This window comes from Barbus barbus (assembly GCF_936440315.1).
Source record: "Barbus barbus genome assembly, chromosome: 47".
Lineage (NCBI taxonomy): Eukaryota > Metazoa > Chordata > Actinopteri > Cypriniformes > Cyprinidae > Barbus > Barbus barbus.
Window position 1 is genome coordinate 519,343 of NC_136725.1, and position 144,179 is coordinate 663,521.

The 144,179-nt window shown below is 39.6% G+C and overlaps 2 protein-coding genes, 2 long non-coding RNA genes and 1 pseudogene across 6 annotated transcripts; 2 read left to right on the forward strand and 3 right to left on the reverse strand.

Moving 5' to 3' along the window:
* Nucleotides 1-18,752: 18,752 nt before the first annotated feature.
* LOC306865554 (cytolytic toxin-alpha-like) lies at nucleotides 18,753-92,051 on the reverse strand. Its single transcript, XM_079410241.1, has 7 exons — nucleotides 91,928-92,051; nucleotides 87,406-87,522; nucleotides 87,200-87,272; nucleotides 34,266-34,358; nucleotides 32,427-34,136; nucleotides 23,848-23,942; nucleotides 18,753-19,506 (listed from the first exon to the last, which is right to left on the reverse strand). Exons 2-7 carry the CDS (start codon nucleotides 87,496-87,498, stop codon nucleotides 19,174-19,176), a joined length of 2,397 nt encoding a protein of 798 aa, XP_079266367.1. The 5' UTR covers nucleotides 87,499-87,522; nucleotides 91,928-92,051; the 3' UTR covers nucleotides 18,753-19,173.
* On the reverse strand, nucleotides 74,606-87,121 carry LOC306865555. 2 transcript variants are annotated; one of them, XR_013783876.1, is made up of 3 exons: nucleotides 78,012-78,067; nucleotides 77,856-77,925; nucleotides 74,606-77,386 (listed from the first exon to the last, which is right to left on the reverse strand). It is a non-coding gene; the product is annotated as an uncharacterized lncRNA (long non-coding RNA). The 2 variants fall into 2 exon arrangements; XR_013783877.1 differs by lacking the exon at nucleotides 78,012-78,067 and adding an exon at nucleotides 87,035-87,121 and having other exon boundaries at nucleotides 77,250-77,386.
* On the forward strand, nucleotides 81,064-84,565 carry LOC306865556. Its single transcript, XR_013783878.1, has 4 exons — nucleotides 81,064-81,400; nucleotides 81,924-82,087; nucleotides 82,944-83,036; nucleotides 83,753-84,565. It is a non-coding gene; the product is annotated as an uncharacterized lncRNA (long non-coding RNA).
* An 11,971-nt stretch (nucleotides 92,052-104,022) lies between the features above and the next one.
* On the forward strand, nucleotides 104,023-110,608 carry LOC306865795 (cytolytic toxin-alpha-like; annotated as a pseudogene). The gene is made up of 4 exons (XR_013786106.1): nucleotides 104,023-104,088; nucleotides 104,243-105,965; nucleotides 108,450-108,571; nucleotides 110,483-110,608. The product of XR_013786106.1 is annotated as a cytolytic toxin-alpha-like (transcript).
* Nucleotides 110,609-129,799: 19,191 nt separating this feature from the next.
* LOC306866002 (uncharacterized protein) lies at nucleotides 129,800-136,717 on the reverse strand. Its single transcript, XM_079410936.1, has 9 exons — nucleotides 136,661-136,717; nucleotides 135,961-136,015; nucleotides 135,300-135,433; nucleotides 134,852-135,223; nucleotides 132,934-133,396; nucleotides 131,689-132,270; nucleotides 131,403-131,546; nucleotides 131,060-131,309; nucleotides 129,800-130,911 (listed from the first exon to the last, which is right to left on the reverse strand). Exons 4-9 carry the CDS (start codon nucleotides 134,926-134,928, stop codon nucleotides 130,490-130,492), a joined length of 1,938 nt encoding a protein of 645 aa, XP_079267062.1. The 5' UTR covers nucleotides 134,929-135,223; nucleotides 135,300-135,433; nucleotides 135,961-136,015; nucleotides 136,661-136,717; the 3' UTR covers nucleotides 129,800-130,489.
* Between the last annotated feature and the right edge of the window lie 7,462 nt (nucleotides 136,718-144,179).

The following is a 144,179-nucleotide window of genomic DNA, read 5'->3' on the forward strand; positions in this document are numbered from 1 at the left end:
TTCTTTCACCGCACTAACCTCCACCCACTTTGAAAAATAGTCCACGAAGACTAGGATGTACGCATTCCCGCAGGGTGTGCGCGGTAAGGGCCCTACGAAGTTCACCCCTGTATACTTCCAATGTTTTTGTGGGCGGATGGGAATCATAAACCCCGCTGGTTTCCTCCGGCTCGGTTTTGTGAATTGGCATACAGCACAGGAGGCTACATACTTCTTAGCATCGGACGATAACTTTGGCCAGTAAAATCGAAGCTTCAGTCTCGCTATCGTTTTCGTCATCCCCAAGTGTCCAGCCATTGGATGATCATGGTAATATTCCATTAAACTCATTTTCATAGCCGTGGGTGCATACAGTTTAAGGCGTTTCATGGGGTGAAGATTACAGGACACTTTGTCATCCACGAAGTACAGAAGTCCATCCTGGATCACATACTGAGACAACCCATCACAACTCTCATCTTGTCCTTCCAACATCCGCAGAAGTTTTCCCGTATCTGGATCATGAAGTTGCATTTGCCTGAGGTGCTCCCGATCCGAAAAAATCACAGGGGGTAAAGTACGCAGGTCAAGACCCCCAATAATGGCATAATCAGGGAGAATTCCCAATGGTGACTCACAGGAAGGAGCAGGGTTACGAGAAAGAGCATCTGGCACTTGATTGCTTGTCCCAGGCTTATGAACAATGTCAAAGTCAAAATCCTGTAATCGGAGAGACCATCTAGCCAGCCGGCCAGAGAGGTTTGGGCGAGACATTAGCCATCTCAGGCTGCTGTGGTCTGAAAAAATTGTAACATGAAGACCCTCTATATACGGCCGGAAGTGTTCAAGAGCCCATATGACGGCCAAACATTCTTTCTCCGGAGTAGAATACGGTCTCTCAGACTTATGAAGGGCACGACTCGCGTAGGCTACTACGACATCCCTGCCATTGTTGTCCCTCTGCATGAGGGCAGCACCAAGCCCAACGTCACACGCATCCGTATGGATAAAGAAAGGTAATGAAAAGTCCGGAAACCTCAAAACAGGTGCAGAAGTCAGCCTGCCTTTAAGAAATTCCATGGCTGCCTGACATTCACTGGACCATACAAAGGGAACATCCGTCTTAGTAAGCGCAAAGAGTGGCTCAGCATGGCGTGCATAATCATTGATAAAACGTCTGTAGTAGCTGGTTAGTCCTAGAAACTGCCTGACTTGTTTTACGCAAGTAGGAGTTTTGAAATCAGTCACAGCCCTCACTTTTCCCTCATTTGGCAGGATACCTTCTGCAGTGACACTGTAACTGAGAAAAGTGAGCTTGCTCCTGCAGAACTGGCACTTTTCCAGCTTAACAGACAGCCCCGCAGATTCCAGCCTGGTAAGAACTTCTCTCAAGTCAATAAGGTGCTGCTCAAAAGTAGGCGATGCCACGACAATATCGTCCAAGTAGATGGCACATGACTTATAAATTAGACCCGCAAGGACAGAGTTCATCAGCCTTTGGAATGTGGCAGGCACGTTGCACAATCCAAAAGGTAAGACTCGAAACTGAAATAACCCGCAGTGGGAAATGAATGCAGTCATAGGCTTCGAGTTCTCTGCTACCGCCACTCACGGCTAGAGTTCTTACCAGATCAAGAAAATATGATCATATTACTCCAATTTTACAGTCTCTGCACTGGCTACCTATTAAGTTCCGTATCATTTACAAATTATTATTACTTGCCTATAAGGCCCTAAATAGTTTAGCACCTGCGTACCTAACTTGTCTTCTACCACGCTATAATCCAACCCGCTCTCTAAGGTCGCAAAACTCTGGACTTTTGGTAGTACCTAGGATAGAAAAGTCCACTAAAGGAGGTAGAGCTTTTTCACATTTGGCTCCCAAACTCTGGAATAGCCTTCCTGATAACATTCGGGGTTCAGATACACTCTCTCTGTTTAAATCTAGATTAAAGACACATCTCTTTAGCCAAGCATTCACATAATGCATCTTATAATCTTGTACTGCAGTTATATCTGATCAGACGTACATTATTATTATTCTTTAGCTTGGGTTGAACAATTCATGTCTAATCATGTCTCTGCTTGTCTCTCCGTTTCTGCCAAACATTAACATCCCGTGGTAGCTAGGAATTACAGAACTTCAGTCTGGATCCAACCATTACATGATCTGAGATGACCGAACACCTGAGATGGAGGATCAGCGCCGGGAGATGACGTATGTGGCCCTAATCGTAGGCGGAGGCCAGACACCTGGATGAGCGCCAGAGACAGATCCCCATTGAGGACCCCGCCACTTAGACAGCCATCGGGAAAGACCACTGGAACCAGCTAAGCCCTTACAATCTGACTTGCTGCAGTTTGGAATTGAACTGCTGGTTTGTTTGGCCAGAGGAGAATTGGCCCCCCGACTGAGCCTGGTTTCTCCCAAGGTTTTCTCTCCATTCTGTCACCGATGGAGTTTTGGTTCCTTGCCGCTGTCACCTCTGGCTTGCTTAGTTGGGGACGCTTCATTTCCAGCGATATCGTCGACCTGATTGCAAAGACACTATTTAAACTTATTGACACATTATTTTCCTTTTTTTGATATTGTGCAGTTGCTTTGACACAATTTGCATTGTAAAAAGCGCTATATAAATAAAGGTGACTTGACTTGACTTGACTTGCCAGTAGCCTCTGGCCAAGTGAATAGTGGAGATGAAGGTTCCTCTAGCCAGAAAGTCGAGCGATTCATCAATCCTCTGGAGAGGATAAGAGTCCTTTACTGTGAGCTTATTGAGAGCACGATAATCAACACAGAACCTGGGCTCTCCTGATTGTTTTGGGACGATTACGACTGGAGCGGTCCAGGGACCAGAGGCAGGTTCAATTATTCCCTCTCTTAACATATCTTTGATCTGGGACTCAATGAGCTCCTTTTTAGCAGGAGAAGTGCGGTAAGGGGCAAGGTGAACTGGTTTTGCATCACCAGTAATGATCTCATGCTCTACAAGAGAAGTGTGTCCCAAATGTCCATCAAACAATCCACTGAAAGTCTCAAGAAGCTCCGTCATTTTTCCTTTTTGTTCATTATTTAGAGATGCCTCCCCAACTTTCTCAGCAAGGGCAGAAGAACTGACTCCCAAGCACGACAAATCAGGATTAGGCATCAAGTCTGCACCCTCTAACTCCTCAAGAGGCTCTGTCTCATCCCCAAGGACCACTGTTCTGGAAGGCACATGAAGAGAGACTGAAGATCTCATCATAAAATCCATTCCCAGAACGACAGGAGAAGAAAGACTCTGAAGAACAGCAAAGCGATGATAGAAGCGCTGACCCATAAAACCCAATGACAACCAAATTATACCTAACGGGCAGCAGGATGCTCCATCTGCAAGCTGAATAGGAGGAGCAGACCACGGTTTCATCCACTGTTCCCCCAGGAATACTCCGGACAACCACTGATTTCACCGCAGATAGGGATGCCCCAGTGTCAAGAGTTGCGTCAAAGGCTTGTCCATAAAGATTAACCTTCACTCTGAATGGAGTGTTCCAATATGACGTAGAAACTACATCCTCCACATGACACAAAGTAGGCTGATCCGTTATGAAAGCATCAGGCAAGCGAGGCACATTTACTTCCTGGAGGGAGGATTGCCCCGTCTGAACGTCCTCCCTCCCCTGAAGTTTCCCCTCTGGTTGAAGTCGGAAACTACTCTTCCTTCCCCAATGGCCTGGTCAGAGCCATCCGTCTTTCCTATTTCAAGCACTCTACTGATGGCATCTTCCTTCGGACGGCTTCGCATTTAAACTACAGTTTGGGCAAGTACGAGTGGTGAATCCAGGCAAGGAGCATTTGAAACAGTGCACCTCTCTTGAGGGCGCACTGCTAGCCTGTGTCTGAGGTGGACACCCAACACTTGGACCAAGGACTGCATGAAGCTCATGAGCCCGTAAAAGATGATCCATGACTGATGGTACGGGTGTGCCATAAGTGAAGTGAAGTGACATTCAGCCAAGTATGGTGACCCATACTCGGAATTCGTGCTCTGCATTTAACCCATCCAACGTGCACACACACAGCAGTGAACACACACACCGTGAACACACACCCGGAGCAGTGGGCAGCCATTTTATGCTGCAGCGCCCGGGGAGCAGTTGGGGGTTCGGTGCCTTGCTCAAGGGCACCTCAGTCGTGGTATTGAGGGTGGAGAGAGAGCGCTGGACATTCACTCCCCCCACCTACAATCCCTGCCGGCCCGAGACTCGAACCCGCAACCTTTGGATCACGAGTCCAATTCTCTAACCATTAGGCCACGACTTCCCCAGGGCGACTCTGTATTTTTCAAGCACATGCTTCCGTATCAAGTCTATTTGCTCTTGTTGGGGTCTTTAGCTTACGAAACTCACCCAACATGTGAGCGACAAAAGTCGGCAGCGGCTCATCAGGCATTTGCATGCGGTCTAGAATGCCCCTCAGGACACGTTCTTGATTGTCCGAAGGCAGAAAGACAGTCTTAAAAAACTCACAGAACTGAGACCAAGTGGTTACAAGTGTGCTAAGGATGGTAAACCATTTTCTTGGCTCTTTTGAAAGGAAACGTGGGAGCTCGAGGAGAATTTGGGCATCCGTGAGATCCAGAGAGGCCCTGTAAACATTAACTGACTGAAGCCAGTCCTCAGGATTCAGGGAGCCATCTGTAGCAAACACGGGCGGCTCTAGCCGTGATTGGTAAAGTATAGAAGTAAGTGCATTTGTTGTGGTATTCACATCCACTGCCAGCGGCTGAGCAAATATAGGTGCATTTCTATGAGTATCACTGACTGGCACTGACCCTTGAGCTGTTGAAGTAGCCTGTGCCATGTTGAGCTGGCCAAAGGAGCTGGTTGTGGGGTAACAGGTGCGGTACACTCCCGCTGCTCCAAGCGATCCAACATGCCTCTTTGTAGGTCAATCGAATCACGAACACACCGTTGCAACACTGCTACTTCTGCTTGTAACCGCTGTACTTGAGCCCTTAAGTCACCAACAGGCGACTCGAGATACTTTTCCTGGCCTTAGCCATTGGCTCTCCATCTGCAGCGTACGCTTTGATTGGGGTGAAAGGGAGACGCGTCCCCACCTGTTCTTCACGCCACACTGTGCCATCTTTCGCTGTCTCTGTCAGGTCAGTCCCCAAACGGGCTCTCTTTTTTGGTTGAGGAGCAGTCTCCTCATCTGCAGTGTGAACAAATTCAAATTGTGAGCAATGGAAAAGTCAAATGATATCACAAATGCATGCATAGATACTAATAATAATTCCAGTATCTCCTTCTCTGTATCGGAATAATGTCTGAAATATCTTCCTAAATAAAAAGATACAACTAAAGCAAAGAAACAACTAATAATGTTTTGCACTTCAGATGGCAGTGAATGTCTGCTAAGTAGTACAAACAAAAAAGTGGACAATACAAAAAAGGCAGAGTAAATATTTATGTCACTCCACTCTGCTTTTTTGGTGTTTTCCACTTACTGGTTTGAAATGAAATAGGAAATAATATGAAATGAAACTTAACCTGAAGACAGATCAGACAGCTCTGAGTCCGAATCCGGCTGAAGTTCTATGTCTTCTCCATCTGAGTCACAAGGGTTTACTTCACTCAGGATCATTTCCAAGGCCTGCCGAGTGGTGAGTCTTCTCTGCATTTTCTGCATAGCAGCCCTCCCTCCCCCACACATACAAACAAGCCACCAGCAACCATTCACACACACACCCCCAACCCCCCTGCAGATTGCTCAGGTAATGACCACATTTACACATGAATTGATGCTAATGATAGCCAAAAGACTAGCCAGTTAGCATCCACTTGGCTAAAGGAGGGTTACAAATCTCTGGGACTTCTAGTGTTAACTCATAATTTTGCGTATATTTGAGAAATCAGACTTACCTATTTTGATCCCGCACCCTCGCAGCCCACTTTCTTTTGTGCTCTTTCCCTAGACTCGCTTCAAATCTTGCGATATTACCCTGAATGGACAGTAATGAAAAATTAGCTCAAGTACACTTTTGTTTGCTGAAATTTTGGATCTGTGTGTACACCTATGTCTTCTCCCTGAAAGTCGTCGTAGCTACCGCAAAAGCACAAAACGACACGAGTAATGTTAGGTCTCAGTCGACAACTGCAAAAGTAGGCCTCCGCGACACAAATGTTGGAGAGCATTAAAAAAAATCTTGCGTTAACAAGTTAATTCAACAAACTGTGCAATTACAATTCTCCAAGCACTGACATAACTTTAACTGGATCGTTATAACTAAACTATAACTTATCGTTGTATATTTGTGAAATTTTTGGTCACGCGCCCTCGACTTCTTTCGCGTTTTCCCTCTTTCTCTGGCTAGCTTTCCTCTGAAAATCGTCATAACAACCTCGCGACATGTCCTCACAATTCGACACAACGACAACTGATACAAATATCCGGACCGTCACGTTAACAACAACACACGGTCATAATAGGCAAAAATTATAAAATAATTCGGGAACGACCAGTTTTATTGCGCAGCAGCTCTCTCACTCACAGCTCTCTCACCTCACTCAGAAAGACGGCCAGGATAACGGTCATATTTTCAAACTTAAAATGGCGTGTACAGTTTCATTGGCCAGTTTCATGAATGACAGACAGATTAACCAATCATGATCAAAGCAAAAAAGGTTAAATAACCAATAGGAATTGTTTTAGCGTGGTAAGGCAGCGCAATGGGTTTAGTTTTATTGTTGTTGATAATATTTATACCAGAAGATGAAAATGTAAAGTGATAATATAATAATAATGATCTTAATAATAATTTAAAAGGCAGAAATTATTTATTCTGTACATACATTAAGTGATTCAACATAGATCTTGTAAAAAAAAATCAAAGTTGATTTGTAAGTGTTTTTATTACCCTTTTTCAACCATTTAGCATTAAACATTATTTCAACGTAGTTTCAACATTGAAACAAGAACTGTAATTATTTCTACCATATTTCAACGTTGAAGGTCGGTCATGTGCCGGCTGGGCCACTCCAAAGTCTTCATTTTGTTTTTCTTCAGCCATTCAGAGGTGGATTTGCTGGTGTGTTTTGGATCATTGTCCTGCTGCAGAACCCAAGTTCGCTTCAGCTTGAGGTCACGAACAGATGGCCGGACATTGTCCTTCAGGATTTTTTGGTAGACGGTTTTGGTAAATGGTTCCATTTATCACAGCAAGTCTTCCAGGTCCTGAAGCAGCAAAACAGCCCCAGACCACCACACTACCACCACCATATTTTACTGCTGGTATGATGTTCTTTTTCTGAAATGCTGTGTTACTTTTACGCCAGATGTAATGGGACACACACCTTCCAAAAAGTTAAACTTTTGTCTCGTCAGTCCACAGAGTATTTTCCCAAAAGTCTTGGGGATCATCAAGATGTTTTCTGGCAAAACTGAGACGAGCCGTTATGTTCTTTTTGCTCAGCAGTGGTTTTCGCCTTGGAACTCTGTCATGCAGGCCATTTTTGCCCAGTCTCTTTCTTATGGTGGAGTCATGAACACTGACCTTAACTGAGGAAAGTGAGGCCTGCAGTTCTTTAGATGTTGTTGTGGGGTCTTTTGTGACCTCTTGAATGAGTCGTCGCTGCGCTCTTGGGGTAATTTTGGTCGGCCGGCCACTCCTGGGAAGGTTCACCACTGTTCCATGTTTTCTCCATTTGTGGCCATGTGGGTTTGGATTTTGTTTTTCTTTCATAAACAAACCCCTTCATTCAAAAATTGCATGTGTTTACTTGTGTTATCTTCGATTAATATTTAAATTTGTTTGATGATCTGAAACATTAAAGTGTGACAAACACGCAAAAAAACACAAAAATCAAGAAAGGAGCCAACACTTTTTCACACCACTGTATATAACAATAAACTACTGATCATTTTCTCTGGGCTTTTCAGTTGCAACAAATACATTCAAGGAACACTTGCTTACAACAACCAGAAAAAAAGAAAATATATAACACAGAAGTCAAGGGTCAAGAGCCCAACTAAAGCAGACACTGATCTCAAACATGGTTACTTCAAATGAAACAATAAATCAACATCTAAACCTTAGTTAATTCTCAGTAAGATCTTCTGTAGATGTCTCAGTCTGGTTATTAATAAGTGGAGCTGGTGATGTGGTTTGTGGGGTTGTTTAATCAGATTTTGAGAGATTTAATGCATTTTATTTCAGTTGATTTCATCTAAGGCGATGGTGATTCTCTTTTCTTCAGTGATTCTGCTTGTTAACAGCAGGTGTTCATCACTAATGCTCAATCAACATTTAATTAATCACTTAATTGCTTAACTGCAAGTTCTAAAACTTACATGGTTTAAACCAAGGGGAATTTGTTTCCTCAAACAGTTTGAGTTACCCTAACTTGTTGGGTTTTACAGTGTACTATTTTCTTTATTTTGGTGTTGTTTTGGTTGTGACTTTTCAGTAGACCGTATTGTGATGAGTTGAACAGATTTTTTATTTTTATCATTTTTGACTGTCACCAGTTTTGAGATTCGTACGCATTCTGCCACAGTTTAATACGTTTATTTGTGCATGTTGCGCTTAGAACTGTTTAGCAACATTTGTTAACTGTAGTATCAGGGATACAATTTAAATGTATTAACATCTCACATATTGAATAAGAAATTAAACTTTGGGTAAGATCAGTGCTTTAGACTATATCACGATGGTTCTGCCATCACAAATATCAATCTCATCTGATCACAGATTTTTTTCATATTATTTTGCGTTAACAATTGCGCTTAATATACACAACTAATTAAAGCAACCAATGAAAAACTAACTTTAACAAGTCAAGGTTCAAGAGCACAAATAAAGCAACCACTGATTGCCATTATGGTGACTTCAAATGAAAGCACAACTGTACACATATGACAGAAATAAAGTCAAAGTGATTTGTAATAGAATTGTTTCTGTTAGATCGAATTATTTTTCTAAGATGATTGATGACAACCAAAGAAATCCGAGACAACTGTTTAACTCTATTAACAAATTGCTGAAGTGTAATAGTTCTTTACATGTTACTGCTTCAACTCATCTTTGTAATAAGTTTCTTGACTTTTTTGCTACCAAGATTGATAATGTACGCAAGGGTATTTGTGCTTCTACTTCATCGTCGTCCTCTTCTGTTAATGTTTCTTATGCTGGTACTGTTTTCTCAAATTTTTGTACACTTGATTCATACTCTCTTCAAAAGGAGGTTTCTCAAATGAAGCCAGTCACTTCTTTACTTGATCCTATACCTACTAGTCTGTTTCAGTCATGTTTTGCTTCCTTGTGTCCTGTTGTTTTGAGCATTATAAATGACTCTTTGTGTACTGGGGTTGTCCCGCCAACTTTTAAAATTGCTGCAGTTACCCCAGTACCAAAGAAGACAAACATTGATTATGAAAACCTTTCAAATTTTCGTCCCATATCCAATCTTCCCTTTCTTGTTAAAATTTTGGAGCGAGTGGTTGCTTCTCAGTTAATTCCTCATTTGACTGAAAACAATCTTTTTGAACCTTTGCAATCTGGCTTCCGCAAATTCTATAGTACTGAAACAGCACTGGTCAAGGTTACTAACGATTTGTTAATTGCTTCAGATTCTGGTTATCTTTCGATCTTAATCCTTCTTGATCTCAGTGCCGCTTTTGACACTGTAGATCATTCGGTTTTAATTGCTCGTCTAGAAACTGTTTTTGGGGTCTCTGATATTGCACTTAATTGGTTTAAGTCCTACCTCTCTGATCGTAAGCAATTTGTTTCCATGGGTGGATTTAGGTCTAAAATTGGTGTAGTGCAATCGGGAGTCCCTCAGGGATCAATTTTGGGCCCCTTGCTTTTTAACATCTATATTTTTACACTTGGTCAGCTTTTGAGATCTCTTGGTCTAAAAGTTCACCTTTATGCAGATGATACTCAGATTTACATACATACTAAACCTAATGACACTGTGTTTGTTGATTTTCTTTCCACATGTATTTCTAAGATAAAAGAATGGATGTCACAAAATTTTCTTTGTCTTAACAGTGAAAAAACTGAGGTTATGCTTATTGGTTCACCCCACCAATTACGTAAAGCTGGGTCGGTTACTTTGTCCATTGATGGTTCAACTATGGAGTTTAAAACAAAACTAAAGAATTTGGGGGTTATTTTCGATTCCAATCTAACTTTTGAACCACATGTTCAAAGCACTGTTAAAACATCTTTTTTTCATCTTAGAAATATTGTGAGACTACGTCCAATGTTGTCCTTTCCTGTTGCTGAGAGGTTGATTAACACTTTTGTGTTTACCCGGATTGATTATTGTAATGCCTTGTTGGCTGGGGTATCAAAAGCTACCCTAAACAAATTGCAGGTAGTGCAAAACTCGGCTGCTAGAATTCTTACTAGAACTAGGATGAGAGATCATATTACACCGGTCTTGGAGTCTTTGCATTGGCTTCCTGTTAGTTTTAGGGTTGATTTTAAAATTTTGATGCTCACTTACAAGGCTTTACATGGGTTGGCACCACAATATTTGTCTGAGCTTTTAATTCCTTATACTCCAACACGTGACCTTCGCTCATCTGAAACTGGTCTTCTTAGTGTTCCTTTAACCCGTTTAAGATTGATGGGCGATAGGGCTTTTTCTTCATTAGCTCCAAAACTGTGGAATTCTTTACCTATTGAGATAAGGCAAGCTAAAACTCTTAGCACTTTTAAATCTCGCCTTAAAACTCATTTTTTTAGGGTAGCTTTTAATTAAACATTTGTATTACTCTAAAGAGTAATGTATTATTTTTATATTGTTTTATTTGTAGTGTTTTTGTTTTTGATCTTTTTATTGTGTATGGTTTTATCTGTTGTTGTAAAGTGCTTTGAGATCTTCATTTAAAGGCGCTATAGAAAATAAAGTTTATTATTATTATTATTAATAAGAAGCTGGTGATGCTGTTTGTGGAGTTGTTTAATCACCCTCTTCTGAGATCTTGAGAGATTTAATGAGTTTTATTTCAGTTGATTTAATCTTTGGCTGTAAGTTTTGTTTCTCTTTCCTTCGGTGATTCTTCTTCTTAACAGCAGGTGTTCATCACTAAAGCTCAATCCTCATTTAATTAGTCACTTCACTCTCTCATTAACTTCAGTGTTACTTCAACACTCTGTACTGTGGACATATAAGTGCTCTTTAAAACCGAGCATTTTGCTGTGGGATTAAAGGGGTTAAATGTGTGAGATGTGAAAAAAACACACACTGTGAAATGTATTTTTAACATAAATATACTGTTACTTTAATTTTCGGAAGAACACTGTAAAAAAAACACAAAAAAACAGTAGATTACTGGCAACCACAGCTGCCGGTATTCTACCGTAAATTTAACAGATTTTTTTTTTTTTACAGTGTGGTTGACGCTGAGTCAGAAACGCACGTTTTTTTCAGCGCAGTGCATTATAACCAATCACACACAATTCTGTTGAGCTTATGAATGCAATGACCAATCAGAGGCATTCAGATGAGCAGTGTTGCCAACTTAACAGTTTTGTTGCTAAATTTAGCAACTTTTCAGACTACCAACCTTTTCTTCCAAAAGCATATAGCAACAAATTTAGCAAATTTAATATTCATATGCTGGTTCTTGATGTCTGTGTGTGTCTAAATAGCACAGGAGATCAAATTTTTTAAATGCATTATATAGATTTAAAATTATTTCAGTATAACTACGAGTGTTATTTCATTTGTATGCTGTAGTTTCACAGGATTGATTAAGCAAAACCTAAACACAGAAAGGGAAAAAATATGTATTTTGATTGTAACCAGGCCAGCTCATGACGACTATCTTATCATATAAAAACAGTTAACATCTGCTTACTGCATAGCACTGATCTCTCTGCTTTATAACTGTCACGAATCCTGGCCATGCACTTCCACTCATTCACCACCAGAGGTCACCCGTTCACCACATGGACTTTTCACACTACACAACACATTGGACTCCATTTCCCACTATGCATTGCACAGATCAGCTGTCACCATTCACTCATCACACACACCTGATCACCATTTCACAATCACCATCACTCTATTTAAGCCTGGGATTGCTCTTGCTCACGGCCGAGTATTGTTAGCGTATATCACTCATCTAGAGATAGCAACTTTACAGAGCCATTCTTATAGTCTTAGTCTTGCCTTGTTTTCCTGCCGTGTTTGACCCTGCTCTTGTTTCCTGGATTTACCCTTTGCCTCTGCCGTTTGGACTCTGTTCGCTCCCTGTTTGGATTATTGCTCTCGTCTCTGGATTATCTCTCTGCCTTGCCCCTTTGGATATTGTTTGCTGATCGTTGACCCACGCTTGCTCCACGGATTGCTCTGTCTTGCCCTTGCCATACCTGTTTGCCACTGTCTGACCCTGCCTGTTTTCTGACCATGTTTATTAATAAAGCTTTGCATATGGATCCGCACGTCTCACGTCTCGTCAGCCCCGTAACAGAATACTCGGCCACACAAGGATCCAGCGGCTTTTCAAGAGGACATTGGCCAGGTATGGACTGTGCACGACTGTTATTAACCCTCGAGCAGGGCTCGCGACCGCTCGAGGATTATATTCAGGAGATACTTAGACCTCGCCTATTTTTCTGATCTGCCGGACTATGCACTTATAGATTTTTTTTGTGAGGGCATTAATCAGCCGCTCAAGTCTCAGTTAATCCGCGAGGGTCCCCGTTCATCTCTCAGTAAATTTATGGACTATGCTTTGCTGTGTGTGGGCTCTCCGTTCACTGTGGGTGTCGCGGAGGAACGCGGCACCGCACTCACTCACAAAATGGCGGCAGCAACAGCACCCCTTCACGTCATGCCTGCCAAGCCAGAGTCTGCTCACGTCGTCGCTGTCAAGCCAGAGTCTGCTCACGTCGTCGCTGTCAAGCCAGAGTCTGCTCACGTCGTCGCTGTCAAGCCAGAGTCTGCTCACGTCGTCGCTGTCAAGCCAGAGTCTGCTCACGTCGTCGCTGTCAAGCCAGAGTCTGCTCACGTCGTCGCTGTCAAGCCAGAGTCTGCTCACGTCTCCGCTGTCAAGCCAGAGTCACACCACGTCACAGTGCTCCAGCCAGAGTCTGTCACACCCAAGGATTTAAGGTCAGTCCTTCAAGTTCCCTGTCTGATATCCAGTGTGATGGACCCACCACTGATGTCAGTGCGAGTAGCTGGCATTCCCAGGGCCTCAACTCTGTCTGTTACAGAGACTGTTCCCCTGACCTCAGTACTTCCCGTTATGGCGGTTGCCATTTTGAGTGTGTGGGCTGCACACTGTGCTCCTGAGGCCTCTCCTGTCCACGAGTCTGCTCCTGAGGCCTCTTCAGTCCACGAGTCTGCCCCAGAACTTCCAGAGGAGGCGGCGTCCACTGCAGAACCACCAGAGGTGGCAGCTTCCGCTGCAGAACCTCCCGAGGTGGTGGCGCCCACTCCTGTACTCACTGTTTGCCCGGTCACGGCCACGGAGGCCGTTCCTGACCTCATGGTCTGCCCTGTCACGGCCATGGAGGCCATTCCTGACGTCACTGTCTACCCTGTCACGGCCACGGAGGCCGTTCCTGACCTCATGGTCTGCCCTGTCACGGCCATGGAGGCCGTTCCTGAACTCACTGTCTGCCCTGTCACGGCCATGGAGGCCGTTCCTGAACTCACTGTCTGCCCTGTCACGGCCATGGAGGCCGTTCCTGAACTCACTGTCTACCCTGTCACGGCCATGGAGGCCGTCCCTGAACTCACTGTCTGTCCTGTCACGGCCAAAGAGGCCGTCTGTGAGCTCGCGCTCTGTCCTGTCACGGCTAAAGAGGCCGTCTGTGAACCCTCGCCCTGTCCTGTCACGGCTAAAGAGGCCGTCTGTGAGCTCTCGCCCTGTCCTATCACGGCTAAAGAGGCCGTCTGCGAACTCTCGACCTGCTCTGTCACGGCTCCTGTGACCATGGGGACTCTCTCTGTGGTGTCTGTCTCTGTTCTCCCCAGATCCCTGATCCTGTCATGGCTTCCTGACCAGTCCGCTCTGCTGTGGAGATACTCTGCCCTGTCTACGCCACACTGGTGGGCTCCGGCTCCGTCTACTCCGCCGTGGTGGTCAGTTGTCTGGCTCTGGGGGTCTCCTGCTCCGCCCAGGTGGGCTCTGGTCCCGTCCTGCCCTGCAACGAAGACTCTCCCAGTGTTGTCTGTCTCTGCTCTCTCTGTGTTGTCTGTCCTTGTTCTCCCCAGATCCCAGTCTCTGTCATGGGTTCCTGCCCTGTCTGCCTCCCTGTGGTGGTCTTCTGCTCGGGTCTGGTGGTCGTCTGCTCCGCCATGGGGGTCTTCTGCCCGGGTCTGGTGGTCATCTGCTCCGCCGTGGTGGTCCTCTGCTCTGGTCTGGTGGTTATCTGCCCCGCCGTGGTGGTCTTCTGCTCGAGTCTGGTGGTCTTCTGCTCCGCCCTGGTGGGCTCCGGTCCCGTCTGCTCCGCCATGGTGGGCTCCGGTCCCGTCTACTTCGCCCTGGTGGGCTCCCGTGCCGTCTGCTCCGCCCTGGTGGGCCTCTGCTCTGTCGGTCCTGACCTCTGGCTCCGCCCTGGTTTCCTGCTCTGCCGGTTCTTCCTCAAGGACCTGGCCCTCCGTCCCTCCCCCTGCTCCGCCTCCGCGCCACCGCCCTCCTGGATTGTTTAGGAGCGTCTGGAAGCCGCTCCTTGGGGGGGGGCTATGTCACGAATCCTGGCCATGCACTTCCACTCATTCACCACCAGAGGTCACCCGTTCACCACATGGACTTTTCACACTACACAACACATTGGACTCCATTTCCCACTATGCATTGCACAGATCAGCTGTCACCATTCACTCATCACACACACCTGATCACCATTTCACAATCACCATCACTCTATTTAAGCCTGGGATTGCTCTTGCTCACGGCCGAGTATTGTTAGCGTATATCACTCATCTAGAGATAGCAACTTTACAGAGCCATTCTTATAGTCTTAGTCTTGCCTTGTTTTCCTGCCGTGTTTGACCCTGCTCTTGTTTCCTGGATTTACCCTTTGCCTCTGCCGTTTGGACTCTGTTCGCTCCCTGTTTGGATTATTGCTCTCGTCTCTGGATTATCTCTCTGCCTTGCCCCTTTGGATATTGTTTGCTGATCATTGACCCACGCTTGCTCCACAGATTGCTCTGTCTTGCCCTTGCCATACCTGTTTGCCACTGTCTGACCCTGCCTGTTTTCTGACCATGTTTATTAATAAAGCTTTGCATATGGATCCGCACGTCTCACGTCTCGTCAGCCCCGTAACAATAACAGCACATGCATTGTTACAGAGAGATATCTAAGAACTGAAGTCAAGCATCAAGAGTCCAACTAAAGCAAACACTGATCTCCATGATGGTGGCATCATTTTAACCAATAAAACATCAACATCTGATCCTCTGTGATTCTCAATAACAGCAGGTGTTCATCACTAATGCACAATCATCATTTAATTAGTCACTTAATTATCTCATTAACTTTAACTCTTTGAGGACTTGGGATTTGACTTGAGACTTGCTTGTGACTTGAAAGGAATGACTTGGTTCCTCCTCTGGTGAAATCAGCTGCTGAGTTGGAATAAACATATGGCAGGACTTTTACTTTCTGACCCCTGGACTTTCCACCTCTGCCAACCGCTGAGTCAAAACAACCCAACCGATGGGTTCGTCCTTTTTTTCAAACAAATCTAAATTAACATGATGTCACGAATCACAGACTTTAGCAAAGTCCCTTTAGGGTTGTAGAAGATTTTTATAAATCAAAATATGAATTAATCAAGTATAATCAAAGCGAATATGACCATTTATGTATCAAGTTATTCTGCTATAATAATCATGTATCTGCATGTGGGTTTACAGAGGCCTGCAGAACAATGGAATGTGCAGATGTATGGTTTAATGTGAAACTGCACATCCTGTTTTGATATGACAGGGTCTCTTTTTTGAGTCCAGGAAGCAGATGGAGACATGAAAAGGTAAACAATGCAAACAATGACTATGATGTAGGAAATGTATGGAACACACCTTAAAGGAAAAACTGTATAAAAGAGTGTGCAGACACAGATTCCTCACAACATCAGCAGAAGGGTATTCTATAGTCTTTGCCTTTAGTGAAGTGAAATACAGGCAAGTACGGTGACCCATAGTCAGAATTCATGCTCTGCATCTATCTCATCCAAAGTACACACGCACGCACAGTGGACAGCTGCAGCGCCCGGGGAGCAGTTGGGGGTTTGGTGTCTTGCTCAAGGGAACCTCAGTCGTGGTATTGAGGGTGGAGAGAGCGCTGGACATTCCTCCACCTACAATCCCTGCCGGCCCGAGATTCGAACTCGTACCCTTTTGATTATGAGTCCGACTCTCTAACCATTAGGCCACGACTTTCCCCTGAAAATTATTTGGTGGCACTACAGGTGAGTCATCGCTGCCTGAAACACGCTGTTTTATTCACGCACTCCCTGACTGAAAACTCTCTCGCAAATTCTTTCCTCAGAAACAACAAAGTGCAGATGTGTGTACGAGTGTAAGACATTAATTTCACACTGTACACAGCTTCATTGATTTTACTGGGAGTTTTTAAGGGTGCTTGAACTCTGGCTAGACTGAATGAAAATGTTCTTTGCTCTCTTGAAGTGTTATAATTACTAACTTACAATATCCCAAACACCCATATCTCGTACTTAAGTAAAAAGACGGGTTTTTATGCGTACACTCTTAAAATAAAGCCCCTTTCACACTGCACGTTGGTCCCAGAACATTGACAGAGTGCCTTCTGTGTGAATGCAAACATGTCGTTGGAGACCTAGTAACATTGCTGGGTTCAGTGCCGGAACAAGCTCTTTGTGAACAAAAGCCAGAACCAAAGCCGTAAAGGCTGATGACGCACGTTATCATGCAACTCTTTTACCGGGTGTTTTGAAGACAGATCAAAGTTCACACAACGAAAATGTGTAAACTGGAATGAAGCAGCGGTCAGGGAGCTCCTCACTATCCGCTCTGAAGCTGAAATCGTTCGCCAGTTTAGTGAAATGGTGTGCGGCGCATGAAATGTCATGTGTCTTTGAAGGTCTAAGCCTCAAGCATCGACGACAGATCGCTGTTTTTCGATGGAAAGCTTACAAGGAATGTATTTGCTACATTTGTGTAAGCAGTACACATCCAAACACGCAGAGTAAAAAAGCCATACGTACCTTTATCATTGTAATAACGAGCCACAAACGCGTCCACTGCTGAAATCCCAGTTTAGTTAGAGAGGTAAGGGTCCACAGAACAACATCCCAGCGAGCACTTTTAGTCCAGCGAAACAATAACGTTGTAATAAGGATGAATATTCCTTTGTTTACGTTTCATTTCTTCAGAGAGTTATTGTTCGCGTCCGTTATGGAATAAATTACGCTCAAAAACAGCGTCTTGGTGGTAAAAAAAAACAACACAGTGCTGTAGCATACAGTTTTACAAACAGAATGAGACCGTCCACGGAAAAAAAGTCTCAGAAAAGCGGAATATAGATTATTTGAATTTGGCGCTCCCTCCTGAAAGCGTGACGCAGCTGTCATCTGAGCGGGGCGTAACTTAGCGATCTGCTTTATCCATACAAATTTTATTATTTTTCTTCTACATTTTTTATATGTGTGTGTGTGTATTGTGTGGGGAATGTGGCCGTATCTGCATGATTATAATATGTATGGACGGACATCAGCGTGTTTATTAGCGACTCTATGACGGCTATCATTGTGATTCATTGATCAGCTATTATTGATTATATGGCCCATCTGTTTGATTATCATCTGAATGGAAGCACATCAGCGTGTGTTTACTGACTCTATGACCATGTCTGGCAATATCACTTCACGTCTGGCAATCAGAATACTTCAGTATTCTTTTTCAATTTTTTTTCCTTTTTTATTACTCAAATAATTATTTTTGTATTTTTTAGTGCTCAAATAGCTTGTATAATTCTGCAATCCATTTGGTGGTTATTTTTCCTCAAACAGGGGGGTGGGGGGACTATAAATAGTTTCAGAAAAAATATTGCAGGAATCTCATTTTTCATGGTATCTTCTTCAAATTTGAAATATGAACTCATGAGACACATGGCTTTCAACCCATTACTTTTCTGGATTGCTCCAGGACTTATTTCATGTATTTGTATATGAAATAAAAAAAAAACATTCAGTGTGGAAAAATATTTTTCAAGGCACGTCAGTGCCTATAACGTTTTATCTTTTTGAGCATTATCAACTCTGGATGATGGATAGTAAAGCCCAGAGTGTGTTCTTTCCAAAGATACCTAATTTGTTTGTGTAGCACACTTTGTCAGGAACTGTTACCATTTTAATTTAGGTAGGTTATTTTCACCTGTTAGGCCCACAATGGGGGCGAAGGTTAACAGGTTAACTGTTCAACATGTTTCTGGGTGTGTCGTTGCACATGAGATTAAAACTGCTGCATGACACAGTTGAAGCAGTGACATAGTTTTGAGAAGATCAAAGTTTTCAGATTGCTTTGTTACCCTGCCATCCAAAATGACATCTAAGCCATTGTAAAGCAATGCAATTTTAAAATGACATATGGACTATAGTAGATCATGGAATGAGCTTGAATTCTTTTTTTTCCTTAATGCACACTGTTATCCAATTAAGCATTTAGTGTGAACATAATAGAAATAATAATAATAATAATAAAAACATTTGTGAGCAACTACAATAACTGGTCATATGAAAACACAGTAACGACTCGGAGGCTTGTATCAGGCCAAATCAAGTTAAGCTCTTTATTTTACATTATACAAGTAAGCCAAGGTTATTTGTACTTCCACAATGTGTGAAACAGAACATAAGATAAAGAAAAGGCACATAAAGATGGACCCAATTGATAATAAAACCAAAAACAATTTTGAATACTCTATTACTACAATCACTGTTTATTGATTAGCTCATTGATACATTTAATTTTAATTTAATTTGTTATTTTTGTTCCATCTATCTAAACACCAAACATTCTAACGATCAGATTGATACTAGAAATCAAGTAAAATTGTAAGCAAAATGATTCATGCAAATCTGCTACTTGATTTTTATTTCAAAATTGCGATTCATGCATTAACTTCAGTATGTCTTTGTAATATTTGATGAGTTTAATTTGAGTAACAGACATTCCTTTTATCTGCATCTAATTAAAGAATAAGCACAGAGAGTCAATGTCACTTCCAAAGTAGGCTGATATCCCATAACACTTTCCATTCCTCACATCAATAGTCACAGGATTCCCCAGTCCTTTGCACTTGATGGATTCTGTTCTTTTACCATTGCTATTTTCAAGCACAACTTCCAACCCACAGACTCTTTGATTATCCTTATCTGGCCACAATGTTGCAGAGACAATTTTATCATTGTTAAATATCAATTCTTTATCATTAAAATTTTCAGTATCACCAAATGTAAACACGTGGCCATCATTGAAAGTCACCTGGACCCCTTTGAACCTGAAGATCAGCCCATTGCTCTGCAGTAGAACAGACAATAAAGAACATGTTATTTCCACCTCCGAACCAGGAAAAATGTTTTTGTTTTTAATCTATTAAACTACACTTTTGTACAATGCTGGCAAGGAAAAAGTTAACTGATTTCACCATAATCCTTGTCATGCTTAGCAGTACATCACTATTTGAGTTGTCTTTTTATTTAGCACTTTTACTGGTAACACTTTACAATAAGGATCCATGAACATTCATGTACTAATACCGGAATTAATACTTATGTCAACATGAACTAATGATTATTGAAAGCATGAACCAATCATGTGCGAATGAAGAGTTTTTCTTAACTATGACTTGAGTCATATTGGATCTACACATGAATAACGACAGCCTTAACTACGTTAACTTGTTAAGTTAATGTATAAATGAACAGCTATGGCTAAACTTAATCAAAAAGCCTCTTTATCAGTAAATAAATTCCATGGCTCAGAAACTAATTTAAATAATTTGATATTATCATAATGCACATAATTCACACACACATTACGCACAGCACGGTGAATAATAATAAAAATAAGCTCCAAATTTTACTTGTAAATGTGCCTAATGTTTGTCTTGACAGGCATGTGTGGGCTTTCTTTTGAATCCAAATGTTTAATGATGTAAATAAATAATAAAGGTACTACAAATAGCCTTCACAAATAGCCTCTCTCTCTCTCTCAGTTCAATTAAATTCATATTGCTTTATTGGCATAACATAGCCTACTTAGATACATATTGCCAAAGCATCGCACATAGCAGAATAAAAACAAAAATATATCATCTATATCCATAAATAAACAAAACAAAACAAAACAAATGTAAAATACATCCATATATATATTTATATAAACATTAATGGTACTACTAATGCAGATGTGTTCACTCTTTACTTCTTAGTTTGTGGCATTTATAAATATGTTGTGCTACCAAAGAGGAAGCAGGTCCTTCAGCGAGTAATATTCTTAATTTGAACTCAGGAATAATCTGCTGTATTTGACTGTACAGTGCGTCTCTTAAGGACGTGTATTTGTCACAGTGGAGGAGAAAGTGTTCCTCCGTCTCAACTGATCCAGATCTACATTCCTTACAGATTCGCTCTTCTTTAGGTAACCACGTCTTTCTATGTGGTCCTCTTTCTATGGCCAGCTGGTGGTCACTCAGTCTGTACTTCGTCAGTAAATGTCTGAGTTATATTCCTGACTGAGATCAGATAATCAGCCAGACTGTGCTCTCTGTTGAGTTTCAGATCGCATTGGAGACCACTTTGGTCTTTGGTTTGTTCTTTCCAGTGCTGTATGTATGTCTCCTTCTCTTCATTCATCATTTCTTTGATTCTTCCAGGTTTTTCAGGGTTGGTGATATTGAGTGCTTTGTTAGTCAGATCTGACACCAGTACACAAAGATGACTTTTTTGGGCACTCATTTTTTGTGTTTGTAGTGCTTTAAAATGAAGAGAATCTTCAGAACTAGAGTTTAAGTGGATCCAGAACTTTAAAACTCTTTTTTTAATGATTATATTTATGGGGAGACGGCGTTATTAGGTGTGTTTCTGTGCACATGAAGGATGCTTCTGCAGAACTCTACATGCAGAGCTTCTAAAGGGTGTTTGTGCCAATCTTTATGGCTGTAGTTACTCGTTGGGCCCCAGATCTCGCTTCCATACAGGGCAATAGGCAGTATGACACTATCAAGAATCTTTGTCCAGATTCTGATGGGGATGTCTATTTTGAATAGTTTTGTTCGTATGGCATGCAGGGCCCTGCGGGCTTTTACAAGTAATGCTTTTATTGCCAAATTGAAATGTCCAGTGGGAGTTAAAACCAGACCAAGATAATTATATTGTGAAGCATGCTGAAGTGTGGTGTTGATTAAAGTAAATATATGTTTATGTTCTAGATTTCTGGGTTTTTTCTGAAATATCATTATCTTAGTTTTTTGGATGTTGACTTCTAAGTTCCAATCAAGGCAGTATTTAGTTAAAATGTGAAGGTTGTTCTGGAGACCTTCTGGTGTTTTAGATAGAATTAGCAAGTCGTCTGCATACAGTAAATATCTGACTTCTGTGAGGAATAATTGTAGTCCTGGACTCTGATTGGTCCAGTAGATCGGTCAGTTCATTGATGTATATGTTGAATAAAGTGGGGCTGAGGCAGCAGCCCTGTCTCACTCCTCGCTGTTGAGAAAATAGTCTGTCCTTTGCTGTCCAATGTTTACTGCACATTTATTTTGGTTATACATGTTTTTAATTAAGTCATAAATTTTACCCCCTATGCCACTTTGAATGATTTTATAAAACAATCCATTATGCCAAATGGAGTCAAAAGCCTTCTTAAAATCTATGAAGCATGCAATATTTTTCCCTCTTTCTTTAGGTGTACATGTTGATTTATTAATGTGTGTCGTGTGTGAATATGATTAGTGGTTCGATGTTTAGGGAGGAAGCCAATTTGAGATTTGCTGATGACATTGTGCTGCTTTAAGAAAGATGAAATCCGAGAGTTGATTATAGAGCAAAATACTTTTGCCAGATTACTGGTTACACATATCCCTCTGTAGTTATTAGGATCTGTTTTGTCTCCACTTTTAAAGACAGGAGAGATGAGTCCTGTGTTCCAGACCTCAGGAGAAACGCCTGAACTCAGAGTCAGATTGAAGAGTTTGAGTAATGCAGTCTGAAGTTCAGGAGAGATGTTTTTAAGCATCTCATTGTTTCTGTTGTCAGGGCCACAGGATTTCTTACATTTGAGGGATTTCAGTTTTCCACTAAGTTCTTGTTGGGTTATTGGATAATCAAGTGGTTTTCCATCTTCTGAACTGTGTTGTTATAATAATCTAATTTCTTCTGTCTCAGTGTGTTCTTGTATTGTTTCAGAAGTTCTGAGTGCTTGAAGCGTAATTCTGAGTTGACTGGATCTTTGTGTTTTTGATTTGAGATTAATCGTAGCGCTTGTCTTATTGTTTCACAATCACGGTCAAACCACTTTTCAGAAGGTTTTTGTTTAGCTCTGTTTTTGTGTTTATATGTGGTAGTTTTATTTAAATTAGCCTTTTTTGCTATATTTTCAAAAATATCATTAATATGTTTAATTGTTAAATTTATTCCTTTCCAATTATTCTCATATGTTGAATTGTTAAACAGTGTTATGGAATTGACTATTTCATTTGACTTCAGTACTTTAATATATGTTTCAGCAGCATTATTTCTTCCAGGTAGAGTACTGAAGAGATCTCGGGGTAAATTTGTGAACAGATGTTTATCTCCCGAGTTATCAATATAGTCTAATTCTGAACCGGTTCGAGCATTTAGATCTGCACATAGTAACATTTTCCCCAGAGATTGATATTGATTCAGTTCGTCCTGTAAAGTGTAAAACACTTGATTGTCGTAGTATGTGGAATCTGATGGAGGAATATAGATTCCACAGATAAAAAGGTCTTTATCTAGAATTCCAAAGCTTTTATCCAATTTTAACCAAATATGATTTTTACCTTGCTGTACTGGTGATGTAAAAGGGGCAATGTAATTTTTTATCCATATGACTAAACCTCCAGAATCTCTACCACGATGTATTGAGTTGAGTTTCCAGGAGGGCATATGATTTCAGAGTAACTTGCAGGACACTGAGTGGACACATCTGATCTACACCATGCTTCTGTTAAAATTAGGATGTCAACATTTGTGATACTATTTAAAAAATCTGTGTTTGTGCTTTTTAATCCAAATGTTTCAGAGCACAAACCCTGAATATTCCAAAAGCTAATATTTAACATTTTTATATGATCGGCGATTAAGTAGTACTGCTGTTTATCTGGAGGCAAAACCCAACCCCCCCAAAAAATAAAATGGAAATATATATATATATATATATATATATATATATATATATATATATATATATATTAAGATGACATAATAGCGTGTTTAGTAGCTTCTACATTTCATGAGGAGGATCAGCTAGTCATATTCTATCCAGTAACGTTTATGACAAACATGGAGACAAAAGTTCAAATTATGATTTAAATTTGTTTCCAAATCATAGTAATATTTATGCTGTTTGGTTACGTTTAGCCATAATTGTTAAATACATTAACTGTAAAGCATGTATTTACATGTAATTAAGGATTCCGTTATGTGTAGATCCAATATGACTAAAGTGATAGTTAAGAAAAGCTCTTCAATGGCACATGATTAGTTCATGCATTTGATAATCATTAGTTCATGTCGAATTAAGTATTAATTCGGATATTACTACAATATTGTTCATGTACCCTTATTGTAAAGTGTTACCCTTTTACTTGAGTACAGTTTTGGTTACTCTACCCACCTGTGTGCTGTAATAAATTTTGATCATCTTAATGGTGCTGAACCCAGGAGTTATAAAGCTGTTTCTATATCCCCCTGTCCCACCTACAACTGTCCCTAAGAAAGGAGGAAAAAACAATGGATACATGAACACAGCAGTAGAATACAGGTTTTCATTGGCAGTTAAAATAGTGGCAATTGCATTTTAAAGTAGAGTTTATCCTAAACATTTAAATTCTGGTCACGTTTTCATGCAGGAGCATCAATTACGTTGAGCTTTGCACTTGGGTAGACATATAAAAATATTTAAAGACAAAGTGTGTTAAGTAAGATTGAATAGTTGAACTCATGCTTTTCTTAGAATACTGTTGCTTTAACTTTTGTGTGTATGAATTTTCAGTAAGCAAACATTGATCTCCATGAAGCCGGCATCATTTTAACCAATAAAACATCAACATCTGATCCTCTGTGATTCTCAATAACAGCAGGTGTTCATCACTAATGCACAATCATCATTTAATTAGTCACTTAATTATCTCATTAACTTTAACTCTTTGAGGACTTGGGATTTGACTTGAGACTTGCGTGTGTCTTGAAAGGAATGACTTGGTTCCTCCTCTGGTGAAATCAGCTGCTGAGCTCATGGGTGGAATAAACATATGGCAGGACCCCTGGACTATCCACCTCTGTCTGTAATATTTCTGCTTGTTTTACACTCTTTGGTCATCAGAGGGTATTGTGAGCAAATGAAGCCCCCAGAAATCAACCCTTTTGTGAACCACTTGGCTGCAAAGCTGAAAAGCTTCATGAAGCTTCATGAGGCTTCATCTGCCCATCACTACTGTACATCAACACCCAACAATGATAGCATGCCTGATATGTTAGGGCAGATGAGTTCAATTGTCCATCAAATTGGCCAACAATTAGCAGAGAACATTATGTGTCATCTAAGTTCCATAGCTCAGAAACCGCCACACCAAGTAAAAAACACACTGAAGATGACTGACATCCCCTCAGTTTTGTCACAAAACCAAGTGATTCAGCACAGGAAAGTCAAGGAGCCACCTTCATTCAGAGAAGATGGTTCAGATACAATTGAAATTTAAGAATGGGAAGATCTGATGAGGACATTTATTAAAAAGAGCAACATGAGTGCTGATGAACACGTGGAGGAAATCCTTGTACACCTGCATGGTAAAGCAAAAGATGTAGTCAAATTCTGGATCAGGAACTGTGACTTTGCCACCACTGTCTGCCCAAACTCTGTCTACAGCCTGCTGCGCAAACATTTCAGTTGTAATCATTACTCACCTGTTCCTCTTGATGACTTTTACACTACCTTGCCTGAGGAGAACAAAAACCCATACGACTACTGGCTGAGACTCAACAAAGCTGCAGATGTTGCCTCTGAATGCCTGTGAGAGCAAGGTAAAACACTTGACAAGCCCAGTGTTGAAATAGTCCACATGTTTATCAGACACCGCCTGAGTAAATATTTAGCCTTAACCTCCAGATCCAAACCAACTGACAAGTGGTCAGCCCATGAAGTACAGGCTGTGCTTAATGACTTAATCAATCTGACTTATCACTCAAAGGCACCAGTACGTGCATCGCAGCCAAAGTGAAAGAGTTTCAGTTAACAAGACTGATGTTAATACAGTTCCAGTGCCTGCTCCCTCGGTGTGCGAACAATAACAGAAAAGTACAGATTTCTCTGCTCTTGAGAAGGTTATCGACATGATTGAAAAAGTCCTGCTGACCAATACTAACAGAACTCAATCCAGTCCTAAACAGCAGTCTTACAGCAGACTTCCTAGGATTGAAGGTTTTTGATGCTTTGCCATGTGCTATCTGTAACGATGCTGCCCACTCCGCCTTAACACATTGTCGTGAGCATCGACTATGTTTTTAATGTCAGTCTCCAGGTCACTCCAGACGATCCTGCCCTAGGTGGAGACAATTGTCTCAGCCCAATCAGGAAAACTTATGGGTCTGTGCGTAAGGGACGTTAGTACAGACCAGATTGGTAGTCCTTCCATATTTGTCACACAAGATTATAAATCTGTTTATAAGCAGAACAAACCCAGTATCTCACCTGAGAAAACCGCTGTCTTTCAAGGAATACCACGAGTCCTTGGAGCTGATTCATTATTTTACACTACTGCATCTGTAGAACACGGCCTGTCTTTCACCGCATTCCTCAAAAGTGGTTCAATGGCCTGCACTCTCGGTGAGGAAGCTGAAGCTAAAATGTTGGCAAGTGCTTCTACATTGTCAAAGTATTCTGCCGATGATGTTGTGACTATTGGATGTTGTGATCATCGAGTCACACCAACAGCGATGTATGATCTGCCTGTCTGTGTCTATGGATGTAAAATGATAACACCTGTGCTGATCATTTCAGGCCAGACTGATGAGATGATCTTGGGCAACAATGCCATCAAAAGCCTGCTGACTCTCTGAAAAATACAGATGACTATTGGAAATTGGTGTCACTCCCAACCGATAATGGACAAAACGAGTGTTTAGAGTTAATTTCCTTGCTGTCCAACACACAGGGATGGAGATCCCAGCTAGGAATGGTTTTTTTCTTAAGAATGTTCTGAGAACGTTATTCTATGTTCTGGGAATGTTTTCAGCAGCAAGTTTTATTTTAGTTCCCAGAATGTTCTGCTAAAAGGTAGGATAACATTCTCTAAAAACTTTCTACAAATGTTTATTGATAACATTATTAGAACATTGTCCTCTAACATTCTAATAAAGCTTTAAGCGGGAAACCTTCCATTGAACATTGTTTGATGAAGCTCCAGCATCATTAAATAACTCCAAAAACATCATTACCAGCTTCACTTATTATAAACCAGATTGACTTTATTTCTGTCAGACATTTACAAAAGATCTTACTGAGATTAACAGAGGTTTAGATGTTGATGTCTGTTTGAAAGTAATAGTTTGGTTTTCTGTCACCATTATTGTGAGGAGGGTTTTCTTTAGTTGAGCAATTTGACTCGAATGTTTTTCTCTAGCTACTACGACTATGTTTGTTATGGCAAAAACAGCAAGCAAAAATGTGATCAGATGATGATTGAGACATCATCATGTGGTGTCTGAATAACTGATTTCATTCAGTCTAATCTATGGTGTTAGTTGCACATTTTTTTTAATGGAAATTTAATGTTTATATAGACTGAGATTCAGTAGAATTTTAAGCAAATAGTTTCAAAGATTAAAAACAAAAATGTCTTTGTCACACAAACATCAGGAATCAGTGTATGAATCTCAACAATGGTGACATGCTGCAATGGATTCTCGGTGCATCATACAAAACAATGTCCAGGGCTCCCAGAATGCATTGCGACATGAAGCATGTCACCATTGTTGCGATTCATACACCGATTCTTGATCTCTGTGTGTCTACGCATTCAGTAGTTCAAAGTGCCTCGTGAAAGGTGTGTTTTAAAAACTACAGGCAGAAATACAGATTATCTGATTAGAATCCTTATGGATCATATGATGTTAAAACGTGTTACTACAGTCGCTAATATGCAATTAAAAGTATAGATTGGAGTCTAGATGAGATCATTTGATCAGATCGCTACATGATGATATTTTTAACATCAGCAAGTAACCAACATCATCTGATCACAGTTTCTTTTGTTGTTTTTGGACTAGGCTTAAACCTTGTCTGTGAAACCGGGGGTTTATGACGCTGGAGCTTGACATCAAACAAAGGTTGGGTTTTCACTTTCAACCAAAATTCGACTTCTTGGCAATGCAAGTCCACATCTAGTGTGATGGGAAGCTTTATTAGAATGTTAGAGGATAATGTTCTAACAATGTTATCAAAAAAAATGTATACAATGTTTTTAGAAAATGTTATCTTACGTTTTAGCAGAACATTCTGGGAACTAAAATAAAACTTGCCACTGAACACATTCCCAGAACATGAAACATTTCTAGCTGGGGAGGCGATCACGTACCTGACAAAGTAGGTACCGTTAAGCTCAAGCACAGTGTGACGCTTCAACCCCAGTGTGTGGGACAAGCTTCCTGTCAGCACTGCAACATCTGTGGGAATCACAGTGCTTGTGGAACCTACCCAATCCAAATGTAGCCCTAAGCAGATCGTGACTGGTTGATTCATTACAAGTTCAACACTTTCAACATGAAAATGCACCAACTCATCTGAGGATGAGTTGGTGCAGATCTTGAATGACATGGGATTGAGACTCGGATCTGACAACATGCGAAGTGTCTTCATCATGGAAAATGAAATTACTTCATCTTGTCAAGAAATATGAGTCCATATTCTCAAGGAATAAGATTGATTGTGGCGAAGCCAAAGATTTTGTACATCGGATCTGCCTAGTGGATGACAAACCCTTTCGTCTCCCCTACCATCGTGTACCTCCAAGCCATTATGAGAAGCTGAGAGTAGCGCTGGATGAAATGGAAGAGAAGGGCATTATCAGAAAAATCAAACAGTGAGTACGCGTCCCCTCTCGTGATGGTGTGGAAAAAAGAATGGTGATCTGAGGATCTGTACAGATTTTCGGTGGTTGAATGCCAGAACTTTATAAGATGCCCATCCTCTGCCACACCACTCAGATGCTTCAGCTGCTCTTGGAGGGAATGCTTTCTTCTTGACTACAGACCTTACCTCAGGCTTCTATAATGTTCCATTACACGAGGATGATAGGAAATATACTGCTTTCTCATCGCCATTTGGGCTGCATGAATATAATAGAATGCCGCAGGGCCTCTGCAATAGTCCGGCTAAGTTCATGCGTATGATGAGATGTCAATCTTTGGTGACAAGAATTTCACAAGTTCGCTATGCTATCTTGATGATCTCATGGTCTTTGCCGCAAGGTTATTATAGTTTTGAATTTTTAAATTCGTTTTATTTTTATTTTCAAATTTTCTATAAAATTCAGTTTAGTTTTTATTAGTTTCATTCATATTTTTGTTAGTTTTAGTTTAGCTTTTATTTTGTGAACAGATTTTTATTTCGTTTTTATATAGTTTAGTTTCAGTTTTAGTTTCAAGTTGCGCTTAATGTCATATCTAATGGTGTGTTGAAATATTTAATATGAAAATAAATGTAGCCTAATTTGGTTATATTAGATGTCTTTTTTCTTATTTAACCATAATCTTGTGCACACTTTTCCGTGAACAGTCGCGCATAGATCATAACTGGGTCTAATGAAATTCAATAATAACGGCAATCGTATTTAACAGTAAAGGCTCATATTTGAATATGTTATTTTCTTTATTTATGAAGAATTATTATCGTGTGCATGATGTGATTTAGCCTATGCATATTTGTTCAAAAGCCTGGCAGAGTGATCAAGATGCTAGAAGTTTTGTATTGTTTACAGAAAGAATGTGCGTTCTCATCTTTTTTCTGTTAACTATCATGATGTGCGTGATACGCTATTTACACGTGTTTCCCTAAACCTCCACACTGCTCTGTATATTTTTCCACCAAGGGGAGAGAATGTATTAATTACGAAAACTATTTATTTTTCTTAATTACTATTTTATTTCAATTCGTTTTTCAATAGCTGTTGTTAGTTTTGTTTCATTTTAGTTTTTCAAATATTTTGTCATTTTTATTTTATTTCAGTTTATGAAATAAATTGTTTCATCAATCGTTTTCGTTTACGAAAATAACCTTGCTTTGCCCCCAATGAGCAGGTTGCACTTGAAAGGCTGGAGATGGTGTTCTCAAGACTCAAGTCCCACAATCTCAAACTTTCTCCAAAAAATGCCATTTCTTGAGAAAATCAGTTGTTTCTTGGTCATGTCATTTGTAAAGATGGAGTCAAAACAGACACTGGGAAAATAAAGGCCATCAGATGTTAAAGCAGTTGACTTGATGGAATCACCCCATGCCACAAGAAAATCCGATCTTTCTTGGGTATAGTATTATACTACCAACATTTTATAGAATGATGTTCTGCCAAAGCCAAGCCTTTGTTCGATCGCATCTAAAAAAACAGACACAAGAGGCTGTAGAGGCAGGAGGAAGAAGCTCAACTCAAAAGTTACGTACACCAAGCTCTCACCTACAGACTGGACTGATAAATACCAGGAAGCATTTGACACCTTAAAGGAGGACCTTCTCACAAGCGTAATGCTAGCACACCCTGACTTCAACCGGGAATTCATATTAGCTATAGATGCCTCATTTGACGGCTTGGGAGCTGTTCTTTCCCAAATCCCAGAGGGCAGCACTATGGCCAGACCAGTGGCATTTTCTAGCAAGACACTGTCACGTTCCCAGATGAATTGCCCGGCTCACAGGCTAGAATTCCTTGCACTTAAGTGGGCGATATGTGACAAGTTCCATTATTGGTTGAAGGGCCGTCATTTTATAGCTTGGACCGACAATAATCCCCTCACCTATATACTCACCAAGCCGAGCCTCGATGCCTGTGAGCAACGCTGGGTTGCTAAATTAGCCTCCTTCAGCTTTGACCTAAAATACGTGCCCGGCTCTAAGAACATTGTTGCCGACGCATTGAGCAGGGAACCTTTTGTCCAGTCCAGTGTAAGCCATCGACTTGTAACAGAACCTTACCACTCTTTGCTCAGTCAGGTTAATGGAGTTGTAGACCAAGTCGTCCAAGATTCTTTCCAACTTACCACTAACTGTCAAGTATTAAGTCCTGTTGATGATCCTTCTGATGAGAATGGAGTTAGTGGCCAAGGTCAGATGATGGGTGCTTTGAGTTCACAGGATGTCGCTGCAGTATTGGACGCACATTGTTCTGGTGGTGTAGGACGGATGATGGGCGTGGAATCCATTCCACACTTCATCAATGTGGACCAGACTATTGCACTCAGTGTGAGCACTCTGTCAGCTGCACAAGAACAGGATAACACTGTGAACAGAGCACTCTTTTACATTCAAGGACACCGTCGTCCTGACAAGCATGAACGTGCTAGTGATCGTCGTGGAATAAACTTATCATCAGAGATGGCATGCTTTTCAGAGTCAAGAGAAACAATCACATGAATAAAAAGCTGCATCAAATTCATCGTCCCAGATGCTCTGAAACAACAAGTGCTTCAAGGTCTGCATGTAAATGCGGCTGGTCATCAGGGTCGCTCTAGAACACTTTCGTTAGCCAGACAAATGTTCTTTTGGACAGGCATGGAACGGAACATAGCAAATTATGTGAGGAACTGTATGCAATGTATTGTAGGCAAGACTCCTGATCCAAAAGATTGTGCTCCTCTTGAGAACATACACACCTCTGAGCCGATGGAACTCATCTGCATCGATTTCTGGACAGCAGAGCAGGGTGATAACAGGAATGTGGATGTTATGCTTTCCCCTGTAAGAACAAGTCCGCGTCTCTTCTGTGTTTACGGATTCCCTAGGCGTTGTATTCAGATCAAGGTCCGTGTTTCGAGAGCTGAAGGAGTTGCTGGATATGGCAGGTATTAAGAAATCACATACCACTCCTTACCACCCCATGAGAAACAGAATCACTGAACGCTTCAACGGAACCTTAGGGAACATGATAAGATCCTTACCTCCCCAGTCCAAAGCCAAGTGGCCACAGTCTTTGCAGATGCTGACATTCTATTATAAAGATCATCTGCACAATTTTTTTTTCTATTGCACTCTATATATTTCTCACCCATTTTGTGTGTAGTTTGTGAATCATTTGTACTGCTTGTACTTTTGTTGCACAAGACAGTTTTTTCACTACTTGCTGCACTGTTTGTGTTTGTTGTTCATACTCAGATTGAAAACACATATATATATATATATTTTTTTTTTTTACTGTTTTTTGTTATTATACTCCCTAATTTTTTTTTTTTTTTTTATACATATATATATATTGTTAGTAAAGTAAATAGACCTGTTTTTCACTGAAAAGCGCCTATAACAATATTGTAATAAATGGCTATAACTTGCTTAGGGAATGTTATATGTAGACAAAATACAACTTTTTAAAGAAAAAAATCCAAACTTCAGGAGTTTCTGTTTGAGTACACAGGAAAAAAACACCCAATTATTGCTTGCCTTTTTCTTAAAATTCTGGAAATTCATTAATTCTTAGAGAAAACAAAGGGAAAATTGGGACTTTAAATTAGCTAGACAGAAACTTCAAGTTCTCCTGTTTATAATGATATATGGTGCTTGATGCGGACTCCTAGAATAGGTCAGGCATGTGAGGTGTCCCAAAAATGTTCTAGGTCTTTAAGGGTTAATGTGTGTGTGTGTGTGTGTACGTACTTTGGATAGGTTAAATGCAGAACACGAATGGCTGTATGTCACTTCACTTTCACTAATAAATGTGTGAATGTAGCATATGTGACCCTGGACCAGTCATAAGTCTTTTTTTTTTTTAAATTGAGAATAAATAATCTTTCCATTGATGTATGGTTTGTTATGATAGGAATCTGAGGGTGCCAAAAAAAAAAAATCTAAATATTGACAAAATCGCCTTTAAAGTTTAAAGCATTGTTGGCTATTGCTACAAATATACCCCAGCGACTTAAGACTGCTTTTGTGGTCCAGGGTCAAATATGCCATTGAACAAAAGGAGTAACGCATAAAAATGTGTAGATGACAGTTACCAGTCAAATGTTTAGGGCTGATAGGATCACTGGCCTCACTCACTCCCAGTTTATCCACTGCTCTGTATTGGATGGAGTTGTGCGAACGAGTCAGAGAAACGTCTTCATCTTTTGTTTCTATGAAAGCCTGCTGTAATCTCGGAAATAGATACACAGTATGTATCAACTCTGTGTACTCAACTCGGTACTTCATTGTTTCACCAGTTGGGGATTTGTGCAGTTTCAGGAAAACACCTGTATCAACACTTTTCACTATTGGTTGGGGCGGCTTAGAAAGAAGCTGGTAATTTGTGTCTGTAAGTTTTCCTTTTTCATACAGATAGATGGAGGAGCCTGGACTGGAGGGATCAGAGATGGCAGAGATAATGAAGAGGATTCTCTTGTTGTCTTTATTGGCTTCTGTAAAACTTTTAAAACGAGATAAGTCCTCTCTCATCTTTGCGATGACATCAAGATCATTGAACCACTTTTTGACAGATGGCACAGGAACCATGTTTTTTTCCCCATCTAGCTCTTTAAACTTGTCAGTTTTCAGAAACTCCTTCAGGGTTGGAAGATATGGGTCTTCATACTTCAAAGAGGTGAAAGTCAAGCTCACCACAAAATCGATATCAGGATTAAGGAGGAAGGAGCTGAGACGGTCTGAGTCTTCGATTTCGATCCCCTTCAATGTATTGGTGAAAACGCTCAAGATGGTATGTTCAGACTTTGCATCATTTAACCACTGGTTGAGAATGCCAACATTAAATGGGGAGCTCCTGTGGATCCTCAGGATGTCTTCCAGTGACTTCTCCTCCATTCCTCCTTCTCGAATTGCAGGCAAGACCCTGCCGAATGCTTTCAGGAGCATTGACTTGTAAATGGTAAATGAGCTCTGAAATGAACGCACCCTCTCTTTGATGTCACCGAAAGCATTTGCTACTGTGCTTTTGGACAGGTCGTTGCATGTTCTCTCTGCCTCCCACAGTCCCTCCATTATATCTTCAGCTCTGGAAACTATGCTTGTGCTGATTTCTCTCTCTAGCCGAGCTGCTCTTGTATCCAGAAGATTAAGGGGATACAGCCAGACTTTGATCGGAACCATATTCTGAGGATTCTCCTTCACCAGAGTTGGGAGCTCCTTGAACAGATTCAGGGCCTCCATGTAGGTGGTGGGGTTCTGCTTAAGGCTAATGTCACCATAAAATGTGCAGGCGATCTTCTCAGCTGTTTTCTTTTCAGCATCTGTCATTTTTAAAGCTGCTTTTCCCTCAATGGAAAATAAAGGGATCTTATTGACCATGAGATTCAGTTCTCCCTCAATCTCCTGTTTGTTTTCCTCTTCTGAAATTGTCTGATCAAACACCATGATGGCCTGAGCTCCGTACTGTACCGCCGTGACCACATGAGTCGCAGTTTTCTGGTCAAACACCTGAGGGTAGGTGATCTTGCCCAGGTGGGTCATAGTGAGCTGTTCAAATCTTGAGGTTTCACTGTAATACATTGCTACTCGGGACTGTTGGTTTGAAGATTTGGTGTCATGCAGGAACTTGGCAGATCCTCCCACCTCCACAAGCCCACCCAAAAGGCTGGCCTTCAGGGAAACACTAACATCCAGGAGACTGGCCTTACTAGACAGAGAGTCAGAGGTGCGGAACTTCAAATCTGTCAGTGGCTGTGGACGACTGTCCAAATCTTCACTCAGTGATTTCTTATCCCACAGAGTAACACCTGAAATGAGAAATGGTTTTAACAGGTTTGTATGAGGAAGTGATTTTAAAGGTTTTAAAGTGTTGCTACAGAAGGACGCATTTAGCATGATGACTAGATTTAAGTCTGTTTTGTTTGTGCGTACAGCACCTGGAATGAAGGAATCCTTGCGGCAGTCATACAGCATACCAAGAAACAGAGGTCTTCCTAGAGCTGCCAGTTCAATGGGCTGTGATTCTAGGCCTGTAGTAAAGAAAACAAAATATAATATTTAGCAGCAATGGGGAACATTGCTTTTAACCCTCATGGGGTCAACAGAGGCAACACGCAGTCTCATAAGCATCTATTTTCTTATTTAGAGTGAAGAAGAATTTTTGTAACCAAGTAGTTTGTGGACACCATTGACTTCAATAGCAGGAGAAATAAATATATAGAGTTGAACGGTGCCCAAAAACTGTTTGGTTATGAAAATTCTTCAAAATATCTTTCTCTGTGTCTACAAGAACAAAGGATTCCAGGCATGTTCATCTGGGATTGTGCCAATCAGTTTGCAATGTTTTTCACAGATTTTTAATCTCTCACTGGTGTGTTCTGCAGTACCAGCCTGCCTGAAAACTGCTACCAGCATCCCAGGGCCCAAGCAGTCCAACACCACTTCCCTGAATGACTTACACCCAGTGTATCCAAGTGCTTTGAAAGACTTAACCTGGGACACATCAAATCTTCTATCTCCCACTTTAGACCCACATCAGTGTCAACAGGTCAAAGAGATCTACTGAGGATGCGATAAACACTGCTCTCTAGACTGCACTGAAACACCTGGAGCAGAAAAACACATCTGTAAGGAAGACGTTTATTGCAGCATAGCGGCGACAAGATACACAAAGCACCTTGGGTTCAACAGGCTGAAAAATTAACTAATATATTTGAAAATTATCAAAGACATTTGCCTTACTGTTTAACCACCCTCTCCCTTACAGTACCTCAAAGGCTTTTTGGAATTTCTAAAAGCACAAAGGTGCTGATTGTGATCAAGGCCTGAAGGCCAAGATGTGTTTGCACTGGGAGTCTGATAATTTTTCACACTTATCATACACCCAAGCGCAATGCGACGCCAGGCACGAAGCAAGTGTTTTTTGTTAGTTTCAGCCCGAGGCAGTTGTCATTTTCCCATCTTGATGTCTGTGCGCGTCTACATGATCCCATCCAAATAATTTCTGCATAATGACTTAAAAACATTCAAAATATTAAAGCAGGACAAAATGTCATGTAGTGGTATTCTAGTGCTACTATAAAGTGAAATTATTAAACCTAAATAATTTTCTCAGGGATCAGTGAATCAGGACACTACATGATGACTGAATCATCAATAAGTAAAATCACCATCTGATCCATTTGTCTTCTCACAACTTTTGCTATAACAAATGTGCTTCAGAAAAACATTAAAGTTAAGAAGTCAAGAGCCCAAAGAGAGAAGGAAATGCACCTTGTGTCAAAAGATAATTTGCCTGACCAACATGGCGCCGATGATGGCAGCTATTGTGCGTTGCTCTTCAGTGTTCGTATTGTTTTTGTTTGTTTTTCCTGTTTTTTGTTTTTCAAATAAGATCAGTTTTACCAGGGATGATCTGCTGAACATTCGGCAGAACACACCACAAAATCTTCTACCGGTTTTTGATTTTTCAGACGTTTTGCTAGACATTGTAGTTGGCGGAGCCGTAGCTCTGGTCAAACGCTTCAGGAGGACGCGCAGACGGCGGGGGAGGAGAGCCGGCTCGCTCGTGAAGCTTCGTCAGCGCGGATTTCGAATGGCGTTGCCTAGCATCCATCTGGCAAATCTCCGCTCTCTACCCAACAAAACTGACGAACTCCTTCTGCTCTCCCGGACAAACAAGGACTTTTCTAACTCTGCTGCTTTGTGTTTCACGGAAACCTGGCTGAATGGCGACATACCAGACAGCGCGATTCATCTGCCTAATTATCAGCTGATCAGAGCAGATCGCAATGCTGAATCAACGGGGAAATCGTGCAGCAACGGGACGTGCTTTTACATCAATGAGAGGTGGTGAACAGATGTAACCGTGTTAAAGAGTATGTGCTGTTCAGATCTAGAAACGCTCTTCATTAACTGCAAGCCGTTCTATTCGCCGCGGGAGTTCTGCTCGTTCATTCTCGTGAGTGTCTACATTCCACCGCAAGCGCACGTGAGCACAGCTCTACAGAAACTCGCTGATCTGATCACAGAGAGCGAACAACAACACCCAGACTCTGTTTTAATCATTCTCGGGGACTTTAATAAAGCAAATCTCTCCCGTGAACTTCCAAAATACAGACAGCACATCACATGTCCCACCAGAGACAGTAATATATTGGATCACTGTTACACAACAATAAAGGACGCATATCACTCTGTCCCACAAGCAGCTTTAGGACTCTCTGATCACTGTTTGGTTCATCTTATTCCGACCTACAGGCAGAAACTTAAGTCTGCAAAGCCTGTATTAAGATCTGTTAAAAGATGGACTAATGAAACAGAGCAGGACTTACAAGCCTGTTTCGACCTCACTGATTGAACTGTTTTTGAAGCTGCTGCAAATGATCTGGACGAGCTCACAGAGACTGTAACATAATAATAATAATAATTATAATTCATTACATTTATATAGCGCTTTTCTGCTTTTTCTAAGCACTCAAAGCGCTCTACATTGTGAGGGGTGGTGTCTCCTCGTCGTCCACCACCATATATCAGTTTCTGTGAGGATATGTGAATTCCTGACAGGACTCATCTATTCTACAACAATGACAAACCATGGTTCACTGCCAAACTCAGACAGCTCCATCAGGCCAAAGAAGATGCTTACAGAAAGGGGGATAAAGTCTTGTACAAACAGGCCAAATACACACTGGAAAAGGAGATCAGAGTGGCAAAAAGGAATTATTCTGATAAGCTCAGGAACAAATTCTCTTCCAGTGATCCTGCTTCAGTGTGGATAGGAATGAAGGATATCACCAGCTACAAGACACCATCCCCCAGCACTCTGGAGAATCAACACCTGGCAGACGACTTAAACGATTTCTTTTGTCGTTTTGAACGATCACCCCACACCCGCCCAGAACACCCCTCCACTCAACCATTAACACCTCCAGCAACCCCTCTCTCCACCACACCTAAATAATTCACATCCAGCACTCGAACCATCAGCACCGGAGCTCCTCAGGGCTGCGTTCTCTGCCCACTGCTCTTCTCCCTCTACACCAACGACTGCACATCTAAAGACCCCTCTGTCAAGCTCCTGAAGTTCGCAGACGACACCACACTGATCGGCCTCATCCAGGACGGTGATGAGTCTGCTTACAGACAGGAGGTTAAAGAGCTGGCTGTCTGGTGCAGTCTCAACAACCTGGAGCTGAACACGCTCAAAACTGTGGAGATGATCGTGGACTTCAGGAGAAACCCCCCTGCTCTCCCCCCACTCACCATCATGAACAGCACTGTGACTGCAGTGGAGTCATTCAGATTCCTGGGCACCACCATCTCTCAGGACCTGAAGTGGGACATTAACATTGACTCCATTGTCAGGAAGGCCCAGCAGAGGTTGTACTTTCTTCGCCAGCTGAGGAAGTTCAACCTGCCACAGGAGCTGCTGAAACAGTTCTACTCCGCCATCATTGAATCCATCCTCTGCACCTCAATAACTGTCTGGTTCAGCTCAGCTACCAAATCTGACCTCAGAAGACTACGGAAGGTAGTCCGGACTGCTGAGCGAATCATTGGTACAACCCTCCCCACTCTCCAAGAACTGTACTTATCCAGAGTGAGCAAAAGGGCTGGTAAAATCACTCTGGACCCCTCACATCCAGCACACTCCCTCTTTGAACTTTTACCGTCTGGTCGACGCTACAGAGCTCTGAGCACCAGAACGACCAGACACAGGAACAGTTTCTTCCCTCAGACAATCCATCTCATGAACACTCAACAATATACGTGGAACACACAACTATAATACACTATCCATTCACCACACTCACTTATTTTATTTTTATTTTTCTCATTTCTAATTTGCACATACTTGACCTGTACGTACATAGTTGTCTATATTATATAATGTGGTATTTTTTATTTTTTTTTGCTGCCTTGTACATTGGTTATTGGCTATTTGTTGTTATTTTATTTCTATTATCTGTGACCTGTCCTGTTGCTGTCTTTCTGTTGCACTGTGTAGCTTCTGTCACTACAACAAATTCCTTGTATAAACATACTTGGCCAATAAAGCTCATTCTGATTCTGAAGAATTTATTTATTGCCCCTCATAAAAACACCACTCCCCTCCCATAACTGGACACCTGTTTGGCCACCTGTTTTGTACACCCCCCACCCCCGTCTAAGTGACCATCTGGTTATCCACCCCAGTGAACTTAAGGAATTTATGACAATGTGTTTGTGCGGGGCCAATGTTATGTGCTTTAAACTTTAACTGATGAATTGTGTTAAATGGGGTAAAGGGCAGTTTTTATTAAAGTGTTTTCACATACATATCAAGAAAAAAACATCAAGCATGTACGTAAAACGTACAAAGACTGTTTATTTCCCTACAAGTCAAGACAGTGTTGTTAAAACAGTTTTAGGAAAAACTTAGAAAATAAAACAAAAAAAAAGCATTCGATACGGTAGTTTTTCTATCATTGGAATTTAAAACTAGTTAGTTTGGCAAAGTTAAAAAGAATTAGAAGAGGTGTGCGCGTTCGTTCTTCTATAACAAAAAGCATCGGACGTGTTAGTTAAAACAATAAGATACATTTGTAAAAATCTGTTGCGCTTTTAAAAAGTTTGAGTTTATGACAGATACAAAGTTAAATAATATAGAATTGTTTTATCGTACCATGATGTGAAATAAAAAAATATCAGAACGTTAAACAATAGTATAAGATACCTGTAAAAATCTTGTAACATTACAATTTAAAAGCTAGCTTTTGTCCCAACTTAGAAAATTAAAAGAACAGACTATTTTGACGCGCAGTCCGTTAGACAACCTCTCACTTCTGTATGAAACTCAGAATGAGCTTTGGAGCACTGCGGTCAGACCACACCTACATCAACGCCCCCCTGACGCTGTAAGGAGAGACCCACACAGAAATTTAAAAGTTTAAATAATTAAACAAAGTAGTTTTAAGTTATTTTTAATAAATCTTTAGCGTTTCTTAATTAATGAAACCATTCAGTATTCATCTTAAAACTTTTCACTTTAAAATTAGGTTACACAAGTTTTCTTCTAAACAAACACCCTGCAGGAAAATTTTGTTTTGTCTTATTTTATTTAAGTGCCATAAGTTCTTTATTTACCCTTTGATTTTTGTCAAGCTTAAGACTTCTGCCGTACTATATAACCCAGACTTTTTTCGTTTTTAAAATTAGGTTACACAAGTTTCCTTCTAAACATTCACCTCTAACCCACAGGAAAATGTTGTTGGTTTTGTCTTATTTACCCTCGATTTTGTCAATCTTAAAACTTGTAGCGTGCTATGTCAGTTAAAATACACATGTGCGAGAACAAACTGAAATGAAAGCAAATGTTTTGGATTTTCAGTCGTAATTAGAGGGGTAAACTTTTTTTTTTTTCTACAACGTCTTACGAAATGTAAATATTTTGTCTCACGCAGAGCGATCAAATGAGAAAGTGTGCTGTGCGTCTGGCCGCATGACCACATAAATGTTCTTATCTGATCAACAGACTCGTTGTAAAATATCTAAAGTTTCTGGGGATTCGCCTCATTTGCAATCGAATGAGTTTTTGAGGGGATCTGGTGTCGTAAACTTTGTTAGAACGTGGTTCATTGATCAAAACAGATCATCTTTCTAAGATGTTCAGTGATCAAAGCATCTCTACGGCATCTATTTTATGACGTGCACCTGCGCGGGTGAACTCTGTCAAAGGTTTAGGAAAAAGTTCGCTGACCGGTCAAAGGATGTGTGCCCTATTGTACCTTTTTATGACACACATCTGGTTAGGTAAAGTTGAGAATCGAGTATTTATAATGTATTTATAATTATACGAATGCGGTTTCAAACAAATGTTCAGGATGAGATGAGATGGACAAAGAAGTCGATAACCGCAAACTTAAATAAATAGAGGTGATGGTTTTAATAAGATGGTCAGAGCTGTAGGAAAACGTTGTTTAATTTACTTTATTTCTTTATCCGACGTTTGATTCTTACATCACTTAAAAACATATTTCTTCCCAACATAAGAATTAAACCAGACCTACTTCAAACACGCATTTGAACGGATGGTTTACATCATACGAGATCAATAAACAGATATTCTGAGATCTGATTTTGGCGGTTAAAAGACCCGTTGAGTTCAAACACGTATAGATAAGGGAAAAACTGCATCTACACACAAGAGGGTCTATGAATCAATTAAGTTGTAAAAGAAAAAAGAAAGATCTAAAAGGCTTTTTCATCCCATCTCCAGCAGCGTTCAGTAAACTGATGAAGACGCGATGGGTAACTGCGTCTGATGAATTGCGCGGAGGTTTTGATGAGATTTATAACAAAAGTCAGAATCTAAGTAAACATAAGACGAACGCGAACGATAAAAGTACTATACATAAAATGTATTCAGAGTTTTTGTTTTAACAAACGCGATGTAAATCTATATCGCACCCTCAGGTAAACTATGTAAACAGATGCAAAACTGTTATTTAAATGTAAAATAATAAAAGTGTTAATTTTATGTCATCACAAACAGTCTCAAACAGTATCTGCTAAATTTGACAGGAGAACACGCCGATGACAACAACGGATTGATAATATTACCTGCAGAGAACGTGCAGCAGGAGGTTGTGGTGAGAACGGACTTACGTCATGAAACAGACAACGTCACACAGCCCGAAAGAGTTCACACGCTTACCGACTGTGAGAACACGCACACGATAGAGACCAGTTCTCCAACGTCGCGAATGTACGGATGTGGACAGGGTGTAAAACGCGTGAGATTACCAGAACAGGAGACGGGCCCGAGCACTAGTCTTTTAAGGATTTCAGAAAATAACGGTACGTATTAAAACAGAAAATCAGATTATCGTGTTTACGTTCGACTTTTATCTAACAAATTAATAAAAGTATTATCGTTATTCTTTTTACAGAACAAGATCATGACGAAGGAGGTCTGACAGCGTGGACTGATTCCATGATTAACGCTTGGGATCAGGTGTCCTTCACCGATTTGGAGACTGAGGAAGAGGAGGAGGAATTACCGCATGAATTGAACCTCAGGAACTGTTCCGTGAACGTGATTTAAATAGGAGACTTGATCTCAACGCGTTGAACCGTGTTAACCGGTACTTTGAGAGAGTCTTTGACCTGGCCGGACAGCCCTTATCTTACCGAGATGCAGAAGAGATTGCGGCTAACGCGCAAAGTGATGTGATTTCGATTTTAAGAAACATCATAGCGTGTCAGAAACAACACACCGAGGCCTTACGAATTTTGGAGAAGCTGTCACGAATAGTTGTATAACGAATTCAGAGAGTTTCAACAATCGATGAGTGGTGTACCGGAAGATGTCCGTGAGTTAAGAACCGAACTAAGGCTTACTGTTAATGCATTATCATTGATTTCTGAACGTTTGAATCTTTAACAAAGAATGTTAGTAGATTTGCATGATCGAATGATGGGTAGGAGATAATTATTATTATTTTTTTTAAATATCTTACATTATTTGTAAGTTACGGGTATTGGATTTTTTTTCATTCAATTATTAGTGTTTGTTATTGTTTTATACATGCTATTAGTAATTCATGTATGTTGATTTCTTCTCATCGCTGATTGTTTGATTTATATCATTAGCATTTCATAAGTGTGTTGATTTGTAACTAGTTGTTATTGTTTGTTTCTGATTTATATCATTAGTATTTCATATATGTATTGATTCTATTTTACCTGCTGTTGACAAAACATGATTTTTGGTTTTATATTGTTTTGACATCTGTTTATGTTACGTTGTGAACCGCTGCGGTGTTTTCAAGGGAGTGCGCAAGTTTGTCTTTAAGGTTGAACTGTTTTTGTATTTCCTGATTTAAAAATAAAATTTTCAAAATGAGCAGTAAAAGGTGTCACGACGATTTACATAACCACGAACCAGAAGATGATCAGAGAACATCGAGACCCAGACATGATTTTCAAAATAATGCAGATCAGTTAAGTGATCTGATTAATAATCAGCTACAAATGTTACAACCAGATTCGCTTAACATGATCGAAAGATTACACAAACTCGTAGATGTACAGCATGAATGGTTAGGAATGTCTATAAATGACTGTGAACAAAATGGTGCAGGACCATCTAATGATGATGCCTCAGGTTATGACCGGTTAGCTCCAGAAATGGGTCTCAGTCAAAATTTTAGAGACAGACTAATAAATGAAGGAGGTCCCGCTGGTGATTTTACAATTATAGCTAGACCGAAATTTAACGGTTTAGAAATTCGTAGAACTCAAAGCAATGCGGATATGGCTACCGATTCTGCTCTACAGTTATACGTGTCGGTGGCGAGAAATAACCAAGGCGGGGGTCGTAGAAAATTAAGCGATTTGGCACATAACATGTTCATCCAAAAAAATAAGATGAATCTTTTCATCCCAAAAAATATATCAGACAATATGTGTTTCAGTATATGTCTAGCACGTTTTTTAAACCCTCATAGTCCCGACCAGGAATTGTACAGAATAGCCAACGACATACACACAACGTTGGGTTACGGGCCGCAAGATAAAATTGCGTTTCATGATCTTTATAAATTCGAAATGAAGTTAGACTTGAAAATAGTAATCTTTCACAGATCGTGTTCAGGTAAATTGGATGTGTATAAAAATACAAATGAAACACATCAGAACACCGTGCATTTATATCTGCATGACGAGCATTACTACATGATAAATTTTTTTAAAGCATTCTTAGGATACAGCTATGTCTGCGAGTACTGCTATCAAGGCTTTAACAGCCCTAACTTATATTATTGCAAATTTACATGTAATACGTCTCAGTGTTTCACACACCCTAAGAAATGGTTGCAGTGTCACGACTGTGCAAGATATTGCAGATTTGAATTCTGTTATCAAATGCATAAACAACTGCAAAACGACGATGTGAGATCTAGGTGTGATCTCGTAAAATACTGCGACAAGTAGGGATGGGTACCGAAACTCGGTATTAAATCGGTCTCGGGGCTAAATTATGAAAGACCGGAGTATCGATAAGCTCTGACGTTATCGGTACTTCTGTCGGTATTGGAGAAATTAAGAAAACACACATACATTTATTGTTGCTCTCTCTCTCTCTCTATATATATATATATATATATATATATATATATATATATATATATATATATATATATATATATATATATATATATATATATATATATATCGCCAGCTGTTTTTATGTGCAATAATATTCAAACATTTGTCTATGATGCATTTTTGCTATGCGCAATTCAGAAGCCAGATCGCGCTCACGCGGAGGAGCTTCAGCACACGCAACATGAAAGTCCTGTTTAATTATGATAGAAGAGAGAACCAACTATTCAAACATCTGCTCACACTTTAGGCCTGTGGCTGTTATATTAAGCTAAGTATTTTTTTTTTCGATTTTGGCTTCCAAGGATTATAGCCGCATTTCTTCTAGCACAACTCCCTTCCCTTCATAGCGGCGCGGATTCGTTCCTCCGAACCAAAACTTAACATCTGAATCAGCTCAATCAGTGATTGTTATAAAATGCCGTCTTTACTGTTGCTACATTGCAGGACATATTTGATAGTAAAACGTTGAAAGTACAATCTGCTGTTCCCCAGGCTGAAATGTGTGTGCGCGCGTGTGCCTGCGCGGCGGCGTGCTCCAAAACGGACAAGCAAAGTACACTTTGAGCTTCGGGCGCGTCGAAATAACACACACAAATATGCCAGAAAATACACACACAATGTGTCAAAATGGCCGGTTATGAGAGTCTTCACTTTTGTTTTAAGTGGACGAGAACAGTTGGGAGAAAATCCGATGCGTGTCAGTATATTGTCTTAAAGTGTCCGACTGGAGCTTGAGCCATCAATGTTAATCAAAGAACAAAATGCAAAGAGAAAATCACCCACAGCTCTTAATCTGAACAACGTTATAGCTTTAATAAACATAAATCTATCAGTACATACAGTGAAAACTATGCAGTGCTCATTTACATTTGATTACTTCTGTAACTATTACTTACCTGAACATTAATATTAGTAGACCTTCATGGAAAAATGAAAGCACTGTTTATTTCATTTCGTTTGTGTGTTTGTTTTATTGTATTTGTCAGTTTGTTTTACTTTGTTTCTTTGTTCATGTTGTTACTGTATCTTATCTTATGTATATAAAACACTACAAATACCTGCACACTGGTGCATTTACAAATTGATGAAGTGCAGGCATGTTTAGTGTTTTATATACATAAGATAAGATACTGTAAGAATATGAACAAAGAAACAAAGTAAAACAAAAAGTACCGATAAGAATACCGTTAAAGTACCGGATCGATAAGCAGTATCGATAAGAGTAGTAATACCGTTAAAACCTTAACGATACCCATCCCTAGCGACAAGTGTTGCAGACAATACAGAACAAAATGGTCAGGCGATAAACTATTACCGCATGTGTGCCAGTGTTAATTTCGTTAACGAAGACGACGACGAAAAATATTCGTTAACGAACCATTTTTCTGTGACTAAGATGAGACGTTGAAGAGATAAAACTAATATCTGATGATAAAAACTATGACGAAATTTATGCGCGTCTTCGTTAACAAGATGAGACAGGACTAAAATGTTATTTGAGGACTACCGGTAGGGGTGGGCGATATGGGAAAAATATCATATCACGATTTTTTTTAGAAATATCACGATTCACGATTTTATCACGATTCTTTGTCATGTTGGTTTTACAAGTTGTCTGAGCATTACAGCCAAACTAGAAAGACAAAGCCTTTCAAGGTAACAAAAAACAAAAAAACAGACATGGCAGATATTTAGGCCAAAGTGGGCGAAGATAAAAATCTTTGTCATCATTCTATCTTTCTTATTAAAAATAAGAACAAAGATACACATTACAAATACACATAATATACAAATAAAACAAACAGTGCTTTATTTCCAGGTACAATAGGTGTATTTAGCAGAGCATTCAATGAAATTAAATGAACAAATATAAAAATAAAACACTAGATAGACTGATTCCTAAAGCAACTGTATTAAAGTTTTTCAGTCAAGAATAGTGAGTGATTTTTCTCTGTGTTTTGTTGTTTTGTTAACGTTAAATGAATAGTTCCCGCAAAAATAAATATTCTGTCATCTGTCTGTCAATTCTGTTTTATTTTTATACCATCATTTACTCAAAAGTTGTTTTAAACCTGAATGAGTTTCTTTCTTCTGCTGAACATAAATGCTATTATGAAGAAGGTGGAAAACCAATCAGTTGCTGGTCCACAGTGACTTCCACAGGATTGTTCTTTCTATCAAAGACAATGTAGACCAGCAACTGATTGGTTACCCTCATTCCTCAAAATATCTTCTTTTGGGTTCAGCACAAGAAATTAATAGAGGTTTGGGACAACATGTGAGTGAGTAAATAATGACAGAAATTAAATTTTAGGGTGAACTATCCCTTTAATGACAGTCGACAGCACGTTTAGTGTCCTGTCTCTTTAAGAGCTGCACGCATCTAATATACAGACACGCATCCGTTTCTCTCTTAACTATTTACTTTCATTTTAGAGATAACCAACTGAGTCTGTATGTAAACCTTGTGTGTTTTGACAGTATTAGCACAAGATAAGTTAGTTGAGTAATCAGGCGCTGTTAGACAGGGTTTTTAGTGTCTGTGCTTCAGGTGTATGCGCTCAGAAAAAGCGCACGTCAGACCAGCGCGCAAATTAAACATTTCACCAGCAAGGCTTGTGTGCAAATAATGTACTTTTGCGATCGTGAATAAGTGCAGTGTCCTGTCAGAGTAACTCTACTGCTGTATGTGGTGTTGTACAGTATATAGAGACGGAGGAGCCAGAGCTGTATTTGATATAATGTGTGCTGTAGCACGATACTACCATATTTCTTCAAAAGCAGATCGTGGAGACATTTTTATGTCCACAATCAAAAATCGTCATATCGCACACCCCTAACTACCGGACATTCAAAATACATCCTATAGGCTAAATTAACTGTCTTGTCTTTTAAAATGTGCGTCCCTGTCACTGGATCGCAATCAGATGAGGGGCGTTTGTATATCTAGTCTCAGCATGGCAGCCGCAGGGCGGATACGCTACCAAAACGCAAACTAGCGATCTGAAACAATGGCCTCAGCACCTGAATGGTTATAGGCATAGGGTGACCAGACATCCCGTTTTTCCCAGGAGTCACAATTCATTGTTGATTAACTTAAAGTTAGTGAAGGCGCGATAGGCGGAATCACTCTGATAGAAGTGCTCCACTTTCTCAGTCTCACACAGCGCGCGATCATATACACACAGCAGTCTAAATGTATATCGTGTAGAGTATCTCATGTAAATACAGTCGGTTATGGCTTAAGTGAACGTAAACAGGTGAAATCTGAATGTGTGTCAGTATTACATGCATCCGTCTTAAATGGACAGCATTCCTAATTAAATAGCCTGGTCTATGTCATTAATATTAACCAACAAAAGATGTTAAATAAATGTATACTTGTTATGTAAACCTACTGTATCTGAAAAATTAGTTAAATTTGTATCTCTACCAAAACAATTTAATTTATTCCAGTTTTTCCCAAATTCAATCCTTGATTCAAATTTCTCATAAACTTAATTGATTTGGTAATGACTATTTTTGTTTGAAGACTACATATAAAATAGCTACCAAAATAAATGTTGGTAACTGCAGTTTGACTAAAAGTAATGACTAGAAGTTGACAAAAATGCAATAACTTTTCGTAGACTAAAACTATGAAAGACTCAAATGACTAAAATGTGACTAACGCCGGTTTCACACTGCAAGCGTAGCAGGGCGTACGCAGCGCGCAAGCAGGACGGAAGCAGGGCAGAAGCAGCGCGTATCCATTATTCACACCGGCAGCGTTTGCAGCGCGCACCTGAACCGCGGATTTTGTACAGATTTCTCAATAATGGGTAATAAGTTAGCTTTGTTTTATTTCTATTTAAAATACATTACAGAGGGAAAACGTGTCAAGAAGCTTTTTTTTTTTTATAAATTACGAAATATAAGTTTGTTTTCAACTTTCTTTTATGCTTTGTTTGCGTGTAGTGAGAGTTGTTGACAGAAGGAAGGCAATCGCGCTATATATGTTGTTAAGAAGAATACGACAAAGGATGAGACGCAGACTTTGGGTACTCTATGCAGTTTACACACAATGTAAGATGAAGGAAGAATAGCACCTTCCTCCTCAACTTGAAACTTGAAACATTTAATTGTATACGTATCTCATATTTCTTATATATGTGTGATTATTGTGTAAAGTATCCATTATTAAATAAATGTTTTTATTTCATCAGTGTTGTTTAATTACTGATTGTAATACTTCAAAAAGTACTAAAAACTGTACTGATTGGATTTGCATGGCTGAGGCCAACACAATGCTTTATCCTGAACATTACATTAGTATTGACAGTGCTCTTGAGGTTGTCATTAACCTTGCACAGTAATTGCTTTTACATATTTTATATATGTGTAGAATAATTTAAATGCTAATATTTTGATATATGAATTATGGTATAAATTACCCATTTCATTACAAAAAAAAACATTACTAAGAAAATAATTTGTATTTTTTATCTTATAAACAGAAAATTTACATACATTACCCATCAAAAACATAGAAAATCAAAAAAATGTCTGTAATAAGTAACCTTAAACTTCTTAATAGACACGTTTTTTAATGATCAATTTATGGAGAATTAAGTCTGAAATAGACATACAGTAGTCTACAGGGTAGATGTATGTAGCATGTGTGACCTTATTCTGTCTATTGTATTTAGTTAATTAGCTATTAATTTGTTCGTACGTGAGCATGCTAAAAATTGAAAACAAAAAAGTAAGAAAGGTTATTACTTTCTGCACCGAGTGCTGATGCAACATCCTCCCATGCTTTTTCCTTCGCCTGCAAGTCTTTATATAGTACATTATGAGGATCATAAATAACTGTATGCTTCTCAACCTCCACGATTAGACGAGTGTCGTCCATGATTGTCTTCTTTGCATTTGCACTAGTACCGTCATCATGATGTCAACATGACACCTGTTCTTACGGCAACTTACTATATAGCTATAACACAGGCTAATATAATTAATACAATTAACCAGTGACTTAAGCTGAAATAACAGTATAAATTATTTAAACTAATTTTAGTGATTAGAGCAAAAACTTTATTTTATTTAGTTTTTTGTAATATATAGTATTTTTTTATTTTTTTTACTGAAGTTTATACTCTATTTACAACATAGTAGATGTCATTAATTTACATTCTGGGGAACAATTTCACTTTTTCGTGTGTATTTTGTCCATAATCAATGCTTTGTCACTTTAATTGAGCGTAAGCAGCACAGCAAAAATAGACTCGGGGCCGAAACGATCGCGGCACTGCCGCTCCTGCTCTGCTCCTGCTACGCGCTGCCGCGCCGCTCCTGCGTGCTGTGTGAACGCTCTCATCCGTTAACATGGGCGCCGAAAAAAATACGCGCTGCTTACGCCCTGCTTACGCTTGCAGTGTGAAACCGGCGTAAGACTATTAAGCATTTTCGTCTCAAGATAAAGACTAAGACTAAATCAAAAAAGCCTGCCAAAATTAACACTGATGTGTGCGCGCCGTCCAAATGTTCGCATTGCAGCGAGATTCTGGTAGATGAATGTCATCACGCCTGTTATATACAACCCCTAAAACCTGACGAGCAGTGAAAAGTATATCTATTATGATTTTGAGATGATGCACGAAAATGGTAAACATGTAGCAAATTACGTGTGTGCCATTTCGCAAGACGGTGAGGAGTTTACAGCCGAAGGTGTCGATTGCATAGACAAACTGATTAAATATTTCAGATGACCAAAATTTGCAGACTTCACATTTATAGCACACAATGCATCGGGTATCGATTCTTACATACTGCTCGAGTATTTTACAAATCAGGGATTGACGCCAAAAATCATACTGCAAGGATGCAGACTCCTTTATATGTATGATCGTACCTTTAAACAGAGATACATTGACAGTTACAGCTTCTTGCCTATGAAATTGTCAAAAATGACCTCTGCTCTAAACCTAAACAGACGAAAAAGGTTTCTTTCCCCATCATTTTAATCGTTTGTAAAATGCAAATTATATAGGTGTTTATCCACCTAAAGAATATTACGGATACAGTACGATGTCTGGCTCTGACCAGATAAAATTTGATACATGGTACATGGACTTCAAAAAACAACTCGAAATGTATTGCAAGAACGATGTTGTTTTGTTGCGAGAGGGCTGTATGAAATACAGAAACGAATTTATCGAATGCACAAACGTGGACCCTTTGGGTGTGTAACACTTGCCAGTTGTGCTATGAAGGTGTTTAAAACGCTTTTTTTACCCAAAGACACCGTAGCCTTAACTCACAAAAACGCGTATCTTAATCAGTACAAAGCTTATTCTACCCCGTCCATCCAGTGGTTGGAATACGTTAAAACAACCAAAAATGTGGATATTCATCACGCCTTAAATCACGGCGAAGTCAGATTTGGTTCATATCACGTCGACGGACATTATGAGAATAACGGAGATAGAATAGCTTTGGAATTCCTGGGATGCTTCTGGCACGGACATTGTTGCCGTTTCAACCCTAACGAGTTAAATCCTGTATCAAAAATACCTTACGGCGTGCTCAGAAGACAGTCTGATAATAAAATGGAGGTCTTGCGTAAGGCTTACAATCTCAAAGTCCGAAATGTCAGTTTGGGAATGTCAGTTGGAGAAAGCCAAACAAAACGACCCTGATGTTATCGCTTTTATGAGTAATTACGCAGCCCCTGAACGAATGAACCCTCGGGAATCGCTTTTTGGCGGCAGGACCAATACCCTGAAACTTTATCATAAAACCGCAGAGTGAGTGAGTGAAGTGACATACGGCCAAGTATGGTGACCCATACTCAGAATTCGTGCTCTGCATTTATCCCATCCAATGTGCACACACACAGCAGTGAACTAGTGTTGTCACGATACTGGAATTTCTAACTTCGATACGATACCTTGAAAAATATCGATATTCGATACCATTTTCGATACCACGGAGAAAAAAACTGCCACAATATTAAGGGGGTAATTTTTTTAATTTAAAGATAAATGTAACAAGTCGAGAACATGCGGTATATTTTACATGAACAAAAAAATGTCTTGAGGCACTGCATTTGTTGATTTATTTATTAATCTTTTATTAATCTTAGTTAAATGTTAATTGAAACTAACGTTTACTAATACATGTACTAATTAAAATCCAAAGTTCTATTTGTTGATATTCTCATTTGCTTCATAACCAAAATATTTCCAGATATAGGGCCCTATGAAATCCCTTTTATTTTCCCCCAAATTCCGTTTTATTTTTTTCTACATTCAATTTTTTCCATTTTAATTTTTCTGGATTCCATTTTTTTTAAAGTTTGAATTTTTCTGGACTCTTTTTTTTTTTTTTAATGGTCAAATTAAATGCTATTAATCTAAAAGCATGTCTAATTCATTAAAATCATGAAAATTATATAATTTAACATTTAATTTATTAAAAGTGTAACAAAAATGACACGTTTAGGGCCGTATGAAATGTTTTATTTTTTTCTCACCTTATGTTTTATTGTTACCAAATTCTGTGTTTTAGCATGTCTATTATTTGAATGCATACAAACAATTTGTATTTATTCTTACAGTAGCCTTATGAAATGTGTTTTCCTCAGAAATTCTGTGTTGTGTATTTAAATTTTACTGGATATCAGATGAAGGCATAAAACTATTTTAATTAATTTATATTTGAATTAATGAAAATTAAACATTTAAATTTTTGGCAAATGAAGGGGATTTACTATTAAAATAAAAATAGTTTGTGATTATTTCTTTAAAAAAATGAACAGTAGTAGTAAGTAGTAGTATTATGTACATTCTACTAAATAATAGTAATATAGCCTATTTCTGGCACACGGTCTTTAATAGGCTAAGTTAAACCGAACTTTTATTTTGACGGGTTGCCGTGAATACTTTTAAAGTTCTGTGTGTGTATGATATGACGCTAGTTTTACTCAAATTAAATGGTAAAATGCTGGTAAAGTGCTTTCAGATCAGTTCTGGAGATATTGTTGATGTATTTATGTCCTCATTGAGACGGCAGACGCTGAAATCACCGCGAGCGCCACATTAGTAAACACAACCGCACGTGCAGCACATTCACACAGAGACGCGCAGAACATGCAGGATTCATATTTAAATCCACTTTTGCAGCTTAATATTTACAGATACTAGTCCATATCGCGATTTGATTTGTGTAATGACCTACTTTTGATTAATTCATCCAAACTTTGACAAATTCCGTGACATTCCGCGTTAAACTGAAAATTCCGTGTTTATGACTGGATTCCGTGGCGTTCTCTGCATCGCGGAGATCATAGATCCCTACAGATAGCGCTCCTGCTGTGTTCTTTAACAACCAGAGCAGTCATCTTTCTATTCACTTCACTTTTGCTGTTTAACCAGAGCGAAGGAGACGAGTGCGGTCACGTGTGGTGCACGTATCGGTGTATCCATACTTCGGGAAATTAATATTGGTACCGTTCAGATATTTCAGTATCGATATTTATCGAAATATCGATATTTTTGACAACACTACAGTGAACACACACACACAGCAGTGAACACACACACACACACACAGCAGTGAACACACACACACCGTGAACACACACCCGGTGCAGTGGTCAGCATTTATGCTGCGGCGCCCGGGGAGCAGTTGGGGGTTCGGTGTCTTGCTCAAGGGCACCTCAGTCGTGGTATTGAGGGTGGAGAGAGCGCTGGACATTCACTCCCCCCACCTACAATCCCTGCCGGCCCGAGACTCGAACCCACAACCTTCAGGTTACGAGTCTGACTCTCTAACCATTAGGCCACGACTTCCCCCTAGGGCGAACGTGTTTCTGGACTTTACGTCGCTGTATCCTTTTGTACAGTCGCGTAAAACTTACCCGATTGGTCATCCTGAAATAATTTTAAAAGATTTTGAACCGATCGAGTCGTATTTCGGGCTTATTAAATGCACCGTCCTACCCCCGCATAAACTGCTACATCCGCTCATCCCTTTCAAATCATCACAGGGAAAACTATTATTTGCTCTGTGTCGCACCTGCGCAGAGCAGCAACTACAGGAACGCTGTCAACACAGAAGAAGAGCGAGCCATCTCAGGGGTTTGGACAAGTGTAGAACTCACACGCGCTGTAGTTAAAGGATATAAGGTAGTCAAAATTGTGGAAGTGTGGCATTTTCCGCAGACATCAGACACTTTATTCACTCACTTTCTGAGGGGCGACTAATGGCTGAGTAACGCGAGAACTCACGAGACCTGGTGCGTGATCTAAGATGGCGGCTCCCATCTGCTAGATTGTAAACCTCCTTCTTTCTCTCATCTTTTCATAAACTTCTTTCAACTCGTTTCAAAACTGGACTATACTGTTTTACAACCTGGATTATCTCGAGGAGTATATTGACGCACACTACAACACACTCTGCTGCACCATGAACAGGGACAAACCAGATTATGACTCAATTCCTGTTGGTGGCGCTATGACTTTGACTCACAAAAGTCACATCAATGTGATCGGCCTCCTATAACGAATCAAACAATGTATGAAGATGTTATAAAACACATCCTGTTTCCCTTTTCCCTCCATAAATTAGTTTCCTCACCACAGCCAAACTGTTCGAGATATCAAACATCCACTGGCAATTTAGCATTCTCAATGTCTTGGCTTCATGCTTATTAAAGTTTGGAGTTGATCAGATGAATCGCCAGGAGGAGTATATCAAATTCCAGAGCATGCGTTTTTCAAACTGCCTAGAATAGTTCACTCCCTGATTGGCTGGTGTATGGCTATGCATAAAAGTTGTTCAGCTTGGTGGGATCTATAGCAGGGGTATCAAACTCAGTTCCTGGAGGGCCGCAGCCCTGCAGAGTTTAGTTCCAACCCTGCACAACACACATACCTTGTCCTTTTCAAATAAGCCTTAATGACTTGATTAGCTGGATCAGGTGTGTTTAATTAGGGTTGCGTCTAAACTGTGCAGGGCTGTGGCCCTCCAGGAACTGAGTTTGACACCCCTGGTCCATGGGAAAGAAAGTAAAAGTCCTGCCATATGTTTATTCCACCCATGAACTCAGCAGCTGATCTCACCAGAGGAGGAACCCTTTCATTCCTTTCAAGTCACGAGCAAGTCTCAAGTCAAATCCCAAGTCCTCAAAGAGTTAATGTTACTGAGATAATTAAGTGACTAATTGATGATTGTAAATTAATGATGAACACCTGCTGTTATTGAGAATCACAGAGGATCAGATGTTGATGTTTTATTGGTTAAAATGATGCCACCATCATGGAGATCAGTGTTTGCTTTAGTTGGGCTCTTGACCCTTTTAATAATTTAAAACAATTTGCTTTTAAAAAAAATTGCAATATTGGTTCACAACAAACATTTGTGAAATTGCTGAATAAAAGCTTGAGACAATAAAACAGTTCACACGTTCTGCTTTTAAACCACTTAAATGAATATCATTAAAATGTTTTTCTTGACGTTCAGCTAAATACTGAATTGCATCAGCTCAAGCTTTTAGACATGAACACTTATTATATGATCCTCAACAGTGGTGACAATAATTATTCATGCTGCAGTGCATGATGGGATTTTTTACTATGGTGTTACCCAGCATGCACTGCAGCATGAATCATTTTGTTGATTGTCACCATTGTTGAGATTCATATGGTGGTTCTTGATGTCTGTGTGTGTCTAATTAGAATAATAGTTGAAATATGTAGATGCATTACATACAGTAGATTTAAAATTGATTTATTATAACCATTAAAACAACATTTTCCTTTGCATGCTATACTTTCACAGGGTTGAATATTCAAAATTTAAACGTCATTGAAATAAAAAATCATTTTGGATGTAATCAGGCCGGTGCCTGATGATTATGTCATCATATAAAAGCAACTAATAGCTGCTCACTACACAGCACTTTTCGCTCTGCTTTATGACAACGCATGCATCCCTACACAGAGAAATCTAACACAGGAGTCAAGGGTCAAGAGCCCAACTAAAACAAAAAAAATCTCTAATGCACAATCATCATTTAATTAGTCACTTAATTATCTCATTAACTTTAACTCTTTGAGGACTTGGGATTTGACTCGAGACTTGCTTGTGTCTTGAAAGGAATGACTTGGTTCCTCCTCTGGTGAGATCAGCTGCTGAGTTCATGGGTGGAATAAACACATGGCAGGACTTTTACTTTCTGACTCCTGGACTAACCAACTCTGCAGGTGATTTATTCATCTCGTGCTGCAGTAGGAGGGTCTTGTACCTTTGCTAGTGGGCAGGGCTTAATTTGTGCTGGAGCAAGCCGGGTCTGGCACCTCCGAAATCCGATCCGGCACTTCATTTTGGCAGACCCCCCTCCTCACTCGCTAATGAAAGACGTTCGTGCTGACCTATAGCGTGCATATATTTCATGAAAACTATTCTATTATGAGCACGCTTGCCACACACATACGTTTGAAATAACAAACTTCAGCGCGCAAAAGACACAACATTTAATGGTCCCTAATAGGCTGCTCTCACAAGAACGAATGCACGGATCCATACTGTTACACATGCGTTTTCTTTCTCAACTGTTTACATTTAGGAATCTACTGTCCTTATGAGGATACCCACCAGGATGGCCATTTTGACATAATTTTGTGTGCATTTGGCCTCTTAAGCTCAACAAACTATGAAAAATAACTCAATATAAACTTGCAAGGCTGCCTTATACGTGCACACTTTGGATGCGACTGAGCGCACAGAACACAGCGCAGGAGTACCGAATGGCTTAAAAATACTTAAAAAGATGTGCAAATTATACATTTTTGTGACAATACAACAATGACCCAATTAGTCAAGTGACAGTTCTATCAACTGTCCTGAAATGCAAGCGAAAGTCTTGGATCAGCATGCAGCAGCTCGTTGTAGTGCAGATGAGATGTGCTGATGTGAAGCTGCTTTGAGAGAGTGAAAGAGAGAAGACTGTATTGAATCACTCACGCTGTTTTCAAATGACTGATTTAATCTGATAGTTTGTGTCACAAGTCCGGGGTACGTATACAGCACCTGCTAACACTCCCACCACCTCTACTCCGTGTGTTTCTCTGCACAGACCCTGTGCACCCAGGACGCGATCTTCCCAGATGTCTTTCACTCCGGCGCTGGGACGCCACGGACCCTGGGTGTGCCATCAGCGGAAGACGCGAGCCAAGCCCCGGGCGACGACCTCTCCCCCTCCGCCGCCTCCGGTCTTCGAGATCTCCACCCGGAACTGCTTTGCTCCCCTCCACGAGATGGAACGCGACACTGTGATCGTCGGAGACTCCATCGTCCGGCACGTCCGTGCTACGTTAGCTGAAGGTAAAGTGCACACTCACTGTTTCTCCGGTGCTCGTGTTCTCGATGTTTCTGCGCAGATACCCGCAATCCTGAAGGGCGATGAGAGCATCGGTGCTGTCGTGCTGCCGGTGCTGTCGTGCCTAAATATTAGATCACTCGCACCCAAAGCAGTTATTGTAAATGAAATGATCACAGATGGCTGAGTAAGGGTGATTGATGGCTGAGTAACGCGAGAACCCACGAGACCTGGTGTGTAATCTAAGATGGCGGCTCCCGTCAGCTAGACTGTAAACCTCCTTCTTTCTCTCGTCTTTTCATAAACTTCTTTCATCTCGTTTCAAAATTGGACTATACCATTTTACAACCTGGATTATCTCGAGGAGTATATTGACGCACACTACAACACACTCTGCTGCACCATGAACAGGGACAAACCAGATCACAACAAAAAAAGCAAAGGTAACCTCACTCCAATCTCCAAGAGACCTCGTCCCGATTCACCTTCCAGTCCAAGCAAAACACCATCCACATCACCTAAACCGCCGTGCTGCACTGAGGTAAGCGACATTCTACTCTCCATCGAAAATAAACTTTCCGGACTTGACATCAGGATCGCACTGATAGAAGTTATACACAAGGATTTCCAGGAATTGCGGCACAGTTTAGAATTCAGCCAAGAACAGATAGACACTCTCACTAAAGAAAATAACTTCTTAAAGGATTCAGTTCGCGCACTTACCACTCAACTCACCTCCGTCGCCGCAGAAAACAAAATCATGAAAGAAAACATTTTGGATTTGCAAACGCGCAGCATGAGGGACAATTTAGTCTTCACAGGCATCCCGGAACAAACTCCAGACGACCCCGAGAAATCAGTCAAGGACTTTATGATAAAACAATTCAAACTACCAGCCGAATCTGTACAGAACATCACCTTTCACCGTGTTCACCGTATCAGATCTCAAAACAACAACAATAGACCACGACCGATCATCGCAAAATTCGAACACTACAAACACAAAGAACTGGTTCAGAGACAAGGCAGACAACTTAAAGGCACAAACTATGGTCTCAATGAGCAGTACCCAAAAGACCGAAAACAGAAAATAAATGAAGGAAAAAGAGCAATCATTACATTGGACAAATTGTACATAGATGGACAACTATATCACGATAAGGACATTACTCCCTGGCTTTTCTGAACATTTCACTCCCGATAACTGTCATTAGGACAATCTCTCTCTCTCTCTCTCTCTCGCTCTCTGATATATAAGATGTGATCTTGTTTTTGCACCTAGGTCTCATGCCCCACTCCCATATTCCACCTTATGTTTGTATTTAATGGTTTTTGTTTTTTTAGTGCTGTCCTGCTGTGTACATTCTGTCTTTTATGTATCTGTAGTTTTTTCAGTTTGCCAACAACATTGCACTGTTTTACACACACACATGTACTGCTGTATCCTTTCAAATACATACACACACACACATGTATACATATACAGTTCTAACAGGCCCACACATTAATATTTATTTCGGTTCACTTTCTATTAAAACATGTCAACTATCAATTTTGTAACCTGGAATGTTCGTGGTCTTGGCTCTCAGACAAAGAGGATTAAAGTTTTGAATCATCTAAATAAACTACAAGCCGACATATGCCTTCTGCAAGAAACACATCTATCAGAATCTGATCATAACAAAATTAAATCATCAAAGTACAGTCATTTATTCTCGGCTCACTACAACACAAAACAGAGAGGAGTTTGCATTCTAATAAGTAAAAAAATCTAATTTGTTCATAACACTACCATTATAGACCCAGAGGGACGTTTCATTATCATAAACATCTCAATTAATAATAGCCCAGTTACAATTGGCAATTTATACGGCCCAAACATAGATGACCCATCTTTCTTTCAGACATTTTTTTCCACCATTTCAAACTTTTCCAGCTGTCCAGTCATAATAGCAGGTGATTTCAACACAGTTCTAGACCCTACAATAGATAGATTTAACAGTTCAGACAATACACGTATCTGGAAATCTGCAGAAACCATAAAACAGTTCATGAGTCCACCGATCGTATTCCCGCATTGACTTCTTTCTCACCAGTAACTCGATCATATCAAATATTTCGGAATCATAGATCCATCCAATAGTTATTAGTGATCATGCCCCAGTAACATTAAAATGGAACATAAATAGTCCACATAAACCCATTACTAGATGGCGATTTAACACATCCCTTTTGAGAGACCATGACTTCGACAGTTATTTTAGAAGAGAGTGGGCATGCTTTCTAGAGACGAATGACTCCCCAGAATTATCTCCTTCTCTTCTGTGGGAAGCAGGGAAAGCAGTACTAAGAGGAAAAATCATTTCATTCTCCGTTCACAAAAAAAAGAAAGAGAAGGAACAACAAGCAGAATTGGAACAAAAAAATCAAAGAACTAGAAGACTCCAATATAAATAATCCAACAGAAAAAAACACAGGACTGTGGAAGAAAATTCATTTTATGTTCATTTTATACTTCTGTATTGCAAAAACCTTTTGGTATGGCTGTGTAAATTACAAAGGGTCTGGAGATTTCTAGCTTAAGATGTATGGACGACAAGGGAGGGTTCCATGTGAGGGTGTTGGGGAGGAAACCAGACCCAGGGGAGATGGGCCAGATGTATGGTTGTGACCTGAAAGGTTATTTGGGCCCTAAAATATAAGAAGATATGCTTTTGTAGAATGATATAGTAGGATGTTGTTTTTTACTTGGAATGTGGAAAATTACAGCAGAGAGATGTTTTGTAACCTTGTGACCTTGAGTGTTTAGAGTGTGGATATAAGGTGGAGGAGCACCCTCCCCGGATTGTCACACTCTGCAGCAACTGATGTTTCTGTATGACTGTCTGACCTTCTTTGCAAAGAAAGAATTAAACCTTTTAAAAGACTAAGTGTGAGTTTGTCTCTTGACTGATGAGAGTAAGTTAAAATTTGCCACAACAATTTGGTGTCAAGAAGTGGGATTCCTTGGATGTGCCTTCTGGACCTGAGAGCGGACGGTGACTGATCATCCTGGACTTAAGAGTCCAGCCCTACCCCGAACAGATTAAGGGACGAGGGACCGACCGCCAGGGCCCGGGGAGAACACCACTGGAATCTGTAAACGAACTCAGGTGGCTACAGGACTCTCGGGTAAGAGACAAATCAACTTTTCTAAAAGAATTTGGGTTTTGATTAGAATTGGAATTAAGAGAGGGATAAACCATATTGGTGGGTCTGACTCTGTGGTGCCACGTAACGGAGATCACTGCGTGCGGAAGGCAGCGTGATCAAAGAGGTCTCAAAGGAGACTGAACTGCGTGGGAGTGAAATGATACAGCACAGGTTGAAAGTTTTCTAGGGGAAATTGAAACTGGGCACGAGGCGTGACGGGAGATTGAGCAAGAAATTGAGATCAGGAGATCCAGATATTTCGAAGCAAGAAATTGGAATCACGCGCAACGCAGTTAACAGATTTCTAAGAGGGAAAACTGAAACTGTGCGGGTATCAGTTGGAGTGGCTGATGCGCTCCGTTTCTTCCGGTTTCAGGAGAATCCGGATCTGTTGGAGAAGTCCGACAGATTATTTAGGCGCCTAAAGGGAAAATCCACAGAGAAAAGAAAAAACCAATATGGGGAAGTCCCAGAGCAAGCTCGTAAAATATGATACACCGGTATATTGGCAAATGAAAAAAAAATGTATGGCCAGAAATGCATGCAAGATATGGGGAAATTAATTAGGTATCATGATTTTCCAGAAGAGGGAACACTGAATGTCACAAGATTAAAGATAGTAAAGGAATCAGTTGAAGAGGGAAGCAAGAAACAGAAAGGTTGTTGTGTGAAGCATATGTGTGATAAATGTGAGCAGACGGTGAATTGTTGGTTGGGGGAAGCGGAGAAGAGGGAAAGAAGGGCGATGCAAAAAGAATTAGCATGTAGAGCTGATAAAGAAAAGAAAGATGAAAAATGTGAAGAAACAGTAACTGCATCACATAAACCTACTAACCACTCTGTCTGTGTTTCTCCACACGCACCACCACCGTATCATCACTGTCCCGTGGCGGAGCTGCAAGCCCTGAAAGTGGACCCTGACCTCGACTGCTCTCCACCGAAGAGACCAACAGCACTGCGAGTGGAAGAAGAAATAGAGGAAGACCCCGAAATGATTCCTGAAACCCCCCACGAGGAAGCTGAACAGGAAAGAATGCTGATAGTTCCCCCGACAAAGAAAAGAAAAACCAGAAAAACGGTGAAAGAAGAAAATGTGAGTATAACAGCTCCGATGATTGAAGTCTCGGGACCTGACGGCCCGATCATGGTCTTTAGACCGTGGACTGTGACTGATATTAAAGGTGCCATAGAATGCATTGATACAGTATTTTAAATTGTTCTCTGATATCAACACAGAAGGTATGTGGCTTAGGTAAGGGCAAAACATCTCCAGAAACGATTTTACATGTCCATTTACAACCCTAGGATTTCTCCCTAGAATGAAACTGTTATTGGCTTATTTGGCAGGGTCATGAATAATAATGAGCTCTGCTCTGATTGGCTGTTTCACAGTGCTGCTCAATGTTGAGCTCTGCTCTGATTGGCTGTTTCACAGTATGGCTCATCAGCAAGAAGGAAGCACAGGGAGGAAAATATATATTTAAATACTTTCTCTCGCAGTTATATCGTCGGGTAATTATACTGTATATAAAACGCGGGCATCAGGGAGCCGTTATTAATAAGCGAGGCATTGAAACTGCTTTTGAACGATCCATCGATCGCGTTATAGTTTCCCTTTCAAGAGACGCAATCACACAAACTATGTTTACATTATGGAGCAACAGCACTTACCACACATTTCACAAGATCAGATGCTTGTCAGTGGTGCTCAGGATCTGTAAGTCATTCGCCATCATCCTCATCTCTCCTTACTGAGAGTGAAATCTTATGTACTGTCACAGGCTACCGCTAGCAAGGAGCTAACCATGTCCCTTTAGTGGCTCGCGTTATTTGCTTTCTGTGCCTTTCTGAATACAGACACCAACCCATCCCTGCACGGCCTGGGACATAAAATTTATTTTGTTATTTTCGCTGTTGTCCGCGCTTGTTTATTTACAATACCTGCAGAGCTTCTGATGGTTCGGCCGGCTTAGAACAAGGGCGGGTTTATGCAAATGTTGGGGGCGTAGTGATCCCGACTGTTGCGTCACAGTCGGTGTTATGTTCTGATTCGCCTGTTTTTCAGTGGTCTTTTTTAATCACGAGATTTACATATGAAGGAGAAAACTATGGTGTTTGAGGCTCACTGTATGTCATTTCCATGTACAGAACTGTTATTATTTAAATATGCCAGGGTAAAGACAGTTTTTCATTCTATGGCACCTTTAAAGAAGCGATGGCTCATTTGCCGAGCCCGGAAGAAGCAGGGGACAAATTTTCTACCGAACTGGTCACATTCTGTAAAGAATTCAGCCCCACTGTGCATGAGCTGAGGAGGCTTCTAGCAGTGAAACTGGGGGCTTCGAGCTGGCACAAAGTGAGTGGGAGGCTGCAAAGAGAAGACTGCCGGAGAGAACACAGCGAATGGGAACACCGATACAACTTGGAATACCGCACAGCTGTTGGGGATCTGGCTGAGGGAATTAAAGCGGCTTTTCCAGCACGTGTGGACACATCAAAGATTGGCAATTGCTGCCAGAACAGAGAAGAGTCTGTTCAAGATTATTATCATCGCCTCTATGAGATATTCAACAAACACAGCGGACTGACAGAGCCAGCTGACCGCGGAAACCAACCGGAAACATGGGAATGTCACTTAAGGAGCTGGTTTTTGAATGGACTGAGACCTGAGATTGTGCAAGCAGTAAAGACCAGCTACATCGAATGGAAAAACGGACGACTGTCTGCCATGTTAGCACACGCCTTGCATGCGGAAGAACTGCAGACGGCAAAGAGAGAGCGAGTCAAAGCAAAGACTGACAGAGATTTACAGCTGGCCTTAGTTCAAGCTGTATCAAGACCGGGGAGCTATTCTGTGCAGCAAAATCAGCAGAAAGGTGGGGGAAGAGGAAAATGGCAGGGTGGAAGAAACAGTGGAAAGCGGGCCTGCTGGATCTGCAACACTGATGATCATGCGTTCAATAAGTGTACCAAGTGCCGAGTTTGCAAGAAGGATGGTCATTGGGCTAAGGACTGTCCGGAGAACTAGCGAGATCAAGAAGCAGACTGAGGGCAGGAGATCGGAGAGCAGGCGAGAGGAGGGGTCCAGGGTGAGCAGTCTCAGAGGGCCACTGAACAGGGAAGTGAAAAAAGTAACCACACACACACACATACATTGATGTACACACTGCTCTCTGCAATGAAGAAAAAGCTTGCGTTTCTTTGTGTGATTCTGATGTGATTGATGAAAATTTTGATAAATGTTTGATGATGTTTGAAAGTGAAGCATTTAGGAAAATGCCTAAATACCCCATGCTAGTTGAGGGGGTAATGATTGAGTTTTTAGCTGATTCTGGGGCTTCGAGGTCATCAATACGACCATGTGACTTGCCATGTCGACCGTTATTGACAGATAAAATAAATGAGAAAATTTCTGCATCAGGGCATGCAATTTTTGAAAGATTTACAGTGCCTCTAAATTGTGAAACAGAGGGCGGCAAATTGCTGAACCATGCATTCATTTATGCACCAAAATGCCCTGTGCCAATTTTGGGTAGAGATCTGCTATGCAAACTGAATTTGACACTGGTTGCAGACTCCTGGGGTGTCCGAGTAGCAGAGGAGGGAGAGCAATGGTGTTGTTTGCAAGCAGAGCCTCAGTGGGCTTATGAATGGCACATCACAAATCATGATTGGGCTGAAATGATGTGCGAACTGGCTAAAAGACAAACTGAGCCATCTACCTCAGAAATAATGCTGTCTGACGATTTACATTGCACGTCACATGTCGTAGTGGAATTAGACAAACAGTATGAAAAAGACTGGTTTAAGGGGGAAAAAGGTGAAACTTTGAGTTTTGAGAAAATATTTTGGACAGAAAGCATGTGTGCTATTTCAGTCAGCCTGACAGAAAAACAGCTTCCCTTTTTCCTGGTGTCAGAGTCTGTGCCTCATTTATCACTCTCCAAGGCCAAAGAGCAGACATGGGTCGAACTGGGAAGATTTGTGAAGCGCTGTGTTGAGACTACAGACTGGTGTGAGATAAGTGCTGATGTGGAACACAGTGAGAGTTTAGGAGCGTTTATGTCAGATTGCAAGCATGAAATTGAGGTACGGAGAGAAGTGGTGCACATTGATAAAGACATTAAGGGAAATCACTGCATGACAGACATTTGCGTTTCAGAAATTCACCCAGCTTTGGCGGATGTGCCATCCGAGCTGTGGGCAAAACATAAGTATGATGTGGGGTTGATAAAAAATTGTGAACCTGTAGTAATCACCCCAAAGTCTGATTACAGGCCGTGCCAACGGCAGTATCCCCTGAAAAGGGAGGCAGTACTGGGAATCAAACCAGTTTTTGACTCTCTGGTAAAACAAGGCATTATTGTCGAGTGCAGTGATTCCCCTGTAAGAACTCCCATTTTTCCTGTGAAAAAGATAAGAGACAAAGGTCAACCAACAGAGTGGCGTTTTGTGCAGGATCTACAGGCAGTAAATGCAGCTGTCAGGCAAAGGGCTCCATCAGTTCCAAATCCATATACGATTTTGTCACAAATACCACAAGATGCAACATTCTTCTCAGTGGTAGATTTGGCTAATGCATTTTTCAGTGTGCCAGTGGACAAAGACAGTCAATTGATGAGGCCACGTGTTTGGCTGACACTCTGGCCCTTTTACAGCATTTGGCTGGGGAGGGCCACAGAGTTAGCTTGTCTAAACTGCAATTTGTGAAACAACAAGTTACATTTTTGGGTCATGTCATAACACCGAACAGTAAATCCCTGTCTGACAAAAGAATTCAAGGCATTAAAGATGTACCAAAGCCAATTACAAAGAAACAAATGTTGTCATTTTTGGGCATGTGTTCGTATTGTCGAACATTTATTCCTAACTATGCAATTCTTGAGCAGCCTCTGAGAGCCCTAACAATAGGGAAGGGGTTGAAGTCGACTGACAAAATTGATTGGAATGACGAGGCAGAAAAGGCATTTTTAAATATGAAAATTCAGCTGTCTCAGGCGCCAACTTTGGGCCTGCCGGTACCGACTAAGCCTTTTGTTCAGATGGTGGATGAGAAAAATGGGTTTATGACTTCTGTGTTGTTGCAGCATCATGGAGACAAATTGAGACCTGTGGCTTATTTTTCAAGCAAACTAGATCCAGTTGCAGCAGGCCTGCCACACTGTCTGAGGGCGCTGGCTGCTGCTGAACAGGCCGTGATGGCGTCTAGAGAATTTGTAGGTTACTCTGACCTGATTTTAAATGTGCCACACGCTGTGTCTATGATCTTGCAGGAACAGAAAACATTGCATTTATCGACGGCTAGGTGGTTACGATACCACACTATCTTGCTTGATATGCCGAATATCACTATTAGACGATGCACAACCTTGAATGCTGCTACTCGCCTTCCAACGCAGGAGGATGGGGAGGAGCACCATTGTTGTCTAACTGCATTAGAACAAGTGTGTACACCGCGTCCAGATCTTTCTGATGTACCACTTGAAAACTGCGAAAATGTCCTCTTTGTGGATGGCTCGGCTTTCAAAGATCCACAAACAGGCCAGAATAAAGTTGGGTATGCAGTAACAACTGAATTTGACGTCTTGGCATCTGGCTCATTGCCAGCAAATTATTCAGCACAAGCAGCGGAGCTTGTGGCGCTGACTGAAGCGTGTAAACTTATGGGAGGAAAGTGTGTAACGATATACACTGACTCGCGTTATTCATTCGGTGTCACGCATGACTTTGGAGCACTGTGGAAACACAGAAAATTTTTAAAGTCAGATGGGCGCCCAATAATGAATGCTTCTCTGGTGGCAGATTTGCTGGAGGCCATTCTGCTGCCAGACAAGATAGCCATTTGCAAATGTGCAGCACATACCCATAACAAAGATTTCGTATCCACAGGAAATGCCAGAGCTGACGCAGCTGCGAAGGCCGCGGCGGCTAAGGAGACAAAAGACACAGAGTGTACTTTGCTATCTGAATCTAATCCAGACATTTCCTCTTCTTTACAGAGCATGCAGGCCTTTGCCTCACAGGCAGAGAGGAGCCTGTGGAAAAAGTGTGGCTGTAAAGTGACGGATGGCGTCTGGATGAGCTGTGATGGCAAGCCTTGTTTACCTCGACACTTCTTTCCTCATTATGCTAAGTCGATGCATGGGAAAGTATATTATTATTAATATACGGGGCCTTGTATCTCCAACCTGTACCAGCTTTGGCCTGGTTTTCTTGCCTCTGGCAGGTCCAGCACTACATGCCTTGTTTCTTTTAATGCATCACTAGACGGTATACATACATCTATTTTAAAACAAGCAAGGGAAGAGGAGAGAGGAGGAAGGAGCCACCTCTCCTCTTTTCTTTAAAAAAAAAAGGGGAAAAATAGAGGGAAAAAAAATGCATACATGTATATCAGACACACACAGGGTAAGTGGGACATGAGCATGGGGGCCTGGGCTTTGCACTGGGCTGGCTCCACACTGCACGTCACACTTTTTTAATGCATCATACACTTAACAATACATATACAGTACATATGTGAGGTAAACATGGCATGTGAGTGGCGGCCGGGGGTGAGACTTTGGTCCTTGTGCCCTGCAGCTCCTCTCCTAGATGGCTCGTCCTGGGCCTAAACTATGCCTTGCCCACGGAGGGCCCAGAGCCAGCCTTACAATATCTTACTCTTTTTAGCTTTATTATTATTATTATTATTTTCTCTCTATTATTAATATTATTTTGCTATTAATGCTTCTGTGATAACTCGCGTTATATCCATCTATAAGATCTTGTAAGATGTCATAATAACGCTTTGAATTGACGGCTGTTAAAAATCGAGCCATTCTTCCGCGAAGTGTTCGATTAAAACATTCTACCACACACGCCTTAACGTCACTTGCCGTAGCAAAATGATGTATGTTATGCTTTTTCATCAATTGTTGGAAATGTTTGTTAAAAAATTCGGTGCCTTTATCAGTTTGTAATTTTTGCGGCACACGGTTTTCTTTGAGTATAGATTCGAACGCTTTGGTAACCTCCTTCCCAGTCTTATTTTTCAGTGGCCGAGCCCATGCATACTTACTAAAGATATCTATACACGTTAGTAAAAATTTTATATTATCGTTTTCTTTCGAATAAGCAGACATATCAACCAGGTCTGCTTGAAACTACGCATCTGTTCCGTACACCACCACCCTATTGCGCTTGTATTTGACAGGTGCGGTTCTGTGTAACGTATAGGCGTCCTGAGATGCTAACCAATCCGTCACTTCTTTATCCTTCAGAGCTACTCCGTATTCCTGTAACACTCCGCGTTTTAACCGTGCTTTACCCCCCAAAGATCCTGGATCTGAAGGATTGTAGTACACTTTTTTCATTAATTCAGACATCTGTTTGTTTAATTCAGAAAACCGTGTTTTTCAGAAAATAATGACAAACGCTGTTAGTGTCAAGGATTTTTATTTACAACTGCTGTACAAGCGATAATCAAGCATTAAATATGATTGGCTACACAACATCTAGATATTGAAGGAATTTCGCACACATTACAATATTTTTCTCAATCATATATTCGGTTAATACATCGATAATTTCACACACATCCGTTGCTTCTTTTCTTGACAAGGTCATCACACACACATCGGTTACATAAGTACAAAGACACAAAATGTTACCAATTTTAAGACTTTCTTCATATTCAGACATATTTTCAAGAATGTTCCACTCATCCGACATACATCGTACAATATTCATCTGATTTTTTAATTTCATTAAACGTTTATTATCCACATAACAGTCATTCTCATCATCGATAATTTTATACAATAAATGTATTATTTCTCTCTTAATGTGTCGTTTAAATAAGAGCTTTGTCAGACAGGCTGTGTTGCAGAGGTTTCCCATGTTCCCAGTTAGTCGGAACCTGCCGGAGCACTTTTCTTCCAGTTGTCAACAGCGTCGTAAACAGCCTGTTCACAGGTTTCGTTCACAAGCGTTGTCCTGAGTTCAGCCAATCCTCCGACTATGAACATTTCATCCCTGAGCTCGCACAGAACACCATCGACAACACCCTGAATCCTTTGGAGGTGTGGGGTTAAACCAAACAGTTTCAATGTTCGGGCCAGAATGTGTTTTAGGTCAGGTTTACACACTTTACCCCTTAGTTCTTCAAAACACCCGAGAAGATAGTATGCAGGAGCCTCATAGAGACATGAATGTTGCGTTTGCGACGGATGATCCGTCGTACAGCCATAACAATCTTTTTGTAACTGTCTGTCTACCAGATGTTCCAGAATGATCCCGACAATGGCTTTAATGATTTTATAACCGGTTACACCGATACACCCGTCGACGTTGTCCGAGACGGTATCAGAGCCTGTAGCACTGTCCGCCATAGATTGAGACGGTCCGTACTTCGCCAAGAATGCGAGGTTATGATATCCCGGTTCTTTACAAAATTTGTCTAACCAGGCGATGTTGTCCGTAGACGTCCATGCGGCACACGCGTTGTCATCGCCTACACAACTAGGTGTTGTTGAAACGTTTTCTTGGGACATGTTGCTGTCGTTAGCGGTCGAAGCTTATTTCCTCTGAGAGTCCTGCCGGGGTCTGTTTTTAATGGCTATAGAATGTAGGCGGTGCTACGTGAACACCTCTCCGACTGGTCACACACCATTCAGGGTGAAACAATTTCACTTTTATGTTGTTGTATCTATCAAAAGCTTCGCACCACTTAAACAATTTGTCAATCTTTCCGAATATGTCTTCTAACGCAGGCACATCTTTCCATTGAAACAAGAATTTAATGCTATAGTATTTGAGATGATCCTCTTCAGATATCGGCCAAACGCTTTCAGGCAAACCTTCTGTGGTATCGCTACAAAGTATGTAGATGTAATCATCGCTGTGTTTATTAACGTGATCCCCACTCTGTATCGCATTCCAGGTGTGACACCGTTCCATTCCCCTATGAATAGAGGGTCATCGCATCCGTCTTTTAAATCACGCCAAACGTAGTTGTAAAATAAACACCAGTCTTTTACTGTGAAAAACAGTTCGGGGTCATCGCTGGTGTCGTACGTGAATCTTTCATCTGCGTCCACGGTGCTCAGCCTGACCTCTCTGTTGGTCTTGTCAAAGTCGTAACCGCATATGCGATTACCGGATAAATGAAACTCACACTTAACGTTATCCAAAGGTTTGTGGAGGAATTTGGTCAAACACGGACCGTGTTTCATCTTCCTAGGCGCTAGAATGAGATTGTCCATAGCATCCACAACGGACTTCTCGGGGGTTTTAGGTATTGCTACCTCAGCCATTGTAGAATAATTTTCAGTTTTTTCCAAATTCGCAAAACCTACATACGTATTTTGTGTCTAGGTGAAGATAAGTTATCCTCAACACGCTTTTTAAACACAGGGTTACAACAGGGAGGCTATCGCTACACCCGCATTAGGGGGGCGTTGATGTAGGTGTGGTCTGACCGCAGTGCTCCAAAGCTCATTCTGAGTTTCATACAGAAGTGAGAGGTTGTCTAACGGACTGCGCGTCAAAATAGTCTGTTCTTTTAATTTTCTAAGTTGGGACAAAAGCTAGCTTTTAAATTGTAATGTTACAAGATTTTTACAGGTATCTTATACTATTGTTTAACGTTCTGATATTTTTTTATTTCACATCATGGTACGATAAAACAATTCTATATTATTTAACTTTGTATCTGTCATAAACTCAAACTTTTTAAAAGCGCAACAGATTTTTACAAATGTATCTTATTGTTTTAACTAACACGTCCGATGCTTTTTGTTATAGATGAACGAACGCGCACACCTCTTCTAATTCTTTTTAACTTTGCCAAACTAACTAGTTTTAAATTCCAATGATAGAAAAACTCTCTGCCCAACTAAAGCAAGAGCTTACCTCCATAACGGTGACTTCAAACTTTATTATTTTCAATAAAACAGCGCTTAGGCTTCTTGGAGGCTAAGAGAGGGCTGCCCATGCTGGGCCAGTGTTAAGGGGCCAACATTTGGCCAATGAAAAAATTCTCAGGGTGCCCTGCGCTGGCAGCCCGTAAAGGGTCAGTGCAGGCTTGTTTGCAGGGAAGGCTAGTGTACAGTCAGCAGATTTTTTTTTATGTAAAAAAATGTTTTCAGGGTGATACAAGACCCCACTGTGAAATGATCTTGCTTATCACCACAAAATATGAATTTCATCATATTTTATTACCTCAAGATGACTCGCAGTACCCGCTCGAGCGGTCTGTTATCAGTTGTGGTGGTGTGACTGAAGAATCAGAAATGAGTATTGCTGTTAGCCGAGTAAAATTATGAATGATTCATGCATATTAGTTCTGCTCTAAGCATGGACAAGTTTTTTTAAAAGACCGCAAAGATAATTATCGTGTTAATTTAGAAAAAAAAAAAATAAATAAATAATATATATATATATATATATATATATATATATATATATATATATATATATATATATATATATATATATATATATATATATATATATATATATATATATATGAAATATAAGTAGCTTTGGAAAGAAACATTTTAATTCAGCATACAAAAATACAAATAAATAGTGAAATAATGTAAATGTAAAACTAAATGTGCCAGTAGGTAATCCCCGTCTTAAGTGAGTCATTCAATTATTCATTCATTCGATTCATTCAAAAACGAAGCAAGTGACTGCGTTTATGAATGGTTCACTGAATCATTGATTCACTCGATTCATTTAAAAATGTGGATTCATTAATGAAATACCACCGTGTGATGATCAGAAACGCACAGACCCGGTGCCAAACACAAATTCACGGACGGGCATTTAATTTTTTCATGGGGGGCACGAATGAGATCAACCTCATTGCAATGCATAATATCATTAATTATAATAATAATAATTTGTTACATTTATATAGCGCTTTTCTAGGCACTCAAAGCGCTTTACATAGTAAGGGGGGTATCACCTTGTCCACCACCAGTGTGTAGCATCCACCTGGATGATGTGACGGCAGCCATAGTGTGCCAGAACGCCCACCACACACCAGCTTACTGGTGGAGAGGAGACAGTGATGAAGCCAATCAGTAGATATGGGGATGGTTAGGAGGCCATGATGATCAGAGGCCAATGGGCAAATTATGAAGTAAATGGACAAAAAAAACGAGGAAGAATTGACGTACCACTCCACTGACGCAATACAACATAGAACTCTTTCACCTAACGTTACATTGCTACTGCCCTCTCCTGTCAACTTTGGGGTGGTTTTTGATTATAGAAACGCCGTATATCCATAGCACTGCTACACGAGATCGCTCAGCATTTAAAAAAAATAATAATAATTACAACTAACATTAAGCGGTAGCGCTATGCTTAGCAGACAACCAAGCATTTCCGCGCTCACTATCGACAAACCAATCAAATACGTTTAAAATTATTTTTAAAAAATCAGACCAAACACATTTTTATTTTTATTAAGGAGTTATATAGAATACAAAATGATAACTTTTGATAACTCCGCTTTTTCGCAATGCGAGGGTAAATAAATAATAACTGATGTTTGAATAGTACAGTGTTTTCTTTACTCAGCAGGCTCTTCCAGGGCGGGCACTAGTGACTCACAGGGTGGGCCAGGCCCCCCATTGCCCGCCCATGGCGCCGGGACTGGAAACGCTCAACAGTTCTCTGAGGGCTTTATTTTCATTGGTGAAATTTCTGACAATGGGCCTCATTCATGAAACACGAGCAGAACTCATTTTTGTGTAAATCATTCGTAAAGCTGTTCTGACGTAATGTGTTCATATTTTCAAAATGTTAGTTGGTACGAAATAAATATACACCTGCTCCTTGTAAATGGTGCTTAAAACTTTGTGTTCTTTTTGGCAAACTGATGACAATGCATTTTGATGCACTGCCATCATAATATTTTACAAGTTCGTTTGCTCAGTTTTTTTTTTTTTTTTTTTTTGTAGCTGAGAGTTGATGAACTGTTAACTTTGGGTAAAAAGCAGCAATTGTCACTGTCACTTTTTACCCAGCCGTCCAATCAAAGGAGGAAGGGAGGGACATATAGTACACCGACCAATCATCCTACTTGCACAACAACTGAACAACAATAGAGAAATTAATATTGCTGGTAACTGCATTTTTATATTCAGTAATATTCTTCAAAATGAGATACTGATAATACATTACTGCCGTGGATATTCCAAATCATAGCAACCAAACCATCTCAGCTGGGAAAAGGCTGTGTCATCAAAGCTGTAGGATATCAGAGGCTAAATCAGACAAAGCGAAGATGCGATCAGAACATTGAAACCTGAGGAGCTGGAATTCAGGGAGGCTCCAAGAAACAGGATGTAATAAATCTAGTCTGAAGCAAGCAAACTAACCAGCAAGCTTCTTTTACAAAACAGCTTGCAACATTGAGACAAAAGAACACTTATTAATAATTCCAATTCAAGAAGGAGACTGTCAAATGTGTTGCAAATAATCAAGACTGATGTTCACATGTAAACCTGTGATAGAAAATCACTAGCTACAGACTCTCTCTTGGCTCCCCCGTACAAGACAAAACAGACTTGAATTCCTTTCTCTAAAGAAAACGCCTTCGTTCACCATAGAACTATACAAAGACTTTCTTTTTCATATGCCCATAAAATCATCCTAAAAGGAAATTTGTATGCAGAACCCCATATGTTGTAAACCACACATTTGACTATCCGTGTTTTAAATCATTTAAAAGTATTGAATAGCTTAAGCCTTAAAGGGTAGTATTCATGTTTAGTATGTATGAGTTAGAAAATTCATGCTTTAAATGTTTCTTCCAATCAATTATTTGTCAAATGCATCATAGTCTTGTTATAAGAAATCATGTTCAAAAGGTATACTTTGCAAGAGCCTGTAAAGTTCGGACCTCTGACTGAACGGATAACAAGTTGATTTATGATTTGGTGGAGACACAAAGCAACTCCCCAAGCAAGGACAGTATCTAATTATCTAGTATCAAGACATCCAGATGGGACGGTCTGAAAGCCGAGTTTAAAAGCTCAGGACACCATCTTTTGTCCCTCTCACTCTTTTTCAAAAAAATGCTCTCATCTCTCTCGTCCCTCTCTCTCTCTGAGCGTGCTCTGGCCCACGTGCCATAATGAGAAGGAAAACAACTTTGTCTCGTTACATCCTTTTATTTTATTCTTTTACTTTAGTTTCTTTTCTTTCCGTGGAGTTTCGTGTTCTAATGTAAGTTTGCTACAAAGTCCAGCTCCGACTGCACTCCTTCAAACTTCAACCAGACCAACTCCTCATCCTCAGCCAACGCTCAAGACCTCACTTCAAAGACTACTGAACTCTCAACCAATCAGAGACTTCGGGGAACCCCCTTCTGCAACAAGACAAAGGAAACCCCGTAACACAGGCAAAGCAAGCAAGTACCTCCAGGTTCTATATGAATCAGGTGCAGTTAATACTAATCTTAGCCTCATTGAGAAACTCAAAGCGAGGGTTAAATAAGTGATTGATGGTTGTTCAGGTCTATGCAATTGAACATATTGCTGTAAACTTGGGATTTCACATTTCCATTCTCTTAAACTCATCCTTTCCTCACTTTCTCTCTTTCTGCAACGTGTGAATGTGTGACGGCTTGTGTTCATGTTTTAGATTAGTTTATGTCTTAGGTTTATATAAATACAATCTGATTTATATTGAAAGAGAAGTATCTTGTGTTTTCTGCTCACAAGTTAATGTCTTAATCTGCCGATCTTGTTACAATGCTGTTTAATAGTGTTTTCACTATATTTGGATGTTAATATCCAGTGCAGTTTGTTATACGGCTCGTTCAGTGAATCGCCGTAACACTGATTCTGTTCAAATCCCTATAAAATCAGAAATGATTCCCTTTGAGCTAAATTAAACTATTGCTTTAAATTACATATTAATATTACGTTGTTATTACGTTACAAGCGTATTCAAGCGCCACCAGCTGGTCGTTTTCAGAAGAGCACCTGACATTTTTCAGCTGGCTAAAAGCACTTTAGTGAACACACCTTGTTGAATATTTATTGTTAGGCATAAGGCCTATGAGTCTTTTTTTTTGCATTTATGCAATATACTGGAGCCAAACCTGAGAAACTAGACCAGAATATTCCACTGCGTTCCTGGACACGCAATTTGCGTAGCTGTAATTCATCGGCGGGGATTAAGCTAATTGTTAATGAGCGTGCACACGCGCCCTATTTACGAATGATTGGAATTCATTAACATACACATGTTTAACTATCAAAACGGAAGTTGTCTAAAATGTGTCTAAAATGTAATCATTCATACATTTACCTTATCTTCATTTTTGCTTCACCTTGCAATATCCAAGAATCCTGCCTTGTACAGTGGGGCAAAAAAGTATTTAGTCAGCCACCAATTGTGCAAGTTCTCCCTCTTAAAAAGATGAGAGAGGCCTGTAATTTTCATCATAGGTGCACTTCAACTATGAGAGACAAAATTAGAAAAAAAATCCAGAAAATCACAGTCTGATTTTTAAAGAATTTATTTGCAAATTATGGTGGAAAATAAGTATTTGGTCAATAACAAAAGTTGATCTCAATACTTTGTTATATACCCTTTGTTGGCAATGACAGAGGTCAAGCGTTTTCTGTAAGTCTTCACAAACTGTTGCTGGTATTTTGGCCCATTCCTCCATGCAGATCTCCTCTAGAACAGTGATGTTTTGAGACTTTCAACTCCCTCCAAAGATTTTCTCTGGGGTTGAGATCTGGAGGCTGGCTAGGCCACTCCAGGACCTTGAAATGCTTCTTACGAAGCCACTCCTTCGTTGCCCGGGCGGTGTGTTTGGGATCATTGTCATGCTGAAAGACCCAGCCACGTTTCATCTTCAATGCCCTTGCTGATGGAAGGAGGTTTTCACTCAAAATCTCACGCTACATGGCCCCATTCATTCTTTCCTTTACACGGATCAGTCGTCCGGGTCCCTTTGCAGAAAAACAGCCCCAAAGCAGGATGTTTCCACCCCCATGCTTCACAGTAGGTATGGTGTTCTTTGGATGCAACTCAGCATTCTTTCTCCTCCAAACATGACGAGTTGAGTTTTTACCAAAAAGTTCTATTTTGGTTTCATCTGAGCATATGACATTCTCCTAATCCTCTTCTGGATCGTCCAAATGCTCTCTAGTAGTGTTGTCACGATACTGCAATTTCTAACTTCGATACGATACCTTGAAAAATATCGATATTCGATACCATTTTCGATACCACGGAGAAAAAAACTGCCACAATATTAAGGGGGTAATTTTTTTAATTTAAAGATAAATGTAACAAGTCGAGAACATGCGGTATATTTTACATGAACAAAAAAATGTCTTGAGGCACTGCATTTGTTGATTTATTTATTAATCTTTTATTAATCTTAGTTAAATGTTAATTGAAACTAACGTTTACTAATACATGTACTAATTAAAATCCAAAGTTCTATTTGTTGATATTCTCATTTGCTTCATAACCAAAATATTTCCAGATATAGGGCCCTATGAAATCCCTTTTATTTTTCCACAAATTCCGTTTTATTTTTTTCTACATTCAATTTTTTCCATTTTAATTTTTCTGGATTCCATTTTTTTCCGTTTGAATTTTTCTGGACTCTTTTTTTTTTTTTTTTAATGGTCAAATTAAATGCTATTAATCTAAAAGCATGTCTAATTCATTAAAATCATGAAAATTATACAATTTAACATTTAATTTATTAAAAGTGTAACAAAAATGACACGTTTAGGGCCGTATGAAATGTTTTATTTTTTTCTCACCTTATGTTTTATTGTTACCAAATTCTGTGTTTTAGCATGTCTATTATTTGAATGCATACAAACAATTTGTATTTATTCTTACAGTAGCCTTATGAAATGTGTTTTCCTCAGAAATTCTGTGTTGTGTATTTAAATTTTACTGGATATCAGATGAAGGCATAAAACTATTTTAATTCATTTATATTTGAATTAGTGAAAATTAAACATTTACATTTTTGGCAAATGAAGGGGATTTACTATTAAAATTAAAATATTTTGTGATTATTTCTTTAAAAAAAAAAAATGAACAGTAGTAGTAAGTAGTAGTATTATGTACATTCTACTAAATAATAGTAATATAGCCTATTTCTGGCACACGGTCTTTAATAGGCTAAGTTAAACCGAACTTTTATTTTGACGGGTTGCCGTGAATACTTCTAAAGTTCTGTGTGTGTATGATATGACGCTAGTTTTACTCAAATTAAATGGTAAAATGCTCGTAAAGTGCCTTTCAGATCAGTTCTGGAGATATTGTTGATGTATTTATGTCCTCATTGAGACGGCAGACGCTGAAATCACCGCGAGCGCCACATTAGTAAACACAACCGCACGTGCAGCACATTCACACAGAGACGCGCAGAACATGCAGGATTCATATTTAAATCCACTTTCGCAGCTTAATATTTACAGATACTAGTCCATATCGCGATTTGATTTGTGTAATGACCTACTTTTGATTAATTCATCCAAACTTTGACAAATTCCGTGACATTCCGCGTTAAACTGTAAATTCCGTGTTTATGACTGGATTCCGTGGCGTTCTCTGCATCGCGGAGATCATAGATCCCTACAGATAGCGCTCCTGCTGTGTTCTTTAACAACCAGAGCAGTCATCTTTCTATTCACTTCACTTTTGCTGTTTAACCAGAGCGAAGGAGACGAGTGCGGTCACGTGTGGTGCACGTATCGGTGTATCCATACTTCGGGAAATTAATATTGGTACCGTTCAGATATTTCAGTATCGATATTTATCGAAATATCAATATTTTTGACAACACTACTCTCTAGCAAGCTTCAGACGGGCCGGACATGTACTGGCTTAAGCAGGGGGACACGTCTGGCACTGCAGGATTTGAGGCCCTGGCGGCGTAGTGTGTTACTGATGGTAGCCTTTGTTACTTTGGTCCCAGCTCTCTGCAGGTCATTCACTAGGTCCCCCCGTGTGGTTCTGGGATTTCTGCTCACCGTTCTTGTGATCATTTTGACCCCACGGGGTGAGATCTTGCGTGGAGCCCCAGATCGAGGGAGATTATCAGTGGTCTTGTATGTCTTCCATTTTCTAATAATTGCTCCCACAGTTGATTTCTTCACACCAAGCTGCTGGCCTATTGCAGATTCAGTCTTCCCAGCCTGGTGCAGGTCTACACTGTTTCTGGTGTCCTTCGACAGCTCTGTGGTCTTGGCCATAGTGGAGTTTGGAGTGTGACTGTTTGAGGTTGTGGACAGGTGTCTTTTATACTGATAACGAGTTCAAACAGGTGCCATTAATACAGGTAACGAGTGGAGGACAGAGGAGCCTCTTACAGAAGAAGTTACAGGTCTGTGAGAGACAGAAATCTTGCTTGTTTGTAGGTGACCAAATACTTATTTTACAGAGGAATTTACCAATTAATTCATTAAAAATCCTACAATGTGATTTCCTGGATTCTTTCCCCCCATTCTGTCTCTCATAGTTGAAGTGCACCTATGATGAAAATTACAGGCCTCTCTCATCTTTTTAAGTGGGAGAACTTGCACAATTGGTGGCTGACTAAATACTTTTTTGCCCCACTGTATATAATGGCAATAAGGGTTCCAGCAGAAGGCTGCCTGCGTTGCCATTGTATAATGCTGTTATGGTTGCTATACTGTGCTTATTTGCTATGAATTGAGTACAATAATTCATTTACATAAGCTAATGAATGCAAATATAAATGCACCAATACACATGTAACCCTTATTACGAGGTAGTAGAAATAAGGTACATAGGTTTAATAGTCAAAAGTAGTCGTAGAGGTTATCATGAATATGATTTGGACCAGAATCAGAAGACACTAAATTGTTAAGAGCCTGAGAATTGAATATAAAAAAAAAATACTACACCAGAATGACAGTTTAGATAACTTGTATTAAATTCACAGGGTGGAACATGCATACAAAAAACACATTTATGAAAAATAACAAACTAAAATAATAAAGTGCGCACGTAAACAACACAAACCCCTCTTTTTCAGTATCTTTGAGCTCAGTTCGTCCTCGGTTCAACTTGCCTTGGTTGACAAAAGTTCAGTTTCACCGTTGGGGCCCTTTTCTTTTTTTACTTTGAGTTAGTGTTTGGCCTACCACAATGAAGATGAAGAGGATGACCCGGGCAGTTCGTCTAAAGCAATTTGATTCGTTGTCAAACACGATTGGCTCGCCACCCAGCCACCCGGACTGGGAATCAATGAATCTCTGGAAAAACGTCTGGATCTGTATCACTCCATGGAAAGGATCTCTGCACGATGTTCCCAACTCTTTACCAAAGCCTGACCTATAAATAAGGCCAAATCATTTCTTTCAATTGCCATTCAATGAATAAATGGACTGCTACAGGCTACTACAAAATAAAATGAGATAATATTTCAGTACACCTATAATGCAATATAAAAATCTTTCTCTCGTTGTACAACAGCTCTCATGTCTCTTCTCAGGTATCAAACTATATTTATACATTTCTTTTTATAACCCACAAACAAAATAATTTGTTGGTTTCAAAGACATTAACCAGTGTTTCGCTAGCCTATTGTGGCTAATTACCTTATTAACATATGCACACAGCAGGCTTTACATCTTCAGCTTTACACAATGAGCACCTTTGCATTGATTCACCCATTAACACAGATTAACATAGATGCTAGCGAACTCAAACTCAACAGACTAGGTTAAATGAAAAAATGGGCATCAAAAGCCTGTTAGCATGAATATATTAGCGAACTCAGATGCCTAGATAAACAACTCACCATTTTAACGGAATTCACTGCCTTTAGCTCCGTGACAACAGTGGATTCAGGCACAGCTTTCGTTTACACTCTATATTACAACAAGGTATAGTCAGTATAAGCAATAATGATTACAGAACTTGTTTAATTCACTCCATATTTTTTTTTTTATCTTACCAAGCAGATAAGGCAGCCTCCTATGCTCAAGTGCAAGCGCCAAAAGAACGTGCAGTGACGCGAAACTAGAGGCGTAACTGTAACGGAGCCTAGCTGGCAGCTGATTGGTCAGCTCAGTGCCTCATAGAATTCACCCATTGGTTCACTTGCAAGTCCATCAAAGATACAAAATTAAAGTTAACCCTTTCGTGACTGGGTTAGACAGCTAAATAGGGTTTCTCATTATTTAAACCTGGCTACACACAGATCAGGCATAAATTCTGATCACCTTACTAATATTGTGTTGGTCCCCCTTTTGCTGCCAAAACAGACCTGACCCTTCGACTTGCCTTCTTCCCATAGAGCATCCAGGTAAGAGACACACACACACCTGGCCATCCATGTGATGTAAAAGAAAATGTGATTCATCAGACCAGGCCACCTTCTTCCATTGCTCCGTGGTCTAGAGGTCTGCACGGGCTTTAAACTGAAGCCCGAACCCGGCCCGTACCCGCGATCAATTAACCCGACCCGACAAATACATTTACATGTTAAGCCCGAACCCGACCCGAACCCGAGGTCCACTCTATTTCTCACAGCAAATAAATAACATTTTTGCAATATGTTGTATTTTCTCACGGCAAATAAATACCATTTTTGCAATATGTTGTATTTAATGATTGCTTGAAACGGTAAACAAATACATGTAGGCGCAGCGGCCCTATCAGCACAGCAGTAAGATAAAAACTTACCAATTACGTAACTTTGCTGTGGTCGAACAGGTGTAACAGTCACAAATTTCTCTGGAACTCAAACTTTAAACTTTAAAAAGTTCACACTGTGTTGCTAAACTATTTATACAAATATATCCTTCACAGTATGAGTTATGAAGGAAGAGAACGGCATCGCCAGTTGATGGTTTCAGCGCCGTCCTCCTCTGATTGAAAGTTAGTCCAGCTGCACTGAAGTTCCTCTCGCTGCTGCTGCTACTTGCAGGGATGCTGAGGATACTACGGGCCAGTTTTGACAGTAAGGGGAAAACACCGCTGTTGTTTTTCCACCAACCCAAGAGATCCCTCTCTTCTTCCATGTCGTGGTTGCGGCTGGAGTATTGCGTAACTTCATCTGCGGTTTCACCGAGGGGCACGTTTACCCACTCCTCAAACTCTGCCACTATCTTGCTTCTTTTAGTGGCCGGTTCAGCCACCCGTTCAGCTGGCTCGTTGCCTGTGGTAAAGCTGGCTATCCGACGCCTGGCTTCTTGCTGGATATCCTATGTCAGGGAGAGACAGCATACGGAGCTGACAGAACTTTGGCCAAAGGAATATGGCAATCTTATGTAGTGTCTGGATTTTGATTTGCGGTTCAGCCATTCAAGATGCCGCTCACGAATGATGGCCTGATGAGGACTGTCTGACGCCACAGGTCTGCAGTGGCACTTAAGCCTCTCGTGCCACAAAACAACCAGGTTAAGTGTGGGGTACTGGTCACCCTCTAGTTCCCTCTGAGCCTGGTAAAATGGGCGAAGAAATTCCAGCAGGAACTCCAAGACATCTGGAGATATTTCGTCGATTTTTCGGCTTTCCCCTCGGCTTTCAAGTTTTTCTCGAAGCTCAGCGTACACCTGCTTAATTGAATCCAAGGTAAGGAACACCGTGCTAAACCTGGTGTCTGACATTTGCCTGACAGTTGTTGATAACTGACTTATTATACCCGTTTGCTTGACATATCGCACAAGTGCCTTTGCTGCCCTATGTGACCTCTGGTGCGCTGTCTCGTAGTTCGGCAGAATCAAGCGTTTTGTTCATTAAATGGTCTGATCTGCCTTTGCTTTTTGTTTTATTTTATTATTCTTAAAATAAATTTGTATATTTGTTTATTTCGTTTTTTTCCACAAATGTATGACTTTTGGAAGTGCAAATTGATTGCCATATGCAGTTTTAATAAAGTTGAAATAACGTAACCTTCTGTCATTTTTACTCTTCTAAGTGTACACTTGCAGGTGTTTTGTTTCTAATTTACTGTTAGGCCAATTAAATAATAATAAGGATAAACAATATTTAAAAAGTATAGGCTATAATTATCTAACATCTGACTAATTAAAAATTAACCTCAAAACATAACATGCTAAATGGGGGATATTTAGCATAAAAAATGTATTGTCAGAATGTCCTCTCTCAGTTGTTGAATTTCGCGCAGACGTTGCCACAACGTAAATGTGTTTGCTCAGTCCGATCTCATGAAAGTGCGAATACCACGAATAGTATCTGTAGTGCTTATGATACGCAGTTTTCGTGTGCATATGATACGCACTTTATGGGGTGTAATAGGCACGCACTCCGCACCCCTAATCCTAACCAAGGGGTTTACAGTACGTAGCATACACTGTAAAAAATCCAACTCGAAAAAGGTTCAAATTACTGTTTTTTTTTTTGTTGGCTCAGCAAATTTCTATGAAAAAGTCAGTAAAACTATGTTTAATACATTTATTCAACCTAAACCAAGTTTTTTTCCATAAACTTAAAACGTTTAGTTTTGTGAACAAGGTTTTGCAAGTTCATCCAAAAAAAATTTGGCCAACTTATTAAGTTAAGTTAGGAACTGCCCTCCCACTAGCAAATACTAATACCATTTGTTTATGGGACATTGAAGAAAAATGGTTGTTTGGTTATTTTTTTTAATAACTTCATTGTGCCAAATGTAATAGTGTTAATAATAGGCTAGTTATATATATATATTTATTTTTATTTTTTTTATTTAGTCTGGAAATAAAGTATTAGTGAATAATAGTATTAATAAATTAAATCATGCCCACTGTATAAATTATAATATATTGTATAGTATATTGTGCACAGCAGTATATTGTGAACTCAGGAAACTATGCTGCCTTAACGTGCTATTGTAATTCTGATAAATACTAGTTTCATCACACACACACACACACACACACACACAGGAAATGAAGTCAAAATTGAACTGAAGTCTTTCAAAAGCGGGAGGAAATTTAAGTGAGGCACCATTAAATTGGCGGAGGAAGACTTTTACTGTGAAGTTCGTTAGTGGGCGCCTCATCTCACTAGTTTGCATAATACCCTCAAAGACAGAACAGAACACAATTAGCCTAATTAGGAGTTATTTTTTATTGAAATGTTACATTTGAATAATACATACATTTAAAAATAATTAGCAGCATGTTTTACGATAAAAATGATCTTTTCCAATCGGGCCAAACCACGCCCCTCAGTACGTGACTTTTGCACAACCTTGATGTGAGTCAACGTCAACGTTCACTTTTTAATGCGGGAGAAACAACTTGAGAAGACAAGGCGTGTTCATCAAGCGGTCGGAGAATTTTTTTTTATTACAGACAAGGCAGCACGTGGCGATAATAATCCAGAGGACTATATATGGTGAGTGATTTTATTTTGTTTTTGTTGTACTTTACTTCTGAATTAGTTGATATTAGTTCGTTGGAAAAATAGAAACACCACTAGCAGCTAACTTTACTTTGTAAGTTATAAACATTACTGAATGTTTAAATTAGCTTTATTTTTTAATCATTTCAACGTTACGTGAAATATTTAAGTTTTTATCTTTTGTTGCGATGGATTTTGCTGCACAGTAATATTTTTGAAGTCGTGCACATTCTGTTGACTTCAGCTATATTAGGCTACATGGTTCTCCATCTGCTAATAACGTTACAGTACTGAAGGGCAGCTAAGAATTCTGATTAATTGCTACAACAGTAGTAAGTTAGATTAATTGATAACGTTCTGAAGAGATAATGATTTTTGAAAATCTCTGTGCAGCAGTTGTCATACAATAAAAAATTAAAAGCATAAGTATAAATTCATTGTCTATTTCATTGTTAATTCATTTATTTGCCTTTTATGAAACTGATCATTCACTTTGTGTTCTTTTTTTCTTAAACAGATCTACCTTGAGAGCAAACTTCATGCAGTGTAGATACTGTAAATACAATTGTGCCAGTCAAACTCTGCTGCTGAGACACTACAGGCTAAAGCACTGGCGCCCAGGCCGACGTGAACCATTGTTGTGCCTGTACCCTGAGTGTGTCTGCTCTTTCAAAACACCAGGTGGGTTGAAAACTCATTTATATAGGGTCCACACAAATTCTGATAAAACAACAGTACAAGCTACATTTAAATGTGACCTATGTGATTATCACAATGTTTGTACTGAAAAAAAACTTGCATCTGGGTACACATCTGAAAAGGAATGAGACCGTGCAATGCCCATTTTTGCACTGTAATTTTAAAACTAATGTCTATGTAACATTTCATAGCCACAAGTGCAAACATCACCAAAAATGCAAAATAAGTGATTATAGTTCATTAGTTGTAACTGACGATCGCACAGACTCTGATAATTGGTTAGATTCTGCTTCAGAATGCTTTGAGGATACATTGTATGATATACATGTAGAAGCTGCTGATGTTGAAGATATTGACAAAATTCTTGAGAAGAAGTTAGCTTCTTTGTTCCTTTGTATGCAGACAGAACTATGTGTATCTAGAAGTGCTACACAGCACATTTTTCAAAGTCTGAATGAAATACTATACCTGTCTAAACCATCCACAGAAATGTTGTTTCAAACCTGTATGAATTTCTTTCTTCTGCTGAACAGAAAGGGAGATATTTAGAAGAATGTCAGTAACCAGACAGTTTTTGGTACCATTGACTTCCATAGTATATTTTTTTTCCTACTATGGAAGTCAATGGTACCAAAAACTGTCTAGTTACTGACATTCTTTTAAATATCTTCCTTTCTGTTCAGCAGAAGAAAGAAATTCATACAGGTTTGAAACATGAGGGTGAGTATAATGACAGAATTTTCATTTGAAAGTGGAGTATCCCTTTAAGTCTTTTTAAACGATCTTTAAGGATTCATGCAGAAGTAAATCATAATTAAAATGATTTATCTCCCTCTAGACAACAGACATCCTATCACACAGACACGCTACAGCTTTACGGGGTCTCCCCTTGTACCTCAGGGAGCACGATGCAATATCAAAGACTTGTCTGGTAAGTTTTTAGCTTTTGTTCATGTCATATTTTCATTGATCACTGTTATTTTATGAAATGTGTGGTTATATTTAATAAAGGTGCTGACAGTTTCCATGTGGCTTGTTTTCATCAAGTATTTACATCAGGTTAACAGGTACTGTGCCTGTGGCAAGCAGGACGAGGCTGAGAGCCGTGAGAATGGTGCAAGGCCGGTGGCGTGATTGATAAGGCAGTTCACCTGCGTGCAGCACCGGTTTCGATTGTCTCACAGAACAGCTTTGGATTGATAAAAGGAGGAGCGACGACAGTGAAGGATAAAGGCTTGGACTATTTACATTATGTTTTGATTATGTTGATTAAAGTTGTGAACATTTGCCGGGTTCCTGCCTCCTCCTTCCTGGGGTTCAGCTCCAACACAGTTAAAGGATCAGGGAAGGTTTAATCATATAAAATAAATACAAAATAAAATTGAAACAGCAGCCCCTCACGGACGACAGCAACATAAATAAAACATACCAAAAATAGTCCAGGCCTGGTCTTCACTCGTCTTGCATTGTTGTCGCTGATCCTTTCAGTCATCCGGGCCTCTTTTGTGAGTCACGAGCCATGGTTCTTATCCTTGTCCTGCTTGTCACAGTGCCATGTTTTTTTTGCTAGAGTTTGAGCTTTGATTTATTTTTTTTATATTTGTACATATGCACAACAATTTTTCCTTAAATTTATATAATTCTTAGGACAGTGATTTGGAGGAGACCTACACGAGAGGAGTGAAACTGTGCATCCTTGAAGTCATGGAGGACGATATCTCACAGACAACAAAGACATGTCTAAACTTCGGCATCATTCTGGAGGAAACTGGTCATGCAGGACCTACCTGACTTTCCTACTGCTTTCATGGTATTCTTTGGACTTCTCTATGCACTGAACATTGAGTATTCAAAAGGACTAAAATACACATTTGAGGCAGTGCAGAACATCTTTGTGGGATTGGGTGAAAAGTGCACCAACAGAGTTCAGTCCCTGAAGAATAAGCTACTTACTGTATAGGCAGTTTAAGATGCTTTTAGTGTTTAAAAGTTAGCCATGAATTCTCTAAAACTAAAATGCTTATGTTTACATTTGCTACTGTTTATCAAGATTTCATATACATATAACATAGTGTTAGTGCTTTGTAATAGTTTTAACAGCAGTGTTGAGTTTTACTTGCAGTATTTCAATTTTCATTGTTGATCGCTTTGGCTTAAATATTTTGAATTTTTAAGACTTGTACTGGGTTGAATTATGTAAAAAGCCAAATGCTTATTCGTTTACTTGATATATTTTAATTCAATTGATATTTAAATGTTTCATGTTTAGGTGCGCCATTACTTTGTAGATGGATGCTCTTTTAAGTTTGAAAAGTATTTGTAACGTTTGTTTCTCATGTGCATTGGCAGTGTTTTGTAAAACTGTTTTACTGTATTGCAGTATTTCAATTTGCAGTGTTGCAAATTACACTTACCAACCAACTTTTGCCTCCAACAAAAATAAATGTTTTGTTAACATTGACTCACTGTTTTCAGTTTTTGACTTGGGCAATGTTATTGCAGTTTCCAGTCGTAACGTATTATTACTTAGTACCAATTTCCAATAGGATTTTTTTGTTCACTCAACTTCAGACATTGAGTTCTACAGACCAAAAATGTTGAATTGGCGCAACTTAAAAAGATTTGTTAAAAAATAGTTGCACCTCTCCACAAAACTAACAATCTTAAGTTGACCCAATTAAATATTTTTTGTATGACTGACAAATTAATTTTAGTCAGTATAACTGTTATTTACAAAAGTTGAGTGAACAAAAAAAAGCAGAAGGAAATTGGTACTAAGATTTTTTTTGTTGTACTGGCTTAAACTTTTTTACAGTGTATGCATGCAAAAAACATTTTTGGTGTATAAATGGCACTAGAAATTAATTTGTGGTATAGATACGCACTTTCATGAGATCGTGTTTCATAATCTGCTACTGGGCCGGCCCTCTGTCAAATTTTAAAACCCAGTGTGGCCCTTGAGCCAAAAAGTTTGCCCACCCCTGGGCTACACAGACCACAGACACACAGGTAGAGCCTGAGTGTCTGTGGTCTGTGTAGCAGATGCACATCTGCGCACGCAACTTTCTCTCTCGCGCGTGCCGGTCACCACAACACAGCAAGCAGGCAAAGCACACGGCACGCAAACTATATATAGCCTATTTAGTTTTTCTTAGTTACAAACCCGAACCCGACCCGAAACCCGCACATTTTTCGGGACCTGTCGGGCTCGGGTAGCAGACTTCTACCGTGGTCCACTTCTGATGCTCACATGCCCACTGTTGAGGCTTTCGGCAGGGGACAGGGGTCAGCATGGGCACCCTGACTGGTCTGCCGCTATGCAGCCCCATACACAACAAACTGTGATGCACTGTGTATTCTGACACCTTTCCATCAGAACCAGCATTAACTTCTTGAGCGATTTGAGCTACTGTAGCTCATCTGTTGGATCGGACCACACGGGCCAGCCTTCGCTCCCCACGTACATCAGTGAGCCTTGGCCACCCATGACCCTGCTGCCAGTTCACCACTGTTCCTTCCTTGGACCACTTTTGATAGATACTGACCACTGCAGACCAAGAACACCCCACAAGAGCTGTAGTTGACCCTTGTCAAACTCGCTCAAATCCTTACGCTTGCCTATTTTTCCTGCTTCTAATGCATCAACTTTGATGACAAAATGTTCACTTGCTGCCTAATATATCCCACCCGCTAACAGGTATTGTGATGAAGAGATAATCAGTGCTATTCACTTCACCTGTCAGTGATCATAATGTTATGCCTGATTGGTGTATGTAGTCCATGAGTCCACTCCAGAGCACGCTTCAGCTCATAATTCTACTCCAGAAAATCTTCAAGCCCCAGAGTTCAGTCCTGTCTTGGCCACCTCTGAGATCATTCTTGAACTTCCTGTCTTCCCTGCCTGTCCTGTTTTGACCACGGAGGTTGAATTTGAGTTCCCTGCCTTTCTGTCTGCTGAGTTGGTCACCAGTTTCATCAGCCCCATCAAAGTGGTCTCCAGCTCTGTCTGCTCCACACTGGGGGTCTCTAACTCCACCCACTTTAGTGTGGTCTAAAGCTCTGTCCACTCATCTGTGGTGGTCTCCTGCACTGTCATGGAGATTCTCAGTCCCCTCAGCTTTGTTGGGGTTGTCGTTAGTTCCTCCATTGCAGTCTCCAGCTCCATCTGCTCTGCTAGGTTGTTGTCAGCTCCACCCTGGTCTCATGCAATGAATGCTGTGCTGTCTTGACTTCTTGGCTCATTTTCAACACTCTTGCTTTTCTCTAGCACTAACTGATATTTGCCTAAAAATTGTCACAATAGTATGTGTGGTACTGTAGGTGATAAGGAGCTAATTTATTTGCAATCTTGCATTAAAATGTGACTTTGATGTTCTTCAGTCATGATACCCTGACCTATGCAGTTCAGCTACTTATTGTGGAGTTTTTCAAAACAATTTAGCTTTTATTTTGCCTCTGTCACAACTTTTCTGAAATGCCAGTTAAAAAAAACAACAAAAAAAACAATCTCTATTAGCAGAATCAAAGATTCTTGATTTTATTTGGAACTATAGGGATGTAAGACATTACCCTATTTGAACTTTTTCTAGCTTATGTCTTGAATACATTGTCTCAGCAGCATGTTATGGGATCCAATATAAATTTAGAATCATGTAATAAGAGAATCATGGTTCTGAAGAAAATAAAAAAAATGTACATTGATTTTTTTTTAAATTGGTCTGAATTCAATGACTCACTCAAAATAACTTAAATGATGTCTTAATTAGTGAATGATTGATTCAATGACATACATTATTTAAACAGTCATTTGTTGCCACCTACAGGTGCAACAATGTAAATGATACAGTCTTGAAATAAGTTTCAAATTCACAACTTGATTTATTTTTATCTTGATTGCTACCGTAGGCCAACTGATGATACCATTCATACCTACTATAACTCTTCTCTTTGGTTCAGGCACAGGTCAATCACATTTCAGCACTGGCCCCAACCCTGGATCTGCCACTGCTCTGCCAGTATTTATACTTTGTTATCTGACACTACTGTTTAACTGTAAACATTATATTTTGCATTTTGTAACCATTCACATCTTACCTGAAGTTTTTGAATTATCAGCATTTCCTGCATTTAAAGTCTGAGCCTTGTCATGTTGGGGCTGCAACATGTCCTGTTTTTGAAGAAATGGTTCACAATAACATAATTTTCTCAAAAAATGCAAAGCATGGTTATATTTTTATCCATAATTTCATGAATGACATCTGTTCTCACTTCTGGATTTTTTTCTGATGGAGCGCACTTACCTGTGGATACGCCACAGCTAGGGTTGCTAAGCATAGATATGTCCATAAATAGATGCAGTTCAGCTGCTTCAGGTTCATCAGAAGTGCTGCCATCTTGGAAATGGTCAGCAAGCAGACCTGTTAGATTAGAAATCAAAGGAGAAGATTATTCGGTGTCCTGAATTGTAACCCTAACCCTAACTACTTGAGTGTCTATAATATAATAAATGGACTGCCTGAGTGCTAGTCTTCAACATGTTTGCCATGACACTTCAAAACTAGTTTACACCCTAGTGAAAATAAGTATACTTAATTGTATTTAAAATATATTTATTTCATGACAAGTATACTAAAAATAGATTGACATGTCTATACTAACTGAAAATATACTCTTAAGGGCCGTTTTCCTAGACAGGGTTTAAATTAACACCAGGGATTTTGCTGTGTGGATTTAGGAGAATAAAATAAAACAAAAAATGACAGTAAAAGAACAAGAAGAATTTTTGTAAAGTAATCAATAGCTGCGTAATTTACTGTTTTTTTATTATTCACAGTGTATTTCTGTTAAAATTACGTTTGTGTGTTTTTTTCACATCTCACACATTTAACCCCTTTAATCCCACAGCAAAATGCTCGGTTTTAAAGAGCACTTATATGTCCACAGTACAGAGTGTTGAAGTAACACTGAAGTTAATGAGAGAGTGAAGTGACTAATTAAATGAGGATTGAGCTTTAGTGATGAACACCTGCTGTTAAGAAGAAGAATCACCGAAGGAAAGAGAAACAAAATTTACAGCCAAAGATTAAATCAACTGAAATAAAACTCATTAAATCTCTCAAGATCTCAGAAGAGGGTGATTAAACAACTCCACATCACCAGCTTCTTATTACAAATCACTTTGACTTTATTTCTGTCATATGTGTGCAAAAGCTCTTTTAGGTGTTGTGTTTTCATTTGAAGTCACCATATTGGAGATCTGTGGTTGCTTTAGTCGGGCTCTTGAACCTTGACTTGTTAACATTTCATTTGGTTGCTTTAATTAGCTGTGTTTATTAAGTACAGTTTTTAAAGCCAAAGCTGATTTATGATCAGATGAGACTGATGTTTGTGATGTCAGAACCATCGTGATTTAGTTTAGTTCACTGATCTTTCCCAGTGTTTAATCTGTTGTTAAATATGTGATATGTTAATACATTTAAACTGCACTGATACTACAGCATCTTTTACCGTTAAAATCACGAAAATCATCTTAATGGATTTTAATGGTAAAAGACTGTAAAAATGCCACAGTAAAAACCTGTTAAATGATTAACAGTAAGTTTCCTTACTATATACATTGAATAACTGTAATAGATCTAACCTTTATTTTCGAGAAAGTAGCCTCAGAATTGACACCCATAGACTGTGTCTGAAACCAGATCTTTCTCTTCTGAGAAAATCAAGATTTAATTTTTTTGCCATATCGCCCAGCAATGGAAACAAATAAAAAACATTACAATCTTTAATTTCTTTAATTGTTCAATCTTTAATTGTCTGTTCTCTAACTGAACTAAATGAACACCTGTAACACTGTCTATATCCCCGTCCATGGGGGATGTATATATTGTATAGCACCTATATTATATGGCCTAAGGCAAACAGCAAACAGCAAACAAATGCATGCGTGGCCACACACAGACACACAGAGCTGAAGGTGTTTATATGCTACACAGCCTTGCTTGGGAGGGTTACATTGTACTATGGTTTCTTTAGGACAGGGGTCTCAAAACTTGGTCCTGGAGGGCTGGTGTCCTGCAGAATTCAGCTCCAACCCTTATCAAACACACCTGAAATCTAAGCATACTAGAAACTTTCAGACAGGTGAGTTGAGGAAAGTTGAAGCTAAACTCTGCAGGACACCGGCCCTCCAGGACTGAGTTTGGACACCCTGCTTTAGAACAAGTAACAAGTTCAAGAATGGGAACATGTTGATTTTTTTTTTTTTTACACTTATGTTGCTTATTTTCGATTGGCAGCCCAGAATGTGATTGTTACACTATAATAAAAAATTCTGAAAATGTGAAGTTGCACTTCAGCTTATGTGACTTTAGTGAAATTGTTAAACCTAAAGTAAAAAAATAGGCTAATAAAATTTGATCCTACAGTGTTGCGGCACATGATTTTAGATCATTACAAAGAATAATGCAAAATGATTATCTTAGAATAGAAGATATGCTGTCTCTCATGTCACATACATTATCAATAGTTAAGTATGTGGTTTTGAAGAAGATTCTTCTTTCTTTCTCTGTTTTGACTGTCTCATTTGGACTTGGACTCGACTTGAACCTCTTGGACTCGGTCTTGACACGGACTCTATAGTCCTGGTCTTGGACTCGACAAAGGTGGACTTGACTACAGCCCTACACTCTATCCTCCAATCGGATACTGTTAAGTGCTTTCACACAATCTGCATTGTTAAAAGCGCTATATAAATAAAGGTGACTTGACTTGACTTGACTTAAATTAAACCTTCCAGGAGGCAGGTTTAACTTCAGATTAACATTGTGTTTTAAGTCTTTAAATATCAAAATTATTGGCACCCTTGGTAGATACGAACAAAGAAGCCTGTGAAAATAAATCTGCATTGTTAACCATTTTGTTTTTCTTTTATTATAAAAAATATCAATCTTTCACATAAGCAAAATGGAAGGGAAGAGAAATCTAATTTTAAAAGAAGTATGTTTTTTTCTCTAATACAAATTGGCCACAATTAATGGAACCCTTTTATTCAATACTTTTTGAAACCTGCTTTTGCCAATTTAACAGCTATGAGTTTCTCCTATAATGCCTTATAAATTTGGAGAACACCTGACAAGAGACCATTCCTTCATACAGAATCACTTCAGACCCTTCAGATTCCCAGCTCCATATTGATACTTTCTCCTCTTCAGATTATTAAATAGCGTTCAGGTCAGGGAACTGGGGCAGCCATGGCAGAACCTTTGTTTTGTGTTCAGTGACCCATTTTTGTGTTGATTTTGATGGTCATATTTGGATCATTGTTCTGTTGGAAGATCCAGCCATGGCCCATTATAAGGCTTTCTGACCCCAAGACTCAACTATTTTCTGCAATTATCCAGCTGTGATCCTTGTAGAGTCTTTGGCCACTCAAACTATCTTCCTCACTTTGCATTAAGACAATATAGACACAGAAAATATACTGTAGGCAGATTTGTAATGTTTCCTGTTGATTGAAACTCCTTTATTATTGTTCTAATAGTGGAAATGGAAATGTTCAAAGCTTTAGCTCTTTTCTGACTTTTTTCTTTCTATTTTACGCTATTTCCCTGACTTCATATTTTGCAAAGCTCAACAATCTGTCACAGCACATCAGAACGATATTATTGTTATTATTATTATTATTATCATGAATCCGGTTCATGGTATTTTGTCCGACTGCCACAAGGGGTCGCCCTTCCATCATATTGACTCTTGCACCACACTACTGTTGCACGTCACTCACGGACTACAATTCCCATCATCCATTGCACTGACGACACACACACACACACACACAGACACACACACACACACACACACAGACACACACACACACACACACACACACACACAGAGACACACACAGAGACACACACACAGACACAGACACACACACACACACACACACAGACACACACACAGACAGACACACACACACACACACACACACACACACACACACACACAGAGACACACACACACACACACACACACACAGGTATTCCTATCATTATGATGACATTACTTAGGAGTAATGGGTTTTATAGCATACTGTACAAACTGTATATTCTATCCCCTTACACTAACCGTACTCCTAAACCTACCCTTACAAACTTTTTATTTTTTTCATAGAAAAAAAGTCTCCCAAAGGAAAAGGATTTCAGATGTTGCCATCTTTGAGGAACAGTTTGTTCCCATAACATAGGGAACACATTATGTACAAAATAGTGGTTATCATCTAAGATAAATCAGTTATAGTGCAAACAAAAAAAAAAATCATTACAATTGATTGCCCCTAAATTGCAAAAAAAGTTCTTTAGAAACAATCTATTGAATCTATATCTATAGATATCTATAACTGCACCAAATGATTCACTGATTAACCATTAAGATGAGTTAGATTAAATAGACAAATTTATGAAACTGAATAAGACATGAAATGAATAATGAAATGTTTGATAGTAAGAGCGTTATGAAAAGCAGTTACTGTGAATGAAACATTGATATATATGAATCAATTATTTTGTGTAGTGAAAAGGATACTTTGTGATTGTGTGTATTGTACTAAGACAATTGAAAATATGCTGGAATGTTTGAAAAAAGTGCACTTTTGATGATCTGCTGTGGTATTAGTACTAAGAGTTTTGAAAATGTACCAACTGCTTGTGAAAATAGTACCAAAGTGAATAAAAAAAAGAAAAAGTTAATTCAGTGGAAAGACCACATTTAATGAACTTGGTAAAACATATTTCATGTTCATAATGTTTTAAAATCACGTCCTACCTGGAGTCTCTGCGTCCTTGGTAAGTTAAGAGTTGACTGAGAAAATGTCTCATGAGAAGTGCATTTGAAGTGTATTCTCTAAAATAAGGAGGGAGTTAGGGGTGGTTATGTACCCCAGGTCGCTGCCTCTTTGAACTCAAAGTCCTCTCTGTACAGATTCAATAGTTTGGTTTGAGGTGCACAGAACAAGTTTAAAAATTGATCTGTTTATTACATCATTTTGCTGTTTCCAGTAAAAGAGTGTGTACACACAGTTCAGAGCAAAGGTTCTCCACTCTGGACCCCGAGATTAGCTCTGACTGTGATTAAACTCACACGAGAAAAGCTAGACCTGTTTTGCCAGGCTGCCTTGGAAAAAAAAAAAAACTGAAGGACACAGAATGCATATTTTTGAGAATCTCCCTGCTGTTCCTTACTGCTCCAGCACAGTTAACAGTTGTGAGACAGCACCACCCAGTGCACAATAAATGAAACATAACATCAAGCTTACTTTTTCCATCATATTTATTTATTATTCTCAGAACAGAATAATAAAGTTGTTAAATTCGCTAAAATGTACTAAACATAATAATTAATCTAAAATACTATGATTTGTTTTTGTTTGTTTTTTAAAGCTGATCTGTTTTTACACACAGCTAAATGACAAATGCATACGTTCAAGGTCTCGAAGAGTTTATCTTCGGTACAAATCAATGCTTTTCGGCTTAGCACTGCAAACATATTTTGCTACACAAAGTTGAATGTTCAGCAGAAAATCAGCAAAACACATCTTATCAAAATATGAAAAAAAAAGAAAGGAAAAAACCCAAGATAAAAACACAAACGTACAAATTCTTAGTTCATATATGAATACTGGATCCGTTGAATTAATTGATTGATTCTCTTTAATTTATGTAATCAGTGAGATTGTTTCAGTTACATTTAAATAATGCAGTCGACTCATTAACATCATTTGAAATTATAATATTTTGTTGTGTTTTGTTTGGCTCTGGTGACACATTCAACATGTATAAAAGGATTAAATAAGTTTCAGTAAGACTTCACTTTAAAGCCTCAACTCAAATAAAATGTATGTAACTGTTTAACAATGTTTGCAGTGGGACACAAGAGGAGTTTTCTGAATATGCTGTGGCTTAAAAAAATAACTATATAATGCACCACATATAAACCATAAAAGCATCTTTTTTTAGAAGCTTCTTAAAATTGTATTCATACACTGTAATCCATATCCTCAGAATCCATGCGATTACTTTGTGTGAGGGAGAGACATATTCAGGTCTCTATTCAATGATCTTCTCCATCCTTAGTAGCCACCATAATTGTCAAACCCTGCATTTGTTACACATTTTTCACTTCAAGAAGCATTACGACCAAGGTTTTAATTTAGTAATATAAAATGCTCTCTGGCTTCACAACAGATTGTGACACACCAAGATCCTTCATAATGTGGATTATAGGATACAATTTTAACTATTAACAACTTAACTTGTACTTTGAAAAGATTCAATAGTTTCGTTTGAGGAGCAGAGAGGACTTTGAGTTCAAAGAGGCAGCGACCTGGGGTACATAACCACCCCTAACTCCCTCCTTATTTTAGAGAATACACTTCAAATGCACTTCTCATGAGACATTTTCTCAGTCAACGTTTATGCGTGGTTAGTGAAAAACTAACATTTTGAAGTCACTGAAATAAGACCATAAAACACATACAGAACAATTGTTTACAAGACTTTTGAGAACCAGATCTTGTAGGCTAGAATCATTTTGTTTATTTGCTCACAGAAAATAATACATTGATTTAAATGTTTAAAGACATGTTTTGTGATTGAAAGCCAAAAGCGAGGGAGTGGTAATAGCCTTGAATATTAAGTGGTTCTCACCTGAGAGACAAAGGACCCTCCCCTAAAGCTGCTAATGGCCCATCAGTGTGACTGTGACTGAGGCAGGTAAGACAGAGAGTGTGAGGAGACTGAAAACATGGGGTTTTAAATTATTTGTATTTTATTTACAACACAGTATAATCAAAGCATACATAATGAAGGTCAAAGACACATTATTGTGCACTGATCTAACCACAGAGATGTGAAGAGACTTTGACTCGTTCCTGCAACAGATTCTGTTCAACAAGTGAAACAGATAAATCATAGCTGATATTTACGTGTTATTTAAGTGTTTCTGCTACTTTCCATGGATTCAAGAAGAAACTGAACTTCTGATGTTGGTGCAGCGCTCTCAGAGGAAAACAGTTGGAAGAGACTGAAAGTCAGCAGGATTCATCATCTGTGGTGCAGGTGTCTGATTCAATAAAATACAATCAACCAAAAAAAGAGAAAAAACATTTGTGAGCATGTTTATATCAGGAGCATCTATCTATCTATCTATCTATCTATCTATCTATCTATCTATCTATCTATCTATCTATCTATCTATATAGGTTTTGTAGCCATAGACTCGTGCATACTTTGTATTATCGTAAAAAAAGACATTTTATATCTGAGAAACTAATTATTATTGTTTAGCATGCTATTTAAATCTATTTTTGAACAGAGAAGACTATTAATAATAAACATGTTCTAAACATACTTAGACTCGTAGCATTCATCATGTTACAATGTACTCTCATATTACTTTTATTGTTTTATATAGAGCATTAAAACATACTGGCGCCGTAAGAAATTTAAATATAATGAATTGCCCATCATATTCAAAATGTTTTACTGGATTTCAAACATTTTAGTCAGGAATTGTAGTTTGGGGGAAACCCAACTATGATTTTGTAGTCATATAGCCATCCTGAACATCATGTATGATTTTATAGTATAGAGGATATGATTCTGCAGTCATAGACTCACTCATGCTTTATACTATAAAAGGATGTACTTCGTACTATAAAAAATATATTTTATATCTGAGAACTAATTGTTATCGTTTATCATGCTATTTAAATATATTTGTGAACAGATTATTAATAATAAACATGGTCTAAACTTTCGTAGATGGTAGCATTCATCGTGTTGTAGTTTGGGAACAACCCATCTAGTAATGTGTTCAAGTTTATGTCACGTTAACTAATGCAAAACATAAACATTACTTATTGGTCAGATCGATCTCCTCTTCTGGATGAACTGTTGCTGTTATTCTGAGGGAAATCCAGCCTTTACTCAGCGCGTCTTCTTCCAGAAACAAACAGTATAGCAGCGATGAACAGTCTCCTGATGGTGTGTTTATGTTGTTGGGCGTCTCCAAGCGCGCGCGGGTCACGTGGTTATTTGCATGTGAACACGAGGGGGCGGGATCTCATTAAAAATAATGAGTTAGACGGGACAGACGAGATGGGTATAAACGTAAAAAAATAAAATTTTTAAGGCATTATAATGAATGCATAATACATTATTTTAAAAAAAAAAACAACAACAACCTTATAATATGTTATATAATCTTGTGAATATAAGAACAGTTTGAAATGATTAGTTTAGTATTATATTAGTATTAGTATTATAATATTTACTTATTAGTGGTTATAGCTTTTAAGAGTATGATGATTTATAACACAGTGAACAGATTGCATACACTTAAGTTACAATGGATCATATTTCTCATAGTTATAATGTATTATAAGTCTCATATCTTGCCACCTTTCTTATGCTACTTTACCTAAAGCTATCAATGACCACTTATAGGTATAGTAATAATAATAGTATTTTTTTTCTCTCAAAAAGCCATAAGATCAGATATCAGATCAGATTGCTTTTAACTATTTCTATTTTAATATCAGTTTGATTATTTTGATGGTACTCTTTAGACAGCTGTTTAGTAACTCTGCAACTACTGTTGTGGCCCGCCGCGGTTGTTGCTGGTCTGGATCTCAGTCAGTGCAGTCATAGAGGCTCAAAACAGCAGAGTTTCAGATGTCAAAGGAAGACTTTATTAACAAGTAACAAAGCCGAGAGAGAAGCCGCCACATCCACTGTCTCTCTGTCTTTGGCTGTCCGTACATCCATTTTATACCTTTTTCACTACCCAAATTTGGTAGTTCCTGTTTTTTATTGGTTACGCCTGTCTGGTTTGCCACAATTAATTACTAGCCCACCTGGTCCATTTTTAATGGTGGAATTTGGCCAGATCCGCCATTTTTTAAAAAGTTCTTTATTCCATCACTCCTATTGGTTGGCAGTGATCCCAGAGGACATACATCACAGTTGTTTACGTGTACCTGTCATATTCTGGAAATCACCCAAAGTTCATCGGGTTATTTAAGTTCACTGGTAAAACACCTGCGTTTGGCCAGTGTATGGCCCTTTAAGACTTATAATCAGTATTTAGACATCCAGTAAAATAGTAATTAATATTTGGATATCATATTTTGCATAGAATAGTATATGGATTATATTTTTAAACATGTCTAATATTTTGAATAAGATAATGCTATAGTGAGTAAACAAAATAACACAACACTACGTGTCAACTAGCAGTCATTGGAGTATAGTCAGTGTTGGGGGTAACGCGTTACAAGTAACGCGCGTTACGTAATAATATTACTTTTCTGAAGTAACTAGTAAAGTAACGCATTACTTTATAAATTTACACATTAATATTTGAGTTACTTTTTCAAAAAAGTAACTCGAGTTACTTTTTTCAGTTTTATTAATTTGCATTAAAAAAATAATTACAATGAACGTAATCACGTATAATCACGCACTCAATGCGTGCGCGGGAACAGACAGTCAGAAACAGAGATGGCAGGCCACAGCTCTACGTTTCTGCGATGGAAGTATTCGCATTATTTTGAACTCGTCGAAGAAAAGGAGAAGGGGATTCTCGTTAAGTGTAGATTATGTGTAAGTGAAAAACACCTGTCAACTGCAAAAAACACAACTTCAAATTTAAAAAAACATCTGCACGCAAAGCACAGCACAACACAGTTGGACGAGAGAGAGCCGAATGATACATGCATCCCGTCTCAAGCTAAACAACAAAAGCTTGATTTCAGTTCACCTTCACCAGGTAAAACAATTAGTTCAACTGAACTCAACAAATTGGTTGCTGCTTTTATTGTTGAGGAGATGCAGCCACTGTCCACTGTGGAGTCACCTACATTTTGCAATATCATCAGCAAAATCTCAGTGACAGGCAAAAGAATGGGGGGCGTGCTGCCCGATCGCAAAACCTTTACAAACTTTTTAGACAATGCATATATGGAAATGGAGACAGACCTAAAGAAAACTTTTGCCGACCTGGAATATGTTTCCACCACTGCAGATCTATGGACTGCTCAGAATAAAAGTTTTCTAGGCATTACTGTACACTGGATCGACCCTGCTAGTCTGCAACGTCAAAAAGCAGCAATCGCCTGCAGACGATTTCGCGGGAGACACACGTACGATGCCATCGCAGCGGAGATAGAGCAAATTCACAGATCATTTGCTCTTTGTGGTAAGATAACTGCCACTGTCACGGACAATGGCTCGAACTTTGTTAAAGCATTCAGAATTTTTCAAGCTGCTGATGATGATGAAGTAGCAAATAATGAAGACGAGGTCATCTTTACGGACTTGCACGAAGTCTTACGGGATGACAGTGAGACCAGCGAAAGGTATATTCTCCCTCCACATCACCGTTGTGCATCTCACACGCTTAACCTTATATGCACGAACGACGTAATTACATTTTTGATGTCGAAGGCAGATTGCAAAGCAGTGTACAGGAGTGCAACTGGAAAGTGTTCAGCCTTGTGGTCAAAAGTTAGTAGATCAACTGTGGCATCAGAGATCCTGGCGGAATTCAGCAAAAGAAAGTTGCTGGTCCCTGCAACTACAAGGTGGAACTCGTTTCATGATGCGCTTTGCAGAGTAACAGACATCCCCTTAGTGGACCTCAATCAACTTTGCACTCGCCTGGACATCAGATGCACTACGGAGAGAGAATATCAGTTCCTAAAAGAATACTGCAAGGTTCTGAAACCTGTCTGTATGGCATTGGATATACTACAAGGTGAAGATGACTGTTTCTACGGCACTCTTCAACCTACCCTTGAAATCCTGATGGCCAAAATCTTGGCACTGAAAGAGGGCCTCTCCCATATGATGGCTGACCTCCCAGACCTCATAGTTCAGGTAAGTCTGTTCAATACAATCATTATTGTAGTTTTATTTTGTCAAGTCACTTTCAATAGCGCTTTATACAATACAGATTGTTTCAAAGCAGCTTTACAGTGATAACAGGAAAATAATGATTGAGTGATGCAAACAGAATTCAATTCTGCTGTAATGCAGCTATAAAAAGAAAATAGTAAACGGTCATTATTCAGTTGAAATCATTTCAGTGTTTATTTAGTTTCGTTCAGTAACTGTAGTTCATCAATTATGAAATGAGTTCAATATAGCTATAAGGCAGCTCTGGAGAAGACAGTAATGTCATCATTCAGCTCAGTTTAGTTTTCATACAATAGTGTCAGTGCATTCAAGTCAATATGTTTATGTATATGTTAAGTTTAATTCAACTTACTTTTTTTCCTGACATAATTTTAATTAATATGGTATGAATGCATGTCTATTAGTTTATAAACTGTGTAACCTATCTAAAATTATCTTGCAGGCTATCAAGACATGGTTTAGCACCATCCTTGACAGTGATGAAGCTTTGCTAGCTGCGGTAACCCTGCCAAAATTCAAGCTGCGCTGGCTGAGGGATGAAACCAGAAAAGACACCATCAAGATGACTCTGGCAGCACAGTGTCGTGCTCTCACCATTGAGATGCCACAGAAAGAGCCACTGCAGTCTCCTAAAAGCAGAGACCATGAAAATGACTTCTTCGCATTTCCTGAAGAGGAGAATCAACATGACAAACAAGCAAATACTGTGGACATGGAGATATGTGAATACCTTAAATCAGCTGATATGGGAAATTTACATGATTTCCCCAGGATTTTGAAGATCTTCTTAAAAGCCAACACAGCAACACCTTCCAGTGCGCCAGTTGAGAGACTGTTTAGTATTGGAAGTCTCATCCTCACCCCAAAAAGAAACCGTCTCACAGACCAGCGTTTTGAGAGACTTCTCCTGCTGCGCTACAATCGTTACTTTGAAAATAAACCTAGATGAAATAGTGAACTCGTAGTATTAAGATAAGAATACTCTTAACACACACAAATGTGTTGTTGTTTTTTCATTGCATTGCAGAAGTGATCTGGACTTTTTTTTGTTTGTTTGTTTTTTGCAACAACAAAAAAATTGTTTGAGGACACTTAGTAGAAAACTCAAGAGTTTTGGTCTATTGGAATCAACTTATACAAAATGTTTTCCAAATTTTAAAGCTGAAAGATTTATGTTTAATAGGGGATGTTGTTCTCTAGTATCAGCTTATTGTTATTAAACCTTTTAAATGTTTAAGATCTGTCTTTTGCCTTAATATAACTTATTTCATAATGGCAATTATCTAGCCTATATTACACTCTTTATTATCTCAATGGACAGTGAATTTACTTTATGTAGGCCATAGCCTACCAACACAAAAAATACAAACGTAACCAACATTAATTTCAACTTTCAATAATCTGTAATGTAAAGAGATCTTTTATATGGCATGCATAGCTCTGGGGTCAGAAAGTTCTCAGAATATATTATTATTCTATATATGTGTTTTTAATAGAAAGCTGTAGGTTATAAAGGATATAAAATGTTGTTGAATGCTGTTCTCAGTCAAAAAAATACTTGCAAGGCCTGAAAGAGATCAAGCCTCAGCCAGGTAAGAAAAAAGTAACTCAAAAGTAACGTAACGCTTTACTTTCTATAAAAAGTAACTAAGTAACGTATTTAGTTACTTTTTTGGGGAGTAACTCAATATTGTAATGCATTACTTTTAAAAGTAACTTTCCCCAACACTGAGTATAGTAGTATGTTGTCTGCTAAATATATGCTAACACTTTATTTTGATGGTTCTCCAACAGACAAACTGACTATATAAGCAACTTTATGAGTACGTCAACATTCTACCAACCCTAACTTTAACCTAAACCTACTAATACTAGTTGACATGAGAGTTGCAAAGTTGCATAGAGTCAATAGACAAAGGGGACATCAAAATAAAATGTAACCTAACATTGTTTTTTTTTTTTCTGTTGAAATTATTAACTAGCTCACATAAAAATGAATATTAGCCTCACAGGGAACAAATAACACTTCACACCTGACCACTTACAAGATGTACTGTAGTAAGATACTGTGCAGATCTGAAATAATGTCAAGATATATAGTCCATTATCAGTGTAAAAGTAATTTAATATGGTGTTCATTGTGTTATAAATAATTATAATCTTAAAAGTTATATGTACAAATGTGTAAGCATTATAATGTATTCAAATTGACAATATAACATATTATAAGGTTGTTTATAGTGCATTATGCATTCATTATAATGCCTTAAGAATACCCTTATAATGTATTATAAATATGGGCTTCATAGAAAGGTTACCGTAATTTATTTTTTTGACATTTTGGACTGCACTGATTTATAAAGTGTAAATGTCTTAAACGTTTGTAAATAGATAGCTGTTTTTATACAGTCTATGATAGATACACTGGAAAAAGTGAACAGTTGGATCAACTTTAAATACTTTTTTTTAAATACTTCAATTGGTACAATTTCAGCTTAACTTATTACAAATAAAGGTAATAAATGAAGTTGAATTTTTTTTATTAGATGTTACCAATTGAAGTATTTTTTTAAAGTTGATCCAAGTGTTCACTTTTTACAGTGTAATTTTCTAAATAATAAGGTACATTTTCAAAAGTATTAGAACCCTCCTAACCTCCTAATCCACAATGTAATATATTTAAAACATAGTTTAAATAACCTTTTTTTATTTAATACCAATAATAATCAATAATCAGTTTTGTGTAAATTAATGGTGAATAAACTATCATTTTATCTAGTGGTTTTTAAAAGGAATACTTCATATAAAAATAGTAATAAAGACTAATTTTCTTGGCCTAATGTCGTCACTTAAAATTTCTGGACCCCATTAACTTGCATAGCATTGACCTACAGAGCTGAGAAATTATTCTTGAAATGTTTGTGCATGTTCAACAAGAGAATAAAGTCATGCATATCTTGGATGGCACGGGGAGAATGTTTTAAATTCGGTTTAACCCTAAGCTCATTGTGCTTCTTGTGTACCCACCAGGTTATGTTGGGAAGGACAAGCGAGGCGAGCTCCGTGGGATTTACTCAGAAGCAATGCATGCTGGGATTGTGCAGTGTCCACTGCATGCAAGTCTATTGTGCTGAATGAATGATTGTACATCATTTGAGTCATCAGAAATAAAATCATTTACCCACCCTGAGATTTCAGATTAATACATTGATTTGTGTAACATGTTCTGAAGAACATTAGTCTGTCATGTGTTGTAATTTGATTTAAAAGAAATATGAAAAATAAAAATGTGCAGTACAGGCAAATGGTAACTACATTTTCTTAACAGTACTCAACATTTTCTTTATGTATCACACATTTACCTCCAAAGTGCAATTGCATCTCACTTTAATGTTCCTTAAAAGGCTACTGTAGAAGAATTGTAGAAGTAAAATGTAATAACCAGAAATATGCTTAAATTACTACAGTTAAAGGACTTAAAATGACACCATCACGAAGCATGGTAACAGGTGTAAAGACATGATTTCAATTTTGACAGTGAATGGTATTGAATACAAATAATAATGACAAAACTAAGAATAAGACATAATTTCATTGTTAACAGTGAAATTGGACAAACACAATGACAAAACTATGAATTTCAGTTTAAACTACTATGAAAATGTGTTATATTTATATCATTCTAAACTACCATGAAATCCTGTCTACTTGCAGCATAAGCTCCTCCCACTTGCTGCTCTCAAACTCCTCCCACTTGCTGCTCTCAAACTCCTCCTACTTGCTGTTCTTGGCGTAAGCTCCTCCCACTCGCAGGTCTCCGGGCTGCAGCTATCACTACATGGATCACATTGATGTGACTTTTGTGAGTCAAAGTCATAGCGCCACCAACAGGAATTGAGTTACTTTTAAAAAGCTGTAAAATAACCCTTTTTTTTGTACCCGATTCACTTTAACCACACAAGAATAATGCCAAAACGCAATAGATATAGAGCTTTAAAAGAATTCTTGTTATTTTTAATACTATTGCCATAGCAATTCATCAAAGTTTAATGTTTTATTTGGGTGTTTCTGAGGCCCTTAGCATTCTTAAAACTGGATAAATCTTAACACGCACATCAGAGTTATCATCCAGTAGACATGGACAGAGCCTCAGGAATGGCCGGGGAAATCACCAAAAGTGAGATATAGATTGTTCTCACCGAGTCAGACAACTTCATAATTCATACTCATTAGCTCCGGATCAACAGGAAGTCATTCATTTGAATGTGGATTTAAAAAAAAAAAAATCAGGCCCTGAAGTTTTAAGTACTCCTCCCAGAAGAATTATGAAATCGCTACCAATATCAGTCAGCGTGAAGGCAAGACAATGAGAATGCTAAATTGCAAATGCCTATAGAATATTTTGAACGGTGTTGCTTTGGTGAGAGATTAAAATAAGGTTAAAACAAGGGAACAGGAATTGTTTAATATCTTCTATATATATATATATATATATATATATATATATATATGTGTGTGTGTGTGTGTGTGTGTGTGTGTGTGTACCGGGTTGGACCCCTTTTGCCTTCAGAACCACCTTAATTTTTTTGTGGCATGGATTCAACAAGGTGATGGAAATATTCCTCAGAGATTATGGTCCATATTGAAACGATAGCATCACGCAGCTGCTGCAGAATTGTCAGCTGCACATCCATGATGCGAAATCTCCCGTTCCACCACATCCCAAAGGTGCTAAATTGGATTCAGATCTTGTGACTGTCGAGGCCACTGGAGTAGATTGAACTCATTGTCATGTTCAAGAAACCAGTTTGAGATAATTTGAGCTTTGTGACATAGTGCATTGTCCTGCTGACACTGTGATTATAAAGGAATGGACATGGTCAGCAACAATACTCAGATAGGCTGTGGCATTTAAAGGATACTCAATTAGTACTAAGTGTGCCAAGAATATATTCCCCACACTATAACACAAGGCAGGATGGATCAATGCTTTCATGTTGTGTATGCCAAATTCTGACCCTATCATCTGAATGCTGCAGCTGAAATCGAGACTCATCAGACCAGGCAATGTTTTTACAACATTCAATTATCCAATTTTGGTGAGCTTGTGCGAATTGTAGCCTCAGTTTCCTGTTCTTAGCTGACAGGAGCGGCACCCGGTGCATGCTTTGTGTTAACAGCCTAATGCATTTTGCCTAATATATTGAAGCCCCCAGGGGTGGTGGTGACAACGGCTTGGACCCGTCATTCCTGCTTGCAGCTATAGTTTTTTTTTCTTGATGCTTATTCATTTACCTCATGCTATGCAAAGATGCTTATTCATTTACCTAAATAATTTTTTTTTTTGCTATGCAACTGTTGTGAAAAGTTCTGTTTTAAGATTATAACTTATAAAAAAAAACAAGCACTTGAAAGAACTTTGAATTATAACACCAATGTAATAATATACTGGTCTTCACGTATTTAACATAAGTTATGTTGTAAGGAATTAACACAATAATATATTGCTTTACTTTTAGAAGTAACTTTCCCCAATGTCACTAAATTGAAGTAATATGGTCACATGATTGCCAAGTATGTTAACCCATTCTCAGAATTTGTCCTCTGCATTTAATCCATCCAGTTGTGTGCACACACATTAAGGGCAGTGAGTAGTGAACAAACACAAACACAAACACACACACACACACACACACACACACACACACACACAACACACACACACACACACACACACACACAACACACACACACACACACACACACACACAACACACACAACACACACACACAAACAAAACACACAAACTGTGGAGACACACCCGGAGCAGCGAACAGTCATGCACTGTGGTTATAAAATAAATATAAATAATTCAGTTGACATAAATATCACATTTTGTTTTCTTTACTCTATAGTATTGGAATCACAGCCCACTGAAATGGCAGCCTTAGGAAGACCTCTGTTTCCTGGTATGCTGTATGACTCCCGCGAGGATTCCTTCATTCCAGGTGCTGTACGAACAAACAAAACAGACTTATATATTCCTTCTTCACCAAATGTTAAATCTAGTCAACATGCTAAATGAGTCGCTTTGTAGCAACACTTTAAAACCTTTAAAATCACTTCCTCATACATAACTGTTAAAACCACTTCTCATTTCAGGTGTTACTCTGTGGGATAAGAAATCCCTGAGTGAAGATTTGGACAGTCGTCCACAGCCACTGACAGATTTGAAGTTCCGCACCTCTGACACTCTGTCTAGTAAGGCCAGTCTCCTGGATGTAAGTGCCTCCCTGAAGGCAAGCTTCTTGGGTGGGCTCGTGGAGGTGGGAGGATCTGCCAAGTTCCTGCATGACACCAAATCTTCAAACCAACAGTCCCGAGTAGCAATGTATTACAGTGAAACCTCAAGATTTGAACAGCTCACTATGACCCACCTGGGCAAGATCACCTACCCTCAGGTGTTTGACCAGAAAACTGCGACTCATGTGGTCACGGCGGTACAGTACGGAGCTCAGGCCATCATGGTGTTTGATCAGACAATTTCAGAAGAGGAAAACAAACAGGAGATTGAGGGAAAACTGAATCTCATGGTCAATAAGATCCCTTTATTTTCCATTGAGGGAAAAGCAGCTTTAAAAATGACAGATGCTGAAAAGAAAACAGCTGAGAAGATCGCCTGCACATTTTATGGTGACATTAGCCTTAAGCAGAACCCCACCACCTACATGGAGGCCCTGAATCTGTTCAAGGAGCTCCCAACTCTGGTGAAGGAGAATCCTCAGAATATGGTTCCGATCAAAGTCTGGCTGTATCCCCTTAATCTTCTGGATACAAGAGCAGCTCGGCTAGAGAGAGAAATCAGCACAAGCATAGTTTCCAGAGCTGAAGATATAATGGAGGGACTGTGGGAGGCAGAGAGAACATGCAACGACCTGTCCAAAAGCACAGTAGCAAATGCTTTCGGTGACATCAAACAGAGGGTGCGTTCATTTCAGAGCTCATTTACCATTTACAAGTCAATGCTCCTGAAAGCATTCGGCAGGGTCTTGCCTGCAATTCGAGAAGGAGGAATGGAGGAGAAGTCACTGGAAGACATCCTGAGGATCCATAGGAGCTCCCCATTTAATGTTGGCATTCTCAACCAGTGGTTAAATGATGCAAAATCTGAACTTAACTTCTTGACGTCTTTCACTAACATACTGAAGGGCATCAAAATTGATTCAAATTGACTCAGACCGTCTTAAGTCCATACTCCTTGATCCTAATACTGATTTTGTGGTGAGCTTGACTTTCACCTCTCTGCAGTATGAAGACCCGTATCTTTCAACCCTGAAGGAATTTCTAAAATCTGACAAGTTTAAAGAGATAGATGCGGAAAACAATGTTACAGTGCCATCTGTCAAAAAGTGGTTCAGTGATCCTAATGTCATCACAAATATGAGAGAAGACATATCCCGTTTCAGAAGTTTTTCAGAGGCCAATAAAAAAAACAAGAGAATCCGCTTCATTATCTCTGCCATCTCCGATGCATCCAGTCTAGGCTCCTCCATCTATCTTTATGAAAAAGGAAAACTGACAGACACAAAGTACCAGCTTGTTTCCAAGCCGCTTCCACCAGTGAGAGATGTCAAGGTCCAAACTCTGGCCCTGAAACTGCATGACTCCCCAACTGGAAAAACACTGAAGTACATAGTGGAATACAAGGAGCTAAAATCAGGTCCAGAGGGTAGCGATGAACAGTGGATCAGCATCGAAACAACTGATAAAGACGTCATTCTGACTGGATTGGCATATATAAAGCAGTACACAGTCCGGTGTAGGGCAGTGGATAAAGTGGGAATGAGTGAAGCCAGTGACGCTATCAGTCCTAATCCCTCTACAGGTAACTATGATCTACACATTTTGATGCCTTAATCTTTTTTCATTGATATTTTCTACATTCACACAGTCAGTAGCTACATTTACATTTACAATCTTTCTTTTCATCTATTTTGGGTCCTGATTATGGGACAATGTGCACATGAAGCTATGTGCGGTACTGCCTATATTTATTCCACCCTGTTCAATCAAATACAATTTCAATCAGAATTGGTTGTTTACATTCTGTGTGATATGGGGACATTACTTTTTTTCTTTTTGTTATGACTTTGCTTTTACATACAATTTGGATTAGTTTGGTCCATGTAAACACAGTGTAAGAAGAATGGGGATTTTGCTGACACACACAATTTCCAGACAGCCTAGCGTCTGCTGGAATGCCCTCCCTTTTCCCAGGAGACCCCTAAAACCCAGGATATATGGAAGAGTAACATCTGGATGTCTTTTGAGAATAAAATTTTAAGCGCTTGGCTAGTTTTATCATAAATAAAGACTTCGGCGTCTGAAGGAAAAAAGGTTCTAACGCGGACTCCCTCGATACTCCCTGACGTTCACGCAGTAATTCAAGGGTGGTATCAGCTGAAGATGACGTTTTTACAGCCGACTCAAACCAAAGACAACTCCAACTTTCCAAAAGAAGTGACCTTTAAGACCTCGCGCTTCTCCCAAAGGAGGGGGGAAACGCGCCTGTTTTTTCTCCGGCTATCTAAAACAGACAAAGAGAGAGCCACAGCTTTGCTCAAGGATTTTTAAAAGGAACAAAAGTTATACTGGTTTCTGCTACTGAAACAAATTATACTCGAAAACAAAAACACTATAGACAATATAGTTTATACATATATTAAGAATGTTTTTGTTTGTGACATTTATAAGCTTGTTGTTTTATTTTGAACTTATGGTAATCTTTTTCCAGAATGTATAATATTCCTGATCACTAGTTGTTAATTTTCACATGCTCGATGTGATTATTTAGAACTCAGGATCGTTTAATCAATGCATTTAACCGAGTAATATCATTTGTATTCATATGTATTTTTGGCTATGCAAAGTTACATGGTGTTTGGTTTCGTCAGAAAGCTAATGAAAATGATGAAAATGAAAATGATCTGTTTTCATCAATGCATGATTACAATAACGGATAGAAACTTGCTTTCAATAATTTTTTCATGTGATGAATGACTGAACAAGATAATGTATGCACAACACAGAGCTGTGCAGGGCGGGGCTCCGCCCCACAGAAACACTTGCGATTGGATCAGGCGCCCATGGGTGGATCCCAAATCGGCCTGTTAAAACCGGATGCACAACTGAAAAGTTGTTGGAAGTTGGAAACAAAAGAGAGCTTAAGCTCACCTCGCTCGTCTCTCGTTCTGCTCACGCTGCAAAGCGCTTCTGGCCACTAACATCACGGCGGAGCATTGCAATCAAGATCAAGACTCAGTTAAACTTTGAGAGAAACCAACATCTGAAGCTAAGAACTAGAAAGACTTCCTGAGAGCGTCGTTCAGTCAGCACGAAGCCAACCAACCACTGAAGAGTAATCCCGTGACGACGAACTACGAGCAGCCAATCCGCGCACGGTCCGTCGCAAACCCTGGATAGAACAATCTCGACTGAGAGCCAGGTTGTCAGCAAAGACGTCTTCAAAAGAAAAGACTGAGTTTGATCGGAAACAACTGAAGAAACAGGCAAGCAGAATCTCTTAAATTGGCTCAAACTGGTGATATCTATCTGTTAAGAGTAGAGATAAAATAATTCTGTGTCTATGAGTTCCCTCAGGCTGAAACGAGCATTAAGTTAGAACCTAAGACTCTCTTCAGATCAGAACAATTCATTGCAACGAATGTGTGTGTTTATGTCTTTTGTTTTATGTTGTCTAGTTAGTAGTGTTAGAGTAGTGAATAAACTTTGATTTTATTAAATCTCTTGTCTGTGCTATGTGATTTTGCAGATCATAATTATTTGCCAAAGATCGCGTTTACCTACGCTCAGCTAGGAGCTAGATAACTAAATTTAACTATTTGGTTTATTTTATCATTGGCCACGAATGCGATAAATACAATGGTTAAGAAATAACAAGCTGATTTTACTACTTGCTGGACAAGTCGTTAATAAGGTATCGTTAACCTGGTATAAATTGGACATCCTGATCAATAGCAATTAATGACCGTCGACTCGTAAGAGTGATTCCCTAAAAGCTAAAATAAATAATGAATAACAATGTGGGGTATAATATCCTACACAGCTATTGTTTGGATTGTCAACATTATATAAAAACAAGCAAAACTCTTTAACTATCCTACAGCAGATTAAATGTATTTATATTTCTACCCAAGAATGAGACAGTGACTGGATTTTAAACTTTAAAGATATATTCTATTTTAAAATGCAATTTTCACTCTTTTAACAACCAAACTGCCAATGACAAACTGTATTTTACTGCTGTATTTATGTATCCATTGTTTTTTCCACTTAATTCCTTTATCAGAAAAACCTCTGTTAGTGGGTGGCGGCGGAGGCTATAAAACCAGCTTCATAACACCTTCCATCAGCACCATGAAGAAAATCAAATTTTTTTATGAAGAGGAGGTGGGTAGAGTAACCAAAATGGTACTGAAGTAAAGGTATTGAATGAACTTACTAGTATTGATAATAGTGATCAAAGTCAAAGTGTACTTTATTGTCATTCCAACTATACAACAAATAGTGTACAGTCAAACAAAATGCATTATCTGAGGCCAGTGCTCAATGGGCAAAGTAAGAACATATACAATATAAGGCACTAACATAAAGCAGGAAGAACAGGACAACGACAAAAGGATGTATACACCAGAGAAGTGTACAACAGGCAAAGTATACACCATTATACAGTCAAAATGACATGCAATACAATCTGTACTATTTACAGGAACTATACAAGAATAAAATAAAAACTATACAATTACTTCGTGCACAATGTGGGTGTATTTACTGAACATTTTTAAACACTGCGTGAAACAATTCACCGAATGATATTCAAAGTAGCAGCATAGGAATAAAGAATGAAACGTGATCCAGTCAGTATGTGCACGTCTCTGCAGTCCAACAGCCAACATCTGTGTATATGTAAGTCGGGTTTGTGGGAAGAAGCTATTTCTGAGTCTTGCTGTCTTGCATCGCATGCTGCAGTAGCATTTGCCAGATGGCAGAAATGTGAACAGTCCATGTGTAGTGGGTTCCTTTCTGCGTTGTGTGTGTGTGTTGTTAATAAAAGAGACTTCACAGGAGGATGCAGTTGTCACGTTGTTTACTTTTGGGCTTCTCAGTTTCTGCATTGAAACATAACAGACCATCAGACAGAAAAGGTAGAACCTCTGGTCTAGCCGTGCCTCTCATCGCCATGACATCCCGCGAAAAAGAGCGAGTGCATTACTATATACATTGACAATTCAAGAACTATGATAATATAATGTCAAGAAAAGGAAAATACAGAAAAACAATACAATACTATAATGACCCATTTACATACCTGCATTGAAACATAACAGACCATCAGACAGAAAAGGTAGAACCTCTGGTCTAGCCGTGCCTGTCAATCATTACAATACTTTTAAGGTCTATTCATTTAACAGGAAATGCATTGAAACTTATCATGGATCATTAAAAGTAAACAGATATAACTTTAGTCAATCATAAATGTATAACTTATAACACCGATGAAACTTTTATACTCTGTTTTACCAAAGAAATCATCATTAAATAATGAAACTCAGTAGTATAGCGCACGTGTAATGGCGGCCGTTACACAAATTCATACTCTGAATAAACATACTCTTACAACGTTCATAACTTGAATTACTAGTCTTTCAATAAAGAAAGGGTGACAAACAAACACATTTCACACAGAAATTGCATAAATGACAAGTAATTAACAATATTTAAGCACTTTTTCTGAAGAGCCGATAAAAACACATCTCTCATCGCCATGACATCCCGCGAAAGAGAGCGAGCTAACGTTACCGGAAATTACATCAGCTCTATCCTCGCACTTACTCACGACATAACTTGCGTTGCAGAACTTCCTAAACATTTTGAATAGATGAACAGATTCATAAAAAGGAGAAAACCAAAAACAATGTAAAAAATAAAAATATACCTGTATAAAAAAATTAAAATAACACTTACATGTGCTTGTAGCCACAAGACCATACATCACTCATGTAATTTCTCCTAATTCGGATTTCAAAATAAAAGGCCCGTACATTAGTACCATTAATTAATAGTAATTTCAATAATCTAGTGTAACAACATTACACTTGCCACACATGAGCGGGGTTGTTGGGGTCTTTAATTATTTTGGTGGCTCTGCTAAGGCAGTAGGACAGGTGTAGTTCCCGTATAGACGGGAGAGAGGTTTTTTATTTTTTTATTTTTATTTTTTTTCTGCTGTCTGCACTACTCCCTGGAGGGACTTCTGGTCTGCAGCTGTTATACCACACTGAGAGGCTGTTGGTCAGAATGCTCTCTATTGTGCCTCTGTAGAAAGTTGTGAGGATAGAAGGAGGAATGTTTGCTTTCCTCATCCGCCTTGAACAGAGAGATGGTCAAGAGAGACCAGACAGGTGGTATCCCAGTCAACAATTTGATCTCACAGGGATCTCACCATGACCTCCCAGGATACTCGTGATGAGGTCACAATGTGAGGTAACAGTGAGCTAAAAGTGTAACCTCACAGTGCCCTCACTGTGTGCTCTCACTGCACAAAGACTAGGTACCCAGCATGCAGTTTTTGATTGTCACCATTGTTGAGATTCATACACTGATTCTTGATGTCTCACTTTGTGTTTAAATTACACAGTATATAATAACGTTTGTGTCTTATGCTCTTATAATTCTTTATAAATTATTATATTTAGAAACTTTAGATTGATAAAATCTTTCCAAGATTGCATATTGAATCTAGGTGATGACTGTTGTTACCTTCAACAACAAACCAATATCACCTGGTTGCAGTGTCATTTTGGGTTTCCTTGCCGTAACAAAAGTTTTTTTTAACAAACACAGTTACAGCAGCCCAAAAAAACATAATGTTATAAAGTCAAGGGTCAAGAGCCCAAATAAAGCAAACACTACTCATCACGATGGCAACGTCAAACGAAACAATAAAACTGGTGACTGATATTTGAACTGTCTCCTCTCAACCTGCTCAACATTTTGAATTCACAATGAGTTCACATATTACGCACACTGTGAGGATCACCGTATGAGAATGGTGTGACGTCACTGTGATCATTGCGTGATCTCACGTGTTGACTGGGTTTAGCGTTGCATGGCAAATTTTCAGTGATGTGCATTTCCAGAAACTTGATGCTTCTCACTGACTCCATGATGCTGCCATTGATTATGAGTGGGTTATGAACATAAGCTTCCTCCTGAAGTTTACAGTGACCTCTTAAGTCTTGTTGAAATTCAGTGACAAGTGACTGTTGCAACACCAGACGACAAGCTTTTCTTTTCTGTAAGGCTGAACAATAGTGGGCTCAACACATATCCTTGGGGGACCCGAGTGTTCAGAATGATGGTCTCTGGCAGGGAGGAAGTGAATTATCCAATTGCACAGTGGGTTGTTTATGCCTAGTGGGCCAGGTTTCCTCACCAAGTGTTGGGGGGACCACTGTGTTAAAAACAGAGCTAAATTCAATGAAGAGCATCTGCACATAACAGTTCTTGTTCTCCAAATGTGCTAGGCTCAGGTGAAGTGCTGCTGCTATTGCGTCATCTGTGGAGCAATTAGGGTGGTGTACTGTAGTGGTTCCAGAGCAGCTGGGAGACTGGATGTGATGTGGTCTTTGACCAGCCATTCAAAGCACTTCATCATAATGGGAGTGAGCGCTATTGGATGATAGTCATTGAGTGTTGATACTGGCAATTTCTTAGGCAGTGGTATGTGGTAGTGGTAGTATGTGGTATTTGATGCCTTGTCATAATTGCCTAGGGTCTTTTGTGTCAGAGAAGTGACTATGGATTTTCTGTCATGCCCCGGTTCAAGTTGGTTCTAGCAGAACTAAGAGCATCTTTGTCCAAAGACTTGAAGCAGTATGAACTTCTCTGGTAAACCAGGGTTTCTGGTTGGCATGTGTTGTGTTATTCATGACTAAAGTCACATCCTCCACACACTTGGATATTGTTGTGAACAGCAGCATGATGGCAGCAGAAGCCCACAAGTCACAACAGGAATCAAATAGTAGAGCATGGCGCTAGCAACGCTAAGATCATGGGTTCGATTCCCAGGGAAATCAAGAGCTGTTCACGAGTTCACACTTACATATATTTAGCACGAGTTACGTAATGCATATTTGGCGAGTATGGTAATACGTAGTTGGCGTGCTGTCCTTGGGAAGGGCTCTGAGCTCGGGAATGGCCCGAACCCAGAGTATCCCCCCATGGTATGGTGAGAACTTGGTGATATTGGTGGAGAAAGGGTGGTGGAGGGATGCTGATAGACCGTCAAATGAGTGGAGGCAAGTCAGCTGTATTTATGTCCTTGGGATGATTGATTAGATTGCGTGCCACTTGTGTTTAATTAGGCTAAGTATCTGACGTGCTCCTCCCGAACTTTGTTAATAAAACATCATATAAAATGTAGAAACTGTAACTTGAATGCAATGTAAGTCGCTTTGGATAAAAGCGTCTGCTAAATGCATAAACGTAAATGTAATGAATCATTTTGAATCATGAATCAACAACAACTAAAGGACCATTGTAATCGAGAGGTAGAGGGCAGGCGAGACTAAAGCAACGGCCCATAAATCACAGATTAATCCAGTCACCAATGCCCATTGTTCACCTCTGGTCTCTGCGTCTGGAGACAAGGTGTAAACAACCTGATCCATCAGGGCCACCAAACCAGTTCTGGCCAGCAGCAAGGAAAAAAAAAGCCAGCCCCAAGAGAGACAATCTATATACACATTGACTTGAAATCACCAAAACCAGACAGGAATACTGTAAGGAACATCCCAGATAGCAACATAGTGTTGAACCAGATCTGGCCCACATCTGGCACATGTGGAATGATGATCTGGTACACATGTAGCATGATGGCACTTGGGCGGACTGCTCGTGTTTGCCAGATCAAAACATGATGAACCGTTAATAGCTGACTATCACCACTTGATCTCTTTTTGTCTTTATTTGCTATTGTAAATGTATTTGATCAACCAGTATGGTGACATGTTTGGTTAACAGTATGTCAAAACAGTGGTCAGTGTTTACTTTAGTCAGGCTCTTGACCCTTGACTTTTTACATTTTATTTGGTTGATATAATTAAATTATAACAGCCAGACTTTTGCAAAGAGCAAAAGTCATCAGGTGGTGGTGGTGATGGTTATGTTCTAACATAATCATTTTGTGGCCTGAATTACTGAACTCATTTGGAGTCTAATATTTGAGTTAAATTTTCTTTATTGATTACAACAGCCTTGTGACTCAACAAAGAAAAAACTCTGTATTTTCTATAAACCTTTATCTACGAGCTGTTCTAATGCAAAAAAAAAAACTTAAGAAAATTTTTTGTTTTAAGGCACACACAGGCATCAAGAATCAGCGTATGAATCTCAAAAATGGTGACAAACACCATGTTTAGATAAACAGATCAACTCTGAACATCACAAAACAAGTTACTAAAAAGTCACATAAAAACAGCAAAAATATAAGAAAATAGTAAGAATAAAAGAAATTACAAAGACAATTTTGCTCATAATTTATTCATACCGCAATGCATGATGGGAGTCATGGATGAGTTTTGATTGGCTACAACATGCTTTTTTGATGGTCAACGTTGTTGTGATTCTCATACTTATTCTTGATGTCTGTGTGCCTAAATTATATATATAAATTAAATAAATAAAGTTTTTGACCAAAGTAAATTTTAAAAACACCTGTCTGATTATACTAAGAATGCCAGATCTGATGTTCACAGTTCTGACATAACCAACAAAGAAAACTAACTCAGTTTTTCAGGTCACTAGTGATGGGATTTATGGCTCTTTGAGGGGATCTGGATCTTGGCGATCCGTTCCTTTCAAAGAGCTGTTCTTTTGGCTCTTTTTAAATATTTAGTCAGTTTTAAGAAGCCAGCTTGGGGGCATCTCAGTTTATCCTGGAAATAATCACTGGGAGGAATGATGAGGTGAGATTTGTAGTCAAATAATTAAAACTCAGATATCACACACCAATATCTGAGTTTGAATTATTCTGAAATATTGATTATTACCTCATGTGACGGCAGCGTGCACAAGTCATGGCTCCGCTCCTACCCAATGACAGAGGCACGCAGGGTTTTTTTCCAATGGAGTACTCACGTGAAGGATGCGTGCACAACTATCATCATGCTGTTAGGCAGTAGCACCCCTGCGCTGGGTGCGCCCCTCCCCTTATGGGGCCATTCACATATCACGCCTAAAAACGCGTGGAAAACGCTAGGTGTGCCGCTTTCTCTTTTTTTCCAAAGCGCTCGGGCGGTTGCGCTCCGGAGGCGTCTGTCGTTGCTAAGCAACCATCAGCTGCGCTCTCCTTTACAACAAGGAAATTTCAGCAATGGATTTCCAACACCGAAAAACACTTGCTGTAACTCTGTTACAAGATTTATTTACTAAGAAAAGTAAAAAACGCCGCAGTGTTTGGGTGCACCCCATACTTCAAAAACGCTGCTGAGGTTTCAAAGTAACGGAAAAGGTGAGGAAGCTGATTGGTTGGTTCTTGTCACATGACCTGCGGTGCGCTTGCGGCATTCTGAAAAGTTGAGATGTTTTTATCTCGATGCGGCGCGGACGCGCCTGGACAAACTGAGCGCGTCGCACCGCGACCGCGTCGCTTCTATTATGAGCGCGCATTTGAAATAACAAACTTGAGCGCGCAAAAGACGCGATATGTGAGCGGCCCCTATAACTGTTCTGTCTCGCGGAGGAGCTAATTTGTGTGCATCTGTGTGAAACACGCATAGGAAGCCACGACTCGGCTCCCATCATTCATGTTTATGAGCCGTTCAAAAGAATCGGTTCTTTCGCAAACGTCACAACTCTACAGGTTACTACATGATGACTATGTCAAAATATAATCGTCACCACCCAAAGACTTTTGCTCTTTCCTTGTCTGGCTGCTATAATTTAGTTACAGCAGCCAAAAATGCTGCAACGTTCAAAAGTCAAGAGCCCAACTAAAGTAAACACTGACCACTATAATGATGACCTTAAAAATTGTGATTTTCTTCTTTGGTGATTCTGCTTGTTAACATCAGGTGTGTTCAATAATGGCCAATCATCACTCAATGAATCTCTTAATTACCTCATTAACTTTAAAACTGCTTCAGTGTTACTTTTTACACTCTGTAGTGTGGACCCATATAGACACCAAGCAGTGTTAATTTGACACCAGAGATTTTGCTGTGTATATGATCCCACTCTAAAAGAGTGTTAAAGTAACACTGAAGCAGTGTTAAAGATAATTATGTGATTAATTAAGTGCTGATTGAGCAGTAGTGATGAACAGCTGCTGTTAACAAGCAGAATCACTGAAGAAAAGAGGAACACAAGAACTACAACTGACTTAAGCCACAGCTTTAGATGAAATCAACTGAAATAAAAGACATTAAATCTCTCAAGATCTCAGCAGAAGATAATTAAACAACTCCACAAACATCACCAGCTTTATGCATTACTAACCAGTTTGACTTTTTTTTTGCCATGCGTCTAAAACTTTCTTATTAAGAATTAACAGAGATTTAGATGTTAAAGTAGTGATGGTGAAATGAAGCTTCATGAAGCTTTCAGCTTTTCAGCCAAGTGTTTCACAAAAGGGTTAATTTCTGGAGGCTTCATTTGCTCACAATACCACCTGGTGGCCAAAGATTGTAAAACAAGCAGATATATTACAGACAGAGGTGGATAGTTTCAAGTACTCCAGAGTGCAGAGTGCTCCAAACCCCCAATTTCATTGGTTTATGGCACGGCAAATCTTATTGGTGCACACCCGAGCATGCCCATTCCTTCGTGAACGATTTTGTAATTGATTTGGCCGTATTACAGAAATATAATGTGCTAATTCTAGAATCATAGGCCTATCTTAATTAGTATCTGTTTAGTAACCATGGTAATTTTAGTCAGATGAAGTCATTGTTTACAAATAAACTCTTAATGACAGCACTTCCTGGTTCTTCGGGCTGAATAGCACTTCATTCATATTTCCTTGAGGATCGGCAGGCCGCGGATCAGCACTAAATTGGGATTTTATACACAAATGATGATAATTTACTGTATTTTATAGATCGACAAACACAAACATAAACGGCTGATTTTACGTTTTAAAGCACAACAGTTTTTTGTTGTTTAAAGGCCTATGTTGAGTTAAAGGCCTATGTTGCTCAATGCATCACAAACTTGTAGGTTATAAAGTGCTAATAAAATGTTTTCATGGCAAGCTCAATGTTTTCTCGTTTATATCTTAATGAAATAATTGAGCCTATATTGGTTCTCTTACAATTTTTAAAGGTTCCTATCTTAAAGTAAACAAGTGTCCATGACTTCAAATATTAAAAATCCAATTATTTATGTATGCACATAACATTTACATTTAGTCATTTGGCAGACGCTTTTATCCAAAGCGACTTACAATTGGGGAATACAAGAAGCGATTCATCTTGAAGAGGCAATCAGACAGAGGAAGTGCTCGTAACACCAAGTCTCAGTCATTGTTCAAATAAGTACAAGCTAGCAAGGGAAGGAGAGAAAGATAGAGGGAAAGATTAAGGTTTTTTTTTTTTTTGAGTCTAGGATGAAGTCAAGTAGTGCCGAAACAGATGAGTTTTCAGTTGCTCCTTGAAGATTGCCAGGGATCCGGCGTTCCGGATAGGGGTGGGAAGATTATTCCACCAGCCAGGAATGGTGAACGAGAATGTTCTGGGGAGTGATTTTGAGCCTCTCTGTGATGGTACCACAAGGCGTCGCTCACTAGCAGATCTCAGACTTCTGGAGGGGATGTAGATTCGTAATAGTGAGTGGAAGTAGGAGGGTGCTGAGCCTGTGGTCGTTCTGTATGCAAGCATCAGTGTCTTGAACTTGATGCGAGCTGCCACTGGTAGCCAGTGCAAGGAGATGAAGAGACGTGTAACATGGGCTCTTTTGGGCTCGGGGAAGATCAGTCATGCCGCTGCATTCTGAATCATTTGTAGAGGTTTGATTGTGTTTGATGGCAGTCCAGCCAGAAGAGCATTGCAGTAGTCCAGCCTAGCAATGACAAGGGCCTGGACAAGAAGTTGTGCAGCATGCTATGTCAGAAAGGGCCTGATCTTTCTGATGTTGTGTAGTCCAACCTGCAGGATCGAGCAGTTTTTGCAATGTGCTCTTTGAAGGTCAGCTGGTCATCAAAGATTACCCCAAGATTTCTGACCGAAGTTGATGGGGCAATTATTGATGAGCCTAACTGAATCGTGAAGTCATGCTGTAGAGTTGGAGTGGCAGGGATGACAAGAAGCTCCGTCTTTGCCAGGTTGAGCTGTAGGTGATGTTCTTTCATCCAAACCGAGATGTCCACCAGGCAGCCTGAGATCCGTGCAGCTACCGTTGTGTCATCTGGTTGAAAAGAGAGATAGAGCTGCGTGTCATCGGCGTAGCAGTGATAGGAGAAGCCATGTGCATGAATGATGGGACCCAGCGATGTAGTATATGTGGAGAAGAGGAGGGGTCCAAGAACCGATCCCTGAGGAACTCCAGTGACCAGTTGATGTGGTTTGGATACCTCCCCTCCCCAGGCCACCCTGAAAGACCTACCGGTGAAATAGGATTCAAACTAGCGAAGTGGAATCCCAGTGATGCCCAGTGATGAGAGGGTAGACAGGAGAATCTGATGATTGACAGTGTCAAAAGCAGCAGAAAGATCCAGCAGAATGAGGACTGACGATTTGGAATCGGCCTTTTCATTTCGCAGGGCTTCAGTGACTGAGAGTAGCACAGTCTCTGTTGAATGGCCCCTCCTGAAACCTGACTGTTTAGCATCCAGTTTGTTGTACTGTGAAAGAAACCGTGAGAGCTGGTTGAAGACAACTCGTTCGAGTGTTTTCGCTACGAATGGAAGGAGAGAGACAGGTCTGTAGTTTTCTAAAAGAGAAGTGTTTAATGTAGGTTTTTTGATCAGTGGGGTTACCCGAGCCTGCTTGAATGCTGTGGGGAAGATGCCTGTGAGGAGAGATGTGTTGATAATGTGTGTGAGTGCCGGTAAGAGTGTGGGAGAAATTGTTTGGAGAAGATGTGAGGGGATTGGGTCGAGAGGACATGTTGTAGGATGGCTGGAGAGGAGAAGTTTGGATACTTCTGCCTCGGTGAGGGGACAGAAGGAAAAGATGGGAGTTTGAGCAGTGGATGTGGTTGATTGGAGGTCCTGTGTGTGTGGAGTTGAGAACTGGTTACTGATTGTTTTGTCTGTGAAAAAAGTGGCAAAGTCGTCAGCTGTTATCGAAGTGGTGGGAGGTGGAGGAGGGGGACAGAGGAGAGAATTAAATGTTCTGAAGAGATTACGAATGTCTGGAGCGCTGTTGATCTTGTTGTGGAAATGTGAGGATTTGGCAGTGTGGACTTCAGTAGAGAAGGATGAAAGCAAAGACTGACAAGTACTCCACCCCCAATTTCATTGGTTTATAACACGTCAAGCCTTATTGGTGTAGACCCGAGCATGCGCATTCTTTTGTGTACAATTTTGTAAAATTGATTTGGACATACTACAGAAATATGTGCTAACTCTAGAATCATAGGCTTTAATTATTATCTGTTTAGTAACCATAGTCATTTTAGTCAGATGAAGTCATTATTTAAAAATAAACTCTTGATGACAGCACCTCCGGGTTCTTCAGGTTATAGCGCTTCATTCATATTTCCTTGAGGATCGGAAGGCCACGGATCAGCACTAAATTGGGATTTTATATGCAAATGATGATAATTTACTGTATTTTAGACATGGACAAACACGAATATAATTTGTTATATAACGCAAATATGTTTTAAATTATATGTTTTAAAGCACAACCGTTTTTTTTTTTTTTGTTATTTATAGAGATGAGTTATCCTATGTTGCTCAATGCGTCACAAACTTGTAGGTTATAAAGTGCAAATAAATATTTTCATGAGAAGCTCAATGTTTCCTTGTTTATATCTCAATAAAATATTTGAACATATATTGATTCTCTTATAGTCTATCTTATAGTAAATAAGTGTCCGTGACATCAAATTTTAAAAATCCAATAATTTCTGTATCCACACCCTCATTGTGTGTGCGTGTTAATCTGTGTACGGGATGAATTTAGATTCAGTTATTAACACTCGATCATTGTAGCCATATAGACCTGCGTAAATATCAAATATTAAATAACTCGGCGCTGTGAATCTGTGCAAAAGGTGCGTGAGCACTTTTAATAAAAGACCTTCTCTGTGATTAATATTTTTATTTATTTATTAAAGACTATATAGCTACTAAAAATCTAACATCTGTAGGCCTAATATAGTACAGTGATTGGTTCTTTTGAAAGGATTGAGCCACAAAACCAGTAATTTAATTTGTGCATATAGTCTATATATAAAAGTATAAATAAAAATGTTGCAGAGAAAATATATGAACATGTATTGTTTAAATACGCACTAAAGCACATTAATAATAATATTTGCTGTAGGTCAGATTTAATAACAGCTCTTTTAGTAAACAAAAACATTTAGGCATATATGCAAATAAATAAATAAATAAATGAGTGTGTGTTTCAGCAAGGTTTTTATTCCAATTATCCACACATAAAACCCCAGTTCACGCTGATGGGCTATTTGGTATTATTGTCTTATTTGTCACCGCAGTGTTGTTCTTTAAATTAAAACCATTTGCGGGTTTGTCCTATGTCTTCCTGAACTACAGTGAATGAAGTTTGTGCTTATCCATCGATCCTAAAATAAAGAATATAGGCTACATGTAAATATTAATTATACAAAACAGCTAAATCTCAAACAGTGGATCATTTTTATCAGCATCGCCCAGCTAAAACTGCTCAATGTTTAAGTATGTCTGCTTCGTGTACTGTGAAAAGTGCAATAATATAGGAGTTAATTTAACATGGCATTAGGACTATATCATGGCCACGAATTAAGAATTTGTTCTGAAGACTTAATTCGTGAGCCACTCATATTAAACAGCTCCGTTCTGCCCGAATACTCGGAGATGCCGCCACCAAGCGTTTGATAGGAACTTACTCTAACTAATTCGTCATAAGTAAAAAAAAATAAATAAAACACATTTGCTAATTGATTCTAACTAAAGTCGCTGTTGTTAGCACTTAATATTTCTGTAGTACAGCCAAACAGCGTAGATCATACATAAAAACGTATATAAAATAATGCTCATGAGCAAACGTCTACACCAATAAGCTCTGCTGTATCATAAGCCAATGAAATTGGGGGTGGGCGGAGCGACACGTGTCGCCCCACCTTAATGTGTCCAAGGTGCACTCTGGGGCTACTCAAGACTGATACTTACTCAGGTCCGACGGGTCGTTTGATTTGCGCCATTTTCTCTCTGCCACTCTGAGTTTGGTCCGATGCTCATGAAGAACATCGGATAACCAGGGGTTAGAAGGGGCAGCCCGTGCTGGCCTGGAGGAGAGAGGACAGATGTCGTCTTGACAAGAGGTTAAGGTAGAGCATAAAGTGTAAGTAGCTGCATTCACATCCAGAGAAGAGAAATGGGTAGGTGAGGGAAGAAAGGAGGATGCAAAATGTAAAGTAAATGTAATTGGATTGGATTCAATTTATTGTCATTGCACATGTAGGTACAAGGCAACGAAATGCAATAGAGAAGAAGAATACAGCATAACATGAGGAAAGAAAGGAGAAAAAAATTATCCTCACACCATGCTCCTAAACGGGAGTACAGTGTGAGAACAGACAAAAACCTCAGCATAGAGCACAATCAACACAGGAACACACAACTTGCAGTAGGGTGAGAGTAATCCAGTTCAGACAAACAGCCATCCGGTCTGCAGCCATTACAGCGCCAACACAGACCCGTTTATCAGACTGACGGGAAGAAGCGGCAAAGGCGTTGGATGGGGGTAATGGGAGGTGAATGAATATCTGTATGTATGAGCGTATGAGTGTGTGTATGTGTAAGTTCGTGTGCCTAGAGATCCGCCGCGCTGGCATTCCAAACAAGTTGTCTCAGTCCGCAGATTTGTGGTGCGACATAGCAATAGCCATGGAAATGACCTTGGCCAGAACCCAAACGCTCGACAATCACAAGGTGTTTGTTGAGGGGGGAGGGAAGAAAGAGCGTCTCCCTGCAGCATTCATCCGGGGAGTTAGATTCCAGAGCAACCTTGCCAAGCTGTTCTGTTGTTTTGGGAAGCCGAAAAGAGATAAGATTGTTTGGTCTTTGGGCGAACAGCTGCCTTCTAATTTCACAGCTATTCTCATTGTCCATTCTGATCTCCTTGTCCATCAATTTTCCTTTCCAAAGCCGAGAGCTTAGCCGTGATCGAATCCATATGGCGGTTAATAGTCTCTGTCTCAGAGCCGACCGCTCTGCCCACTGCTTCAATCATGACGGGCAGCCTTGTGAGGTTTTGGACAGCTGTTCCCGGCTCCTGAATTCTCCGATAACAGGGCAAAGCCTAATCCAATCAGCAGAAACCCAGTTATCATGGTTCCGAATAGGTAGATGTCTTCAACGTCCTCCACAGAAAGAGCCGCCAGACACACGACCCACCACCTCTCCCATGCGTCCATCATGTAGCCAGCTGCAAAAGTCCCAGCAGGACACTTGGGTTCTCCCGATCAGAAACTTCTAGTCGAGAAGATGGTGTCAATTGCGTTAAGAGACCAGTTGATCAGATCCATAATTTCGGTTTTGTAGAATAGTGCAGAGAGAGACTCTTAAGTGTTAGACAAGGACAAGACGAGAGAGCAAGCAGGGGAGATAAGGGTAGGGAGAGGAAAAAAATGCGACCGCCTTCGCTGAGAGCCAAACGAGAAATAATGTAATGTAAGTAATGAAGAAATGGTCAGAGATATGTAGTGGTTGTACCAGAATGTTGTCTGTAGTACAATTGCGTGTGTAAATTAAATCAAGTTGGTTGCCTGATTTGTGTGTGCTAGTAGTGGTAAGGCTTTTGAGATCAAATGAAGCTAGGAGTGAATGGAAGTCTGTAGCATAAGGCCTGTCTAGGTGAATGTTGAAAACGCCGAAGACTAAGAGTGGAGTGCCATCCTCCATGAAAGAGGACAGCAGCCCGTCCAGCTCCTCTAGGAAGGTGGCTAGAATTTGACCAGGGGGACGGTAGATTACCACAATCTGGAGTTTTATAGGAGCTGTTACAGTAATGGCATGAGATTCAAATGAGTTGTGATTGCCTAGGGGAGAGTGGGTTGAGTATTTGCAATTGTTTGAAATGAGCAAACCAGTGTCCCCACCCCGGCCAACTTGCCTCGGGGTGTGAGAGAAAGAGAAATTGTGAGAAAGAGCAGCTGGGGTTGCTGAGTCTTCTGGACGAATCCAGGTCTCAGTCAAGCCCAGGATGCTGAGTGTGGATTGTAAGACAAAAGCAGAAATGAAGTCAGCTTTGTTGACAGCTGACTGGCAATTCCAAAGACCTATAGAGAAAGACAGCGGTGCAGTGGAAGATGCAGAGATAGTGCGCAGGTTAGCCGGGTTACATAGCCTTCTGCGTGTGTTTTTAGAGCGAGGTTGAGAGAGAACCGGAATGGTTTGGAAACACATAATAGAGGTGGAAGGATAGAGGATAGGAAAGGAGAGTGTGTGAGGGAAGATAGAAATTATACTTAAGTGTGTGCTCGGTGTCGTTGCTCGGTTAAAGTCGCACAGGAAAAAGTCGACGGTCTTTACACTCGTTGGTCTTCACACGAGGAGGCTGAACACGACGGCTGAACGCTTCCGCAGATGCTTCGGACATCAAATAAATACAGTATAGGAAACTAGAGTGAAAACAGCTGTGACCGGCTTTTGATCAGCCCACCCAATAAGATTAAAGGACTGCTAATAGCTCAAGACGAAACTAACACTTCGCACAATCACACAGGCTCGTTCTTAGCTGAGGCGCTAATTATTCTAATTACCAGTAAGTGCAATCAAAACCTATAAACCCCCACGAAAATGCAGAGTAGAAATAGGTAGGAAACAAACTATTCCTTCCTAGCAGCAAGTAAATAATTTAAACAGAACTGCGACCAAGTATATTTCAACACTTACGCGAGCTGCCGTCCATCTCTTCTGGTGACTAATCGGCTTTCCAAGCAATTAGTACATAAACACCCTTATTGTGTATGCGTGTTCTAATCTGTGAACGGGATGAATTTATATTCATTATTACACAGTAAAACCTCCAGTGTTAAAACAACACTCCCAGTGTATCCACACTCAGAGTGTTAAAAAAGTACCACTGAAGCAGAGTTGAAGTTAATGAGATAATTAGTTTAGTAATTGAGCGATGATTGATCATTAATGAATAACACCTGCTGTTAACAAACTGAATCACTGAAAGAAAAAGAACATAAAAAAGAGACGAGACAAGCAGGATTACAAAAACTACAAATGACTTCAGTCACAGCCTTAGATGAAATCAACACAAGATAAAAGAAGACATAAAATCTCTGAAGATCTCAGCAGAGGATGATTATTACCAGCTTCGCACGTTACTAACCAGACTGACTTTAGATGATGTTTTAGTTTTGTTTGAATTACCAAAACTAAAACATCATCTAAAGTCAGTCTGGTTAGTAATCACTCTTTCTTTCAGTGATTCAGTTTGTTAACAGCAGGTGTTCTTCATTAATGATCAATCATCACTCTATTACTAAACTAATTATCTCATTAACTTCAACTCTGCTTCAGTGTTACTTTTTTAACACTCTGAGTGTGGATTATATATACACTGGGAGTGTTGATTTAACACTGGATTTAACACATTATTAACACAATTAATAATGACAGCATACAGACAAGTTGTCCGTTGGGCCTATGGTGCATGTGTTGTGTCAGACATTAGAAGATAGTTCACAGAGGAAGGAGGACTTTATAAAGGTTTTCAATGGCCCCATTTTGTTGACAATCAATAAAAAATAAATCACAATCAAGCAGATCTGCATTTATGGTTAATTCAATTCAGTTTTATTTATACAGCACTTAATCATAAATATTATTTCATAGCACTGTTAATACCCAACTCAAAACACATTTCAACTGTTAATATATATATATATATATATATATATATATATATATATGTAGATGTACCAAACATATACTACCAAAAGAAATACCATCTGACCCATTTAAAAACATTTAACAATCTTTCAGTCTGGGTATCACACTAATGTGTTGTTAAAGTGTGTTAAATGGTGAAAGCTGTGCTAGATATACACCAACAGCCTCATCATGTTGATCCTCTGACTGGAGGGATCTGGAGAGAGGAGCAGGTGTAGTGGACATGACAGGACAGTGCTGTGTTCTCCTGGAGCCTGTGGTGACCTGCAGTATAACACTCTCAGACTGATGCATGCTGGGAGAAGCAAACACAAATTTAGATCACATGCTTTTCCACTTGGTCTCCATCACATCTGCGTCTCCATTAGGAGTGGAAGCTGTGGTTCATAACAGCTGGCCTCCTCTGCTTCAGATCTTCACACTCCCATCTCCCAAAGCCTTAAAAACACACAACATGACAAAAAAATTACCAATTAGCTGTGCAAACAATGTCACTAAGCTGTTACTAGACTTGATGGTAAAATGAGGTAAACTTACCAGTTATGCCTTCTCATACGGTAACGTTTTTACACGGTTTTAAATATATAACCATATTGCAAATGCTTACAAGCTAGCTGCAGTGCTTTACAACAACTTGCACACATCTCGTTGTGGCTCATCATTTAAATAATTATGTTCACTGATTTGATAGTTAACAAATGTTTAAAAAAACAAGACTTCCGGTGCACGGTTGACATTTCCGTGGAGCAGCATCTCTGCCAGATCCGTGAGCATCATGTCTCCCGCCCGCGGCCTAACACAGGCGGACTGGGACTCGATTCACCGAAGGAGCCGCACTGAGTCTCACTAAATTCTTGCTTCATGTGAAACTCATATCTCCTGGATGATAATCCTCCGGTGTAAAGTGATCGCTCAGTTACACACCAGCGCGGTGTTTGAAGCAGATGCATTAGTGAAGTCCAGTCTCTTCAGCTGCACAAACGCACCGAGGCCCGGAAGATACCAGACTATTATAATCCTGCATTAACGGTTCATATGGTACTTTCATACATGGTTATATATTAATTTGAAAAAAATGTTTAACCTGCAATATGCACTTTAAACTGACCAGAAATATGCGGCTGTATTTTTCTTGCGTGCGTCCCTACAGCTCCCTCTCACTTACAGAATTTCATGTGAAATGTTCACGTGATTAAATTTAGATTCCGACTTGTAAAAACCATTTACATATTTTTCCTTTTTATGAGCCGTAATCCGAAGCTTTCTTGCTTCTCAAGATGGCCTGCACCGTCGATCATAAGCACAGCTCTTTAATTGCGCTCTCTGGTCAACCGCGCTCAAACCACTGTAGCCTAATGTAATCTATTAACCATGCAAAACATAACGTTTTAGGCATGCATACTGCCATATTATGTCATAAAATATTTTAATAAGACTGAATTTGTATTTAACCAGACCACGTTTAATAAAAAGACACTTTAAATTTAATTACAAGTCGCATGTCCACGATTAGGGCCTGTTCACATATCGCGTCTTTTGCGCGCTCAAGTTCGTTATTTCAAATGTAGGCGCGTGGTATGCGCGCTCATAATGGAAGCGACGTGGTCGTTTGTCTGCGCCGCATCGAGATAAAAACATCTCAACTTTTCAGAATGCCGCAAGCGCACCGCAGGTCATGTGACAAGAACCAACCAATCAGCTTCCTTAGCTTTTCCATTACTTTGAAACCTCAGCAGAAAAATGGAGGAGCAGCTCATCATTGCTGTCCAGGGATTTTCTGAACTATTTGACTTGTCAAGCCTTCATTATTTTGACTCAAATAAAGTAAAGTAAAGTAAAGTAAAGTCGTGACGTATTGTCAAGTATGGTGACCCATACTCGAAATTGGTGCTCTGCGTTTAACCCATCCAAGTGCACACACACAGCAGTGAATAGTGAACAAATGCACACACACACACACACACACCGTGAACACACACCCGGAGCAGTGGGCAGCCATGCTGCAGCGCCCGGGGAGCAATTGGGGGTTCGGTGCCTTGCTCAAGGGCACCTCAGTCGTGGTATTGAGGGTGGAGAGAGCGCTGTACATTTACTCCCCCCACCTACAATCCCTGCCGGCCGGGGACTCGAACCCGCAACCTTTCGATTACGAGTCCGACTCTCTAACCATTAGGCCACGACTTCCCCGAGAAGCGTGGAAGTAAGAGAAGAGAAGCAACGCATGGCGACGCATAGGCTTAGAGCTTGGAATAACTGGTAAGCATGATACTGTTTTACATTAATGTTTACTAACTGGTGTGTCAGTCATGCTAGCAGTTACTTTTTCTTTGCTAAGATACAATTTTTCAGTGTCATGCAAAATGCACTTTTTTCTCATCAATGGTATTTCCTATAAGTATTATATATAAATGGTAGAGAATAATGCTCTGTCAGTCAATGACAATTGTTTGCAAACATGTAATGTTACATGTATCTGTCCTCTGAACATTAATCATTATATTTATTCAGAGGATGAGGGCAGAAAGAAGTGGAAATATTTGAGGGATAAGTATATAAAGGAGAGGAGAGCAGAAAGGGAGAAGAGAAGTGGCTCCGAGGGAGGAAGTCACGAATGCTCTCAGCTTTCTGGAGCGATTTGTGAAGGAGAGGCCAACGTCATCCAACATCCCACAGGCCTCAGATCAGATAGGCTCTGAATGTAACCCAGATAGCAAAATTGCTGTGGCCCAGATCCGGCCCACACTTGACACTTTCATCTGGCCCACATACCGCGTGGAATGATGGCACTTGGGCGGTCCGCTCCTGTTTGCCAGATTTGGGCCACAATTAAGCCATAGCAATGCCGCATTTCAGCCGTAAACAAAACAAATGAAGCAGAACTGGCCCACATCTGGCCCACAGTTTACAGTTCAAAGGGTATGTGGGCCAGATGAAAGTGTCAAGTGTGGGTCGGATCTGGGCAACAGCAATTTTGGTGTCTGGGCCAGTTCTGCTTCATTTGTTTTGTTTACGGCTGACATGCGGCATTGCTTTGGCCTAATTGTGGCCCAAATCTGAAACAGGAGCGGACCGCCCAAGTGCCATCATTCCACGCGGTATGTGGGCCAGATGAACATTATGGCACTTAAGGCAGTCCACTCCTGTTTGCCAGATTTGGGCCACAATTAAGCCATAGCAATGCCACATGTAACCCAACAACAAACCATATAAACCACACCTGGCCACAGTTGATTTTTATACAAACCCTGGTCTTTCCCAACAGTCCTCATGCAGCATGGAATGGTGGCACTTTTGCAATGCACTCCTGTTTGCCAGATCTGCTCCACAAGTAGGCCAGTTGTTCAGCCACATGTTAGCCAAGAATTACATAAATAAACCATAACTGTGTGTTTTTGTGTGTGCATGCTGTGCCATATCATTGACACTAAGAGATATAAACTAAAGAGAAATTTAAAAATGCCCCCTTTTTATGTTAAGAGAAGTTACAACAGATGATTTAAACACATTTCTGGAAACATTTGCATTATTTATAAATATTGTCAAAGAACAACCAAGTGCAAGTTTCCATTTTCAAAACTGGAAAGCAATCTAAAAAAAAAAAATAGCAATAATAATAAAAACACAAAATATGTGCATATAAAGCATCTTAGAACTAAACAAAAAACAAAACAAAACATGTTTCCAGTTGGTCATCCAAAAAAAAAAAAAAAACAGACAACGCAGAAGTAAACACACTAGAAGACATTGGCACATGGAGCCATCCAAAATGAAAGAATTTGACCACCTTGGCTGGGCCCATCTGCGTCATCATGGCAATCTTGCAAGCCTTTATTGGATACACACACGCAAAAAAAACACTGTTGAATGCTGATTTTACAATAGTGTTTTAATAGCAATAGCACATTAATACTGAATGGGGAAAAAATGGACTGGAACTACCAGTGCATTAAACAGTTTGGTAACTCTAAGGCCTTAATTGTTAACATTAATTAATGTATTAACTAGTATTAACTAACATGAACTGCATTATTTATTAAGCTTTTTTTAATGTTACAGTCATTCACTGTTTGTTCATGTTAGTTCACAGTGCATTAACTAATGTTAACAAATACAACTTTTGATTTGAATAATGCATTAGGGAGCATCACAATGAACATTAACTAAGATTAATAAATGCTGTAAAAGAATTGTTCATGCCTCATGTCAACTAAAGTAGTTCAAGGGATAGTTCACCCAAAAGTGAAAATTCTGTCAGTAATAACTCACCCTCATGTTGTTCCAACCCAGTAAGACTTCCATCCATCTTCAGAACACAAATTAAGATATTTATGATGAAATCTGAGAGCTGGATCACTCCTCCATAGGCTTCTAAGGGATTGAAACTTGCCCGCCCAGAAAACATATTGAAAACATCGTTAAAATAGTCCAAGTGACTACAGTGGCTCAACCATAAGTTTATCAAGCGACGAGAATACTTTTTGTGCGCAAAAAACAAACAATAATAACGACTTTATTCCACTATTCATTTTCGGCTGCTTAGTGCTATGCTTAGTTCAAGTAATTTCACATAGTTTAACTGCGCAGCGCATCACACACGACCAGCATCGGCCAATAGTGAGCCTGCATGCTAACGTAGAACCCGCAGTTACACTACGTGAACTTGATTGAACCAAGTAGCCGAAAATTAATAGTGGAATAAAGTTGTTGTTTTTGTTTGTTTTTTGCGCATGAAAATAATCTCATCGCTTGATAAACTTATGGTTGATCCACTGTAGTCACTTGGACTATTTTAACGATGTTTTCAATACGTTTTCTGGGCGGGCAAGTTTCAATCCCTTAAGCCTATGGAGGAGTGATCCAGCTCTCAGATTTCATCATAAATATCTTAATTTGTGTTCCGAAGATGGACGGAAGTCTTACGGGGTTGGAACAACATGAGTAATTACTTACAGAATTAGAACCTATTTACAAACTGTTTGCTCAAGCGTAGAATTTTCTCGATGTTTACTAAAAACGCACATAAAAACTGATTTTGCACGGTCATTTTGCACTCAATTATGTCACAGAACTTTTGCTGTGTTATTGTAACAATGAGCTCTCAAACACACCAAACCAACAATTACTAAAAACACAAACAAAAACTGATTTTGCACAGGCATTTTGCAAATATAAACAATTAAATAAAGATACACATTATATAGGCCTAGTGCTTTAATTTCAGGAAGGTCAACTAACATTACTTTTCAGGTATGGTCTAAAAATTAATTATAATAAAGTAATCAAATATAAAATAACACTGCATAGTTTATCATAGATAGATTAATGCTTATTAAAGCTGAAGTTATTTATTCAAGAGCTGTGAGTGATTTTCTCTTTGCCTTTTGTTGTGATATTCGCAGTAATGGCGCAATCGACAGCATGTTTAATAGAACAAACTCATTTTTATTTGATAAAATTTAATATTCTGACTCTTTTGAGTTTTGTTCAAATTAACCATTGGTCATCCAGTGTCATGCAATTAGATCATGATAACAACAGATAAAACCAGGCATAGCCCTATACAGGGTGTCTACAGAGTTTAACAAGTCAAATTTAAGACTTTTTAAGACCTTTTTAATACCAACTTATATGAAATTTAAGACCACCAAACCTGCGATGAAAATACACACACACACACAACACAAATCACAAAATATTAATTGCTGTAACAAATGCTATTTATTATTACAATATACAGTGAGCTTTTCACAGACAATATCCAAGAAATCCAAAATACAACAATTTCAGCAGCTGTTTAACTGCAAAGAAGCCACTGTACAACATTAATTAGTATTATTAACCAGCTCACAATAACAGGTAGATTTTTGTTCTGGATTGTATTTCTATTCTAAGTCTACTTTGTACATATATTTGACTTACAACAATGTGAATGAACAATTTTGATGTGAAATGTGGAACAGAAATTGTCTGAAAGGTAGGGAGGATAAAGATAATGGTTGACTGGATATTATACCATATGACATTATGGAATATGCCGGAGTTCTACCGATTTATTTCCTAGCTCCATCTCAACCTCTTTTAGTTCTGCTACCTTTTCTTTGAATCGCTTCCTCAGAATATTAGACTTAGTGATTAGCTGGGCCATGAGTGTACCTGATTTACCCTCAGCTTTCTCTGCCAGTGTGTCTGCTTCTTTTTCAAGGCTGTTTGCCACCTCAGCTAGTACCATCTTCCTCTTTTTGAGCTGCTCAAGGAGGTCCTCTGCTGCTTTTCTCTTTTCTCTTTGTGCATTGCTCTCCTGCTTCCTCTTTTCCTGATCCAGGTGTAGCCGATACTGAGATCTTGCAGAAGCTGCAGCTGCCAGGATCTCCTTTGTCAGAGGAACTTTTAGAACCCCCCCACAGACATATCATCCTCTGAGCAACAACTGTGTCCTCCTGCATGTTATCGGCCTCTACCTCCTTGTTAACAGAAAAGCCCCTCTCCACTGTTGCTTGGCCATGGGAGAGGAGCAGTAGTTTCTTGCAGAAAGTCCAGAGCTCAGGGTAGGATTGACAGAGGAGACCATGCAGGAAAACATCCAGCCTTGTCTTCATGGGTTGGAAAGACAATGACTCTGATTTTGCCTCCAGAGACAAGAAGTTTCCAAACTGCTGGACAATTAAGTCACCTGTTGTAAAACAGATTAAAACAAAATAACACAATGAAAAAAGAAAAATACTGAATCAGATAAACCTATCACTGCTAAATTGTGTGAAAACAAGCTTCAGATAAATGTGACCATGTACATTCCGCTATATTTCTGAAAAATTAAATACCAGCAGAGATGCCTCCTGGCAGCTGGTGGTCTTGCAGAAACCTATGAACAAGTCGCTTCATTCTTTCCTGGCACAAGTTAGGGTCTGAGAACATGTTTGTTGGGTCCAAACATGCCACCTGCCTCACAACAGTGTACTTCAGCGGGCTCTTATCTTGCATTTTCTGGATGATGCTAGTCAAACAGACCATGCAGTCCCTTCTAAACTCCAACACACTGAGCTCACCTACTCTGCTGCTACTCTGGAGTTCCTAACAGGAAGGGTTAAGAACAGACAGTGAGACTGACTAAATGTTTTATGCAATTCCTTTACCCTAACTGTTGTTTGATAATTGCCACAATACCTTTATGACTGCTTCTGCTCCAATGCCAATGTCCACATTCTTTGGTTGTTTTCTTGCTTTTTTGTCAGTTGTGTCCAGTCTGACCATCTGCAGTGCAGTGATGTCATTAAGGATTTCTTCCTTGATGAACCTCTTAAGCAGGCTCTGAGAACATGTACATGTATTATACATACATACATACACACATACATATGAACTATGTATGTCAATGTAAATAACATGGCTTAATAATATTGAATTCAAATAGAAACATCATACATTACTTCCATGGCATGTTATTTATTACCTTCATGAGCATGACCAGGTCTTTGCTAATGAATGGCAACACAGGCTCATCTGTCTGATATTTAGTCAGAAAGGTGGAGAAGGTCCTGGACACAGCCATGAAGAAGTGAAACTTGGCCATTATGAAAGGATCATGCCGTGCCTCTGCAAGGGAGTCATAGGATGATGTTCTCGGATTTGGAAGCTTTTTCTTTGTTACTGCATCCACATACATCACGATCATTGGCCATACTGCAATAGCCCTATCGATGACTGGTAGGTTTTCTATCCAACGATGCCCACAAAATGGCAGGGGAAACACAGATGTCTTGGTCAGAGTGCAGAAATCCTCTCTTCTAGCAGGACTATTATGGAAGACTGTATGTAGTGCCCTGAGCACTTTCTCCATTTGCCATACACTAAAGCCACTTTTTATGGCATTATGGAGTGTGTGGAGACCACAGCTCCCAACCACAGTCAGCTGGGCACCTCCAAACGCCTCTGAATGTTCTTGCTGGAGAATTTCTAAAAACTTCCAGTTTACACTGGGTCCATCCATGGAGACAGATATCATGTCTCTCAGGTCAAGCTGCTGCACACACTCCTAGGAATATAAAAAATACACAGACATTAACCATACAACAGTCAACATCTCATTTCTGACACTTCAAAAAAATTAAGCAACATGAACCATTTTTATAACCAGACAACCAGGGCAGAGCCTGTATCTACAGAGAGTATATGAGATACCTGACAAATTTGTATATTTTATTAAGATACTTCGGCAGGTGTACAACTCCCAAGCTGATATCGCCCACCCCTACAAAGCTGTATTCTAAAATGTATTCCACTCAGCTAGTAAACATATTAACATTTACTGCCCTTGCCATAGTTGTTATTCCCTTGGCAAATCAGTAGATTACCTTAAAATGGGAAAGTAACAGTGCCAAAAATTTTGTATAGAACTTAAATACATAGTAAATCTATATACTTATTAACTAAATATATACAAATAAAGGTTATATATTTATTTATAAATTATAATACATACATTATAATATAAAAATATCAATTATAACTGCGCTATATACTTGTTAGCCTAAAGTTGTAAAAAGCTGAAAAGAGCTGAGGTAAAAGTTGAAATGTAACGTTAGCCTATGGAACACTGTGGCTTACGGACTAACTGTGAACTTATGTTACCCTACATTTTCTAAGATACACTCTAATAGGTTAAGTAAATAAATACACTGATTAAAAGAAAACTTACTTTGAAATGCTGAAGTAGGTCTTGTGCAGTTGCATGGCCCATAAACTGAGATCCAAAGAACCTCGACTGAACACGGTCATTCAACCAGTACCGCACATGCAGGTCCAGTTGCTTGTTTTTAGTTGTCTGGTTCAGGGTTTCGTCAAACATGATCACAAAAGGACCACATCTATTGACCTCGGCGATAAGTTCTTTTTTTATATATGGCGCCAGTCCAAACTTAGCTACATATCTGGTTTTGTCTTTTCCACACGTGAATGTCTGCACAAGCCCGGAGTCCGGAAACATAGCTTTGAAAACCTCCTCAATCCCGTCATTTGACCTGAACGAGTGATGGCTTGTTACCGTCCTCAGCACCCAAATTACCTCAGCTCTTATTGTTGGCGTAGAGCCAAAAACTAAACGTAGGTCAGATGATGGCGTTGTAGGCTGGGGATTCTCAACATCCGTGGTGACATCTTTGCTAATGGGAAGAGTGGAACAGAAACCTTTAATTGAACTCTTCTCGCGGGCTCTCGCATACTCCCGGTGCTTCCCGCTCTGCGTGTGCGATTCCACCGCTTTGATGCCCATTGTACCCAGTTTAAAACGCCTTCGACATACGGCGCAATTTGCCTCGTACACATTTTCAGCCACCGGCTTCAACCACCATGAGAATTCGTCATTCTCGAGCCATTTCTCATTGAACTTACATTTACCCATTACAGCTATTTCAATTCGACCTGCTACCTTAATTCTTTCTGATGACGCAATAACTACCGCGGGAAAAAAAACTTCCGACTGTTTTTTTTTTGTTTGTTTTTTTTGTGGTAAAGTCACCAAAAATATTTAAGACCTATCGAATCAGAATTTAAGGCTTTTTAAGACTTTTTAAGGCCTTTTATATGGAAAACTTTATTTAAGACATTTTAAGACTTTTTAAGGACCCGCGGCCACCCTGCTATAGCACCTAACTATCATGGCAAAATGTAACTTTATGGTTTCTATGGTATTTGTATGAAAAACAGTAGCCTAAATACATTATTAAATACGGTAATTATATTCCATTAGTCCTTCAATACATTGTTTACATTAATAATATAATACGATTCTGTATATCCCACATTTCATTGTGCTGTAATATTACTAGGCTAACGTTACAGTAAATCCATGGTAAATGATGCGACTTTGTAGACGGAAAAGCCTTCTAACTGCCTCGTTGCACAGAGTGTTTCTCCTGTGTGTCAGCGCTGTTTCATCTGCCTTTAAACTGGTTTAAATCACTGAGACATTGGTGTTCTTCGCTGAATTCAAGCGCTTCTCATAGGATCTCACAGCACTGTTTAGTGGTCGTGTGATCAAGACCATTCAGCAAGTAAACACATCTGATCTGATAAACGCTGCGCTGCAGTTTGGACTTTGAGCCGAGCGGATACATGTTCAGTGTGGCGCGAGGTTCAAATGAGTTTTGTTCCGCTTCTGGCGCATAAACATTATCAAACATTTATCAAACTCTTGATATTGTTTTATTGAGAAAAATTATATTGCGATAATTTTCATTATCGTTTTATCGCCCAGACCTAACTGTAAAGTATACTTCTTTTTAGTAAGGGATGGTAATATGCTTCAGCCAGGTTTCAGTCAGGCAGAGTACATCAAAATTGTTATCTGTGATCATTTCATTTACAATAACTGCTTTGGGTGCGAGTGATCTAATATTTAGGAGCCCAAGCTTTAAAGATAGTTTTTGTTCATTTATTTTGCGGTTTCCTGGTTTAATCACGGTCAGATTTTTTCTAGATCCTGCATTAAATTTATATTTTGACCTCGCTATTCGGGGAACAGACACAGTCTGTATAGATTGGACAACGCAAGTACTTCTATCTTTTAAGTGGGTAGAACAAAAGTCATCATGGCAGTTATTTGAGAATTGTCTTACTAGTCAGATGGAGCGTAGCGTCCTGGAGATGTTGTCCGACAGGAGTTCCGCTCCGACTCTGCTGGGGTGCAGGCCATCAGCACGAAAAAGCCTAGGATGCTCCCAGAAAAGATTCCAATTATTAACAAAGAGCAGTTTCTGTTCTTTACACCATGACGATAACCATTCGTTTAAAGCAAACAGTCTACTGAACCTTTCGTTTCCTTGTCGATACGTGGGAAGCGGTCCTGACACGATGATCGTCGCCGCGGGCGATGTGCTGCGTACCGTCTCGATCAGGCTCCTGTAGTCCCTCTTCAGTGTCTCCATCTGCCGCAGCTTGATGTCGTTTGCCCCCGCGTGCAGCACGACAGCACCGATGTTCTCGTTGCCCTTCAGGATCGCGGGTAAACATTCGCAGAAACATTGAGAACACGAGCACCGGGGAAACAGTGAGTGTGCGCTCTACCTTCAGCTGACGTAGCACGGACGTGCCGGACGATGGAGCCTCCGACGATCACAGCATCGCGTTCCGTCTCGCGGAGGGGAGCGAAGAGGTTCCGGGTGGAGATGAAGGACATCTGGGAAGATCGCATTCTGGGTCTGTGCAGAGAAACACACGGAGTAGAGGTAGACTAACAAATCTAAGATCAGATTCAATCTCTTTTAGTAGTGACACAATGTCATCATGGTCAGAGTTTGAGGCCGAACAAGTAATAATGTTAGTCGAACGATTTTGGAAAATAATCTAAATGTGTTTTTTATTTAAAAATTAATTTTTTTACTTTTTTTTTTTTTTTACTAATAATGCGATTTTATATACTAGTTTTTTTAAGCTCTTTATCTTCTGTATTATTCAACAAAGACAAGCAATAAATCATTGTATAATATGGCTGGGAACTGGGAATCTTTAGTCACCTCATGATCATGACATTTTTTGATGGAATTACATACTGTATGTATTTATAAGAACTGTTTAAAAAAATAATTACACTTTAAAAAATAAGTTTTACACTTTAAATTACACTTTTAAATTGTAGCTTATATAAACGAAAAAAACAAACAAAACAAAAAAAAAATTCCTTGATACTTTTTTATTTTGTACCACATGAAATGTATCAGCAGCTTACCTTAATGGTGACAGTGAACTCTAAACTGTAGCATTTTATTCCCACCAGCAGTTTTCTGTAGCAAATCACATCAACATGTGTTATTAAGGTGAAAAACATCCTGACTCAAAACATTAAATGAAAAAAAAAAGCAGGCAAACTAATTTTAAAATTACTAGGGTATACTAAAAATGTGAAATACATAGAGTAATAATACCTGACCCAACTTGCTCAATAATTTCTATTAGGCTATTGTTACTTTGTAATCATCTCATAAAAGCTTTTATTGTAAGAAAAAGCATGTAGTAATGTGTGCATTATTGCTAGTTAACGAAAAATGCTGTCACAAAGTAATAAAACTAGTGCAGTTACTGCAGTATTACTGTATGCCCAATGTATAAACATGAAGGAAAAATTACACTATAGGCTATTATATACTCATTTTTCATTGTTGTGCCAAAATAAGACAAGAGTTAAATACTTTCACCGTGCAGAACTGACTGAGTTGGCAAGATCGGAGCAACATGAGCAAATCTAAATGTATTGGCGCGCCGTTCAATCGATACTTGTTCATTTCGCATTCGATAACCATAATAGATCTAGCTTAGAGCTATAAACTGCCAAAATAATGTTACTTCGAAATTAGAAGTTATTCCATTAACTCACACAACATGGATATAACGAAGCAATCGCTAAGAAAATATAAATGTATCGATCTTACCTTGATTGATTGTTTGCAGTATTCGTCCTCCCTCCAACTGACAATCCTCTGACCTTCTGGTTTCGAGCGCCTTTTTCGCGCCTTACGGCTGTTTAAATTTAAAGGGCCGAATCAGTTTGATTTTTTTTTTCAAAGACAACTTCAAATGCAGTAAATATTTTGTTATAAACAAAATAGAGATCGTATCTCTAATAAATAAGTAAGCTGAAGCAAAAAAAAGTGATTTTTTTTTCATGAATGCAGGGGGCTGAAAAAGTTAATTATCAAAATAATAATATTTTCTCACAAGAGCTTTGTCGTTCATTTAATCGTATTTCATCAATTATAATGTCAATTAAAATTATATATTTTTTATCTTTAAGAAAGATTATTTATAGCCTAAAAATGACAGTTGTATAAATGTAAATTATATTAAGCCAGAAATGAGACACACGCAATTCAACCAGTTCACACGCTGTACGCCACGCCGTGTATTTCTCACGCTGAAAAGGCAATGCCAACCGGGGGCGATTTCGGATACAGCCAAAGTGACGTTTCCTGCTGTCAGCACATATAGGCAACATAGATGCGCGAACAAAGTTGACGGAACATTCTTGGCCACTGTACGTTCGTTACTAGGCAACCAACAACATCGCGCGAACACACGTCCTGATGGAGATAGGTTTGAACAAAACCAAAACTAGAAACAGGTTGGCTCTGGACGGAACACTGTCATCCATTATGACAGTGAAAATGTCTGGGAGACCCCTACCCCTATTATCAAGGCATCAAAATGTGCAACAAACACTTACAACACAAAACACATTTCATAAGCTGGAGTGTGTACTCTTGAGCAATTTGTTATATTTTTGGAATTTTTGTATATTTGTAATTTTGAAATATAACATTAAAGAGTATTTTTGATGTGATGAATTGCTCTGTCATTTATCAGATTTACCAGTTGTTATAATTTCAATTTGTGCTGGTTAATTATGAACAATGGGTAAAATTGAGGCTCCATTAGGGCTCCTACCCTAACTGCATCAAGATTTTGATAAAACTTGAGAACCCTGAATGTAATAAAATTAAATGTTTATTTATTTATTTAAAATGTTTATTTCATTTTTAAAAAGTTTTTTAATATATATTTTCAATATTTGAATATTTTAATTGGATTATTTTTAAATATTTGAATATTTTAAGGGGGTTTCAAATATTACCCTTTGTGGGGTCAGTTGAGACACATAGGAACAGTGACTCACAACCTTTTTGACTTCAATGTCTCTCTGTGGTCATTAAAAATCCCATGGCACTTCTCGTAAAGAGTAGGGGTGTAACCCCGGTGTCCTGGCCAAATTCCCTCTACTGGCCCTTGTCTATCATGGCCTCCTAATAATCCCTATACACTTGATTGGCTCCATCACTCTCTCCTCTCCACCTGTAGCTGGTGTGTGGTGAGCGCACTGGTGCCGTTGTGCTGTGGCTGCCGTCGCATCATCCAAGTGGATGCTGCACACTGGTGGTGGTTGAGGAGAGACCCCCTCCACATGATTGTAAAGCGCTTTGGGTGTACAGCAATACACAATAAGGTGCTATATAAATGCATCATTCATTCATTCATTCATTCATTATAGTCCTATTCTCCACAACAAATCCAGTACATTTGTTATAAAAATAGCCAAATAATAAGAAATATCTTGATTGACTAATTTGTCATAATTTTAACTCATCTTGAGGCCTCATTGGAAGTTTATCCGTGTCTGCTCTAGAAGTTAGGCCTATATGACACTGCTAGCAAGCAAGCAAGGTTTCACCGAGTAGGCTATAACATGTTCCTGGCTCAACATCTTTATTGATCCTGGAACAGCATTCATATCGACCAATTAGAATTTAAGTTATGCCGAGTTTAGGCTTTCAACCATGCTTCTAGATATTATCATTTCCCTCTGATTGTAGGGTTAGGGTTAGGACTATTTTTATGGACAGGAATGATGTTCCAAGATCAACAAAAATATGTTGATACAGTACTTGGCAAAATCATTGTGCCCCAAGCTTTGCACAAACAGCAACTAAAGTATCTTCTTGCACATCCCAAAACCATAAAAAAACTCTTCATAAGTTTGAACTTAGACACTTGAACTTTTCGAGACACTCTACCTACAAAACATATGTCAGCAAGAGCATATATGTTATAGATGTAAGTACATGTAGCCTCACATCCAGCCTAAGGACATGTCCACCAAAGCGTTTTTAGCCAGCCGAAAATGCTAGGCAATCTACTGAAAACGCCTAGCTGTGGGCGATTGAAAGTGTTTTGGCAGTGCAGCGTTTTTGTTGTTGTTTTTTTTTTTTTTTTTTTTTTGAGACGCTTTGTTGCTATACAGAATATCCGTAGCACAGTTTACTTGTAACTGATTTCGCTGATAATTTGTATAATAATAATGTTTGTATAGTACGGATGTCATATGGTATAGACACGTATGTTCGGAAACCAGAAATATAATTTTTCCATCTACTCTGCTATTTGATGTTGTACAGAAAGAATGTTGTGACAGTTGGTCGCCCCTCCTCCATTGTGATTGGACGGTCTGGTAGAAAGTGACAGTAATGAGCGTTTTAACCAAAGTTTAACATTCTTTAACTCTCGCCGATCTATAAAAAACGCTGAGTGTTCAGCGCTTTATAGCCAGAAAAATGCATGGCGTTTTAAAAACGCGGCACTCCCATTGAAAACAATTGAATAAACACACCAGTCGCGTGAAAAAAAACCCGCATTGGTGGACACGACACACAGCCTAAGTGTCTGCTGCATCTATACCAAAAAATATTGTTAAATGTTGTTAAAAAAAATTCAAGGCAGTTTCAAAGTCTGTCCTTTTTAAGCTAAATTAGCCATTGTCAGAAGTGTTGCATCTAAGCCAGAAATGGACTTACCACGTAGGTTTAAATTTTTGGGGGGCATATTTCGAATGTGGGCCAAGTTAGACTTACACCCTGATTAGCCAATGCTGACTGTGCCGTATATTTTCCAAATGTGGTCCAAATTATTATGAATTATATGGGCCATATTTGCCATGCCATATGGGTGGCACTTTCGGCTCACACCTGAGGCAGTGCCACTGTACCATATCTTTGCCAAAACTGGCCCAAATACATTCTGAGATAACTGTGCCTCATTTGCAGCTTATATGTGGGCCTCTTTTGGCTCACATCCAGATGAGCCAGTGGTCACTGAGCCATATCTTTGCCAAACCTGGCCCAGATGTGTTATAAGATAACTGGGCCACATCTGCAACATTATATGTGGGCCACTTTTGGCTCACATCCAGATGAGCCAGTGGTCACTGAGCCATATCTTTGCCAAACCTGTCCCAGATGTGTTTTAAGATAACTGGGACACATTTTCAATAAATCAAATCAAATCAAATCAAATCACTTTTATTGTCACATCACCACAGCACGTGTGCCTTCGTGAGTGAAATTCTTGACTTAACTGGGACACATTTTCAATATTATATGTGGGCCACTTTTGGCTCACATCCAGATGAGCCAGTGGTCACTTAGCCATATCTTTGCCAAACCTGGCCCAGATGTGTTATAAGATAACTGGGCCACATTTGCAACATTATATGTGGGCCACTTTTGGCTCACTTCCTGATGAGCCAGTGGTCACTCAGCCATATCTTTGCCAAACCTGGCCCAGATATGTTTTGAGATAACTGGGCCACATTTGCAACATTATATGTGGGCCACTTTTGGCTCACATCCTGATGAGCCAGTGGTCACTCAGCCATATCTTTGCCAAACCTGGCCCAGATGTGTTTTGAGATAACTGGGACACATTTTCAATATTATATGTGGACCACTTTTGGTTCACATCCAGATGAGCCAGTGGCCACTGAGCCATATCTTTGCCAAACCTGGCCCAGATGTGTTTTAAGATAACTGGGACACATTTTCAATATTATATGTGGGCCACTTTTGGCTCACATCCTGATGAGCCAGTGGTCACTCAGCCATATCTTTGCCAAACCTGGCCCAGATGTGTTTTAAGATAACTGGGACACATTTTCAATATTATATGTGGGCCACTTTTGGCTCACATCCAGATGAGTCAGTGGTCACTTAGCCATATCTTTGCCAAACCTGGCCCAGATGTGTTATAAGATAACTGGGCCACATTTGCAACATTATATGTGGGCCACTTTTGGCTCACATCCTGATGAGCCAGTGGTCACTCAGCCATATCTTTGCCAAACCTGGCCCAGATATGTTTTGAGATAACTGGGCCAAATTTGCAACATTATATGTGGACCACTTTTGGCTCACATCCAGATGAGCCAGTGGCCACTGAGCCATATCTTTGCCAAACCTGGCCCAGATGTGTTTTAAGATAACTGGGACACATTTTCAATATTATATGTGGGCCACTTTTGGCTCACATCCTGATGAGCCAGTGGTCACTGAGCCATATCTTTGCCAAACCTGGCCCAGATGTGTTTTAAGATAACTGGGACACATTTTCAATATTATATGTGGGCCACTTTTGGCTCACATCCAGATGAGCCAGTGGTCACTTAGCCATATCTTTTCCAAACCTGGCCCAGATGTGTTATAAGATAACTGGGCCACATTTGCAACATTATATGTGGGCCACTTTTGGCTCACATCCTGATGAGCCAGTGGTCACTCAGCCATATCTTTGCCAAACCTGGCCCAGATATGTTTTGAGATAACTGGGCCAAATTTGCAACATTATATGTGGACCACTTTTGGCTCACATCCAGATGAGCCAGTGGCCACTGAGCCATATCTTTGCCAAACCTGGCCCAGATGTGTTTTAAGATAACTGGGACACATTTTCAATATTATATGTGGGCCACTTTTGGCTCACATCCTGATGAGCCAGTGGTCACTCAGCCATATCTTTGCCAAACCTGGCCCAGATGTGTTTTAAGATAACTGGGACACATTTTCAATATTATATGTGGGCCACTTTTGGCTCACATCCAGATGAGCCAGTGGCCACTGAGCCATATCTTTGCCAAACCTGGCCCAGATATGTTTTGAGATAACTGGGCCAAATTTGCAACATTATATGTGGACCACTTTTGGCTCACATCCAGATGAGCCAGTGGCCACTGAGCCATATCTTTGCCAAACCTGGCCCAGATGTGTTTTAAGATAACTGGGACACATTTTCAATATCATATGTGGGCCACTTTTGGCTCACATCCTGATGAGCCAGTGGTCACTGAGCCATATCTTTGCCAAACCTGGCCCAGATGTGTTTTAAGATAACTGGGACACATTTTCAATATTATATGTGGGCCACTTTTGGCTCACATCCAGATGAGCCAGTGGTCACTTAGCCATATCTTTTCCAAACCTGGCCCAGATGTGTTATAAGATAACTGGGCCACATTTGCAACATTATATGTGGGCCACTTTTGGCTCACATCCTGATGAGCCAGTGGTCACTCAGCCATATCTTTGCCAAACCTGGCCCAGATATGTTTTGAGATAACTGGGCCAAATTTGCAACATTATATGTGGACCACTTTTGGCTCACATCCAGATGAGCCAGTGGCCACTGAGCCATATCTTTGCCAAACCTGGCCCAGATGTGTTTTAAGATAACTGGGACACATTTTCAATATTATATGTGGGCCACTTTTGGCTCACATCCTGATGAGCCAGTGGTCACTCAGCCATATCTTTGCCAAACCTGGCCCAGATGTGTTTTAAGATAACTGGGACACATTTTCAATATTATATGTGGGCCACTTTTGGCTCACATCCAGATGAGCCAGTGGCCACTGAGCCATATCTTTGCCAAACCTGGCCCAGATATGTTTTGAGATAACTGGGCCACATTTTCAATATTATATGTGGGCCACTTTTGGCTCACATCCAGATGAGCCAGTGGTCACTGAGCCATATCTTTGCCAAACCTGGCCCAGATGTGTTATAAGATAACTGGGCCACATCTGCAACATTATATGTGGGCCACTTTTGGCTCACATCCAGGTGAGCCAGTGGCCACTGAGCCATATCTTTGCCAAACCTGGCCCAGATGTGTTTTAAGATAACTGAGACACATTTTCAATATTATATGTGGGCCACTTTTGGCTCACATCCTGATGAGCCAGTGGTCACTCAACCATATCTTTGCCAAACCTGGCCCAGATGTGTTTTAAGATAACTGGGCCACATTTTCAACATTATATGTGGGCCATTTTTGGCTCACATCCAGATGAGCCAGTGGTCACTGAGCCATATATTTGCCAAACCTTTCCCAGATGTGTTATAAGACAACTGGGCCACATTAGCAACATTATATGTGGGCCACTTTTGGCTCACATCCAGATGAGCCAGTGGTCACTGTGCCATATCTTTGCCAAACCTGGCCCAGATGTGTTATAAGATAACTGGGCCACATTTGCAACATTATATGTGGGCCACTTTTGGCTCACATCCAGATGAGCCAGTAGTCACTGAGCCATATCTTTGCCAAACCTGGCCCAGATATGTTATAAGATAACTGGGCCACATTTTCAGGATTATATGTGGGCCACTTTTGGCTCACATCGAGGTGAGCCAGTGCCACTGTGCCATATCTTTGCCAAACCGGGCCCAGATATGTTTTGAGATAACTGGGCCACATTTGCTGAAACATATGTGGGCCATATTTGGTTTACATCCAGATTAGTCATTGTCAATTGTGCCACGTTTTTGCCATAGGTGGCCCACATTTGGTTTGTCATATTTGGGCCATGTTTATTATCTATCATATGGGCCACTTTAGGCTCAGATTCAGATTACACATTGCCATGAGTGCCGCATCTTTGCCTAAAATGGCCCAGATGTGATTTACATTTTTTGGGCCATATTTGCCATTTTACATGTGGGCCACTTCAGGCTCAGACACATTTGGTCCGGGCCATAAGAAGGCCACCAGTGCCGCATCATTGCCTGAAGTGGCCCACATCCGTCTGCTATCTGGGAATGAGGTAGCTTTCTACAGAAGTTTGGATACAATATAGAAAGTACGGGTAGCTGTCAGTAATTGGATGATTGAAATATGCAGTATTTACTGGAGTAAAAGCTAATACATAATAACATACTTTATGAATCTTAAGTCATGATTTGTTTTTCTGCTAAAATAACTTTCTTTTATTCTCCACACAGTAAAATCCCAAGTGTTATATCAACACTGCTCAGAGTGTATTTGGTCCCACTCCAAATAGTGTTAAAGTATCACTGAAGCAGAGTTAAAGTTAACAAGATAATTAAGTGATGATTGAGCATTAGTGAGGAACAGCTACTGTTAACAAGCAGAATAACTGAAGAAAAAGAGAAACACAAGAACTACAACTGACTTCAGCCACAGCCTTTGATAAAATCAACTGAAATAAAAGACATTAATTCTCTCAAGATCTCAGCAGAAGAGGATTAAACAACTCCACAAACAGCATCACCAGCTTCACTTATTACTAACCAGACTGACTTTATTCATGTTAGACATCTGCAGAAGATC

Bases quoted from the DNA above. Each gene is read 5' to 3' on its own strand.
- LOC306866002 (XM_079410936.1), bottom strand. From the start codon at position 134,928: ATGGCCTGCACCCCAGCAGAGTCGGAGCGGAACTCCTGTCGGACAACA. The intron at 133,397-134,851 runs GTAAGACAATTC...TCTTCCCATTAG, and splicing joins CGCTACGCTCCATCTGACTA to CAAAGATGTCACCACGGATG. The intron at 131,310-131,402 runs GTATTGTGGCAA...CCTTCCTGTTAG, and splicing joins GAGCAGAAGCAGTCATAAAG to GAACTCCAGAGTAGCAGCAG.
- LOC306865554 (XM_079410241.1), bottom strand. From the start codon at position 87,498: ATGGCAGCACTTCTGATGAACCTGAAGCAGCTGAACTGCATCTATTTA. The intron at 23,943-32,426 runs GTAACTGTCATC...CTCCTTTCTTAG, and splicing joins CAGCCCTAAACATTTGACTG to GGACAGTTGTAGGTGGGACA. The intron at 19,507-23,847 runs GTGGGTAGAGTA...GTTCTACTGCAG, and splicing joins AAATTTATTACAGCACACAG to AGCAATGGGCTGATCTTCAG.